The 144179-nt window shown below is 37.6% G+C and overlaps 5 protein-coding genes, 2 long non-coding RNA genes and 1 pseudogene across 36 annotated transcripts; 1 reads left to right on the top strand and 7 right to left on the bottom strand.

Moving 5' to 3' along the window:
• Window positions 1-53868: 53868 nt before the first annotated feature.
• LOC148407553 (uncharacterized) lies at window positions 53869-123450 on the bottom strand. Of its 24 annotated transcripts, XM_088403594.1 has the most exons (22): window positions 83605-83882; window positions 82328-82717; window positions 74281-75376; window positions 73955-74154; window positions 73846-73866; window positions 72155-73746; window positions 70605-71238; window positions 70435-70499; window positions 69507-69598; window positions 68093-68990; window positions 67960-68012; window positions 62626-67829; window positions 61005-61251; window positions 60433-60504; window positions 60212-60358; window positions 58860-59406; window positions 58299-58391; window positions 58163-58191; window positions 57904-58066; window positions 57159-57273; window positions 56913-56951; window positions 53869-56135 (listed from the first exon to the last, which is right to left on the bottom strand). In XM_088403594.1, coding segments are annotated over exons 17-22 (369 nt in total). In that variant the 5' UTR covers window positions 58320-58391; window positions 58860-59406; window positions 60212-60358; window positions 60433-60504; window positions 61005-61251; window positions 62626-67829; window positions 67960-68012; window positions 68093-68990; window positions 69507-69598; window positions 70435-70499; window positions 70605-71238; window positions 72155-73746; window positions 73846-73866; window positions 73955-74154; window positions 74281-75376; window positions 82328-82717; window positions 83605-83882; the 3' UTR covers window positions 53869-56133. The 24 variants fall into 24 exon arrangements, 23 of the variants coding, with proteins under 23 accessions (XP_088259720.1, XP_088259719.1, XP_088259722.1 ...); XM_088403593.1 differs by having other exon boundaries at window positions 58299-59406; window positions 83605-83884; XR_015863833.1 differs by lacking the exons at window positions 82328-82717; window positions 83605-83882 and adding an exon at window positions 77786-77857 and having other exon boundaries at window positions 55206-56135; window positions 57904-59406; window positions 72155-72252; window positions 72371-73746.
• LOC148407558 (uncharacterized) lies at window positions 79444-81589 on the top strand (annotated as a pseudogene).
• On the bottom strand, window positions 88795-98497 carry LOC148407557 (uncharacterized). Of its 7 annotated transcripts, XR_015863884.1 has the most exons (14): window positions 98283-98497; window positions 98165-98213; window positions 97877-97985; window positions 97614-97795; window positions 97407-97543; window positions 97222-97310; window positions 96455-96634; window positions 96312-96367; window positions 96131-96212; window positions 96022-96049; window positions 95776-95940; window positions 95651-95694; window positions 95421-95516; window positions 92179-95351 (listed from the first exon to the last, which is right to left on the bottom strand). XR_015863884.1 is itself a non-coding variant. In XM_088404064.1 (10 exons), the coding sequence occupies exons 6-10, from the start codon at window positions 96543-96545 to the stop codon at window positions 89873-89875; spliced, it is 297 nt and encodes a 98-aa protein (XP_088260190.1). In that variant the 5' UTR covers window positions 96546-96634; window positions 97222-97310; window positions 97407-97543; window positions 97614-97795; window positions 97877-97985; window positions 98165-98497; the 3' UTR covers window positions 88795-89872. The 7 variants fall into 7 exon arrangements, 1 of the variants encoding a protein (XP_088260190.1); XR_015863879.1 differs by having other exon boundaries at window positions 98165-98497; XR_015863883.1 differs by having other exon boundaries at window positions 97256-97310; window positions 98165-98497.
• LOC148407556 (uncharacterized) lies at window positions 102568-103181 on the bottom strand. The gene is made up of 3 exons (XR_015863835.1): window positions 103134-103181; window positions 102878-102997; window positions 102568-102800 (listed from the first exon to the last, which is right to left on the bottom strand). It is a non-coding gene; the product is annotated as an uncharacterized LOC148407556 (long non-coding RNA).
• Window positions 103912-104829, bottom strand: LOC148407555 (uncharacterized). The gene is made up of 2 exons (XM_088404066.1): window positions 104680-104829; window positions 103912-104605 (listed from the first exon to the last, which is right to left on the bottom strand). The coding sequence occupies exons 1-2, from the start codon at window positions 104769-104771 to the stop codon at window positions 104119-104121; spliced, it is 579 nt and encodes a 192-aa protein (XP_088260192.1). The 5' UTR covers window positions 104772-104829; the 3' UTR covers window positions 103912-104118.
• On the bottom strand, window positions 103912-113341 carry LOC148407554 (uncharacterized). Its single transcript, XM_088403989.1, has 6 exons — window positions 113237-113341; window positions 112205-112331; window positions 109954-109990; window positions 106573-107029; window positions 106327-106467; window positions 103912-105934 (listed from the first exon to the last, which is right to left on the bottom strand). The coding sequence occupies exons 1-6, from the start codon at window positions 113339-113341 to the stop codon at window positions 105773-105775; spliced, it is 1029 nt and encodes a 342-aa protein (XP_088260115.1). The 3' UTR covers window positions 103912-105772.
• Window positions 123451-128583: 5133 nt separating the features above from the next.
• LOC148407552 (uncharacterized) lies at window positions 128584-129440 on the bottom strand. Its single transcript, XR_015863876.1, has 3 exons — window positions 129282-129440; window positions 129059-129205; window positions 128584-128843 (listed from the first exon to the last, which is right to left on the bottom strand). It is a non-coding gene; the product is annotated as an uncharacterized LOC148407552 (long non-coding RNA).
• A 2777-nt stretch (window positions 129441-132217) lies between these two features.
• LOC148407551 (uncharacterized) lies at window positions 132218-142728 on the bottom strand. Its single transcript, XM_088403987.1, has 12 exons — window positions 141067-142728; window positions 140737-140940; window positions 137602-140635; window positions 137329-137419; window positions 137051-137232; window positions 136857-136965; window positions 136691-136781; window positions 136427-136507; window positions 136084-136181; window positions 135950-136002; window positions 135754-135877; window positions 132218-135684 (listed from the first exon to the last, which is right to left on the bottom strand). Exons 1-3 carry the CDS (start codon window positions 142726-142728, stop codon window positions 138143-138145), a joined length of 4359 nt encoding a protein of 1452 aa, XP_088260113.1. The 3' UTR covers window positions 132218-135684; window positions 135754-135877; window positions 135950-136002; window positions 136084-136181; window positions 136427-136507; window positions 136691-136781; window positions 136857-136965; window positions 137051-137232; window positions 137329-137419; window positions 137602-138142.
• Window positions 142729-144179: the final 1451 nt, after the last annotated feature.

Here is a 144179-nt window from a genome sequence, read left to right as displayed (position 1 = left end):
ATTCATTATTTCAGCTGAAAAATGCTTAGTTTTTGATTTGTAGTCAACATTAATGAAATGTCCCCAACAGCACTTTCAGCCCGAGTGGAGCGCATTTTGACTGTTTTTTTTAAAAACATCATTGTACATTGAAATTTCTGCTTGAGTATGCTTTAGAAGCAAGAATTAAGAGGACTACATTCATTATTTCAGCTGAAAAATGCTTAGTTTATGATTTATAGTCAACATTAAGGAAATGTTCCGAACAAGCGTTTTCAGCCCGAGTGGAGCACATTTTGACCGTTTTTTAAAAAACATCATTGTACATTGAAATTTCTTTTTGCGTATGCTTTAGAAGCAAGAATTAAGAGGACTACATTCATTATTTCAGCTGAAAAATGCTTAGTTTATGATTTATAGTCAACATTAATGAAATGTTCCAAACAAGCGTTTTCAGCCCGAGTGGAGCACATTTTGACCCTTTTTTTTAAAAACATCATTGTACATTGAAATTTCTGCTTGCGTATGCTTTAGAAGCAAGAATTAAGAGGACTACATTCATTATTTCAGCTGAAAAATGCTTAGTTTTTGATTTGTAGTCAACATTAATGAAATGTCCCCAACAGCGTTTTCAGCCCGAGTGGAGCACATTTTGACTGTTTTTTTTAAAAACATCATTGTACATTGAAATTTCTGCTTGCGTATGCTTTAGAAGCAAGAATTAAGAGGACTACATTCATTATTTCAGCTGAAAAATGCTTAGTTTATGATTTATAGTCAACATTAATGAAATGTTCCAAACAAGCGTTTTCAGCCCGAGTGGAGCACATTTTGACCGTTTTTTTAAAAACATCATTGTACATTGAAATTTCTGCTTGCGTATGCTTTAGAAGCAAGAATTAAGAGGACTACATTCATTATTTCAGCTGAAAAATGCTTAGTTTATGATTTATAGTCAACATTAATGTCATGTCCCAAACAAGCGTTTTCAGCCCGAGTGGAGCACATTTTGACTGTTTTTTTAAAAACATCATTGTACATTGAAATTTCTGTTTGCGTATGCTTTAGAAGCAAGAATTAAGAGGACTACATTCATTATTTCAGCTGAAAAATGCTTAGTTTATGATTTATAGTCAACATTAATGAAATGTTCCAAACTAGCGTATTCAGCCCGAGTGGAGCACATTTTGACCCTTTTTTTAAAAACATCATTGTACATTGAAATTTCTGCTTGCGTATGCTTTAGAAGCAAGAATTAAGAGGACTACATTCATTATTTCAGCTGAAAAATGCTTAGTTTATGATTTATAGTCAACATTAATGTCATGTCCCAAACAAGCGTTTTCAGCCCGAGTGGAGCACATTTTGACTGTTTTTTTAAAAACATCATTGTACATTGAAAATTCTGCTTGCGTATGCTTTAGAAGCAAGAATTAAGAGGACTACATTCATTATTTCAGCTGAAAAATGCTTAGTTTATGATTTATAGTCAACATTAATGAAATGTTCCAAACTAGCGTATTCAGCCCGAGTGGAGCACATTTTGACCCTTTTTTTAAAAACATCATTGTACATTGAAATTTCTGCTTGCGTATGCTTTAGAAGCAAGAATTAAGAGGACTACATTCATTATTTCAGCTGAAAAATGCTTAGTTTATGATTTATAGTCAACATTAATGTCATGTCCCAAACAAGCGTTTTCAGCCCGAGTGGAGCACATTTTGACTGTTTTTTTAAAAACATCATTGTACATTGAAAATTCTGCTTGCGTATGCTTTAGAAGCAAGAATTAAGAGGACTACATTCATTATTTCAGCTGAAAAATGCTTAGTTTATGATTTATAGTCAACATTAATGTCATGTCCCAAACAAGCGTTTTCAGCCCGAGTGGAGCACATTTTGACTGTTTTTTTAAAAACATCATTGTACATTGAAATTTCTGTTTGCGTATGCTTTAGAAGCAAGAATTAAGAGGACTACATTCATTATTTCAGCTGAAAAATGCTTAGTTTATGATTTATAGTCAACATTAATGAAATGTTCCAAACTAGCGTATTCAGCCCGAGTGGAGCACATTTTGACCCTTTTTTTAAAAACATCATTGTACATTGAAATTTCTGCTTGCGTATGCTTTAGAAGCAAGAATTAAGAGGACTACATTCATTATTTCAGCTGAAAAATGCTTAGTTTTTGATTTGTAGTCAACATTAATGAAATGTCCCCAACAGCGTTTTCAGCCCGAGTGGAGCGCATTTTGACTGTTTTTTTTAAAAACATCATTGTACATTGAAATTTCTGCTTGCGTATGCTTTAGAAGCAAGAATTAAGAGGACTACATTCATTATTTCAGCTGAAAAATGCTTAGTTTATGATTTATAGTCAACATTAAGGAAATGTTCCGAACAAGCGTTTTCAGCCCGAGTGGAGCACATTTTGACCGTTTTTTAAAAAACATCATTGTACATTGAAATTTCTTTTTGCGTATGCTTTAGAAGCAAGAATTAAGAGGACTACATTCATTATTTCAGCTGAAAAATGCTTAGTTTATGATTTATAGTCAACATTAATGTCATGTCCCAAACAAGCGTTTTCAGCCCGAGTGGAGCACATTTTGACTGTTTTTTTAAAAACATCATTGTACATTGAAATTTCTGCTTGCGTATGCTTTAGAAGCAAGAATTAAGAGGACTACATTCATTATTTCAGCTGAAAAATGCTTAGTTTATGATTTATAGTCAACATTAATGAAATGTTCCAAACAAGCGTTTTCAGCCCGAGTGGAGCACATTTTGACCCTTTTTTTAAAAACATCATTGTACATTGAAATTTCTGCTTGCGTATGCTTTAGAAGCAAGAATTAAGAGGACTACATTCATTATTTCAGCTGAAAAATGCTTAGTTTATGATTTATAGTCAACATTAATGTCATGTCCCAAACAAGCGTTTTCAGCCCGAGTGGAGCACATTTTGACTGTTTTTTTAAAAACATCATTGTACATTGAAATTTCTGCTTGCGTATGCTTTAGAAGCAAGAATTAAGAGGACTACATTCATTATTTCAGCTGAAAAATGCTTAGTTTATGATTTATAGTCAACATTAAGGAAATGTTCCGAACAAGCGTTTTCAGCCCGAGTGGAGCACATTTTGACCGTTTTTTAAAAAACATCATTGTACATTGAAATTTCTGCTTGCGTATGCTTTAGAAGCAAGAATTAAGAGGACTACATTCATTATTTCAGCTGAAAAATGCTTAGTTTATGATTTATAGTCAACATTAATGTCATGTCCCAAACAAGCGTTTTCAGCCCGAGTGGAGCACATTTTGACCCTTTTTTTAAAAACATCATTGTACATTGAAATTTCTGCTTGCGTATGCTTTAGAAGCAAGAATTAAGAGGACTACATTCATTATTTCAGCTGAAAAATGCTTAGTTTATGATTTATAGTCAACATTAATGAAATGTTCCAAACAAGCGTTTTCAGCCCGAGTGGAGCACATTTTGACCCTTTTTTTAAAAACATCATTGTACATTGAAATTTCTGCTTGCGTATGCTTTAGAAGCAAGAATTAAGAGGACTACATTCATTATTTCAGCTGAAAAATGCTTAGTTTATGATTTATAGTCAACATTAATGAAATGTCCCCAACAGCGTTTTCAGCCCGAGTGGAGCGCATTTTGACTGTTTTTTTTTAAAACATCATTGTACATTGAAATTTCTGCTTGCGTATGCTTTAGAAGCAAGAATTAAGAGGACTACATTCATTATTTCAGCTGAAAAATGCTTAGTTTATGATTTATAGTCAACATTAAGGAAATGTTCCGAACAAGCGTTTTCAGCCCGAGTGGAGCACATTTTGACCGTTTTTTTAAAAACATCATTGTACATTGAAATTTCTGCTTGCGTATGCTTTAGAAGCAAGAATTAAGAGGACTACATTCATTATTTCAGCTGAAAAATGCTTAGTTTATGATTTATAGTCAACATTAATGTCATGTCCCAAACAAGCGTTTTCAGCCCGAGTGGAGCACATTTTGACTGTTTTTTTAAAAACATCATTGTACATTGAAATTTCTGCTTGCGTATGCTTTAGAAGCAAGAATTAAGAGGACTACATTCATTATTTCAGCTGAAAAATGCTTAGTTTATGATTTATAGTCAACATTAATGAAATGTTCCAAACAAGCGTTTTCAGCCCGAGTGGAGCACATTTTGACCCTTTTTTTAAAAACATCATTGTACATTGAAATTTCTGCTTGCGTATGCTTTAGAAGCAAGAATTAAGAGGACTACATTCATTATTTCAGCTGAAAAATGCTTAGTTTTTGATTTGTAGTCAACATTAATGAAATGTCCCCAACAGCACTTTCAGCCCGAGTGGAGCGCATTTTGACTGTTTTTTTTAAAAACATCATTGTACATTGAAATTTCTGCTTGCGTATGCTTTAGAAGCAAGAATTAAGAGGACTACATTCATTATTTCAGCTGAAAAATGCTTAGTTTATGATTTATAGTCAACATTAAGGAAATGTTCCGAACAAGCGTTTTCAGCCCGAGTGGAGCACATTTTGACCGTTTTTTAAAAAACATCATTGTACATTGAAATTTCTTTTTGCGTATGCTTTAGAAGCAAGAATTAAGAGGACTACATTCATTATTTCAGCTGAAAAATGCTTAGTTTATGATTTATAGTCAACATTAATGTAATGTCCCAAACAAGCGTTTTCAGCCCGAGTGGAGCACATTTTGACTGTTTTTTTAAAAACATCATTGTACATTGAAATTTCTGCTTGCGTATGCTTTAGAAGCAAGAATTAAGAGGACTACATTCATTATTTCAGCTGAAAAATGCTTAGTTTATGATTTATAGTCAACATTAATGTCATGTCCCAAACAAGCGTTTTCAGCCCGAGTGGAGCACATTTTGACTGTTTTTTTAAAAACATCATTGTACATTGAAATTTCTGCTTGCGTATGCTTTAGAAGCAAGAATTAAGAGGACTACATTCATTATTTCAGCTGAAAAATGCTTAGTTTATGATTTATAGTCAACATTAATGAAATGTTCCAAACAAGCGTTTTCAGCCCGAGTGGAGCACATTTTGACCCTTTTTTTAAAAACATCATTGTACATTGAAATTTCTGCTTGCGTATGCTTTAGAAGCAAGAATTAAGAGGACTACATTCATTATTTCAGCTGAAAAATGCTTAGTTTTTGATTTGTAGTCAACATTAATGAAATGTCCCCAACAGCGTTTTCAGCCCGAGTGGAGCGCATTTTGACTGTTTTTTTTAAAAACATCATTGTACATTGAAATTTCTGCTTGCGTATGCTTTAGAAGCAAGAATTAAGAGGACTACATTCATTATTTCAGCTGAAAAATGCTTAGTTTATGATTTATAGTCAACATTAAGGAAATGTTCCGAACAAGCGTTTTCAGCCCGAGTGGAGCACATTTTGACCGTTTTTTAAAAAACATCATTGTACATTGAAATTTCTGTTTGCGTATGCTTTAGAAGCAAGAATTAAGAGGACTACATTCATTATTTCAGCTGAAAAATGCTTAGTTTATGATTTATAGTCAACATTAATGTCATGTCCCAAACAAGCGTTTTCAGCCCGAGTGGAGCACATTTTGACTGTTTTTTTAAAAACATCATTGTACATTGAAATTTCTGCTTGCGTATGCTTTAGAAGCAAGAATTAAGAGGACTACATTCATTATTTCAGCTGAAAAATGCTTAGTTTATGATTTATAGTCAACATTAATGAAATGTCCCCAACAGCGTTTTCAGCCCGAGTGGAGCACATTTTGACTGTTTTTTTAAAAACATTGAAATTTCTGCTTGCGAATGCTTTAGAAGCAAGAATTAAGAGGACTACATTCATTATTTCAGCTGAAAAATGCTTAGTTTTTGATTTGTAGTCAACATTAATGAAATGTCCCCAACAGCGTTTTCAGCCCGAGTGGAGCACATTTTGACTGTTTTTTTTAAAAACATCATTGTACATTGAAATTTCTGCTTGCGTATGCTTTAGAAGCAAGAATTAAGAGGACTACATTCATTATTTCAGCTGAAAAATGCTTAGTTTATGATTTATAGTCAACATTAAGGAAATGTTCCGAACAAGCGTTTTCAGCCCGAGTGGAGCACATTTTGACCGTTTTTTTAAAAACATCATTGTACATTGAAATTTCTGCTTGCGTATGCTTTAGAAGCAAGAATTAAGAGGACTACATTCATTATTTCAGCTGAAAAATGCTTAGTTTATGATTTATAGTCAACATTAATGAAATGTCCCCAACAGCGTTTTCAGCCCGAGTGGAGCACATTTTGAATGTTTTTTTTAAAAACATCATTGTACATTGAAATTTCTGCTTGCGTATGCTTTAGAAGCAAGAATTAAGAGGACTACATTCATTATTTCAGCTGAAAAATGCTTAGTTTATGATTTATAGTCAACATTAATGAAATGTTCCAAACAAGCGTTTTCAGCCCGAGTGGAGCACATTTTGACCGTTTTTTTAAAAACATCATTGTACATTGAAATTTCTGTTTGTGTATGCTTTAGAAGCAAGAATTAAGAGGACTACATTCATTATTTCAGCTGAAAAATGCTTAGTTTATGATTTATAGTCAACATTAATGTAATGTCCCAAACAAGCGTTTTCAGCCCGAGTGGAGCACATTTTGACCGTTTTTTTAAAAACATCATTGTACATTGAAATTTCTGTTTGCGTATGCTTTAGAAGCAAGAATTAAGAGGACTACATTCATTATTTCAGCTGAAAAATGTTTAGTTTATGATTTATAGTCAACATTAATGTAATGTCCCAAACAAGCGTTTTCAGCCCGAGTGGAGCACATTTTGACTGTTTTTTTAAAAACATCATTGTACATTGAAATTTCTGCTTGCGTATGCTTTAGAAGCAAGAATTAAGAGGACTACATTCATTATTTCAGCTGAAAAATGCTTAGTTTATGATTTATAGTCAACATTAATGAAATGTTCCAAACAAGCGTTTTCAGCCCGAGTGGAGCACATTTTGACCGTTTTTTTAAAAACATCATTGTACATTGAAATTTCTGCTTGCGTATGCTTTAGAAGCAAGAATTAAGAGGACTACATTCATTATTTCAGCTGAAAAATGCTTAGTTTATGATTTATAGTCAACATTAATGTCATGTCCCAAACAAGCGTTTTCAGCCCGAGTGGAGCACATTTTGACTGTTTTTTTAAAAACATCATTGTACATTGAAATTTCTGTTTGCGTATGCTTTAGAAGCAAGAATTAAGAGGACTACATTCATTATTTCAGCTGAAAAATGCTTAGTTTATGATTTATAGTCAACATTAATGAAATGTTCCAAACTAGCGTATTCAGCCCGAGTGGAGCACATTTTGACCCTTTTTTTAAAAACATCATTGTACATTGAAATTTCTGCTTGCGTATGCTTTAGAAGCAAGAATTAAGAGGACTACATTCATTATTTCAGCTGAAAAATGCTTAGTTTATGATTTATAGTCAACATTAATGTCATGTCCCAAACAAGCGTTTTCAGCCCGAGTGGAGCACATTTTGACTGTTTTTTTAAAAACATCATTGTACATTGAAAATTCTGCTTGCGTATGCTTTAGAAGCAAGAATTAAGAGGACTACATTCATTATTTCAGCTGAAAAATGCTTAGTTTATGATTTATAGTCAACATTAATGTCATGTCCCAAACAAGCGTTTTCAGCCCGAGTGGAGCACATTTTGACTGTTTTTTTAAAAACATCATTGTACATTGAAATTTCTGTTTGCGTATGCTTTAGAAGCAAGAATTAAGAGGACTACATTCATTATTTCAGCTGAAAAATGCTTAGTTTATGATTTATAGTCAACATTAATGAAATGTTCCAAACTAGCGTATTCAGCCCGAGTGGAGCACATTTTGACCCTTTTTTTAAAAACATCATTGTACATTGAAATTTCTGCTTGCGTATGCTTTAGAAGCAAGAATTAAGAGGACTACATTCATTATTTCAGCTGAAAAATGCTTAGTTTATGATTTATAGTCAACATTAATGTCATGTCCCAAACAAGCGTTTTCAGCCCGAGTGGAGCACATTTTGACTGTTTTTTTAAAAACATCATTGTACATTGAAAATTCTGCTTGCGTATGCTTTAGAAGCAAGAATTAAGAGGACTACATTCATTATTTCAGCTGAAAAATGCTTAGTTTATGATTTATAGTCAACATTAATGAAATGTTCCAAACAAGCGTTTTCAGCCCGAGTGGAGCACATTTTGACCCTTTTTTTAAAAACATCATTGTACATTGAAATTTCTGCTTGCGTATGCTTTAGAAGCAAGAATTAAGAGGACTACATTCATTATTTCAGCTGAAAAATGCTTAGTTTTTGATTTGTAGTCAACATTAATGAAATGTCCCCAACAGCGTTTTCAGCCCGAGTGGAGCGCATTTTGACTGTTTTTTTTAAAAACATCATTGTACATTGAAATTTCTGCTTGCGTATGCTTTAGAAGCAAGAATTAAGAGGACTACATTCATTATTTCAGCTGAAAAATGCTTAGTTTATGATTTATAGTCAACATTAAGGAAATGTTCCGAACAAGCGTTTTCAGCCCGAGTGGAGCACATTTTGACCGTTTTTTAAAAAACATCATTGTACATTGAAATTTCTGTTTGCGTATGCTTTAGAAGCAAGAATTAAGAGGACTACATTCATTATTTCAGCTGAAAAATGCTTAGTTTATGATTTATAGTCAACATTAATGTAATGTCCCAAACAAGCGTTTTCAGCCCGAGTGGAGCACATTTTGACTGTTTTTTTAAAAACATCATTGTACATTGAAATTTCTGCTTGCGTATGCTTTAGAAGCAAGAATTAAGAGGACTACATTCATTATTTCAGCTGAAAAATGCTTAGTTTATGATTTATAGTCAACATTAATGAAATGTCCCCAACAGCGTTTTCAGCCCGAGTGGAGCACATTTTGACTGTTTTTTTAAAAACATTGAAATTTCTGCTTGCGAATGCTTTAGAAGCAAGAATTAAGAGGACTACATTCATTATTTCAGCTGAAAAATGCTTAGTTTTTGATTTGTAGTCAACATTAATGAAATGTCCCCAACAGCGTTTTCAGCCCGAGTGGAGCACATTTTGACTGTTTTTTTTAAAAACATCATTGTACATTGAAATTTCTGCTTGCGTATGCTTTAGAAGCAAGAATTAAGAGGACTACATTCATTATTTCAGCTGAAAAATGCTTAGTTTATGATTTATAGTCAACATTAAGGAAATGTTCCGAACAAGCGTTTTCAGCCCGAGTGGAGCACATTTTGACCGTTTTTTTAAAAACATCATTGTACATTGAAATTTCTGCTTGCGTATGCTTTAGAAGCAAGAATTAAGAGGACTACATTCATTATTTCAGCTGAAAAATGCTTAGTTTATGATTTATAGTCAACATTAATGAAATGTCCCCAACAGCGTTTTCAGCCCGAGTGGAGCACATTTTGACTGTTTTTTTTAAAAACATCATTGTACATTGAAATTTCTGCTTGCGTATGCTTTAGAAGCAAGAATTAAGAGGACTACATTCATTATTTCAGCTGAAAAATGCTTAGTTTATGATTTATAGTCAACATTAATGAAATGTTCCAAACAAGCGTTTTCAGCCCGAGTGGAGCACATTTTGACCGTTTTTTTAAAAACATCATTGTACATTGAAATTTCTGTTTGTGTATGCTTTAGAAGCAAGAATTAAGAGGACTACATTCATTATTTCAGCTGAAAAATGCTTAGTTTATGATTTATAGTCAACATTAATGTAATGTCCCAAACAAGCGTTTTCAGCCCGAGTGGAGCACATTTTGACCGTTTTTTTAAAAACATCATTGTACATTGAAATTTCTGTTTGCGTATGCTTTAGAAGCAAGAATTAAGAGGACTACATTCATTATTTCAGCTGAAAAATGTTTAGTTTATGATTTATAGTCAACATTAATGTAATGTCCCAAACAAGCGTTTTCAGCCCGAGTGGAGCACATTTTGACTGTTTTTTTAAAAACATCATTGTACATTGAAATTTCTGCTTGCGTATGCTTTAGAAGCAAGAATTAAGAGGACTACATTCATTATTTCAGCTGAAAAATGCTTAGTTTATGATTTATAGTCAACATTAATGAAATGTTCCAAACAAGCGTTTTCAGCCCGAGTGGAGCACATTTTGACCGTTTTTTTAAAAACATCATTGTACATTGAAATTTCTGCTTGCGTATGCTTTAGAAGCAAGAATTAAGAGGACTACATTCATTATTTCAGCTGAAAAATGCTTAGTTTATGATTTATAGTCAACATTAATGTCATGTCCCAAACAAGCGTTTTCAGCCCGAGTGGAGCACATTTTGACTGTTTTTTTAAAAACATCATTGTACATTGAAATTTCTGTTTGCGTATGCTTTAGAAGCAAGAATTAAGAGGACTACATTCATTATTTCAGCTGAAAAATGCTTAGTTTATGATTTATAGTCAACATTAATGTCATGTCCCAAACAAGCGTTTTCAGCCCGAGTGGAGCACATTTTGACTGTTTTTTTAAAAACATCATTGTACATTGAAATTTCTGTTTGCGTATGCTTTAGAAGCAAGAATTAAGAGGACTACATTCATTATTTCAGCTGAAAAATGCTTAGTTTATGATTTATAGTCAACATTAATGAAATGTTCCAAACTAGCGTATTCAGCCCGAGTGGAGCACATTTTGACCCTTTTTTTAAAAACATCATTGTACATTGAAATTTCTGCTTGCGTATGCTTTAGAAGCAAGAATTAAGAGGACTACATTCATTATTTCAGCTGAAAAATGCTTAGTTTATGATTTATAGTCAACATTAATGTCATGTCCCAAACAAGCGTTTTCAGCCCGAGTGGAGCACATTTTGACTGTTTTTTTAAAAACATCATTGTACATTGAAAATTCTGCTTGCGTATGCTTTAGAAGCAAGAATTAAGAGGACTACATTCATTATTTCAGCTGAAAAATGCTTAGTTTATGATTTATAGTCAACATTAATGAAATGTTCCAAACAAGCGTTTTCAGCCCGAGTGGAGCACATTTTGACCCTTTTTTTAAAAACATCATTGTACATTGAAATTTCTGCTTGCGTATGCTTTAGAAGCAAGAATTAAGAGGACTACATTCATTATTTCAGCTGAAAAATGCTTAGTTTTTGATTTGTAGTCAACATTAATGAAATGTCCCCAACAGCGTTTTCAGCCCGAGTGGAGCCCATTTTGACTGTTTTTTTTAAAAACATCATTGTACATTGAAATTTCTGCTTGCGTATGCTTTAGAAGCAAGAATTAAGAGGACTACATTCATTATTTCAGCTGAAAAATGCTTAGTTTATGATTTATAGTCAACATTAAGGAAATGTTCCGAACAAGCGTTTTCAGCCCGAGTGGAGCACATTTTGACCGTTTTTTAAAAAACATCATTGTACATTGAAATTTCTGTTTGCGTATGCTTTAGAAGCAAGAATTAAGAGGACTACATTCATTATTTCAGCTGAAAAATGCTTAGTTTATGATTTATAGTCAACATTAATGTAATGTCCCAAACAAGCGTTTTCAGCCCGAGTGGAGCACATTTTGACTGTTTTTTTAAAAACATCATTGTACATTGAAATTTCTGCTTGCGTATGCTTTAGAAGCAAGAATTAAGAGGACTACATTCATTATCTCAGCTGAAAAATGCTTAGTTTATGATTTATAGTCAACATTAATGAAATGTCCCCAACAGCGTTTTCAGCCCGAGTGGAGCACATTTTGACTGTTTTTTTAAAAACATTGAAATTTCTGCTTGCGAATGCTTTAGAAGCAAGAATTAAGAGGACTACATTCATTATTTCAGCTGAAAAATGCTTAGTTTTTGATTTGTAGTCAACATTAATGAAATGTCCCCAACAGCGTTTTCAGCCCGAGTGGAGCACATTTTGACTGTTTTTTTTAAAAACATCATTGTACATTGAAATTTCTGCTTGCGTATGCTTTAGAAGCAAGAATTAAGAGGACTACATTCATTATTTCAGCTGAAAAATGCTTAGTTTATGATTTATAGTCAACATTAAGGAAATGTTCCGAACAAGCGTTTTCAGCCCGAGTGGAGCACATTTTGACCGTTTTTTTAAAAACATCATTGTACATTGAAATTTCTGCTTGCGTATGCTTTAGAAGCAAGAATTAAGAGGACTACATTCATTATTTCAGCTGAAAAATGCTTAGTTTATGATTTATAGTCAACATTAATGAAATGTCCCCAACAGCGTTTTCAGCCCGAGTGGAGCACATTTTGACTGTTTTTTTTAAAAACATCATTGTACATTGAAATTTCTGCTTGCGTATGCTTTAGAAGCAAGAATTAAGAGGACTACATTCATTATTTCAGCTGAAAAATGCTTAGTTTATGATTTATAGTCAACATTAATGAAATGTTCCAAACAAGCGTTTTCAGCCCGAGTGGAGCACATTTTGACCGTTTTTTTAAAAACATCATTGTACATTGAAATTTCTGTTTGTGTATGCTTTAGAAGCAAGAATTAAGAGGACTACATTCATTATTTCAGCTGAAAAATGCTTAGTTTATGATTTATAGTCAACATTAATGTAATGTCCCAAACAAGCGTTTCCAGCCCGAGTGGAGCACATTTTGACCGTTTTTTTAAAAACATCATTGTACATTGAAATTTCTGTTTGCGTATGCTTTAGAAGCAAGAATTAAGAGGACTACATTCATTATTTCAGCTGAAAAATGTTTAGTTTATGATTTATAGTCAACATTAATGTCATGTCCCAAACAAGCGTTTTCAGCCCGAGTGGAGCACATTTTGACTGTTTTTTTAAAAACATCATTGTACATTGAAAATTCTGCTTGCGTATGCTTTAGAAGCAAGAATTAAGAGGACTACATTCATTATTTCAGCTGAAAAATGCTTAGTTTATGATTTATAGTCAACATTAATGAAATGTTCCAAACAAGCGTTTTCAGCCCGAGTGGAGCACATTTTGACCCTTTTTTTAAAAACATCATTGTACATTGAAATTTCTGCTTGCGTATGCTTTAGAAGCAAGAATTAAGAGGACTACATTCATTATTTCAGCTGAAAAATGCTTAGTTTATGATTTATAGTCAACATTAATGTCATGTCCCAAACAAGCGTTTTCAGCCCGAGTGGAGCACATTTTGACTGTTTTTTTAAAAACATCATTGTACATTGAAAATTCTGCTTGCGTATGCTTTAGAAGCAAGAATTAAGAGGACTACATTCATTATTTCAGCTGAAAAATGCTTAGTTTATGATTTATAGTCAACATTAATGAAATGTTCCAAACTAGCGTATTCAGCCCGAGTGGAGCACATTTTGACCCTTTTTTTAAAAACATCATTGTACATTGAAATTTCTGCTTGCGTATGCTTTAGAAGCAAGAATTAAGAGGACTACATTCATTATTTCAGCTGAAAAATGCTTAGTTTATGATTTATAGTCAACATTAATGTCATGTCCCAAACAAGCGTTTTCAGCCCGAGTGGAGCACATTTTGACTGTTTTTTTAAAAACATCATTGTACATTGAAAATTCTGCTTGCGTATGCTTTAGAAGCAAGAATTAAGAGGACTACATTCATTATTTCAGCTGAAAAATGCTTAGTTTATGATTTATAGTCAACATTAATGAAATGTTCCAAACTAGCGTATTCAGCCCGAGTGGAGCACATTTTGACCCTTTTTTTAAAAACATCATTGTACATTGAAATTTCTGCTTGCGTATGCTTTAGAAGCAAGAATTAAGAGGACTACATTCATTATTTCAGCTGAAAAATGCTTAGTTTATGATTTATAGTCAACATTAATGTCATGTCCCAAACAAGCGTTTTCAGCCCGAGTGGAGCACATTTTGACTGTTTTTTTAAAAACATCATTGTACATTGAAAATTCTGCTTGCGTATGCTTTAGAAGCAAGAATTAAGAGGACTACATTCATTATTTCAGCTGAAAAATGCTTAGTTTATGATTTATAGTCAACATTAATGAAATGTTCCAAACAAGCGTTTTCAGCCCGAGTGGAGCACATTTTGACCCTTTTTTTTAAAAACATCATTGTACATTGAAATTTCTGCTTGCGTATGCTTTAGAAGCAAGAATTAAGAGGACTACATTCATTATTTCAGCTGAAAAATGCTTAGTTTTTGATTTGTAGTCAACATTAATGAAATGTCCCCAACAGCGTTTTCAGCCCGAGTGGAGCACATTTTGACTGTTTTTTTTAAAAACATCATTGTACATTGAAATTTCTGCTTGCGTATGCTTTAGAAGCAAGAATTAAGAGGACTACATTCATTATTTCAGCTGAAAAATGCTTAGTTTATGATTTATAGTCAACATTAATGAAATGTTCCAAACAAGCGTTTTCAGCCCGAGTGGAGCACATTTTGACCGTTTTTTTAAAAACATCATTGTACATTGAAATTTCTGCTTGCGTATGCTTTAGAAGCAAGAATTAAGAGGACTACATTCATTATTTCAGCTGAAAAATGCTTAGTTTATGATTTATAGTCAACATTAATGTCATGTCCCAAACAAGCGTTTTCAGCCCGAGTGGAGCACATTTTGACTGTTTTTTTAAAAACATCATTGTACATTGAAATTTCTGTTTGCGTATGCTTTAGAAGCAAGAATTAAGAGGACTACATTCATTATTTCAGCTGAAAAATGCTTAGTTTATGATTTATAGTCAACATTAATGAAATGTTCCAAACTAGCGTATTCAGCCCGAGTGGAGCACATTTTGACCCTTTTTTTAAAAACATCATTGTACATTGAAATTTCTGCTTGCGTATGCTTTAGAAGCAAGAATTAAGAGGACTACATTCATTATTTCAGCTGAAAAATGCTTAGTTTATGATTTATAGTCAACATTAATGTCATGTCCCAAACAAGCGTTTTCAGCCCGAGTGGAGCACATTTTGACTGTTTTTTTAAAAACATCATTGTACATTGAAAATTCTGCTTGCGTATGCTTTAGAAGCAAGAATTAAGAGGACTACATTCATTATTTCAGCTGAAAAATGCTTAGTTTATGATTTATAGTCAACATTAATGTCATGTCCCAAACAAGCGTTTTCAGCCCGAGTGGAGCACATTTTGACTGTTTTTTTAAAAACATCATTGTACATTGAAATTTCTGTTTGCGTATGCTTTAGAAGCAAGAATTAAGAGGACTACATTCATTATTTCAGCTGAAAAATGCTTAGTTTATGATTTATAGTCAACATTAATGAAATGTTCCAAACTAGCGTATTCAGCCCGAGTGGAGCACATTTTGACCCTTTTTTTAAAAACATCATTGTACATTGAAATTTCTGCTTGCGTATGCTTTAGAAGCAAGAATTAAGAGGACTACATTCATTATTTCAGCTGAAAAATGCTTAGTTTATGATTTATAGTCAACATTAATGTCATGTCCCAAACAAGCGTTTTCAGCCCGAGTGGAGCACATTTTGACTGTTTTTTTAAAAACATCATTGTACATTGAAAATTCTGCTTGCGTATGCTTTAGAAGCAAGAATTAAGAGGACTACATTCATTATTTCAGCTGAAAAATGCTTAGTTTATGATTTATAGTCAACATTAATGAAATGTTCCAAACAAGCGTTTTCAGCCCGAGTGGAGCACATTTTGACCCTTTTTTTAAAAACATCATTGTACATTGAAATTTCTGCTTGCGTATGCTTTAGAAGCAAGAATTAAGAGGACTACATTCATTATTTCAGCTGAAAAATGCTTAGTTTTTGATTTGTAGTCAACATTAATGAAATGTCCCCAACAGCGTTTTCAGCCCGAGTGGAGCGCATTTTGACTGTTTTTTTTAAAAACATCATTGTACATTGAAATTTCTGCTTGCGTATGCTTTAGAAGCAAGAATTAAGAGGACTACATTCATTATTTCAGCTGAAAAATGCTTAGTTTATGATTTATAGTCAACATTAAGGAAATGTTCCGAACAAGCGTTTTCAGCCCGAGTGGAGCACATTTTGACCGTTTTTTAAAAAACATCATTGTACATTGAAATTTCTGTTTGCGTATGCTTTAGAAGCAAGAATTAAGAGGACTACATTCATTATTTCAGCTGAAAAATGCTTAGTTTATGATTTATAGTCAACATTAATGTAATGTCCCAAACAAGCGTTTTCAGCCCGAGTGGAGCACATTTTGACTGTTTTTTTAAAAACATCATTGTACATTGAAATTTCTGCTTGCGTATGCTTTAGAAGCAAGAATTAAGAGGACTACATTCATTATTTCAGCTGAAAAATGCTTAGTTTATGATTTATAGTCAACATTAATGAAATGTCCCCAACAGCGTTTTCAGCCCGAGTGGAGCACATTTTGACTGTTTTTTTAAAAACATTGAAATTTCTGCTTGCGAATGCTTTAGAAGCAAGAATTAAGAGGACTACATTCATTATTTCAGCTGAAAAATGCTTAGTTTTTGATTTGTAGTCAACATTAATGAAATGTCCCCAACAGCGTTTTCAGCCCGAGTGGAGCACATTTTGACTGTTTTTTTTAAAAACATCATTGTACATTGAAATTTCTGCTTGCGTATGCTTTAGAAGCAAGAATTAAGAGGACTACATTCATTATTTCAGCTGAAAAATGCTTAGTTTATGATTTATAGTCAACATTAAGGAAATGTTCCGAACAAGCGTTTTCAGCCCGAGTGGAGCACATTTTGACCGTTTTTTTAAAAACATCATTGTACATTGAAATTTCTGCTTGCGTATGCTTTAGAAGCAAGAATTAAGAGGACTACATTCATTATTTCAGCTGAAAAATGCTTAGTTTATGATTTATAGTCAACATTAATGAAATGTCCCCAACAGCGTTTTCAGCCCGAGTGGAGCACATTTTGACTGTTTTTTTTAAAAACATCATTGTACATTGAAATTTCTGCTTGCGTATGCTTTAGAAGCAAGAATTAAGAGGACTACATTCATTATTTCAGCTGAAAAATGCTTAGTTTATGATTTATAGTCAACATTAATGAAATGTTCCAAACAAGCGTTTTCAGCCCGAGTGGAGCACATTTTGACCGTTTTTTTAAAAACATCATTGTACATTGAAATTTCTGTTTGTGTATGCTTTAGAAGCAAGAATTAAGAGGACTACATTCATTATTTCAGCTGAAAAATGCTTAGTTTATGATTTATAGTCAACATTAATGTAATGTCCCAAACAAGCGTTTTCAGCCCGAGTGGAGCACATTTTGACCGTTTTTTTAAAAACATCATTGTACATTGAAATTTCTGTTTGCGTATGCTTTAGAAGCAAGAATTAAGAGGACTACATTCATTATTTCAGCTGAAAAATGTTTAGTTTATGATTTATAGTCAACATTAATGTAATGTCCCAAACAAGCGTTTTCAGCCCGAGTGGAGCACATTTTGACTGTTTTTTTAAAAACATCATTGTACATTGAAATTTCTGCTTGCGTATGCTTTAGAAGCAAGAATTAAGAGGACTACATTCATTATTTCAGCTGAAAAATGCTTAGTTTATGATTTATAGTCAACATTAATGAAATGTTCCAAACAAGCGTTTTCAGCCCGAGTGGAGCACATTTTGACCGTTTTTTTAAAAACATCATTGTACATTGAAATTTCTGCTTGCGTATGCTTTAGAAGCAAGAATTAAGAGGACTACATTCATTATTTCAGCTGAAAAATGCTTAGTTTATGATTTATAGTCAACATTAATGTCATGTCCCAAACAAGCGTTTTCAGCCCGAGTGGAGCACATTTTGACTGTTTTTTTAAAAACATCATTGTACATTGAAATTTCTGTTTGCGTATGCTTTAGAAGCAAGAATTAAGAGGACTACATTCATTATTTCAGCTGAAAAATGCTTAGTTTATGATTTATAGTCAACATTAATGAAATGTTCCAAACTAGCGTATTCAGCCCGAGTGGAGCACATTTTGACCCTTTTTTTAAAAACATCATTGTACATTGAAATTTCTGCTTGCGTATGCTTTAGAAGCAAGAATTAAGAGGACTACATTCATTATTTCAGCTGAAAAATGCTTAGTTTATGATTTATAGTCAACATTAATGTCATGTCCCAAACAAGCGTTTTCAGCCCGAGTGGAGCACATTTTGACTGTTTTTTTAAAAACATCATTGTACATTGAAAATTCTGCTTGCGTATGCTTTAGAAGCAAGAATTAAGAGGACTACATTCATTATTTCAGCTGAAAAATGCTTAGTTTATGATTTATAGTCAACATTAATGTCATGTCCCAAACAAGCGTTTTCAGCCCGAGTGGAGCACATTTTGACTGTTTTTTTAAAAACATCATTGTACATTGAAATTTCTGTTTGCGTATGCTTTAGAAGCAAGAATTAAGAGGACTACATTCATTATTTCAGCTGAAAAATGCTTAGTTTATGATTTATAGTCAACATTAATGAAATGTTCCAAACTAGCGTATTCAGCCCGAGTGGAGCACATTTTGACCCTTTTTTTAAAAACATCATTGTACATTGAAATTTCTGCTTGCGTATGCTTTAGAAGCAAGAATTAAGAGGACTACATTCATTATTTCAGCTGAAAAATGCTTAGTTTATGATTTATAGTCAACATTAATGTCATGTCCCAAACAAGCGTTTTCAGCCCGAGTGGAGCACATTTTGACTGTTTTTTTAAAAACATCATTGTACATTGAAAATTCTGCTTGCGTATGCTTTAGAAGCAAGAATTAAGAGGACTACATTCATTATTTCAGCTGAAAAATGCTTAGTTTATGATTTATAGTCAACATTAATGAAATGTTCCAAACAAGCGTTTTCAGCCCGAGTGGAGCACATTTTGACCCTTTTTTTAAAAACATCATTGTACATTGAAATTTCTGCTTGCGTATGCTTTAGAAGCAAGAATTAAGAGGACTACATTCATTATTTCAGCTGAAAAATGCTTAGTTTTTGATTTGTAGTCAACATTAATGAAATGTCCCCAACAGCGTTTTCAGCCCGAGTGGAGCCCATTTTGACTGTTTTTTTTAAAAACATCATTGTACATTGAAATTTCTGCTTGCGTATGCTTTAGAAGCAAGAATTAAGAGGACTACATTCATTATTTCAGCTGAAAAATGCTTAGTTTATGATTTATAGTCAACATTAAGGAAATGTTCCGAACAAGCGTTTTCAGCCCGAGTGGAGCACATTTTGACCGTTTTTTAAAAAACATCATTGTACATTGAAATTTCTGTTTGCGTATGCTTTAGAAGCAAGAATTAAGAGGACTACATTCATTATTTCAGCTGAAAAATGCTTAGTTTATGATTTATAGTCAACATTAATGTAATGTCCCAAACAAGCGTTTTCAGCCCGAGTGGAGCACATTTTGACTGTTTTTTTAAAAACATCATTGTACATTGAAATTTCTGCTTGCGTATGCTTTAGAAGCAAGAATTAAGAGGACTACATTCATTATCTCAGCTGAAAAATGCTTAGTTTATGATTTATAGTCAACATTAATGAAATGTCCCCAACAGCGTTTTCAGCCCGAGTGGAGCACATTTTGACTGTTTTTTTAAAAACATTGAAATTTCTGCTTGCGAATGCTTTAGAAGCAAGAATTAAGAGGACTACATTCATTATTTCAGCTGAAAAATGCTTAGTTTTTGATTTGTAGTCAACATTAATGAAATGTCCCCAACAGCGTTTTCAGCCCGAGTGGAGCACATTTTGACTGTTTTTTTTAAAAACATCATTGTACATTGAAATTTCTGCTTGCGTATGCTTTAGAAGCAAGAATTAAGAGGACTACATTCATTATTTCAGCTGAAAAATGCTTAGTTTATGATTTATAGTCAACATTAAGGAAATGTTCCGAACAAGCGTTTTCAGCCCGAGTGGAGCACATTTTGACCGTTTTTTTAAAAACATCATTGTACATTGAAATTTCTGCTTGCGTATGCTTTAGAAGCAAGAATTAAGAGGACTACATTCATTATTTCAGCTGAAAAATGCTTAGTTTATGATTTATAGTCAACATTAATGAAATGTCCCCAACAGCGTTTTCAGCCCGAGTGGAGCACATTTTGACTGTTTTTTTTAAAAACATCATTGTACATTGAAATTTCTGCTTGCGTATGCTTTAGAAGCAAGAATTAAGAGGACTACATTCATTATTTCAGCTGAAAAATGCTTAGTTTATGATTTATAGTCAACATTAATGAAATGTTCCAAACAAGCGTTTTCAGCCCGAGTGGAGCACATTTTGACCGTTTTTTTAAAAACATCATTGTACATTGAAATTTCTGTTTGTGTATGCTTTAGAAGCAAGAATTAAGAGGACTACATTCATTATTTCAGCTGAAAAATGCTTAGTTTATGATTTATAGTCAACATTAATGTAATGTCCCAAACAAGCGTTTCCAGCCCGAGTGGAGCACATTTTGACCGTTTTTTTAAAAACATCATTGTACATTGAAATTTCTGTTTGCGTATGCTTTAGAAGCAAGAATTAAGAGGACTACATTCATTATTTCAGCTGAAAAATGTTTAGTTTATGATTTATAGTCAACATTAATGTCATGTCCCAAACAAGCGTTTTCAGCCCGAGTGGAGCACATTTTGACTGTTTTTTTAAAAACATCATTGTACATTGAAAATTCTGCTTGCGTATGCTTTAGAAGCAAGAATTAAGAGGACTACATTCATTATTTCAGCTGAAAAATGCTTAGTTTATGATTTATAGTCAACATTAATGAAATGTTCCAAACAAGCGTTTTCAGCCCGAGTGGAGCACATTTTGACCCTTTTTTTAAAAACATCATTGTACATTGAAATTTCTGCTTGCGTATGCTTTAGAAGCAAGAATTAAGAGGACTACATTCATTATTTCAGCTGAAAAATGCTTAGTTTATGATTTATAGTCAACATTAATGTCATGTCCCAAACAAGCGTTTTCAGCCCGAGTGGAGCACATTTTGACTGTTTTTTTAAAAACATTGAAATTTCTGCTTGCGAATGCTTTAGAAGCAAGAATTAAGAGGACTACATTCATTATTTCAGCTGAAAAATGCTTAGTTTTTGATTTGTAGTCAACATTAATGAAATGTCCCCAACAGCGTTTTCAGCCCGAGTGGAGCACATTTTGACTGTTTTTTTTAAAAACATCATTGTACATTGAAATTTCTGCTTGCGTATGCTTTAGAAGCAAGAATTAAGAGGACTACATTCATTATTTCAGCTGAAAAATGCTTAGTTTATGATTTATAGTCAACATTAAGGAAATGTTCCGAACAAGCGTTTTCAGCCCGAGTGGAGCACATTTTGACTGTTTTTTTAAAAACATCATTGTACATTGAAATTTCTGCTTGCGTATGCTTTAGAAGCAAGAATTAAGAGGACTACATTCATTATTTCAGCTGAAAAATGCTTAGTTTATGATTTATAGTCAACATTAATGAAATGTTCCAAACAAGCGTTTTCAGCCCGAGTGGAGCACATTTTGACCGTTTTTTTAAAAACATCATTGTACATTGAAATTTCTGTTTGCGTATGCTTTAGAAGCAAGAATTAAGAGGACTACATTCATTATTTCAGCTGAAAAATGCTTAGTTTATGATTTATAGTCACCATTAATGTAATGTCCCAAACAAGCGTTTTCAGCCCGAGTGGAGCACATTTTGACTGTTTTTTTAAAAACATCATTGTACATTGAAATTTCTGCTTGCGTATGCTTTAGAAGCAAGAATTAAGAGGACTACATTCGTTATTTCAGCTGAAAAATGCTTAGTTTTTGATTTATAGTCAACATTAATGTAATGTCCCAAACAAGCGTTTTCAGCCCGAGTGGAGCACATTTTGACTGTTTTTTTAAAAACATCATTGTTCATTGAAATTTCTGCTTGCGTATGCTTTAGAAGCAAGAATTAAGAGGACTACATTCATTATTTCAGCTGAAAAATGCTTAGTTTATGATTTATAGTCAACATTAATGAAATGTTCCAAACAAGCGTTTTCAGCCCGAGTGGAGCACATTTTGACTGTTTTTTTAAAAACATCATTGTACATTGAAATTTCTGCTTGCGTATGCTTTAGAAGCAAGAATTAAGAGGACTACATTCATTATTTCAGCTGAAAAATGCTTAGTTTTTGATTTATAGTCAACATTAATGAAATGTCCCCAACAGCGTTTTCAGCCCGAGTGGAGCACATTTTGACTGTTTTTTTAAAAACATCATTGTACATTGAAATTTCTGCTTGCGTATGCTTTAGAAGCAAGAATTAAGAGGACTACATTCATTATTTCAGCTGAAAAATGCTTAGTTTATGATTTATAGTCAACATTAATGAAATGTTCCAAACAAGCGTTTTCAGCCCGAGTGGAGCACATTTTGACTGTTTTTTTAAAAACATCATTGTACATTGAAATTTCTGCTTGCGTATGCTTTAGAAGCAAGAATTAAGAGGACTACATTCATTATTCCAGCTGAAAAATGCTTAGTTTTTGATTTATAGTCAACATTAATGAAATGTCCCCAACAGCGTTTTCAGCCCGAGTGGAGCACATTTTGACTGTTTTTTTAAAAACATCATTGTGCATTGAAATTTCTGCTTGCGTATGCTTTAGAAGCAAGAATTAAGAGGACTACATTCATTATTTCAGCTGAAAAATGCTTAGTTTATGATTTATAGTCAACATTAATGAAATGTTCCAAACAAGCGTTTTCAGCCCGAGTGGAGCACATTTTGACTGTTTTTTTAAAAACATCATTGTACATTGAAATTTCTGCTTGCGTATGCTTTAGAAGCAAGAATTAAGAGGACTACATTCATTATTTCAGCTGAAAAATGCTTAGTTTTTGATTTATAGTCAACATTAATGAAATGTCCCCAACAGCGTTTTCAGCCCGAGTGGAGCACATTTTGACTGTTTTTTTAAAAACATCATTGTACATTGAAATTTCTGCTTGCGTATGCTTTAGAAGCAAGAATTAAGAGGACTACATTCATTATTTCAGCTGAAAAATGCTTAGTTTATGATTTATAGTCAACATTAATGAAATGTTCCAAACAAGCGTTTTCAGCCCGAGTGGAGCACATTTTGACTGTTTTTTTAAAAACATCATTGTACATTGAAATTTCTGCTTGCGTATGCTTTAGAAGCAAGAATTAAGAGGACTACATTCATTATTTCAGCTGAAAAATGCTTAGTTTTTGATTTATAGTCAACACTAAAGAAATGTCCCCAACAGCGTTTTCAGCCCGAGTGGAGCACATTTTGACTGTTTTTTTAAAAACATCATTGTACATTGAAATTTCTGCTTGCGTATGCTTTAGAAGCAAGAATTAAGAGGACTACATTCATTATTTCAGCTGAAAAATGCTTAGTTTATGATTTATAGTCAACATTAATGAAATGTTCCAAACAAGCGTTTTCAGCCCGAGTGGAGCACATTTTGACCGTTTTTTTAAAAACATCATTGTACATTGAAATTTCTGTTTGCGTATGCTTTAGAAGCAAGAATTAAGAGGACTACATTCATTATTTCAGCTGAAAAATGCTTAGTTTATGATTTATAGTCACCATTAATGTAATGTCCCAAACAAGCGTTTTCAGCCCGAGTGGAGCACATTTTGACTGTTTTTTTAAAAACATCATTGTTCATTGAAATTTCTGCTTGCGTATGCTTTAGAAGCAAGAATTAAGAGGACTACATTCATTATTTCAGCTGAAAAATGCTTAGTTTATGATTTATAGTCAACATTAATGAAATGTTCCAAACAAGCGTTTTCAGCCCGAGTGGAGCACATTTTGACCGTTTTTTTAAAAACATCATTGTACATTGAAATTTCTGTTTGCGTATAATTTAGAAGCAAGAATTAAGAGGACTACATTCATTATTTCAGCTGAAAAATGCTTAGTTTATGATTTATAGTCACCATTAATGTAATGTCCCAAACAAGCGTTTTCAGCCCGAGTGGAGCACATTTTGACTGTTTTTTTAAAAACATCATTGTACATTGAAATTTCTGCTTGCGTATGCTTTAGAAGCAAGAATTAAGAGGACTACATTCATTATTTCAGCTGAAAAATGCTTAGTTTATGATTTATAGTCAACATTAATGAAATGTTCCAAACAAGCGTTTTCAGCCCGAGTGGAGCACATTTTGACCGTTTTTTTAAAAACATCATTGTACATTGAAATTTCTGTTTGCGTATGCTTTAGAAGCAAGAATTAAGAGGACTACATTCATTATTTCAGCTGAAAAATGCTTAGTTTATGATTTATAGTCACCATTAATGTAATGTCCCAAACAAGCGTTTTCAGCCCGAGTGGAGCACATTTTGACTGTTTTTTTAAAAACATCATTGTACATTGAAATTTCTGCTTGCGTATGCTTTAGAAGCAAGAATTAAGAGGACTACATTCGTTATTTCAGCTGAAAAATGCTTAGTTTTTGATTTATAGTCAACATTAATGTAATGTCCCAAACAAGCGTTTTCAGCCCGAGTGGAGCACATTTTGACTGTTTTTTTAAAAACATCATTGTTCATTGAAATTTCTGCTTGCGTATGCTTTAGAAGCAAGAATTAAGAGGACTACATTCATTATTTCAGCTGAAAAATGCTTAGTTTATGATTTATAGTCAACATTAATGAAATGTTCCAAACAAGCGTTTTCAGCCCGAGTGGAGCACATTTTGACCGTTTTTTTAAAAACATCATTGTACATTGAAATTTCTGTTTGCGTATGCTTTAGAAGCAAGAATTAAGAGGACTACATTCATTATTTCAGCTGAAAAATGCTTAGTTTATGATTTATAGTCACCATTAATGTAATGTCCCAAACAAGCGTTTTCAGCCCGAGTGGAGCACATTTTGACTGTTTTTTTAAAAACATCATTGTACATTGAAATTTCTGCTTGCGTATGCTTTAGAAGCAAGAATTAAGAGGACTACATTCATTATTTCAGCTGAAAAATGCTTAGTTTATGATTTATAGTCAACATTAATGAAATGTTCCAAACAAGCGTTTTCAGCCCGAGTGGAGCACATTTTGACTGTTTTTTTAAAAACATCATTGTACATTGAAATTTCTGCTTGCGTATGCTTTAGAAGCAAGAATTAAGAGGACTACATTCATTATTTCAGCTGAAAAATGCTTAGTTTTTGATTTATAGTCAACATTAATGAAATGTCCCCAACAGCGTTTTCAGCCCGAGTGGAGCACATTTTGACTGTTTTTTTAAAAACATCATTGTACATTGAAATTTCTGCTTGCGTATGCTTTAGAAGCAAGAATTAAGAGGACTACATTCATTATTTCAGCTGAAAAATGCTTAGTTTATGATTTATAGTCAACATTAATGAAATGTTCCAAACAAGCGTTTTCAGCCCGAGTGGAGCACATTTTGACTGTTTTTTTAAAAACATCATTGTACATTGAAATTTCTGCTTGCGTATGCTTTAGAAGCAAGAATTAAGAGGACTACATTCATTATTTCAGCTGAAAAATGCTTAGTTTTTGATTTATAGTCAACATTAATGAAATGTCCCCAACAGCGTTTTCAGCCCGAGTGGAGCACATTTTGACTGTTTTTTTAAAAACATCATTGTACATTGAAATTTCTGCTTGCGTATGCTTTAGAAGCAAGAATTAAGAGGACTACATTCATTATTTCAGCTGAAAAATGCTTAGTTTATGATTTATAGTCAACATTAATGAAATGTTCCAAACAAGCGTTTTCAGCCCGAGTGGAGCACATTTTGACCGTTTTTTTAAAAACATAATTGTACATTGAAATTTCTGTTTGCGTATGCTTTAGAAGCAAGAATTAAGAGGACTACATTCATTATTTCAGCTGAAAAATGCTTAGTTTATGATTTATAGTCACCATTAATGTAATGTCCCAAACAAGCGTTTTCAGCCCGAGTGGAGCACATTTTGACTGTTTTTTTAAAAACATCATTGTTCATTGAAATTTCTGCTTGCGTATGCTTTAGAAGCAAGAATTAAGAGGACTACATTCATTATTTCAGCTGAAAAATGCTTAGTTTATGATTTATAGTCAACATTAATGAAATGTTCCAAACAAGCGTTTTCAGCCCGAGTGGAGCACATTTTGACTGTTTTTTTAAAAACATCATTGTACATTGAAATTTCTGCTTGCGTATCCTTTAGAAGCAAGAATTAAGAGGACTACATTCATTATTTCAGCTGAAAAATGCTTAGTTTATGATTTATAGTCAACATTAATGAAATGTTCCAAACAAGCGTTTTCAGCCCGAGTGGAGCACATTTTGACCGTTTTTTTAAAAACATCATTGTACATTGAAATTTCTGTTTGCGTATGCTTTAGAAGCAAGAATTAAGAGGACTACATTCATTATTTCAGCTGAAAAATGCTTAGTTTATGATTTATAGTCACCATTAATGTAATGTCCCAAACAAGCGTTTTCAGCCCGAGTGGAGCACATTTTGACTGTTTTTTTAAAAACATCATTGTACATTGAAATTTCTGCTTGCGTATGCTTTAGAAGCAAGAATTAAGAGGACTACATTCGTTATTTCAGCTGAAAAATGCTTAGTTTTTGATTTATAGTCAACATTAATGTAATGTCCCAAACAAGCGTTTTCAGCCCGAGTGGAGCACATTTTGACTGTTTTTTTAAAAACATCATTGTTCATTGAAATTTCTGCTTGCGTATGCTTTAGAAGCAAGAATTAAGAGGACTACATTCATTATTTCAGCTGAAAAATGCTTAGTTTATGATTTATCGTCAACATTAATGAAATGTTCCAAACAAGCGTTTTCAGCCCGAGTGGAGCACATTTTGACCGTTTTTTTAAAAACATCATTGTACATTGAAATTTCTGTTTGCGTATGCTTTAGAAGCAAGAATTAAGAGGACTACATTCATTATTTCAGCTGAAAAATGCTTAGTTTATGATTTATAGTCACCATTAATGTAATGTCCCAAACAAGCGTTTTCAGCCCGAGTGGAGCACATTTTGACTGTTTTTTTAAAAACATCATTGTTCATTGAAATTTCTGCTTGCGTATGCTTTAGAAGCAAGAATTAAGAGGACTACATTCATTATTTCAGCTGAAAAATGCTTAGTTTATGATTTATAGTCAACATTAATGAAATGTTCCAAACAAGCGTTTTCAGCCCGAGTGGAGCACATTTTGACTGTTTTTTTAAAAACATCATTGTGCATTGAAATTTCTGCTTGCGTATGCTTTAGAAGCAAGAATTAAGAGGACTACATTCATTATTTCAGCTGAAAAATGCTTAGTTTATGATTTATAGTCAACATTAATGAAATGTTCCAAACAAGCGTTTTCAGCCCGAGTGGAGCACATTTTGACTGTTTTTTTAAAAACATCATTGTACATTGAAATTTCTGCTTGCGTATGCTTTAGAAGCAAGAATTAAGAGGACTACATTCATTATTTCAGCTGAAAAATGCTTAGTTTTTGATTTATAGTCAACATTAATGAAATGTCCCCAACAGCGTTTTCAGCCCGAGTGGAGCACATTTTGACTGTTTTTTTAAAAACATCATTGTACATTGAAATTTCTGCTTGCGTATGCTTTAGAAGCAAGAATTAAGAGGACTACATTCATTATTTCAGCTGAAAAATGCTTAGTTTTTGATTTATAGTCAACATTAATGAAATGTCCCCAACAGCGTTTTCAGCCCGAGTGGAGCACATTTTGACTGTTTTTTTAAAAACATCATTGTACATTGAAATTTCTGCTTGCGTATGCTTTAGAAGCAAGAATTAAGAGGACTACATTCATTATTTCAGCTGAAAAATGCTTAGTTTATGATTTATAGTCAACATTAATGAAATGTCCCCAACAGCGTTTTCAGCCCGAGTGGAGCACATTTTGACTGTTTTTTTAAAAACATCATTGTACATTGAAATTTCTGCTTGCGTATGCTTTAGAAGCAAGAATTAAGAGGACTACATTCATTATTTCAGCTGAAAAATGCTTGGTTTTTGATTTATAGTCAACATTAATGAAATGTCCCCAACAGCGTTTTCAGCCCGAGTGGAGCACATTTTGACTGTTTTTTTTAAAAACATCATTGTACATTGAAATTTCTGCTTGCGTATGCTTTAGAAGCAAGAATTAAGAGGACTACATTCATTATTTCAGCTGAAAAATGCTTAGTTTATGAATTATAGTCAACATTAATGATATGTTCCAAACAAGCGTTTTCAGCCCGAGTGGAGCACATTTTGACTGTTTTTTTAAAAACATCATTGTACATTGAAATTTCTGCTTGCATATGCTTTAGAAGCAAGAATTAAGAGGACTACATTCATTATTTCAGCTGAAAAATGCTTAGTTTATGATTTATAGTCAAAATTAATGAAATGTTCCACACAAGCGTTTTCAGCCCGAGTGGAGCACATTTTGACCGTTTTTTTAAAAACATCATTGTACATTGAAATTTCTGTTTGCGTATGCTTTAGAAGCAAGAATTAAGAGGACTACATTCATTATTTCAGCTGAAAAATGCTTAGTTTATGATTTATAGTCACCATTAATGTAATGTCCCAAACAAGCGTTTTCAGCCCGAGTGGAGCACATTTTGACTGTTTTTTTAAAAACATCATTGTACATTGAAATTTCTGCTTGCGTATGCTTTAGAAGCAAGAATTAAGAGGACTACATTCATTATTTCAGCTGAAAAATGCTTAGTTTATGATTTATAGTCAACATTAATGAAATGTTCCAAACAAGCGTTTTCAGCCCGAGTGGAGCACATTTTGACCGTTTTTTTAAAAACATCATTGTACATTGAAATTTCTGCTTGCGTATGCTTTAGAAGCAAGAATTAAGAGGACTACATTCGTTATTTCAGCTGAAAAATGCTTAGTTTTTAATTTATAGTCAACATTAATGAAATGTTCCAAACAAGCGTTTTCAGCCCGAGTGGAGCACATTTTGACTGTTTTTTTAAAAACATCATTGTACATTGAAATTTCTGCTTGCGTATGCTTTAGAAGCAAGAATTAAGAGGACTACATTCATTATTTCAGCTGAAAAATGCTTAGTTTTTGATTTATAGTCAACATTAATGAAATGTCCCCAACAGCGTTTTCAGCCCGAGTGGAGCACATTTTGACTGTTTTTTTAAAAACATCATTGTACATTGAAATTTCTGCTTGCGTATGCTTTAGAAGCAAGAATTAAGAGGACTACATTCATTATTTCAGCTGAAAAATGCTTAGTTTATGATTTATAGTCAACATTAATGAAATGTTCCAAACAAGCGTTTTCAGCCCGAGTGGAGCACATTTTGACTGTTTTTTTAAAAACATCATTGTACATTGAAATTTCTGCTTGCGTATGCTTTAGAAGCAAGAATTAAGAGGACTACATTCATTATTTCAGCTGAAAAATGCTTAGTTTTTGATTTATAGTCAACATTAATGAAATGTCCCCAACAGCGTTTTCAGCCCGAGTGGAGCACATTTTGACTGTTTTTTTAAAAACATCATTGTACATTGAAATTTCTGCTTGCGTATGCTTTAGAAGCAAGAATTAAGAGGACTACATTCATTATTTCAGCTGAAAAATGCTTAGTTTATAATTTATAGTCAACATTAATGAAATGTTCCAAACAAGCGTTTTCAGCCCGAGTGGAGCACATTTTGACTGTTTTTTTAAAAACATCATTGTACATTGAAATTTCTGCTTGCGTATGCTTTAGAAGCAAGAATTAAGAGGACTACATTCATTATTCCAGCTGAAAAATGCTTAGTTTTTGATTTATAGTCAACATTAATGAAATGTCCCCAACAGCGTTTTCAGCCCGAGTGGAGCACATTTTGACTGTTTTTTTAAAAACATCATTGTGCATTGAAATTTCTGCTTGCGTATGCTTTAGAAGCACGAATTAAGAGGACTACATTCATTATTTCAGCTGAAAAATGCTTAGTTTATGATTTATAGTCAACATTAATGAAATGTTCCAAACAAGCGTTTTCAGCCCGAGTGGAGCACATTTTGACTGTTTTTTTAAAAACATCATTGTACATTGAAATTTCTGCTTGCGTATGCTTTAGAAGCAAGAATTAAGAGGACTACATTCATTATTTCAGCTGAAAAATGCTTAGTTTTTGATTTATAGTCAACATTAATGAAATGTCCCCAACAGCGTTTTCAGCCCGAGTGGAGCACATTTTGACTGTTTTTTTAAAAACATCATTGTACATTGAAATTTCTGCTTGCGTATGCTTTAGAAGCAAGAATTAAGAGGACTACATTCATTATTTCAGCTGAAAAATGCTTAGTTTATGATTTATAGTCAACATTAATGAAATGTTCCAAACAAGCGTTTTCAGCCCGAGTGGAGCACATTTTGACTGTTTTTTTAAAAACATCATTGTACATTGAAATTTCTGCTTGCGTATGCTTTAGAAGCAAGAATTAAGAGGACTACATTCATTATTTCAGCTGAAAAATGCTTAGTTTTTGATTTATAGTCAACACTAATGAAATGTCCCCAACAGCGTTTTCAGCCCGAGTGGAGCACATTTTGACTGTTTTTTTAAAAACATCATTGTACATTGAAATTTCTGCTTGCGTATGCTTTAGAAGCAAGAATTAAGAGGACTACATTCATTATTTCAGCTGAAAAATGCTTAGTTTATGATTTATAGTCAACATTAATGAAATGTTCCAAACAAGCGTTTTCAGCCCGAGTGGAGCACATTTTGACCGTTTTTTTAAAAACATCATTGTACATTGAAATTTCTGTTTGCGTATGCTTTAGAAGCAAGAATTAAGAGGACTACATTCATTATTTCAGCTGAAAAATGCTTAGTTTATGATTTATAGTCACCATTAATGTAATGTCCCAAACAAGCGTTTTCAGCCCGAGTGGAGCACATTTTGACTGTTTTTTTAAAAACATCATTGTTCATTGAAATTTCTGCTTGCGTATGCTTTAGAAGCAAGAATTAAGAGGACTACATTCATTATTTCAGCTGAAAAATGCTTAGTTTATGATTTATAGTCAACATTAATGAAATGTTCCAAACAAGCGTTTTCAGCCCGAGTGGAGCACATTTTGACCGTTTTTTTAAAAACATCATTGTACATTGAAATTTCTGTTTGCGTATAATTTAGAAGCAAGAATTAAGAGGACTACATTCATTATTTCAGCTGAAAAATGCTTAGTTTATGATTTATAGTCACCATTAATGTAATGTCCCAAACAAGCGTTTTCAGCCCGAGTGGAGCACATTTTGACTGTTTTTTTAAAAACATCATTGTACATTGAAATTTCTGCTTGCGTATGCTTTAGAAGCAAGAATTAAGAGGACTACATTCATTATTTCAGCTGAAAAATGCTTAGTTTATGATTTATAGTCAACATTAATGAAATGTTCCAAACAAGCGTTTTCAGCCCGAGTGGAGCACATTTTGACCGTTTTTTTAAAAACATCATTGTACATTGAAATTTCTGTTTGCGTATGCTTTAGAAGCAAGAATTAAGAGGACTACATTCATTATTTCAGCTGAAAAATGCTTAGTTTATGATTTATAGTCACCATTAATGTAATGTCCCAAACAAGCGTTTTCAGCCCGAGTGGAGCACATTTTGACTGTTTTTTTAAAAACATCATTGTACATTGAAATTTCTGCTTGCGTATGCTTTAGAAGCAAGAATTAAGAGGACTACATTCGTTATTTCAGCTGAAAAATGCTTAGTTTTTGATTTATAGTCAACATTAATGTAATGTCCCAAACAAGCGTTTTCAGCCCGAGTGGAGCACATTTTGACTGTTTTTTTAAAAACATCATTGTTCATTGAAATTTCTGCTTGCGTATGCTTTAGAAGCAAGAATTAAGAGGACTACATTCATTATTTCAGCTGAAAAATGCTTAGTTTATGATTTATAGTCAACATTAATGAAATGTTCCAAACAAGCGTTTTCAGCCCGAGTGGAGCACATTTTGACCGTTTTTTTAAAAACATCATTGTACATTGAAATTTCTGTTTGCGTATGCTTTAGAAGCAAGAATTAAGAGGACTACATTCATTTTTTCAGCTGAAAAATGCTTAGTTTATGATTTATAGTCACCATTAATGTAATGTCCCAAACAAGCGTTTTCAGCCCGAGTGGAGCACATTTTGACTGTTTTTTTAAAAACATCATTGTACATTGAAATTTCTGCTTGCGTATGCTTTAGAAGCAAGAATTAAGAGGACTACATTCATTATTTCAGCTGAAAAATGCTTAGTTTATGATTTATAGTCAACATTAATGAAATGTTCCAAACAAGCGTTTTCAGCCCGAGTGGAGCACATTTTGACTGTTTTTTTAAAAACATCATTGTACATTGAAATTTCTGCTTGCGTATGCTTTAGAAGCAAGAATTAAGAGGACTACATTCATTATTTCAGCTGAAAAATGCTTAGTTTTTGATTTATAGTCAACATTAATGAAATGTCCCCAACAGCGTTTTCAGCCCGAGTGGAGCACATTTTGACTGTTTTTTTAAAAACATCATTGTACATTGAAATTTCTGCTTGCGTATGCTTTAGAAGCAAGAATTAAGAGGACTACATTCATTATTTCAGCTGAAAAATGCTTAGTTTATGATTTATAGTCAACATTAATGAAATGTTCCAAACAAGCGTTTTCAGCCCGAGTGGAGCACATTTTGACTGTTTTTTTAAAAACATCATTGTACATTGAAATTTCTGCTTGCGTATGCTTTAGAAGCAAGAATTAAGAGGACTACATTCATTATTTCAGCTGAAAAATGCTTAGTTTTTGATTTATAGTCAACATTAATGAAATGTCCCCAACAGCGTTTTCAGCCCGAGTGGAGCACATTTTGACTGTTTTTTTAAAAACATCATTGTACATTGAAATTTCTGCTTGCGTATGCTTTAGAAGCAAGAATTAAGAGGACTACATTCATTATTTCAGCTGAAAAATGCTTAGTTTATGATTTATAGTCAACATTAATGAAATGTTCCAAACAAGCGTTTTCAGCCCGAGTGGAGCACATTTTGACCGTTTTTTTAAAAACATAATTGTACATTGAAATTTCTGTTTGCGTATGCTTTAGAAGCAAGAATTAAGAGGACTACATTCATTATTTCAGCTGAAAAATGCTTAGTTTATGATTTATAGTCACCATTAATGTAATGTCCCAAACAAGCGTTTTCAGCCCGAGTGGAGCACATTTTGACTGTTTTTTTAAAAACATCATTGTTCATTGAAATTTCTGCTTGCGTATGCTTTAGAAGCAAGAATTAAGAGGACTACATTCATTATTTCAGCTGAAAAATGCTTAGTTTATGATTTATAGTCAACATTAATGAAATGTTCCAAACAAGCGTTTTCAGCCCGAGTGGAGCACATTTTGACTGTTTTTTTAAAAACATCATTGTACATTGAAATTTCTGCTTGCGTATGCTTTAGAAGCAAGAATTAAGAGGACTACATTCATTATTTCAGCTGAAAAATGCTTAGTTTATGATTTATAGTCAACATTAATGAAATGTTCCAAACAAGCGTTTTCAGCCCGAGTGGAGCACATTTTGACCGTTTTTTTAAAAACATCATTGTACATTGAAATTTCTGTTTGCGTATGCTTTAGAAGCAAGAATTAAGAGGACTACATTCATTATTTCAGCTGAAAAATGCTTAGTTTATGATTTATAGTCACCATTAATGTAATGTCCCAAACAAGCGTTTTCAGCCCGAGTGGAGCACATTTTGACTGTTTTTTTAAAAACATCATTGTACATTGAAATTTCTGCTTGCGTATGCTTTAGAAGCAAGAATTAAGAGGACTACATTCGTTATTTCAGCTGAAAAATGCTTAGTTTTTGATTTATAGTCAACATTAATGTAATGTCCCAAACAAGCGTTTTCAGCCCGAGTGGAGCACATTTTGACTGTTTTTTTAAAAACATCATTGTTCATTGAAATTTCTGCTTGCGTATGCTTTAGAAGCAAGAATTAAGAGGACTACATTCATTATTTCAGCTGAAAAATGCTTAGTTTATGATTTATCGTCAACATTAATGAAATGTTCCAAACAAGCGTTTTCAGCCCGAGTGGAGCACATTTTGACCGTTTTTTTAAAAACATCATTGTACATTGAAATTTCTGTTTGCGTATGCTTTAGAAGCAAGAATTAAGAGGACTACATTCATTATTTCAGCTGAAAAATGCTTAGTTTATGATTTATAGTCACCATTAATGTAATGTCCCAAACAAGCGTTTTCAGCCCGAGTGGAGCACATTTTGACTGTTTTTTTAAAAACATCATTGTTCATTGAAATTTCTGCTTGCGTATGCTTTAGAAGCAAGAATTAAGAGGACTACATTCATTATTTCAGCTGAAAAATGCTTAGTTTATGATTTATAGTCAACATTAATGAAATGTTCCAAACAAGCGTTTTCAGCCCGAGTGGAGCACATTTTGACCGTTTTTTTAAAAACATCATTGTACATTGAAATTTCTGTTTGCGTATAATTTAGAAGCAAGAATTAAGAGGACTACATTCATTATTTCAGCTGAAAAATGCTTAGTTTATGATTTATAGTCACCATTAATGTAATGTCCCAAACAAGCGTTTTCAGCCCGAGTGGAGCACATTTTGACTGTTTTTTTAAAAACATCATTGTACATTGAAATTTCTGCTTGCGTATGCTTTAGAAGCAAGAATTAAGAGGACTACATTCATTATTTCAGCTGAAAAATGCTTAGTTTATGATTTATAGTCAACATTAATGAAATGTTCCAAACAAGCGTTTTCAGCCCGAGTGGAGCACATTTTGACCGTTTTTTTAAAAACATCATTGTACATTGAAATTTCTGTTTGCGTATGCTTTAGAAGCAAGAATTAAGAGGACTACATTCATTATTTCAGCTGAAAAATGCTTAGTTTATGATTTATAGTCACCATTAATGTAATGTCCCAAACAAGCGTTTTCAGCCCGAGTGGAGCACATTTTGACTGTTTTTTTAAAAACATCATTGTACATTGAAATTTCTGCTTGCGTATGCTTTAGAAGCAAGAATTAAGAGGACTACATTCGTTATTTCAGCTGAAAAATGCTTAGTTTTTGATTTATAGTCAACATTAATGTAATGTCCCAAACAAGCGTTTTCAGCCCGAGTGGAGCACATTTTGACTGTTTTTTTAAAAACATCATTGTTCATTGAAATTTCTGCTTGCGTATGCTTTAGAAGCAAGAATTAAGAGGACTACATTCATTATTTCAGCTGAAAAATGCTTAGTTTATGATTTATAGTCAACATTAATGAAATGTTCCAAACAAGCGTTTTCAGCCCGAGTGGAGCACATTTTGACCGTTTTTTTAAAAACATCATTGTACATTGAAATTTCTGTTTGCGTATGCTTTAGAAGCAAGAATTAAGAGGACTACATTCATTATTTCAGCTGAAAAATGCTTAGTTTATGATTTATAGTCACCATTAATGTAATGTCCCAAACAAGCGTTTTCAGCCCGAGTGGAGCACATTTTGACTGTTTTTTTAAAAACATCATTGTACATTGAAATTTCTGCTTGCGTATGCTTTAGAAGCAAGAATTAAGAGGACTACATTCATTATTTCAGCTGAAAAATGCTTAGTTTATGATTTATAGTCAACATTAATGAAATGTTCCAAACAAGCGTTTTCAGCCCGAGTGGAGCACATTTTGACTGTTTTTTTAAAAACATCATTGTACATTGAAATTTCTGCTTGCGTATGCTTTAGAAGCAAGAATTAAGAGGACTACATTCATTATTTCAGCTGAAAAATGCTTAGTTTTTGATTTATAGTCAACATTAATGAAATGTCCCCAACAGCGTTTTCAGCCCGAGTGGAGCACATTTTGACTGTTTTTTTAAAAACATCATTGTACATTGAAATTTCTGCTTGCGTATGCTTTAGAAGCAAGAATTAAGAGGACTACATTCATTATTTCAGCTGAAAAATGCTTAGTTTATGATTTATAGTCAACATTAATGAAATGTTCCAAACAAGCGTTTTCAGCCCGAGTGGAGCACATTTTGACTGTTTTTTTAAAAACATCATTGTACATTGAAATTTCTGCTTGCGTATGCTTTAGAAGCAAGAATTAAGAGGACTACATTCATTATTTCAGCTGAAAAATGCTTAGTTTTTGATTTATAGTCAACATTAATGAAATGTCCCCAACAGCGTTTTCAGCCCGAGTGGAGCACATTTTGACTGTTTTTTTAAAAACATCATTGTACATTGAAATTTCTGCTTGCGTATGCTTTAGAAGCAAGAATTAAGAGGACTACATTCATTATTTCAGCTGAAAAATGCTTAGTTTATGATTTATAGTCAACATTAATGAAATGTTCCAAACAAGCGTTTTCAGCCCGAGGGGAGCACATTTTGACCGTTTTTTTAAAAACATCATTGTACATTGAAATTTCTGTTTGCGTATGCTTTAGAAGCAAGAATTAAGAGGACTACATTCATTATTTCAGCTGAAAAATGCTTAGTTTATGATTTATAGTCACCATTAATGTAATGTCCCAAACAAGCGTTTTCAGCCCGAGTGGAGCACATTTTGACTGTTTTTTTAAAAACATCATTGTTCATTGAAATTTCTGCTTGCGTATGCTTTAGAAGCAAGAATTAAGAGGACTACATTCATTATTTCAGCTGAAAAATGCTTAGTTTATGATTTATAGTCAACATTAATGAAATGTTCCAAACAAGCGTTTTCAGCCCGAGTGGAGCACATTTTGACTGTTTTTTTAAAAACATCATTGTACATTGAAATTTCTGCTTGCGTATGCTTTAGAAGCAAGAATTAAGAGGACTACATTCATTATTTCAGCTGAAAAATGCTTAGTTTATGATTTATAGTCAACATTAATGAAATGTTCCAAACAAGCGTTTTCAGCCCGAGTGGAGCACATTTTGACCGTTTTTTTAAAAACATCATTGTACATTGAAATTTCTGTTTGCGTATGCTTTAGAAGCAAGAATTAAGAGGACTACATTCATTATTTCAGCTGAAAAATGCTTAGTTTATGATTTATAGTCACCATTAATATAATGTCCCAAACAAGCGTTTTCAGCCCTAGTGGAGCACATTTTGACTGTTTTTTTAAAAACATCATTGTACATTGAAATTTCTGCTTGCGTATGCTTTAGAAGCAAGAATTAAGAGGACTACATTCGTTATTTCAGCTGAAAAATGCTTAGTTTTTGATTTATAGTCAACATTAATGTAATGTCCCAAACAAGCGTTTTCAGCCCGAGTGGAGCACATTTTGACTGTTTTTTTAAAAACATCATTGTTCATTGAAATTTCTGCTTGCGTATGCTTTAGAAGCAAGAATTAAGAGGACTACATTCATTATTTCAGCTGAAAAATGCTTAGTTTATGATTTATAGTCAACATTAATGAAATGTTCCAAACAAGCGTTTTCAGCCCGAGTGGAGCACATTTTGACCGTTTTTTTAAAAACATCATTGTACATTGAAATTTCTGTTTGCGTATGCTTTAGAAGCAAGAATTAAGAGGACTACATTCATTATTTCAGCTGAAAAATGCTTAGTTTTTGATTTATAGTCAACATTAATGTAATGTCCCAAACAAGCGTTTTCAGCCCGAGTGGAGCACATTTTGACTGTTTTTTTAAAAACATCATTGTTCATTGAAATTTCTGCTTGCGTATGCTTTAGAAGCAAGAATTAAGAGGACTACATTCATTATTTCAGCTGAAAAATGCTTAGTTTATGATTTATAGTCAACATTAATGAAATGTTCCAAACAAGCGTTTTCAGCCCGAGTGGAGCACATTTTGACCGTTTTTTTAAAAACATCATTGTACATTGAAATTTCTGTTTGCGTATGCTTTAGAAGCAAGAATTAAGAGGACTACATTCATTATTTCAGCTGAAAAATGCTTAGTTTATGATTTATAGTCACCATTAATGTAATGTCCCAAACAAGCGTTTTCAGCCCGAGTGGAGCACATTTTGACTGTTTTTTTAAAAACATCATTGTACATTGAAATTTCTGCTTGCGTATGCTTTAGAAGCAAGAATTAAGAGGACTACATTCATTATTTCAGCTGAAAAATGCTTAGTTTATGATTTATAGTCAACATTAATGAAATGTTCCAAACAAGCGTTTTCAGCCCGAGTGGAGCACATTTTGACTGTTTTTTTAAAAACATCATTGTACATTGAAATTTCTGCTTGCGTATGCTTTAGAAGCAAGAATTAAGAGGACTACATTCATTATTTCAGCTGAAAAATGCTTAGTTTTTGATTTATAGTCAACATTAATGAAATGTCCCCAACAGCGTTTTCAGCCCGAGTGGAGCACATTTTGACTGTTTTTTTAAAAACATCATTGTACATTGAAATTTCTGCTTGCGTATGCTTTAGAAGCAAGAATTAAGAGGACTACATTCATTATTTCAGCTGAAAAATGCTTAGTTTATGATTTATAGTCAACATTAATGAAATGTTCCAAACAAGCGTTTTCAGCCCGAGTGGAGCACATTTTGACCGTTTTTTTAAAAACATCATTGTACATTGAAATTTCTGTTTGCGTATGCTTTAGAAGCAAGAATTAAGAGGACTACATTCATTATTTCAGCTGAAAAATGCTTAGTTTATGATTTATAGTCACCATTAATATAATGTCCCAAACAAGCGTTTTCAGCCCTAGTGGAGCACATTTTGACTGTTTTTTTAAAAACATCATTGTACATTGAAATTTCTGCTTGCGTATGCTTTAGAAGCAAGAATTAAGAGGACTACATTCGTTATTTCAGCTGAAAAATGCTTAGTTTTTGATTTATAGTCAACATTAATGTAATGTCCCAAACAAGCGTTTTCAGCCCGAGTGGAGCACATTTTGACTGTTTTTTTAAAAACATCATTGTTCATTGAAATTTCTGCTTGCGTATGCTTTAGAAGCAAGAATTAAGAGGACTACATTCATTATTTCAGCTGAAAAATGCTTAGTTTATGATTTATAGTCAACATTAATGAAATGTTCCAAACAAGCGTTTTCAGCCCGAGTGGAGCACATTTTGACCCTTTTTTTAAAAACATCATTGTACATTGAAATTTCTGTTTGCGTATGCTTTAGAAGCAAGAATTAAGAGGACTACATTCATTATTTCAGCTGAAAAATGCTTAGTTTTTGATTTATAGTCAACATTAATGTAATGTCCCAAACAAGCGTTTTCAGCCCGAGTGGAGCACATTTTGACTGTTTTTTTAAAAACATCATTGTTCATTGAAATTTCTGCTTGCGTATGCTTTAGAAGCAAGAATTAAGAGGACTACATTCATTATTTCAGCTGAAAAATGCTTAGTTTATGATTTATAGTCAACATTAATGAAATGTTCCAAACAAGCGTTTTCAGCCCGAGTGGAGCACATTTTGACCGTTTTTTTAAAAACATCATTGTACATTGAAATTTCTGTTTGCGTATGCTTTAGAAGCAAGAATTAAGAGGACTACATTCATTATTTCAGCTGAAAAATGCTTAGTTTATGATTTATAGTCACCATTAATGTAATGTCCCAAACAAGCGTTTTCAGCCCGAGTGGAGCACATTTTGACTGTTTTTTTAAAAACATCATTGTACATTGAAATTTCTGCTTGCGTATGCTTTAGAAGCAAGAATTAAGAGGACTACATTCATTATTTCAGCTGAAAAATGCTTAGTTTATGATTTATAGTCAACATTAATGAAATGTTCCAAACAAGCGTTTTCAGCCCGAGTGGAGCACATTTTGACTGTTTTTTTAAAAACATCATTGTACATTGAAATTTCTGCTTGCGTATGCTTTAGAAGCAAGAATTAAGAGGACTACATTCATTATTTCAGCTGAAAAATGCTTAGTTTTTGATTTATAGTCAACATTAATGAAATGTCCCCAACAGCGTTTTCAGCCCGAGTGGAGCACATTTTGACTGTTTTTTTAAAAACATCATTGTACATTGAAATTTCTGCTTGCGTATGCTTTAGAAGCAAGAATTAAGAGGACTACATTCATTATTTCAGCTGAAAAATGCTTAGTTTATGATTTATAGTCAACATTAATGAAATGTTCCAAACAAGCGTTTTCAGCCCGAGTGGAGCACATTTTGACTGTTTTTTTAAAAACATCATTGTACATTGAAATTTCTGCTTGCGTATGCTTTAGAAGCAAGAATTAAGAGGACTACATTCATTATTTCAGCTGAAAAATGCTTAGTTTTTGATTTATAGTCAACATTAATGAAATGTCCCCAACAGCGTTTTCAGCCCGAGTGGAGCACATTTTGACTGTTTTTTTAAAAACATCATTGTACATTGAAATTTCTGCTTGCGTATGCTTTAGAAGCAAGAATTAAGAGGACTACATTCATTATTTCAGCTGAAAAATGCTTAGTTTATGATTTATAGTCAACATTAATGAAATGTTCCAAACAAGCGTTTTCAGCCCGAGTGGAGCACATTTTGACCGTTTTTTTAAAAACATCATTGTACATTGAAATTTCTGTTTGCGTATGCTTTAGAAGCAAGAATTAAGAGGACTACATTCATTATTTCAGCTGAAAAATGCTTAGTTTATGATTTATAGTCACCATTAATGTAATGTCCCAAACAAGCGTTTTCAGCCCGAGTGGAGCACATTTTGACTGTTTTTTTTAAAAACATCATTGTACATTGAAATTTCTGCTTGCGTATGCTTTAGAAGCAAGAATTAAGAGGACTACATTCATTATTTCAGCTGAAAAATGCTTAGTTTATGATTTATAGTCAACATTAATGTAATGTCCCCAACAAGCGTTTTCAGCCCGAGTGGAGCACATTTTGACTGTTTTTTTTAAAAACATCATTGTACATTGAAATTTCTGCTTGCGTATGCTTTAGAAGCAAGAATTAAGAGGACTACATTCATTATTTCAGCTGAAAAATGCTTAGTTTATGATTTATAGTCAACATTAATGTAATGTCCCCAACAAGCGTTTTCAGCCCGAGTGGAGCACATTTTGACCGTTTTTTCAAAAACATCATTGTACATTGAAATTTCTGTTTGCGTATGCTTTAGAAGCAAGAATTAAGAGGACTACATTCATTATTTCAGCTGAAAAATGCTTAGTTTATGATTTATAGTCACCATTAATGTAATGTCCCAAACAAGCGTTTTCAGCCCGAGTGGAGCACATTTTGACTGTTTTTTTAAAAACATCATTGTTCATTGAAATTTCTGCTTGCGTATGCTTTAGAAGCAAGAATTAAGAGGACTACATTCATTATTTCAGCTGAAAAATGCTTAGTTTATGATTTATAGTCAACATTAATGAAATGTTCCAAACAAGCGTTTTCAGCCCGAGTGGAGCACATTTTGACTGTTTTTTTAAAAACATCATTGTACATTGAAATTTCTGCTTGCGTATGCTTTAGAAGCAAGAATTAAGAGGACTACATTCATTATTTCAGCTGAAAAATGCTTAGTTTATGATTTATAGTCAACATTAATGAAATGTTCCAAACAAGCGTTTTCAGCCCGAGTGGAGCACATTTTGACCGTTTTTTTAAAAACATCATTGTACATTGAAATTTCTGTTTGCGTATGCTTTAGAAGCAAGAATTAAGAGGACTACATTCATTATTTCAGCTGAAAAATGCTTAGTTTATGATTTATAGTCACCATTAATATAATGTCCCAAACAAGCGTTTTCAGCCCGAGTGGAGCACATTTTGACTGTTTTTTTAAAAACATCATTGTACATTGAAATTTCTGCTTGCGTATGCTTTAGAAGCAAGAATTAAGAGGACTACATTCGTTATTTCAGCTGAAAAATGCTTAGTTTTTGATTTATAGTCAACATTAATGTAATGTCCCAAACAAGCGTTTTCAGCCCGAGTGGAGCACATTTTGACTGTTTTTTTAAAAACATCATTGTTCATTGAAATTTCTGCTTGCGTATGCTTTAGAAGCAAGAATTAAGAGGACTACATTCATTATTTCAGCTGAAAAATGCTTAGTTTATGATTTATAGTCAACATTAATGAAATGTTCCAAACAAGCGTTTTCAGCCCGAGTGGAGCACATTTTGACCGTTTTTTTAAAAACATCATTGTACATTGAAATTTCTGTTTGCGTATGCTTTAGAAGCAAGAATTAAGAGGACTACATTCATTATTTCAGCTGAAAAATGCTTAGTTTATGATTTATAGTCACCAATAATGTAATGTCCCAAACAAGCGTTTTCAGCCCGAGTGGAGCACATTTTGACTGTTTTTTTAAAAACATCATTGTACATTGAAATTTCTGCTTGCGTATGCTTTAGAAGCAAGAATTAAGAGGACTACATTCATTATTTCAGCTGAAAAATGCTTAGTTTATGATTTATAGTCAACATTAATGAAATGTTCCAAACAAGCGTTTTCAGCCCGAGTGGAGCACATTTTGACCGTTTTTTTAAAAACATCATTGTACATTGAAATTTCTGTTTGCGTATGCTTTAGAAGCAAGAATTAAGAGGACTATATTCATTATTTCAGCTGAAAAATGCTTAGTTTATGATTTATAGTCACCATTAATGTAATGTCCCAAACAAGCGTTTTCAGCCCGAGTGGAGCACATTTTGACTGTTTTTTTAAAAACATCATTGTACATTGAAATTTCTGCTTGCGTATGCTTTAGAAGCAAGAATTAAGAGGACTACATTCGTTATTTCAGCTGAAAAATGCTTAGTTTTTGATTTATAGTCAACATTAATGTAATGTCCCCAACAAGCGTTTTCAGCCCGAGTGGAGCACATTTTGACCGTTTTTTTAAAAACATCATTGTACATTGAAATTTCTGTTTGCGTATGCTTTAGAAGCAAGAATTAAGAGGACTACATTCATTATTTCAGCTGAAAAATGCTTAGTTTATGATTTATAGTCACCATTAATGTAATGTCCCAAACAAGCGTTTTCAGCCCGAGTGGAGCACATTTTGACTGTTTTTTTAAAAACATCATTGTTCATTGAAATTTCTGCTTGCGTATGCTTTAGAAGCAAGAATTAAGAGGACTACATTCATTATTTCAGCTGAAAAATGCTTAGTTTATGATTTATAGTCAACATTAATGAAATGTTCCAAACAAGCGTTTTCAGCCCGAGTGGAGCACATTTTGACCGTTTTTTTAAAAACATCATTGTACATTGAAATTTCTGTTTGCGTATGCTTTAGAAGCAAGAATTAAGAGGACTACATTCATTATTTCAGCTGAAAAATGCTTAGTTTATGATTTATAGTCACCATTAATGTAATGTCCCAAACAAGCGTTTTCAGCCCGAGTGGAGCACATTTTGACTGTTTTTTTAAAAACATCATTGTACATTGAAATTTCTGCTTGCGTATGCTTTAGAAGCAAGAATTAAGAGGACTACATTCGTTATTTCAGCTGAAAAATGTTTAGTTTTTGATTTATAGTCAACATTAATGAAATTGTCCCCAACAGCGTTTTGAGCCCGAGTGGAGCACATTTTGACTGTTTTTTTAAAAACATCATTGTACATTGAAATTTCTGCTTGCGTATGCTTTAGAAGAAAGAATTAAGAGGACTACATTCATTATTTCAGCTGAAAAATGCTTAGTTTATGATTTATAGTCAACATTAATGAAATGTTCCAAACAAGCGTTTTCAGCCTGAGTGGAGCACATTTTGACTGTTTTTTTAAAAACATCATTGTACATTGAAATTTCTGCTTGCGTATGCTTTAGAAGCAAGAATTAAGAGGACTACATTCATTATTTCAGCTGAAAAATGCTTAGTTTATGATTTATAGTCAACATTAATGTAATGTCCCCAACAAGCGTTTTCAGCCCGAGTGGAGCACATTTTGACTGTTTTTTTAAAAACATCATTGTACATTGAAATTTCTGTTTGCGTATGCTTTAGAAGCAAGAATTAAGAGGACTACATTCATTATTTCAGCTGAAAAATGCTTAGTTTTTGATTTATAGTCAACATTAATGAAATGTCCCCAACAGCGTTTTCAGCCCGAGTGGAGCACATTTTGACTGTTTTTTTAAAAACATCATTGTACATTGAAATTTCTGCTTGCGTATGCTTTAGAAGCAAGAATTAAGAGGACTACATTCATTATTTCAGCTGAAAAATGCTTAGTTTTTGATTTATAGTCAACATTAATGAAATGTCCCCAACAGCGTTTTCAGCCCGAGTGGAGCACATTTTGACTGTTTTTTTAAAAACATCATTGTACATTGAAATTTCTGCTTGCGTATGCTTTAGAAGCAAGAATTAAGAGGACTACATTCATTATTTCAGCTGAAAAATGCTTAGTTTATGATTTATAGTCAACATTAATGAAATGTCCCCAACAGCGTTTTCAGCCCGAGTGGAGCACATTTTGACTGTTTTTTTAAAAACATCATTGTACATTGAAATTTCTGCTTGCGTATGCTTTAGAAGCAAGAATTAAGAGGACTACATTCATTATTTCAGCTGAAAAATGCTTGGTTTTTGATTTATAGTCAACATTAATGAAATGTCCCCAACAGCGTTTTCAGCCCGAGTGGAGCACATTTTGACTGTTTTTTTTAAAAACATCATTGTACATTGAAATTTCTGCTTGCGTATGCTTTAGAAGCAAGAATTAAGAGGACTACATTCATTATTTCAGCTGAAAAATGCTTAGTTTTTGATTTATAGTCAACACTAATGAAATGTCCCCAACAGCGTTTTCAGCCCGAGTGGAGCACATTTTGACTGTTTTTTTAAAAACATCATTGTACATTGAAATTTCTGCTTGCGTATGCTTTAGAAGCAAGAATTAAGAGGACTACATTCATTATTTCAGCTGAAAAATGCTTAGTTTATGATTTATAGTCAACATTAATGAAATGTTCCAAACAAGCGTTTTCAGCCCGAGTGGAGCACATTTTGACCGTTTTTTTAAAAACATCATTGTACATTGAAATTTCTGTTTGCGTATGCTTTAGAAGCAAGAATTAAGAGGACTACATTCATTATTTCAGCTGAAAAATGCTTAGTTTATGATTTATAGTCACCATTAATATAATGTCCCAAACAAGCGTTTTCAGCCCTAGTGGAGCACATTTTGACTGTTTTTTTAAAAACATCATTGTACATTGAAATTTCTGCTTGCGTATGCTTTAGAAGCAAGAATTAAGAGGACTACATTCATTATTTCAGCTGAAAAATGCTTAGTTTATGATTTATAGTCAACATTAATGAAATGTTCCAAACAAGCGTTTTCAGCCCGAGTGGAGCACATTTTGACCGTTTTTTTAAAAACATCATTGTACATTGAAATTTCTGTTTGCGTATGCTTTAGAAGCAAGAATTAAGAGGACTACATTCATTATTTCAGCTGAAAAATGCTTAGTTTATGATTTATAGTCAACATTAATGAAATGTTCCAAACAAGCGTTTTCAGCCCGAGTGGAGCACATTTTGACCGTTTTTTTAAAAACATCATTGTACATTGAAATTTCTGTTTGCGTATGCTTTAGAAGCAAGAATTAAGAGGACTACATTCATTATTTCAGCTGAAAAATGCTTAGTTTATGATTTATAGTCACCATTAATGTAATGTCCCAAACAAGCGTTTTCAGCCCGAGTGGAGCACATTTTGACTGTTTTTTTAAAAACATCATTGTTCATTGAAATTTCTGCTTGCGTATGCTTTAGAAGCAAGAATTAAGAGGACTACATTCATTATTTCAGCTGAAAAATGCTTAGTTTATGATTTATAGTCAACATTAATGAAATGTTCCAAACAAGCGTTTTCAGCCCGAGTGGAGCACATTTTGACCGTTTTTTTAAAAACATCATTGTACATTGAAATTTCTGTTTGCGTATGCTTTAGAAGCAAGAATTAAGAGGACTACATTCGTTATTTCAGCTGAAAAATGCTTAGTTTTTGATTTATAGTCAACATTAATGTAATGTCCCAAACAAGCGTTTTCAGCCCGAGTGGAGCACATTTTGACTGTTTTTTTAAAAACATCATTGTTCATTGAAATTTCTGCTTGCGTATGCTTTAGAAGCAAGAATTAAGAGGACTACATTCATTATTTCAGCTGAAAAATGCTTAGTTTATGATTTATAGTCAACATTAATGAAATGTTCCAAACAAGCGTTTTCAGCCCGAGTGGAGCACATTTTGACCGTTTTTTTAAAAACATCATTGTACATTGAAATTTCTGTTTGCGTATGCTTTAGAAGCAAGAATTAAGAGGACTACACTCATTATTTCAGCTGAAAAATGCTTAGTTTATGATTTATAGTCACCATTAATGTAATGTCCCAAACAAGCGTTTTCAGCCCGAGTGGAGCACATTTTGACTGTTTTTTTAAAAACATCATTGTACATTGAAATTTCTGCTTGCGTATGCTTTAGAAGCAAGAATTAAGAGGACTACATTCATTATTTCAGCTGAAAAATGCTTAGTTTATGATTTATAGTCAACATTAATGAAATGTTCCAAACAAGCGTTTTCAGCCCGAGTGGAGCACATTTTGACTGTTTTTTTAAAAACATCATTGTACATTGAAATTTCTGCTTGCGTATGCTTTAGAAGCAAGAATTAAGAGGACTACATTCATTATTTCAGCTGAAAAATGCTTAGTTTTTGATTTATAGTCAACATTAATGAAATGTCCCCAACAGCGTTTTCAGCCCGAGTGGAGCACATTTTGACTGTTTTTTTAAAAACATCATTGTGCATTGAAATTTCTGCTTGCGTATGCTTTAGAAGCAAGAATTAAGAGGACTACATTCATTATTTCAGCTGAAAAATGCTTAGTTTATGATTTATAGTCAACATTAATGAAATGTTCCAAACAAGCGTTTTCAGCCCGAGTGGAGCACATTTTGACTGTTTTTTTAAAAACATCATTGTACATTGAAATTTCTGCTTGCGTATGCTTTAGAAGCAAGAATTAAGAGGACTACATTCATTATTTCAGCTGAAAAATGCTTAGTTTTTGATTTATAGTCAACATTAATGAAATGTCCCCAACAGCGTTTTCAGCCCGAGTGGAGCACATTTTGACTGTTTTTTTAAAAACATCATTGTACATTGAAATTTCTGTTTGCGTATGCTTTAGAAGCAAGAATTAAGAGGACTACATTCATTATTTCAGCTGAAAAATGCTTAGTTTTTGATTTATAGTCAACATTAATGAAATGTCCCCAACAGCGTTTTCAGCCCGAGTGGAGCACATTTTGACTGTTTTTTTAAAAACATCATTGTACATTGAAATTTCTGCTTGCGTATGCTTTAGAAGCAAGAATTAAGAGGACTACATTCATTATTTCAGCTGAAAAATGCTTAGTTTTTGATTTATAGTCAACATTAATGAAATGTCCCCAACAGCGTTTTCAGCCCGAGTGGAGCACATTTTGACTGTTTTTTTAAAAACATCATTGTACATTGAAATTTCTGCTTGCGTATGCTTTAGAAGCAAGAATTAAGAGGACTATATTCATTATTTCAGCTGAAAAATGCTTAGTTTATGATTTATAGTCAACATTAATGAAATGTCCCCAACAGCGTTTTCAGCCCGAGTGGAGCACATTTTAACTGTTTTTTTAAAAACATCATTGTACATTGAAATTTTTGCTTGCGTATGCTTTAGAAGCAAGAATTAAGAGGACTACATTCATTATTTCAGCTGAAAAATGCTTGGTTTTTGATTTATAGTCAACATTAATGAAATGTCCCCAACAGCGTTTTCAGCCCGAGTGGAGCACATTTTGACTGTTTTTTTTAAAAACATCATTGTACATTGAAATTTCTGCTTGCGTATGCTTTAGAAGCAAGAATTAAGAGGACTACATTCATTATTTCAGCTGAAAAATGCTTAGTTTATGAATTATAGTCAACATTAATGAAATGTTCCAAACAAGCGTTTTCAGCCCGAGTGGAGCACATTTTGACCGTTTTTTTAAAAACATCATTGTACATTGAAATTTCTGTTTGCGTATGCTTTAGAAGCAAGAATTAAGAGGACTACATTCATTATTTCAGCTGAAAAATGCTTAGTTTATGATTTATAGTCAACATTAATGTAATGTCCCAAACAAGCGTTTTCAGCCCGAGTGGAGCACATTTTGACTGTTTTTTTAAAAACATCATTGTACATTGAAATTTCTGCTTGCGTATGCTTTAGAAGCAAGAATTAAGAGGACTACATTCATTATTTCAGCTGAAAAATGCTTAGTTTATGATTTATAGTCAACATTAATGAAATGTCCCCAACAGCGTTTTCAGCCCGAGTGGAGCACATTTTGACTGTTTTTTTAAAAACATCATTGTACATTGAAATTTCTGCTTGCGTATGCTTTAGAAGCAAGAATTAAGAGGACTACATTCATTATTTCAGCTGAAAAATGCTTAGTTTTTGATTTATAGTCAACATTAATGAAATGTCCCCAACAGCGTTTTCAGCCCGAGTGGAGCACATTTTGACAGTTTTTTTTAAAAACATCATTGTACATTGAAATTTCTGTTTGCGTATGCTTTAGAAGCAAGAATTAAGAGGACTACATTCATTATTTCAGCTGAAAAATGCTTAGTTTATGAATTATAGTCAACATTAATGAAATGTTCCAAACAAGCGTTTTCAGCCCGAGTGGAGCACATTTTGAACGTTTTTTTAAAAACATCATTGTATATTGAAATTTCTGCTTGCGTATGCTTTAGAAGCAAGAATTAAGAGGACTACATTCATTATTTCAGCTGAAAAATGCTTAGTTTATGATTTATAGTCAACATTAATGAAATGTCCCCAACAGCGTTTTCAGCCCGAGTGGAGCACATTTTGACTGTTTTTTTAAAAACATCATTGTACATTGAAATTTCTGCTTGCGTATGCTTTAGAAGCAAGAATTAAGAGGACTACATTCATTATTTCAGCTGAAAAATGCTTAGTTTTTGATTTATAGTCAACATTAATGTAATGTCCCAAACAAGCGTTTTCAGCCCGAGTGGAGCACATTTTGACCGTTTTTTTAAAAACATCATTGTACATTGAAATTTCTGTTTGCGTATGCTTTAGAAGCAAGAATTAAGAGGACTACATTCATTATTTCAGCTGAAAAATGCTTAGTTTATGATTTATAGTCAACATTAATGTAATGTCCCAAACAAGCGTTTTCAGCCCGAGTGGAGCACATTTTGACCGTTTTTTTAAAAACATCATTGTACATTGAAATTTCTGTTTGCGTATGCTTTAGAAGCAAGAATTAAGAGGACTACATTCATTATTTCAGCTGAAAAATGCTTAGTTTATGATTTATAGTCAACATTAATGTAATGTCCCAAACAAGCGTTTTCAGCCCGAGTGGAGCACATTTTGACTGTTTTTTTAAAAACATCATTGTACATTGAAATTTCTGCTTGCGTATGCTTTAGAAGCAAGAATTAAGAGGACTACATTCATTATTTCAGCTGAAAAATGCTTAGTTTATGATTTATAGTCAACATTAATGAAATGTCCCAAACAAGCGTTTTCAGCCCGAGTGGAGCACATTTTGACTGTTTTTTTAAAAACATCATTGTACATTGAAATTTCTGCTTGCGTATGCTTTAGAAGCAAGAATTAAGAGGACTAAATTCATTATTTCAGCTGAAAAATGCTTAATTTATGATTTATAGTCAACATTAATGAAATGTTCCAAACAGCGTTTTAAGCCCGAAGTGGAGCACATTTTGACTGTTTTTTTAAAAACATCATTGTACATTGAAATTTCTGTTTGCGTATGCTTTAGAAGCAAGAATTAGGAGGACTACATTCATTATTTCAGCTGAAAAATGCTTAGTTTATGATTTATATTCAACATTAATGAAATGTCCCCAACAGCGTTTTCAGCCCGAGTGGAGCACATTTTGACTGTTTTTTTAAAAACATCATTGTACATTGAAATTTCTGCTTGCGTATGCTTTAGAAGCAAGAATTAAGAGGACTACCTTCATTATTTCAGCTGAAAAATGCTTAGTTTATGATTTATAGTCAACATTAATGAAATGTCCCCAACAGCGTTTTCAGCCTGAGTGGAGCACATTTTGACCGTTTTTTTAAAAACATCATTGTACATTGAAATTTCTGTTTGCGTATGCTTTAGAAGCAAGAATTAAGAGGACTACATTCATTATTTCAGCTGAAAAATGCTTAGTTTATGATTTATAGTCAACATTAATGTAATGTCCCAAACAAGCGTTTTCAGCCCGAGTGGAGCACATTTTGACTGTTTTTTTAAAAACATCATTGCACATTGAAATTTCTGCTTGCGTATGCTTTAGAAGCAAGAATTAAGAGGACTACATTCATTATTTCAGCTGAAAAATGCTTAGTTTATGATTTATAGTCAACATTAATGTAATGTCCCAAACAAGCGTTTTCAGCCCGAGTGGAGCACATTTGGACTGTTTTTTTAAAAACATCATTGTACATTGAAATTTCTGCTTGCGTATGCTTTAGAAGCAAGAATTAAGAGGACTACATTCATTATTTCAGCTGAAAAATGCTTAGTTTATGATTTATAGTCAACATTAATGTAATGTCCCAAACAAGCGTTTTCAGCCCGAGTGGAGCACATTTTGACCGTTTTTTTAAAAACATCATTGTACATTGAAATTTCTGTTTGCGTATGCTTTGGAAGCAAGAATTAAGAGGACTACATTCATTATTTCAGCTGAAAAATGCTTAGTTTATGATTTATAGTCAACATTAATGAAATGTCCCCAACAGCGTATTCAGCCCGAGTGGAGCACATTTTGACTGTTTTTTTAAAAACATCATTGTACATTGAAATTTCTGCTTGCGTATGCTTTAGAAGCAAGAATTAAGAGGACTGCATTCATTATTTCAGCTGAAAAATGCTTAGTTTATGATTTATAGTCAACATTAATGAAATGTCCCAAACAAGCGTTTTCAGCCCGAGTGGAGCACATTTTGACCCTTTTTAAAAAACAATGTACAATGAAATTTCTGCTTGCGTATGCTTTAGAAGCAAGAATTAAGAGGACTACATTCATTATTTCAGCTGAAAAATGCTTAGTTTATGATTTATAGTCAACATTAATGTAATGTCCCAAACAAGCGTTTTCAGCCCGAGTGGAGCACATTTTGACCGTTTTTTTAAAAACATCATTGTACATTGAAATTTCTGTTTGCGTATGCTTTAGAAGCAAGAATTAAGAGGACTACATTCATTATTTCAGCTGAAAAATGCTTAGTTTATGATTTATAGTCAACATTAATGTAATGTCCCAAACAAGCGTTTTCAGCCCGAGTGGAGCACATTTTGACTGTTTTTTTAAAAACATCATTGTACATTGAAATTTCTGCTTGCGTATGCTTTAGAAGCAAGAATTAAGAGGACTACATTCATTATTTCAGCTGAAAAATGCTTAGTTTATGATTTATAGTCAACATTAATGTAATGTCCCAAACAAGCGTTTTCAGCCCGAGTGGAGCACATTTTGACCGTTTTTTTAAAAACATCATTGTACATTGAAATTTCTGTTTGCGTATGCTTTGGAAGCAAGAATTAAGAGGACTACATTCATTATTTCAGCTGAAAAATGCTTAGTTTATGATTTATAGTCAACATTAATGTAATGTCCCAAACAAGCGTTTTCAGCCCGAGTGGAGCACATTTGGACTGTTTTTTTAAAAACATCATTGTACATTGAAATTTCTGCTTGCGTATGCTTTAGAAGCAAGAATTAAGAGGACTACATTCATTATTTCAGCTGAAAAATGCTTAGTTTATGATTTATAGTCAACATTAATGTAATGTCCCAAACAAGCGTTTTCAGCCCGAGTGGAGCACATTTTGACCGTTTTTTTAAAAACATCATTGTACATTGAAATTTCTGTTTGCGTATGCTTTGGAAGCAAGAATTAAGAGGACTACATTCATCATTTCTACTGAAAAATGCTTAATTTAAGATTTTTAGTCAACAATAATGAAGTGGCCAAAACAGCGTTTTCAGCCCGAGTGGAGAACATTTTGACCCTTTTTAAAAAAAACATCACTGTACAATGAAATTTCTGCTTGCGTATGCTTTAGATGCAAGAATTAAGAGGACTACATTCATCGTTTTTGCTGAAAAATCCTTAATTTAAGATTTTTAGTCAACATTAATGAAATGGACAAAACAGCGTTTTCAGCCCGAGTGGAGCACATTTTTACCCTTTTTAAAAACCATCATTGTACAATAAAATTTATGCTTGCGTATGCTTTAGAAGCAAGAATTTAGAGGACTACATTCATCATTTCTACAAGGTGATTTTAGGCGCAGACATTAAATTACTATAGCTGTGGATCCGAAGGAAGAATTGAGCAGACAGCCGGTAAGCCCCGTTTGTTCCTCAGCGTTGCGCATGCGATGGTTGTGCGGTGGCGGAAATAGGCACGGGGGGGGGGGGGGGGGGGGGGCTAAATCATTCGGTGTGTGCATTGTATTTAGTGGCTTGCTGAAGTTTATTCTTTGTTGTATTCGCGCGTTAATTAATTTAAAAGTTGGTAGTCTAATTTTAAGGCACTGCTAGTTTAATGTCAAACGCGTACTGTGTATTTTGATTATGTTATATTGTGTATCTGGTTTTATAAGGAATGTGAAAAGAGTTAATGTTTTTTGTTTGTTTTTTACCTGCAACCAACATAACAAGGATTGAAGAAAATCAAAATAAAAAAGGAGAAAAAAAAAAGGAAAAACAAGAATCTGGTCATTGAGTGGAACCCAGTTAGAAGCTCAGCTTTTGTACTACCCCTTCAAGTGTGAGAGAAGCACAGCAAAAAAAAAAAAACACTTGACAGTAAAAAACTGAGCAGTTGCTGGTTGAAGAAGCATACCAAACCAGCATTGCGTCCAGGCCAGCCCGCTCCTGCTGCTGAGCCCACATCTTGCCCGCTCCTGCCAAGCTCAGTAAGCTAACGTTGTTACCAAAGCCCAGGATGGCCGAGTCGAAGTCTCTGCAACAGTTGAAGAGAGAGAGATTGACCGCCAAACAGCGGTTTACCCGACAAGCAAAGGCACTGCTAAAGTCTTGCAAGAAAATGTCGACAGAAGAACTATTGGGAGCCTTAAGCAAGGTGACATTCGAGGCTGAGAAGATATTGGAGGCAAATGAGGAAGTGGAAGCTTTCATTGAGGAAGCGGAGCTTTAATCTACTGCTTAAGAGGACATCACTACTGCTAAAGAGGACATCAATGTGGATCTGAGGAAGACGACAGAAGACTGCGAACAGAAGCTTGAGGAAGTGGAAACTATTGTCCAGGAGGTGCTGTGGCGAAGTTTTGGCTGCTCCGAACGCTCATTTGCTGTGGAGGCAGCCGAAAAAGACTGTAGGCGCCTGGCAAGGAAATCCGGCCTTAAGCTGGAGGTGTATGAACTAATGCTCAGCAACCTTGAAGGGTTGGTGAAAAAGGCAAAGGAATCCATGCACCAGTGGACTCGATGGGTTCCAGAAGAGGAACGGCCTGACTTCCAGCAGCGCATCAGGAATGTGGAGGGCTCGCTACTGGAGTTAACCTCAGAAAAAGCTACCCTACTGCTAGTAAAGCTGGAAAGTAGTTCCTCAGAGGAAGTGCCACACCAGTCACCTGCCATTACACTCAAACCAAAGGCACTACCACAGTTCTACAGCAACAAACGAGACTTCTACCCCTGGAGGAAAGAGTGGGAGGCACTCCAAAGGCAAGGGGAACCGACCGGGTCCAGGGAGGTCAAAAAGATCCAACTGCTGGGTAGCCTGGAGGACAAAGTCGTGAGGGACCTTCGCCTGTCAACATACGGGACGGCGGATGAGATCTTTCGGGTCCTCGAAAACATGTTCGGAAACAAAATGGCAATTGTGCTGGAAATCATGGAGGAGCTACAGGCACTGCCACCAGTTAAAAGTCACCATCCCAGGAAGATTGTGGACTTAATACAAATTGTGGAATAGGCCCTATTCCACCTCAGTATGACCTCAGTGGACTAGGGAACACCGGTGCCCTGAAAAATCCACTCGTCACAAAGTCCCTGGAAAGTAAGCTGCCGAAGGATTTAAAGAAAGAGTGGCTAGTCCATGTGTCAGAAGAGGAAGATCCCTCCCCTGAGGACAGGTTCGACATGCTCATTAAGTTCCTTAAAAATCAAAAGAAGATATATGGGCAAGTAGACTGTGCCGAAGAGGAGTCTGCTGGCAGAGAAAGGCCTTGAAGAGTTCCCTGTCATTATGATGATCCTGGAAGTCACCGCAAATGCTGGCCAGAAGATTGGGACTCTGATAGACTTGGCCTCTGACACAAACTACATAACTCATGAGTAAGCTGAACTTGAGGAGTGAGGATGTGACTCTTGTAGTCCATGGAGTCGGCGGGATGCAAGTGACTGTGGAGACCAAGCGGTACCTGCTAAAGATCCGGGTTTCAACTCCAAGAGGAACCCTGAGATCCCACCAGCTTGTTTGCTACGGGCTGGACAGCATTACCGAGGTGGTTTAGGGGTTGGCCTAAATCATTCGGCGTGTGTATTGTAGTTAATGGCTTGCTGAAATTTATTCTTTGTTGTATTCGCGTAATTTAAAAGTAGGTAGTCTAATTTTAAGGCACTGCTAGTTTAATGTCAAACACGTACTGTGTATTTTGATTATGTAATATTGTGTATCGGGTTTTATAAGGAATGTGAAAAGAGTTAATGTTTTTTGTTTAGGGTTTTTTACCTGTGACCAACATAACAAGGATTGAAGAAAATCAAAATAAAAAAGGAAATAAAAAAGGAAAAACAAGAGTCTGGTCATTGAGTGGAACCCAGTTAGAAGCTCAGTTTTGGTACTAACCCTTCAAGTGTGGGAGAAGCACAGCAAAAAAGTTAAAACACTTGACATTATTCGAAAATGAAATTTCTGCTTGGTTATGCTTTTTAGAAGCAAGAATATTCAGGATAACATTCATCATTTTTGCTGAACTACGTTTAGTTTATGTTTTACAGTCAACGTTAATGAAATGACCAAAACAGCGTTTTCAGCCCGAGTGGAGGACATTTTGACCCTATTTGGCAGACATCATTCTACAATGAAATTTCTGCTTGGTTATGCTTTAGAAGCAAGAATATTTAGGATAACATTAATCTTTTCTGTTGAAATATATTTAGTTTTTATTTTACAGACAACATTAATGAAATGGCCAAAACAGCGTTTTCAGCCCGAGTGAAGCACATTTTGACCCTTCTTGGCAAACATCATTCTACAACTAGATTATGTACAATTCCTCAAAAAATTGCGTGTGAAGGGCAAACAGTTGAAGGGAGAGGTGTTGCATGCTGGAGTTATGTTGAATGTTGAAGTGCTTGAACCTGTGACATCATGTGAAATATACAAAGTTGGCATTGTTTTAAATAGGCCTATCTTTGTAGAAGATAAAAGAAAAAAACAAAACATTAGGAATTGTGGGAACATTTTGAATTGTGGGAAGAGGAAAATGGAATTCATGGAACAGCGGGCTTCGGGGAAATCGATTAAAGTTGGAACATTTTGAATGAGTCAAATAATGTAGAAGATACAAGGAAATACTGAAAATGATGAATAGTTCTTTAACACTATTTTCTTCATAATATTTTTAGTAAACTCTCAATTTTCTGGTTCGTAGTTACCATTCTCCTAGTAAAATAAAAATTCTGGATGGAGCCCTGTTGTGTGTGCGCATGAGTGTGTGTATTCGTTCGTCACTTACATGGATGAATTGTCCATCCACGGTCACCGTCTCCTCATGCAGTTTTTGTTTCATGACGGATAGCATTGACGGCACAGATGAGGCATAGAGGAGCTCTCTCTGGCTGGGGCCTCCTTTTCCTCTGGTAATTGCAGTTGGGGCCCAACAGCAATTTTGTGGCCCTTCTACTTATTGACAAACACAAAACTGCTGCCCTCTTTTAGACTTTGGATGCAGTTTTTACTTAGAATCATGTGTTCTGCAACCACCTTAGCGATGAACAATGTTGTATCCATTCTGAAAGAGAAAAGCAAAAACTATTGACGTTGTTTTTTTTTTTGTATTCGATATATGTCAAAACTCATTTTGGCTCTGGGGCCGGATCTACACCTTCTGTTCTCAGGTGGATCAGTAAAAAAATGTCAACTCTAGCTTTGTTTCCCAGAACTATGTTTTATCATTAGCCTACATTTGTAGCCTATCCTACATACCTATCGTAATCACGGATGACAAGAGATCTGTTCTAAGCAAAACACATATATTCACAAACGATTGCATTAGAAAAAAATATGTTTTTGTGTTTGGTGGTGAATGTGTTAACAACGGCTTTATTTTAACAGTTGACTGAATGCAATTTTACTCCTGAACCAACTCACCACACTAACAAACCGAAGTGGAAGCTATGATTATTTAGTTTTTTGGCCTTGATTGTCATACTACTTTGAAACAAAAAATAAAACGTTATAGCAGCGCATGGCCAGTAAGATTAAGTTATATCATATTAATATTAATCGTCTTTTGCATGAAACCAGATTAATTTTATTTTTAATACACTGGACGTGAGGGATTTTTTCATATTTACTGCTCTCTAGCGGCGGAAGGGAGCATTTGTTTTGATTTCTTTTAAAAATCAAAACTTTTGATAGAGATGAACTACAGACTCGCTTTTTTCGACGGACTGAAATTTTTGCCGGGTCGAATGAAATCTAGTGTTGTAGAAATCAAAGCTTTTTGATCCACTGAATCCGTCTGAAGCAACTGTGTTGAAATGGGTCAGTATCGCGACGCACTCACATGAATCCATGTTGAGCATCACGACTGCTTCCTGAAACACTGCATCAATGGGACAGTTGTGTCAAAATGGGTCAGAGTTTCAAAGCATTTGACACAATTCAGTATGGTGACATATTTTTGATAAAACCACATTGCATTTCCATTTGACATTTGGGCAATGTATAATAAAAATACAAGAAACTATTGTAACATTCTTAGAAAACAAAAAAAAAGAAATACTTGTGCAACAAGATACTGTGATGGTACCTTGTTGCAGTTGGTTGGCAACCAGTTCAGGGCGTGCTTCATCTACTGCCTGAAGTAAGGTGGGATAGGTACCAGCAAGCCTGCGATCCTTGTCCTCACAAGGATCGCTGGCTTGCTGGAAGACAGAAAATGGATGGATCAATGGATGGATAGGTATATAATATATATAGATAGAAAATGGATGGATGAATAGGTATATAAAATGCTTCAAACACTGGAATCGGTATTTATGTGTTTTACATATTTTTTTTTTCAAAAATAAAATAATTTCTGTCACATTGGTTCCTATTTTTTGGAGTTGCAGGCATATGAAAATATATTTTAGGTACCTATTTTAGGTATGTATGTATGTATGTATGTATGTATGTATGTATGTATGTATAGTATGTACTGTACAGTATGTACATTGTGTATGCATGTATGTACACTGTACGCATGAGTGTGTACAGTACAGTAGGTATGTATAATATGTGGTGCGCATGTATGTGTATTTGTATGTATGTTTGTACAGTATGTATGTAATTTGTGAAAAATATAAATATTGCAGATGAACCAGTGCAAAAAATACATAAATATTTAGAAAAATCTCAAAATAATGAATATTTATTTTCATATATTTGCATATTACTTTGAATAACCTCTTAAATTTCTGATTAGCAGATACCATGCTCCTAGTAAAATAAATATTCTAGATGGAGCCCTGTTGTGAGTGTGTGTGTATACGTTTGTGACTCAACAAACTTACATGGATGAATTGTCCATCCACAGTCACCGTACCCTCAGGCAGCTTTTGTTTTACGTGGGCTGGTGTTGATGGCACAGATGAGGCACAGAGCAGCTCTCTGGTTTGGGCCTCCTTTTCCTCTGGTAATTGTAGTTGGGGCTCGACATGAATTTTTGTGGCCCTTCTGCTCATTGACAAACACAAAATCGATGCTCTTGTGTCTTTGGACGCAAGGTGAGGACACAGGTTTTGCCTTGACACTTATGTGTTCTGCAACCACCTTAACAATGGAGCAATGCTGTTGCCATTCTGAAAGAGAAAGCCAAAAACACGGTTTTTGATTTGATATATTCTAATTGTTTCAAGAGAGTCACTGAAACTGCATAAAGTACAACAGAAGCTCGTATCTACACAACCTCAATGTGAAATTTAGCCATCAGGTGAAGCACAGCCGCAAAGCACCCATTTAAGCAGCAAGGAAGGCTTCCATTTCAAATGTCACTTTTGCACTAAAATAAATAGTATAATAAATAGTTTTGTATTATTATTACATTACATTTCATATTTCATATTTGGACTGCATTTAAGGCATCACATATATTTTAAAATTAGGTAAATAAGAGATACTTATATAGTATAAAAAGAATTTATGTAAATTATTAAATAATCATTTTAAATTAAGAACTACAGTACTATAAATTTATTATAACGTATTCAAAATAACGAATGAGCTCATTGTAAATGAACAAAAATTATCGTGCCTAACAAGCATTGCAATATGCAACGAGATAGTTTTAGAACATACAAGAATACTTTTTTGCGAGCAATGCAATGGCATTCGGCGGAAAACGACATGGCTTTCAGTTTACATTAGCATCTTAGCTTCGTCGTTCCTTTAGTCAGTGCAGAATAGAAAAATACTTCGATCGCCCTAGAAGAGATTAACATTGGCCGAGGGTCCCCACCAGGGCTCTCACCAGACATCGCCTTTATTCTGTGACGTATTATGAACGGTCAGTCTCGTAATTCTTTTTAAACATAATTAATTTACATCTGGACAGGTAACGTTGCCACATCAAATCCGCTCTTGCATCTGCAAAATGAAATAAATAAAAAATACAGTATTTACTAGACCGATTTAGTGCTAAATTTCTTCTCCACAACTCCAACGCAAAACTGAAAGTAAAAGTAGGAAGCTATAGTGTGTTGTTGCCACTCACTCATTACAAAATAAAAAACGAGTATAAAAAATGAAACTTATGCCAACAGGCTGGATTATTAACATTAGAAAGAAAAAAAGAAACGATGTAAAAAACTATTCTGTATGGAGTCTCATGACTTCCCCCTCTGTGCTGAACAAAAGTGGGAGGCGCAGGCCACCGGCAGGTATAAGTGGGCGCTCATCAAATGTGGCTTCCCACATGGCCAGGGGGATAGTGACTGGGTTCCCCGAGTCCTCCACCACCTCCACTATGTCCACCAAGTAATCAACACGATGGTGATGTTTTTGCTTGACTCGCAGATCTGTTGAGTGGAATGATAAAATGAAGTGTCATAATGGATGAAATTCAAAACAAAATTACTGGTTGTTTACATACACACATTCCAGGCACACGCACGCGCGAGATGGTCATCATTATACTTAACTTTCAGTTTTTAACACAAAACCTTATCATTTTGCGTTTAATGAAAGAGGACTACAGAACTCTTATAGTAATTACCATTAAAAGTCGGAATTCACAGGATTTGTGCAATTTTAAGTTCAACCATAGCTGAGTGTCTAATTTATTCCATTTATTCCAATTAGAATAGATATGAATGACTCATGAACAAAAGTGTGAGGCACAGGCCACCCGGCAGGTATAAGTGGGCGCTCATCAAATGTGGCTTCCCACACAGCCAGAGGGATGGTGACTGGGTTGACTCATGTGTTTAATTAATACCATTTATTCCAATTAGAATAGATATGAATGACTCATAGTTATGAAAATGCTTCATATTAACACCTCAATTGGAATTAAGAGACCAAACCTAAGTTGACTTTCATTTGGATTCACAGGTGTGTTGTATTCATTTTATTAATCCAAACACACGTGTCACGTGTATGGTTCAATCAGAATAGCCAAGCTACGTCAATGGTTCTGTCTTGACTGAAATGTGTTGTGAGATTGTAGTTCACATGCTATAAATGGCAGCAAGAGCGTGACTGAGACAGAAGTACTTTGAGTACTGCATTGTTTTTGTCTTGATGTTGCTTGATAAGTATTAAAATACCTTGAACACAGGCAATTTTTGAGTACCACTGACATAGAAGCAATTAATTACTCACATCTACTTTGGTGTACTGCGTTGTGTGCATGGTGACACCGTAGTCATTGCCTCGTACACTCAAATGGGTGAAGCGATAGTTGATCCCCACAGAAACATTATTGAGGGTGGCCTCCCTCTAGAGGGTGATCTTCACAGATGCTTCATCCTGTAGTAGTTTAAAAATGCTCTGTATGTGTTGTTTGAAGTTCGACAACTGAAAATCACTAACTGTGTACTTACTTTTTGAATTGTGATTATGCACATGGGCGCATCCCGGGTGCCCCTCTGCCTCACCATCCGCATTGACTGCATCTAAAGTGGACCAAGGTAAACATAAAAGTCAAAGGCATAATTATGTGTGCGCGCGTGCTCGTGCCTAGAATGTGTGTGTATAAACAACCATGAAACTGAAAGGGAAAAAAAAAAGTCATTCGGGTGTCCTTGTAATAATCAGTTCATTGCAATAATTGTGTTAACCTGCACGTAACTGTATTTCAAATACATTCATGTCCTTCTGGGGCAACCTCTCGACAAACCAAAGTAATAGTGAGTTTTAGTCAATCACATTTTGAACGTAAAACAAGTTGACACTTAATGAAAAACGAAAGGTATTCCAAATACAGTATTGCAAGAGAAAGCAAGTAATCGTGTTAGAACACAAAAAATGGGCGTAATACACATGATGGAAATAGAATAATAGAAAAATAATTAATGAATAAATGATTTTTTTTCACACGTTATCTTTGATGAGTGTATGTACAAGCATGTGTGTGACAGTGCTTATAGGTGCATATGTGACCTAATAAACTTACATGAGTTACTTGCCCTTCAAGGGAAACCATGCCCTCAGGCGCCTGATTTTTGATTGCCTGAGGGGTGATGGTGGCGATGGGGGGCACAGAAGGAGCTTGGCTTGGGCCTCCAGGTCAGGGGAGATGGTGAGTTGGGGACCAGAATAAATCTTCATCCCCCTCCTGCTTAGCAGGACATTTGGGGTCCGGCTATCCACACAATTACAAAAGACAAAGTTGTTGCCCTCTGTGACTTTGGCAGCCAAATCTGGAAATAGAACAAGTTTGTACACGCTTTGCCCGTCACAGAGGGCAACAACTTTGTTTTCATGAAATCCGTCCAACTCTAGCGGTCGTTAGGGCAAAAAATCCAGTTTTTGGCCGTGATGCATGTTTCTACTTTTACTGCTTTCGCGATGAGCATCTGTGTTGCCACACTATTAGGACCGTGATATTTCATCAAATAAATTCTAAATAGTTGCCAAAACGGTACAGTTGTACCGAACCTAGTATATGCACAACATCATTTAAAGTTTAGTGGTATAATGACGCGCAATTTCCACAAGAGTGAATTGTTGAGGGGATAACCACAAAGCATCAATTTAATTTCAATTAAATAATTTCATGTCAATTAAATAGGAACGTCTGCCTTTTCTAACGTCAGCGTAATATCATGAAAAAGAAATAAATTTTCACACCAGCATTATATTACATTTATTGACTGCATTTAAAGATAGTATTATGTACAACAAAACCAAATAATGCAACAATTCCTGTATTTGTAACGAAATAAAATGTCATGAGTCAGTGGATGAAGTTGAGAGCAATGATTTTAAAGATCCATCAGGTGTCAGTGTTGAGCAACAAAAGCAACAGGTCAAGCTAGCTTAAAGCCGCACGTGGCGAGTCTGTGTGCTAGCAGAAGCGTCCACATATACATTGTGATGGAAAACAAACTACGAAATTTCAGTTGACACTTTCTTTGCACATTAACAAAATAAAAATCCCTAACATATTCCAGCACTCTGGAGGGATTTATTGTGACGAGCGGCGACAAAGCAGTGTATATAATTAAATCGAGTTTTACCCCCCACCCCACCCCACTATTGCGTTGGAGAAAAAAAAAGGGGAAAACGTTGACGATGAAATAATGAAATGTACTGTCTATAATAGAAGTGCATAAAATAAAGACATTTCCAATGGTTCATCGACTGTTTGTAGTTTTACACAAAACGTGTTACACAATGCAAGGTAATTTTTCCTCCACCTGCTAGCCAAGAGGTTTTTTTTTAATATATGTGGCAGAAGGCCGAATTTTTTTTCACACTGGTTTGCACCGATTTCTAACGGCATTTACAGAACATAAAACAACGTTACGGAAAATAAACCTAACACTATACATTTTGAAGTGTATAACCATGCCTTATATATTAAATATTTTCGAGTTTTTTTGTCACTTTCTTACATTTTGAGTCGGGTCAGTCGGCAAAATGTAATTTGCAGTATGTATATATTCCAAATATATATAAAAAAAAAAACATGTCACAGAAGTACATTCACTCGAAAAAACTGAAACACGCAGAACAATAATTTTGGGAAGGTGTTACATTCGGTTTGAATTTAAGAGGAAATAATAGCCTACCTCTCTCTGTCGTCGTCAATGTGAGGTGGACTTTTTATTCCAAATAGCATAGACCCATCCCACTATCGCGTTGGAGAAATAATGGCCTACCTCTCTCTGTCGTCGTCAATGTCAAGTGAATTTTTATTCCAAGTAGCCCCACCCCTAAGTGGCAGAAAGCGGAAAAAACATTCGATTTTGGTAATGTACGTCATCTTGAAAAAAAAAGAGGGGTGATTTATTAAAGTTGTAGCGGGCTTCAAATCGGCTGTGCATACCGACTATGTGCCTATTCTATTTATTACTACTTAATAAGCATAACATCTAGAGGTACACAGGGGCTTGAGAATGCACACCATTCATAACATCACCCTTAATAATTTAATGAAGCAACCCTCAATTTCCAGAGCATTCAAAACCAATAGTTTCTTTTCTTTTACTTTTTATTTTTGCAGCCATTGATTATTAACTAATAAACGTGACTACATAAGAAATAAAGTATTTGCACTCACCAATACGGGCCCGCACAGTACCTCCATTTATAAATGAAATGGTTAAGACCGAAAGACTTTGACCGAGCAAGAACAGTTTTTGAGCACATAAAAATATATTGATTTTCTGTGTTTGCGACCTCTGCGTTTTCGCTGAGCACGTAAGGACACAACTCAAGCGTGAGCGAAGGATTTGGAGCGAGCAAAATGTTTTTCTGTGCTGGACTGACTGCTTCGGCCAAAATTCTTGTGGTAGACAAGTGTGAGCAGTCTGGGTGTTGTCCAGGTTGTCTCATGAGGTTTGAAGAGGGTAATGTGGACAAAGTGTGATTCCTTTTGATACAGCATTTTGTTGGAATAAAGTTACTGAGAAATACAAGCAGCTTGTCTAAAATGCATCAAGTAAAAGCACAAAAGAAAAACCTCTCTGAAATTGAATATCATTATATTATAATGTTTAATTATAAACATTTAATTCTCTGGATATTATAATGATTATAATATGCAGAGAATTAAATGTATTTTGTGGCATTTAACAATCTGGCCAATTTGCATCAAAGGGGTTTCCACTGTATGACACAATTTTACTGTTAAGCACTCAAGTATGCTGGCAGCATAATCGATGCAACACTGAATGGTGTTAAACTGAATGCGAGAAACAAACGCGAAAAGTAATTCCTAAGAAGTTAAGAACAAAATTAGTTGGTAGAGTATGCCTGAACAGTGGAGAGTGTTTTTTTTTTAATGTCTTATTAAATAAATCAAGATAAGATAGTTGAATAGCTGCACAATAAGAAATGTAAAAAAAAAAAAAAAAGGGAATAGAAACAAATCTGTTCCAGCAGCAAAGAATTTCCAATTGACTTTTTTTTCTTATTCAAACTTTAGGGCAGGGATCACCAAACTTTTTGAAACCGAGAGCAATTCTTTGGTACTGAGTAATACGAAGGACTACCAGTGGTGGCGGTTGGCAAAGAAATACCGTGCATTCGTCGGAAGAGGGCAATGTTGTATTGAAACGTAACCTAATTTTGTTCTGTTCGATTTTTATATTTTGTATTTCGGTTGAAATGGCTCCATATTATTTCTAAGTCCACTGGAGCAATAGTGTTAATTTATGGATGATTTTCAATCCGTCAGCTAGCAGAGTTTATTAAGGGTCGCGAAAGGGGCTTCCGGGAAAATCATTCACGCTGCTGTCATCAAGTCAGACGCGACGGCACGCGTATATCCGAAGACGTAAAGTGTTCCAGCTTTGTCTATGTTTAGCGGCCCAAAGTGGTATGTATGAGTTTGGTTTATGTTTAAATGCATATTATGTTGTCCGTAGCTGACATCTCTTTTGTATGTGTCAGTTCTACGGTGTGAACTGTTGCAAACAAGTGCAGTCAGTAAAGCATTAGTACGAAGAACCTTGGTGTCTCTCCCTTTTTTTGGACAAAGCCGGCATAACCAGTTTATGTGAAGACCTTGATCATGTGATTGATTTCTCACAAGAATTAAGGATCAGCTGTAGTAAATCAAGTGTAATATGTCATGTATATGTGATTTGCATAATCGTTAGTAAAATTCCTGGAAAATTACAATGGTCCATCACTTGAACTATTATAACTATTATAGCAGACCAGGTCTGCTGGTTATTCATGTGATTTTTGGGGGAGACCCAGTGCCTGCGGCCACTACGTGGATGACCCCTGCTTTAGGTAATTCAATTATGCTGGTAGCATAAACTCTCAAGCAATGTATTATTCAATGACACGGAATTCAAAGTTCAAAGGAAGTTGCATGGTAGAATAGGCTAAAAGACGGTGGAAGAGGTTGAGCAATGTCTTGTTTTCCTGTAGTTTGAACATGTTTCCCATTGGGTGAATAAACATTTAAATATGAACAAATGTTGTTTTAGTCGAGGGGGTATCATACAGTGGAAAGTCCTCATTGTAACTACAATAGTATTTCTTAATGGAGAATTAATGATAAAATAGGAGATGAATAGATGCACAGAGTAGTACAAAAAAAAAAAAATAATGGGAACAAATCTGGTCCAATCGCATCAAAGGTGTTTCCACTTTAAGGCACTTCCATTTTTTTTACTGTAAAGGGTAACTATACATTTAAATATGAAGAAGTACAGTGTTTTAGTAAAGGCAGTATCAAACAGTGGAAAGTCCTCATTCTAACTGCTGTAAAATTTCTTAATGAAGAATTAATTAATGATAAAACAGATGAATTGATGCACAAAAAAAATAGCATCAAAGGTGTTTCCACTGTCTGACTCATTCATTTTATTACTGTAACGGACTCAAGTATGCTGGCAGCATTAACCGGTAACTGATGAAACACTGAATGATGCTGAACTGAATGTTGGTTACAACAGCTGAAAAGTAGTTACTAAGACAATTCGGAGGAAATTGGTTGATACAATAGGCTTAAAAACAGCAGAGGGTGTGTGCGTGTGTGTGTATGTACACACACACACACACACATTATATATATATATATATATATATATATATATATATATATATATATATATATATATATATATATATTTTTTTTTTTTTTTTTTATAACAGGCTTCTCATTTCATGACTGTACATTCGAATGTCACCTTACACCAAAAACAGAAGTGCTGCATCAGTCCATCACACTGTTTTAGCTGAGGGGTTTTCATACAGTGGAAAGACAGAATTTAATCTCATAATAACTGCTTTAAGATTTCTTAATGAAGACGTAATGATAAAATAGTGGATGAAAAGATGCACAAAGACTTATGTAAAAAAATGGATTAAAGGAATAGAAACAAATCTCTAAGATCAAACAAGCTTGTCAAAAATTTTAAGTGCAAACCATTGAAAAAGGAGACCAACAAATACAAATACAATGGTTTACGAACTCCCTCTTTTACAAAGTTTTCATTTTACGAACGTGGACCGCGGCGTTTTTTGTCCCCCTCTTACGCACAAACCTTTCGTTTTACGAACAATCCAACATGCCCCAACATGCCGGTCAATGTGTCCGTACTATTTTTTTCGCTTTGCTGCATCAACAAAATCAACTGTTCTCACATGTCACGGTAACGCTGATATGCTATTGCTCTTACAATGTTACAGTCACTGTGTCAGTCACGGTGTCAGTCACGGAGATGCTGATATGCTATTGGTCGATTAAGGTCACAGTCCTGGTCTCAGTCACGGAGATGCGGATATGCTATTGGCCAGCGTCACGTCAATCAGAGAAATGCCAATGTGCTATTGGCCGAACGCCTTCATCTAGCTTGATGGCACAGCCGGTCGGTGTGTTGTGAAGACTTTGCAAACTTTATCTGTTAGACATGGCTTCTAAAATTGCGAGTGGTGGTAAAGGAAGAAATAAGAGGATGATGACAATAGAAACGAAGCAGGAGATAATAAAAAAATACGGAGGCGCACGCATAGTTAACCTTGCTCGTGAGTATGGCCGAAACCGCTCGGCATTCTTCTAAGGGCAAGACTTTCCTTGCCAGGGGACGGACCTCAGTCAACAACAAAATGGAGAGGCTTCTTCTATTATGGATTAAAGTGAAGGAAATCGCCTGTGATATGTTCTCGTTTGAGAAAAGTTTTCATTTAAGAAAATAAATAAATTCTGCGGGTTGGTCTCTGCTCCCCTCCGCCTCCACCCAGCTCAAGTCACGTCGCCCCAAAGGTAAATGTCATTTTTCCTTTGTATATTTGTTTAATTTAACTGTACAGTAGATTGTTACTATTTTTTAATATGTGTATAAAGTCATGATGTTTTTACCTAAGGTTTTTGCACGCGTTGCACGCATTCACTAATTAACATAGGTTTGGATTTCCCGTCATACGAGCAATTCGAGTTACGAGCATAGCTGCTGAACGGATTAAGTTCGTAACACGGGGGTCCACTGTAGTTGTGTGATGTGAAGCAGTACATTATAGCTTCATGTGTCAAGAGTGAGAGATTGTATTTATGTTATGGAATATTAAGATGTTACATGAAACATTGTCTGTATCAACGGCAGTGGTTAGATTTTGGAGCTGATTTGTTCTCATTCCATAATTTGCTAGGGCTGCGATTGGCTGGCAACCAGTTGAGAGTGTCCCTCACCCACTGCCGAAGACAGCTGGCATAGACACCAGCAAGTGAGCGGTCCGCGTGAGGCTATGCGCCGACAAATAGATGGATGGATATAATTTGCGAGGGTAAAAGTTAACACAGGCAATAACAAATTGAGGTAGATGTGCCTCCCAGAATGCTTGTTTGATCTCAGAGATTTAACGGAATCATGAGTATGGTACATACAAATGTATTTAAACAAATGCATGAGTGAAAAGGTATTTCATAGAGCAACCTTTGCAGAGCACACAGATGATGGCAAAAATGTATCTATGGATACAGATCATGTAGGTTGGATTGGGGGACTAGGACTGTTCTTTTCAATGCAGGGACAACAGCGTAAGAACAGGAAAAGAGATTGCATTCTAAGGATAGGATGGCGTCATGGTCCTTGTAAACTCCTCAGCAAGGTCGCATGATGAAAAGATGAAGGAGGTGGTGAAGACTAAAGCTGTAAAAAGATAACGCTGCATTTAAAACACCACTTAATAGCAATTTGGCTACTCCTATTGGCGATTTACAAATGAATCGGCAGAAGTGGTGCTTGGTTGTCCGTGGTCTTCATGTTGTTGGCACTTGTTTTCTTTTTCTTCTTCATTTTTACTTTTTTTTTTGTCTCTTGGGGAAAAAGGAGAACACACGACAAAACTTCCATGATGCTGACATCATCTTTCATTTTCTACAATACAGTAAATTAGTATATCACACTCATGCCCAATCAAGTATCCAGTGACATGAATACACTCACATATTTGTTACTGTGATTCTGCTATAAACTGCTTGTGCACCCGAACAAAGAGCCTGTTAAAAAAGAAAGGAAATATTTTTACAACATTTAATGGCTTTAGGAAAAAAGATAGGCTTAATGATTAGCAGTTTACCTTGAAGAGAGGAGATGTTCCAGATGACAACAGGTCCTTGAGCAAGCAGTACAATGGCTCATCAAAATCTTCTACTTGGTGGCAAACGTCCAGCTGTTGTTTGGATGAATGAAATGTGGAGCCACAGGAAACAAGTGGACAGCATCAGTCTACAATAACAAACAAATCCGTTAAGGGGGTGAAAACAAAAGCTGAGAAAGATATCCACATTTTTTTAGCTGTAATTGACATAAATTACGGCAACTCTCTCCTTTCTCCTGAACAAAGGACCTGTTAGAAATACTGTAGATGGGACAAAAATTACTTATGATGAGCTACTTACCTTTTCCTACCAATAGAAAGAAAATGGTCTGTAGAAAGCACAAAACAGACGTGTTTTAATCCAGAGGGGAACTGCCACTGGACAAGCCTGATGATGTGTCATCAAAGCCTTTGACGCGGTGGTGATCTTCCACTAGTTCTTTGGATGAATGCAACATGTGGAGCCACAGGCAACAAGTGGAAAACATCGGTCTCCAAAAAAGAAACAAAATACACTGAGGAGGTGACAACAAAAGCTGATAGAGATATGCACATTTTTAGTTTTAACTGAAATAAATCACAGCAATTTACACCAGAATGAGGACAACTCCTGCTTGATTGCTAGCTCTTTCTCCTGAACAAAGAACCCGTTAGAAGTAGATGGGACAAAAGTTACTGTCGTTACAAAAGAAGATGATGAGCTACTCAGCTTTTCCAACCAATTAAAGAAGGAAAAAACAGACTTGTTTTAATCCAGAGGGAAACTGCCAATGGACAAGCCTGATGATGTGTCATCAAACTCTTGCACACGGTGGTGATCTTTTCTTTGGATGAATGCAATGTGTGGAGCCACAGGCAACATGGGGAACACATAGGCCTGCAAACAAGAAACACATTCAGGGGGTGAGGACAAACTGCAAAAGAGAGGCGAACCTATAGTTTGTTTTAACTCTTTTAGTGCCAAGCGTTATCGGAAAAGGAAACCTCGAGAGAGCCAGTGTATTTTGCATTTTCAATCATCTTTCACGGCCAACAGAATATTGGATACTATGTCTATGTAAATATGTAAATGTAAAAAAAAAATGAAAATATGAATATATCACATGAAAGATTGACTACCATTCCTTTGAATGCATGTTCAGTTGACAATAGTTATGTTTTATATGTAAAAACACTGTTATCTAGTGGTCACATTTTATCACAACAGAGCTTACAGAACTTATTTTAGATAAGCATTAGTAGTCAAGAGTGTATTCTCATTATGAGTGTATTCTCCATAAGAACATACTTATAACTTTATTATTTAGTTATTATTGTGATTACTATTATTAAAGGGTAGAATTCTTGTCCATGGCACTGAAAGCATTAACTGACACAGTTCACGGCAACTTACACTGGAATGAAGAGAAGTCCTTGCTTGTCTGCCACCCTGGTTTTCAAGTCAGTGCTCCACGATGTATATTTATGGGCACCGATCATTTTAATCTGGGGGGAAAAAAAAGGAATTCAGAACCATTGAGTACAAATATATAACATATATAAATAATAAATAAATATATATACAAAAGTAAAACAGACTTGGCTTTGTCTTACAATATATGTGTAAGATAAACTGACTGATTTAATAGTGCAACAGCTTTGCTTTATGTATTCTAATTGCTATTTTTCTGGCTGATTCATTAGTACAACAGCTTTGCTTCATGTATTCTAACTTACTTTTTCAGACACCACAGCGCCTCTTTGTCTCATGTGTGTGTGTGTGTTAAAAACAATGTCAAGGTCAAGGCCTGAATCGCAAGTTATCTGCAAGTTCTGCCACGGTGCACAATGCTCATGTTGTGTGACGGTTGAATTGTGAGACCCCCACACCTCAGTAACAGTTTTTTAATAAAAAGACTGCAGTCCGAAAGCTCGGAGAGAGAGAGGGAAGAGAGACTTTGCAACGAGGCTGACATGGTCACGCTCTTTTTCGAGCTCTCCCCACTGCAGTGGTAAAACTTAATCTCTGACTCCTGTGTTGTTATTTACACCTCTCCTCGGGTCATTTGTGGGGTATCAAGCCCACTTCAAACCCAACAATATGTAAATATCCTTTCCATTTATATCTCTACAATGGCATGCCGTTTAAATTCATATGTCATGCGTAATGTCCAGTCATATGCACGTGCAATCAGAAAGTGACATGAAAAACGCACACAAGTGGCTTCTGTTCTAGTATTGACGTCTATTTCCTCTGAACAAATATCCTGATAAAATACACGGGCCAAAAATTATTTTACTGGCTTTACAAAGGAAGACAGGTTGAATGATGAGCGACTTACCTTTTCCTACGAATAAAAGAAGACAGTCTGAAGAGAGCAGAAAACAGACTTGGTTTAATCCAGATCTACAAAATATAATCAAAATAGATGGTAGTGAGGACGACTGCTCCAAAAGATAGGCAGACCTACAATTGGTTTTAACTGACATACAGTAGTTCACAGTAACTTACACTGGAATTGTCACGTTTCTTGTCTTTTTAGTTTGTGTTGATTTGCAGACTGTCTCCTTCCTCCGCATTGGGCGGGGCCATCGGACACTCACACCTGTTGCGCATCTCGTCAGAGGGCTTTATAAGCTGGCCGGCACTTACAAACAAGCCTTTGCCGGGTTATCCCCTCGTCAAGCTCGCTTGCCGTCCCGTGAATCCCAGCGCTCTTGACCTCACGTCCCACCTTCTCGAGTCTTCTTGGTTTGTACTTTGTGCGTGTTATGTTTTACGGCTTGTGAACGATTTCTGTTGCTACTTTGTTTGCAGCCATCCCCCGTGGACTCACGTCCTCCTTGCTGCCCTTCTTCCCCGTGGACTTTAGATCCAGACGTTCTCGTCTCGCTTTGTGTTGGTACTTTGTGACTTTGGTTTGCTACTTTGCCTTCGGACTGTTTTTGTGTTTTTCTCACGCCTTGCGTGCTCCTTTTGTTAATAAACTCAGTAACTTCACCTCTCGTGCCTAGTTGGGGTCCATTCCCATTTGGGATCCGCGGGTTATTCGTGACAGGAATGAAGAGAAGTCCTGCTTGGCTGCCACCTTGGTTTACAAGTCAGTGCTCCTTGATGTATGTATTTGGGCACCCATTCTTCTACCCTGTGAGAAAAAGGGGAATACAATAGTGTCGAGTAGAAATTCGCATGCTGCAAAGGCGAGATGGGCTTGGCTCTTTCCAACATTTAAGTATAACCATTTCATTTTCTACAATGGTAGCACATTAAGATTATGTACACACATATCTATGCTCTCTATTATGAGATGAATCTACCATCTCTTCAGAACAACTAACCTGTTTAAAGTAGAGGAGAGTAAAATGACAACACTTACAGTTGACAAAAAAATATTTTATAGAGACTTACTTGGTCTGTTTTCTGCTGTCATTTCACGCTGACGATTATTACATTGTCAAAATTGTGAACAAAAATAATTCCACTAGACCCTCCCTCCCCAAAGATTTTTATACTTTCTCTGTACATTGTCTCTCCTCCTCACCTTACACTCACCTTACACACACGTTAAACCGTCTTCGCAGCAGATTTCATCCTATCAAATGTCAACATATAATCCCACCACTCCCTCCCATCGACTTGACCCCTCCATTCCTCCATTTTTTTTTTTTTTTTACTTTTTCCTGAATTTTGACTCTCACCTCCTCACCTCCCACTCACCTTATCGCACACACACTACATCATCTTCACCCCTGATTTAATCCCATCACATCTCAACATTTGGGCTCCTTCACACAACAGGGACAACTCGTAATTTGCGACTAGGATAGGACTCACCTTTCAGTGTGTAAAACACAGAAGACAGGGTTGTGATAGCTATATTATGTTCGCAGTACACCTGAATGAACAGCACACTGAGGTCGGGAGACAAAAATGAGGTCAAGCAGTGTGTTCTTGTCAGTGGTACCTGTATTTATGAGCTGTGTGTAACCCTTAGAGACTAACAGTTCCATAATGGGCTTGTATGAGTCTGAGAGTGCATCTTCATTGAAATCTCCACATACCAAGATCCGATGATGATCCATCACTTCCAGAGCGTACAACAACCTTTCCAACTTTGGCAAAAAAGAGCGCAGACTCTGTCCCGGAGGCCGGTACACAGCTGCAATGAACATATTGATGGGAGCTTCAAGTTTGACCACAACAAATTCAATATCAGTGACACCCTGGATGTAGATTGTTTTGTGTGCCGGAATGTGTTCTTTCACCCAAATACCTACACCGCTGCCACGTTTCGTTGCCAACTTGTTCTTTGCCCCTTGGACAGGGGCGGCTTGTCTCGCCATTGTGCCAGTCCTTTGGTCTTTCTTGTAGTTGTCGGCATCGATGGTCACAATTTCCTCATGAAGCAGATTCAGCATATGAGAGTTATGCTCATTTACCTGTTTGTTTGTGGCAAAAACATGAAGAACTTCCTTCGGGCAGCGGTGTAAGTCATAGCCAGCAAAGCTCTGTCCACTTCCGACAGCTCATGGGACTTCTTTTTGACGCGAAGTCGGTTCAGTAGTTTGGCGAACGGAACGTCATCCTTCTGCCTCATGATTTCGGTCAGCGTGATCATTTCAAAGTTGTCGCGCCAGTGGTCCAGTCTGGTGGGATCGTAAACACCTAAAGGTTTGGACTGTCTCACAGGAGGTAGCTGATAGAAATCCCCGACAGCGATAACGGACATGCCACCAAATGGTAAATTGATTCCTTTGATTTGCTTCAACCGGGCGTCGACATATGCAAAGAGGTCTTTCGACACCATGGAAGTCTCGTCGATGATGAGAATTTCAGCGAGCGATAGCTCCGCTCTCACTTCGTCCAGTTTGTTGCCCAGGCCATGATACGGGGGTTTGAGGCTTCTTGGCAGTTTCAGTAGGCAGTGTAAAAAGTCATACCTGAAATGTTGAAGGCCGCGGTGCCAGTGAAGGCTGCAAGAATGACCGTTTGTTTGGAAATGTCCGCTTCCTCAGCCAGTCTGCGCAGTATTTTTGTAGCCTCTGCGTGAATACATTTGATTAAATGTGACTTCCCCATTCCGGCGCCACCATTGATGTAATAGAAGAACTGCCGTGGTTTTAAGCCACACACACGTCGTATGCACCAATCTCTGACCAGGTAGAAGGCACACGCTTGCGTTCGGTTAAGGGTCCGATATATGTCGCGCAAAACAGCCGGATCGATGCGGCGGCTTCCGTCGCGATGGACATTTCCGTTACCTCGGACCTGACATTGTAGTCTGGTACGTTTTCCTCCGCGTCACCAGGATCATCCCTCGCATTAATTTCCTCGATGCACTCGAGTCTTTGCAGTTCGCTTTCAGGCGCTAGCTGACACCACTCGTTGAAGACTATTCCGCTTTCATCCACCTCTCGGATGGCGTTGTCAACATCTCTGCGTCACCGGGATCATCCCTCGCATTGATTTCCTCGATGCACTCGAGTCTTTGCAGTTCTCTTTCGGGCGCTAGCTGACACCACTCGTTGAAGACTATTCCGCTTTCCTCCACCTCTCGGATGGCGTTGTCAACATCTTTGCTGTGCTTCTCATCGTTCTTTCTCTTCCGGTCGACAATTTGCACAACGGCCTCTGGATGCTCAGCAGCCGGCAACTGTACAAAGGCATGGTCTTGAAACAACTTGTATGTAGGACTGCATGAACCTTTCAACACCTCTGCAGCGCTCATGTGCAAAACTCAAAAACCTCTTACCTCTTTGGTTCTGGACTTCAACTGGCAGTCGGCACGATGAGGCAGATAGAGCTTGAGAATGGATTTTTTTCCTGTGAAAATTTACAGTATTTGATGACGGCGTGTTTACCTGTTCTTTTTTGGACATACCCCATGTCGTTCAGCAGGGGGAAAACATTTCCGCCTTTAGCTTGCTTGCCGTACACGATTCCGCAGGTTGAGGCAAAATCAGCCAAGCACTTCGCTTCAAATTCCTGTTGTTTGAGGTCTGCCCTTATACTTTTCCGGCAAGCCGGTCATCCACACTTCAACGGACTCCTGCGTTTGGCCCTCAAGGTAAGAGAGGGGATAACTCATTTTCAGCGCATTGTCACTGGTTTGTACAAAAACCACACTGCAGGACGCTTGCTTCATATGGAGGCCACATTCGCGTGCGACGCACTCTTGTGCACTCACCTCTTTTTTCTTTGAGTACACTTGCATGATTTGTTTCATTTCATCGCTCTCGTTGACATTTTCGCTGCGGGAGTTCACAATCACCGATTTCAGGTACTGGCTCAGGCCGTGTTCAGCTTTGCTGATGTAGCTGCAGATGTAGGTAATGCAGGAATAAGCGTTCAGAATGTACCGAATGTCCATATTTGCATCCCAAGCAAGAAGCAGGTGTCGATTGTAGTTGTTCACCCAGCAGTCTTTGGGCTCTCGCTTGAGCACGACAGAGGTCTTTGCGGCAATTGAGTACAAACCTTCCATGTACTCATCACTGGTGAGCTCGCACTTAGCCAGTAGCTGCGGCAAAGTCAGAGAGGCCGTTTCCGGTTCGTTCAGCAAATTTTGCAAATCAACAAGCTTGGGGTTTGGCGCCGACCACTTCTACTTCTCTGGATTTTCTCCATCACACTCTTCACGTCTCATGATCATGGTTCTCTCGCACGGCTGCTTGAGGAAACCAAAACGGCACTGCGCGCCGGGTGCTTTGATGCACGTCTTTGAATGAGACTTATTTTGCATCTGAACCTCTGTGACTTTTTGATGCAGTTTGGGTTCCTTTTCCAGGTTGGGCAGCTCAGCGGAAATGTAGCGCGACACAAAATCGCAGATTTCTTGATCTGAGGCCTCCTCAAAGATGGGGGCGCCTTCAACCCAAATGATGCAATGGATGTGCAGACTTCCTCTGTGCTGAGACTCCAATCTGTAAAAGTAGTCGACCACTTTTCCAATGGGTTGCGCCGGAGAACAGAGCTTCCACACGTTTGTCAAACATGCGCATCGTTGTCATCGTATTGCTGCGGAGAATTTCACACTTTGTGGCCCAGTCGTGGTGAGCGAAAATCACCCGTTCACCTTTTTGCGCTTTGATGGCGGTGATGACTTCTTCCCAACGCATTTCAACAGTGGAGAATGTGCAGAAGAACGTGGGTGTGCCTAGCTGCCGAATCATGGCAAAAAGGTCCTTGAGACATTTCTCCCAAAAGGCCGGGGTGCCCCTTAACGGGACCATGAAGCGGACGGCGTCTTTGCTGTGTATCAGTTTTTCAACTTCCCGTTTGTCCTGCAACATAGCATTGTTTATTTGCCGACTGTCTCTGGTAAAAGGTTTACCTTTACGTAGCTGTATTCTTATGCTTGATGTGGCCTGGTGGATTTCAGTCACAAACTGAGCAAAGAACAAGTAGTTAGTGTCTCTGGCAAAACGTTCATCCACACAAGACAGTCGCACTAAATCATCTGTTGGTGTTAGTTATATACAGTTTCATATGTACTGTAATTGTATGCTTTTATTTGATGTTAACCAAGTGATGCATCCTCAAAACACATATGAAGATTTTTTGCACAAAATCATCTGTTGGTGTTAGCTATATACAGTTTCATATGTACTGTAACTGTATGGTTTTATTTGATGTTAAGCAAGTGATGCATTCTTGAACGGACATCACCATCTAATGCAAAGGTGAGCTGTACCTATCAGTTCAAAAATGGTGTGCCATCAGGAACTACAGACATCCAGGTACTTTAGCGAGAGCATTTGCAATTGCACAAATCACATCGCCGTCAACATTAAAGACAAATTTTAGCTTTTAAGCAGACCTTAACGTTTATGCAATACACATCTTTTAACCTTTTTGGTATGAATAAAACATGTTCATTTTCACATTAGTTTATTTAAGGTTTTCTCCAATAGTTTCAAAAAATATATTTTACTAATTTATAAAATTAACAATAATGAAATTCAGGTTATCCATACCAATGCCAAAAAGTCCACTTACCAAAAATCTAACAATTAGCCAACAGAGAAATAATTAAATGTACTTTTTATTTACTGTCTTTTATTTAGCTGTTAATGTATACACTGTAACATGTTTCGCATACCCCTACTAATGCCAAAAACAGCATGCTGATGGATGTGTGAATATGTGTGTGTGCTTATGTGTGTGTGTGTGTGTGTGGGGGGATGATGTACAAGACTTCAAGAGCAAAAAACGAGACACTGACTGGAACCTACTTATATCTAATATATCTAATATTTGTCGCAAAGTCAAGCGTTCAACTGCTAAAAAGGAGATGCCTAACTGTTATATGTACTCCGGGATTACATGACGCATTTAAAAAAAAAATTTTAAAAAAAAACGATTTTGAAAGTGGCATGTATGCAAAAAAGTGCTATGAAGAGTATTTTTAAAATATGCATATATTTTTGAGAAACACACCGGAATTACATTTAAAAAAAATTATAATCTAATACTCAAGCTACTCAACCCCATTATCCCAAAAAGCCTTATTAGAATGATTTGACCAATGTTCTTTTGTCTTCTTCATATATGGCTATTACATTTGAAGTCCGGTGACAAACAAGACAGTTAAGATGAGCCTGACAGATATGTGCTGTTCTCCGTTTCTACTCACAGTTGTCAGAAATACTTCAGACATTGAGTTCAAGGCAGCAAGACTTTTTAAAAAATATCTTTCACAAAATTAAACATGCATATCTAATATCACATGTGTTTAAGACGACAATTGAATTGGCACAATGACAACGATGACAAGTTAGGGTATTGACGATTTTTGTTCAACCGTCACTTCTTCTATAAAATTATGGTTGTGTCATTTAATTTTGCACTGTTTTTTCATTTAGTTATGTGCTGTACATTCCACCGAACGAAATATTTTATAATTAGGTTTAATCGTTTTTACAGCAAATTACTTAAGGATGTGTAAGTAATTAATAAAGAATGAGAAAGAACGTCTACATTTTGTCTTGCTGATATTTATTAAAGCCATACAATTACATCTGTAAATAGAAGATTGTAGATAACGATAATGGCAGCAAAATTACGTTAGATAAGCAAGCATGTGAAAATAATAATAACGATAATAACAATAATAACAATAGTGGGGGAAATTCTAGGGGAATTTAGTGATAGCTGAATTTGAATATATTTCACAGCACACGTAGCATTAGTATACTAGCGAACAAACACGTAATGAACAAATTATAATGTAATTAATAATACTCAAAATAGTGAAAACAAAGTGATGGAAGAACATAGAGGCTACTTTTTTTAACACCAACTAAGTACACCACTAATTGGAGAAAGTAAAGTTAATTACAACATTTATTTTTACGACAACTAAGTACACCACTAACTTAGTGTTGTTGTTCATTATTGCGTAACGAAAAATAATGAAATAATGATTAAAATAAATGATAATGAAAACAAGTTTTATTCATAAAAGTAGAAGATGGTGGCGGTCGATGTATTGCATTTAGTAAGCAATCAGGTTACTACATTATATTACCGCAACATAACTAGTCAAATGCGTCATCAAATTAGCACACGTAGCACACGTGTCGGCATACTATAGGACGAAAAAACTTAGCGAACAAAGTTGAAGTAATAATGACTAAATATGACAACAATTACAAATATTAATATCGCAACAGTTTAGACGACTTACTTACTTCACGGTACCCACGGGAAGAGCTAAACCGGAAGAGCAAGTGCACGGAGGTCAGCCCTTGGGTTACTTTCGCTGACACTTGGAAACGAAGTTTATTTTGGAAACGTCTTTGGAGTGTTGCTATGCAAAAAAATTTTTTAACAATATATTATTTAGATTTGTTGCCGGTAGTGAGGGGCAAATTGAACTAAGACTTGAACTTGTGAATCAATAGGGCCGTAAATGTTATGAGCGCGGGTCCGAAATTAGAGCTGTGATGTCCCACTCTTCCTAAACAGTCCTCTACCACAAACTGACACAGGGAGTTCGCTTTTTTAATCTACAGTATTTGTTTAATGTTGTGTTGTACTGAATCTGATGGTTTGTAGCCCACAGGATCGTGAAATATTTATTGCCATGTACTGCATTGTATCAGTAATAAAGAATTTAGAAAAAAAAGAAAGAAAAAATAAGCTGTCATTTCAACTATCGCGTGAGCAGCGTCGACATCCATGACTGGGCCGAGTACGGCAACTACAATTCTCTTGTCAAAAAAAATCACCAAGTGGGACGATGTATCGTATGGAGGACCAAAAGTGCCAAAATTCAATAAATAAATGTACCATTCAATCATTAAATATGTGTGTCATTAAATAATTAAAAGTGTCATTAATTAATTAAAAGTGTCATTAATTAAATAAATGTTTAAATAATTTAAACGTTTCATTGAAATAATTAAACATTTGTTTCATTAATGACATTTAATTATTTTATGACACATTTATTTAATTAATGACATTTAATTATGTAATGACACATTTATTTAATTAATGACACATTTAATTATTTATTGACACTTATATTTAATGACACGCTGTTGCTACGTTTCATCCTTTACTTATCTGTCAAGCTCTCGCGTCATAGTTTAATGGGCGGGTCCTACACCTGATTGGTTACCCTGCTTTGTCTTGCAAGGGTAACCAATCAGATGTTAGGACCCGCCCACCCATCAAATTTGACGGGAGAGGTTGACAGTTTAGCAAAGTATGAAACACGGCCAGTTTTCAGCTATTTCTCTATCTGTCATTCGGCAATCTGTCAACCTCCCTCGTCAATTTAGTGGGCGGGCCCAAAGCCCGTTAACTCAAATCATGTCCAATCCATTACTTCGGCCTGAAGAGGTTGGAAACATGGCGGATGCGATGACAGAGGACCTTCGTGATCTTTCACGACAGTTAGGTCGAGATATTTCAGACCTTGCTGAAAATGTGGAGGCAGGGCCTGTAGAAAACGATTTTATTCAACGAAAAGTGAAGGAATTTATTGAAGTTGCTGGACTTATTTCTGCACTTTCCGTTTCCGACATTGACCCAAGAGTGACTGCAATTTTAGAGGAAGTACAGTAGAGGTTCACAGGTCCCCGAGCACGACACAGCGTTTGATATACCAATTGCAGTTCTGGAAAATTACGTACTTTGTGGATTATCAACAAGTCAAATTGCAGCGACGTTCGGAGTCTCAAAGAGGACAGTCAGGAGACTCATGAAGCAAGCCAGTTTGAGGTAAGTGTACTACATTCACAAGTTGTCAACTTATTCAGCGATCTCATCCACGTTTAGTGCCATATTTCTTTATTATCGGTAATGTATTTTGTGTAGATAGAGAGATCTCTCTTCAACGATGAACGACAAGGAACTGGACCGCATTGTAAGTGAAGTCCACATCCAAATTCCGGCTACAAGTTCATGCGTGGCCATCTGAATGCAAGAGGTGTGCGTGTTCCAAGTGAGTAAAACGATATGAGCAATGTTTTAATTCGTTTTAAAGTATTGCTTCTTTGAAATCAATTAGGGAGCCTAGCTGATTTCATGCATCTGGGATTTTATCTGCAATCTGCTGAAATTTAAGTTAGCAACTTGATTTGTTTCTGTCGTGTGTTGAATAACTTTTATTTTGAAGGCTTTGGCTTTGCTGCACTGAAACTGTTTTACACACATGACTGTATATTTGTTACTTATAACCTGACCATTGCTTCAAAAAAGGATACCTTAAGAAATCCCAGAGGTCAATTTTATTTTCCTTCTGTCAATCTCAAGGCTGCAAGAGTCTTTACGCAGAGTCGATGCAGAGGGAATTCAAATGAGACGGCTCAGGTTGCATGTTTCAAGACGACGACAGTATTCTGTTCCAGGCCCAAATTCTTTATGGCATATAGATGGGAACCATATACTAATCAGGTCAGTGATCGTATTCAGTAATCTGTACATCTTTCTCTAGTTAATATTGAATACGATATGCTTTACCATAAACTTTTTTTTTTGTCTGTTCACAACTGCCTGACAGGTGGAGATTTGTTGTCCTTGGCGGGGTGGATGGATTCAGTCGTTTAGTGGTCTATTTGACTGTGGCTGGCAATAACAGAGCTTGTACAGTCTTACAAAGAAAGTTTCATAGCTGCTGTTAATCAGTATGGGCTGCCTTCAAGAGTCAGATCTGATAAAGGGGGAGAGAATGCAGATGTGGCAGAGTTCATGATCAGGAGCAGGGATACTGACAGGAATTCACACATCACAGGCAGAAGTGTCCATAACCAGCGGTAAATACACATTTGGATCACAATATCACCAGATGAGTGTATTTCTTTATAATGTCACTAAGAAATAATTTGATACATTGCCAATTTTATCCTAAGCACAGAATTGAAAGGATATGGAGAGACGTTTATCAGCATTCCCTGGACCTCTTCTATCAGATCTTCACTTCACTTGAAGCAAAGGGAACACTGAATCCAGACAACGAAGTTCATCTTTTTGGACTGCACCGGATCTTCCTTCCACAAATTCAGCAAAGCCTGAACTCTTTCTAAGATGCTTGGAACTGTCATGGCCTTAGAACTGAAAGGAACCAATCACCACAACAACTCTGGAGACGTTACAGAGAGCAAGGCCCGATGGCAGATCCTACTGAGGTTAAAGAAAGAGTTGTACCTTTTTGATATGGAATTCATTATGAGAGGGGACAAAACCTTTGAGAATGGCCTATCACACACAGAAAGCAGCACCCCAGGTTATGTCATTTTAAGAAGTCTAAATGGCCACTGTTGGCTTAAAGAAAGAGGTTTAAAAATGTCAGCATGATGTACCTAGTGGAAGTAAAATAAAATAAGTAGTTCAAAAACTAAGGCTGGAGCTTCCATTGTCTGTTCAAAACAGGAAGTTTCAAAGCCTATGTTGAACAGAGTACCATTAGAAGGAGTAAAAAAAAATACAACTGGGTCATGAAGCATCTTAAAGCCTTCTTTTCCCATCACTGCTAAATACCTCATGTCACCGGTTATAAATTCAAAATTGATCATATTCCTCGTCCTTTCAGGTTGAAGCTACCTTTTGACAGCTGCAGTACTTCCAGAAATTGAACTTTAAGTATCTTTAATGAAGATACATGAACTCTCGTCACTGGTACACAGAATGGATAACATCAATGCTGTGTTCTTCACACTCAGATGAGTGATACAAAAATGTTTAAAAGATGGATAATAAAACAGATGCCAAAAACTGCATGGTATTTGTGTAGTTTCACTGATACAGAATTTGTGTCACTTAAACCTCCTGATCAGTGCATTCAATAACTTTTATCATTTAAACATTTCTCGTTCCCTGTCCTCATCAGAGTCCCTTGCATCTATCTTCATTCTCAGTGGTTTCCCAAATGCATGTTTCCTTCACAAACTCTCTATGTAAACCTTGGTAGCTTGAGCTGGTTCCTTAATAAGCTCCCATTCTAGAAATAAATAAAAATGAAAATAAAGTAATAGATGTCAGAGAGACGTGTTGTGAGTTTGCAAGTTACATGAAACAGATATCTACTCGTTATCCATAAATATATGATTCATATTAATTAATGAAATGCCAAGTTAAAAAAGGAAGGAATTAGCTTTCAAACCAATAGGTTCAAAATAACTTATGAGCAAGGGAAAAAAAAAGACTAATTCCAATATTTATTTGATCACATTTTCAGGTTTGGTTAAAACAACCCAGATTAGGGGCGGCATGGCTTAGTGGTAGAGTGGTCGTCTCCCAGCCGAAAGGCCGTGGGTTCGATCCCCCGACCATCAAGACCATGTCTAAGTGTCCTTGAGCAAGACACTGAACCCCCGGTTGTTCCTGATGCTGCGTCATCAGTAGGTAAATGACTAGTTAGTGTAAAGCGCTTTGAGTACCTAAGGTAGAAAAGCGCTATATAAGTGAAAGTCCATTTACCAAAGTCCATTTGAGGCTGTCTTGTGTATCATTGAATGACTAAGTTCTCGAAATTACTTTTGTGCAAAACAACTCAGAAAATTATATCAAATTGGCCTAAATACTGGGTCAGTCCTTTTTTGACTTATAGTTGGCTTTTTTATTTAACCCAACCATTTGTTGAATGTAACATTCTGAAAAACAATATTTTTAACATACACTATAGTTGTGTTATAGTGCTAGTATAGATTTGTCTACATATGTTATTTTTCAATGAGACTCTTTTACACACAACTGGAGAGGAATTCTATTGTGATGATATAAACCTTCTTCTGTGTCCGTATGGTTCAGTGCCTCAGTGTTAGTCACTCCTGGTATGACTGCACTCTCCGCTGATGTTTCAGGCCTCTCTGGAACAGTCATTGACTGAGGCTGTCTCTCTGTCATTTTCACTTTGGCCTGCCTCTTGATGTGTTTTTGATTCCTCTGTTGATGTCCTTGAAATGTACAAAATATCTTCCTATTATCTTGATTGTGTGCTCGACACTCTTGAGACATTTGTTTCGGAACAAAAATAATATATACTAATCTTGCAGAATGGTAAAAAGCACCCACCCATTGCAGCTCAGTCTGTATACCTTCATTCCTGAAAAGGGAACTGCCTTTTCACAACTGAGGCAGGGGACTTCTGGTCCAGAGGCCTGTTGTGAGTGCTCCTAACGACAACAAAATAGTTTTAAATAATGATTATAAATGAACAGTAAACATTGCTTTGACTATTGAACATGAGTCTCTGTAAATATACGTAAGGCTGGAATGGTAGATCCTGCTGAAGTGGACATATGTAAATTGTAGCCTGTCCGATCATCGTTGATGGCTCTTTCAGGTAGGCAAGTGTGTATCCAGAGCTTGGACACGGAATCAATCCAAGGTTTCTGCTGCGAGTAAATCCCGCTATCTTTAAAAGTTCAAAACCTCCTCAGTTTTGGAGCTTTGGAAATACTTCAAACAGTTCAGATGTGACAACCATACTTTACTCATGCCCACTCACAACTGAGCACATAAAAAACATTATTCATGTTATGGACATTAAGCTGGAGTCAGATATTAATTTATCATGTGATTGACTTTGAATGAAATTTTGAATACATTTGCAATATTGTTGTTTGTTGTTTATTTTTTTTTCTTGGGTGGGGGGGATTTGGTATCGCTATGGTAACTACTGACCTGAAAATGTTAATTTTTGCTCCCCAAGTCCGGCAGCAAGAAGGTGAGCTTTCAAGGTCATATCTGGAACTTTATCTGCCTGGTGGTCAGACTTGTTTAGCCGATTTGAAATGCTGGTCTTCTCGGCCTTTTAACTCTATTCGCTCCAGCGGAATTACAGTATATGGCGCAAAAAGTCTTGCTACCTCGGCTGCAACAGAGAAATATGTCGCACCTTTATTTTCAAACTGGTGTGGTTCTGCCAGCAAACGAACAGCATTCGGCAAAATTACCGAGCGTTATGCTCGCCTAATTGATAGTCGTAATGAAACAACCAAATACATATATATTTTTAAAACGAATTCAAACGTGAAATAATAATGGATATTTGGCTTACCTTGGACGGGTGTTCTTGAGGGAGTAGCAGGTCTCTGCTGCTGCAACTGAGCCGCCATGGGAGGCTGAGTTTTGTGAAGTGCTTCTTCGATTAAATTTGATGCCTCTCTATGTAACTCTGTGCAACGTTTTGCCATTTTTCACTTCTCAAAACAATGGGACAAGCACGTGCACATGATGTATTCGGTCTTGAACTTTTTCTTGTTCGCCGTCGACTAATTATAATTAGGGATGACTACCAATCTAGGAGCATTTTCCGCCTCCTACCGGGCGTAAGATGACGATGATATTGATGTAGAAAATAAACCCGGCAAAGAATCGGTATAACAAGCGCTCAGCTGAACAAATGTTGTTGTTGTTGTTATTATTATTATTATTATTATTATTATTATTATTATTATTATCAATAGGAATTTTCTTGATATTCCTTGAGACAGACAACCATGGGTTTAGTCGTTTGGTCTGACCATTCAAATAAATGTAAATGTTATCGTGCCATCCAACGTATTGGAGTACATTCATCCTCTAAGTCAATCTTCTCTGAAATTAATTTGTTTTGGCTTGAAGAGCGGGTAACCAATCAGGTGTTAGGACCCGCCCATTAAACTTTGACGAGCGAGCTTGACAGATAAGCAAAGGATGAAACCTAGCAACAGCGTATCATTAAATATAAGTGTCATTAAATAATTAAATGTGTCATTAATTAAATAAATGTGTCATTAAATAATTAAATGTGTCATTGATTAAATAAATGTCATTAATTAAATAATTGTGTCAATAATTAAATAAATGTGTCATTAAAGAATGAAATGTGTCATAATGAAATAAATGTTTTATTAATTCAATGAAACGTTTAAATTAATTATTTAAACATTTATTTAATTAATGTCACTTTTAATTAATTAATGACACATTAAATTATTTAATGACACTTATATTTAATGTTTGAATGGTACATTTATTTATTGAATTTTGGCACTTTTGGTCCTCCATAGTATCGTTTTATCGTTATTTCTTTTGTCACCACACCCGCCTGACATGCAACTGCATTATGCTCCTAACAGTTTCCATGTCGTCTTCATGCTCTCTTTTGGTCGTGCCATCATAAAAGCAACACAAAAATGCACGCAAATAAAAACGAGTCATATGAGGAAGCAGGATGATTCACTGCTTTGTTTCAGCAATAAATAATTGAAAAATAAAAATGGAGACGTCATGTCCAGTGTCGCTTGACAGTTTCGACATCCATGACATATGTGTGTGTGACATGTTAATGAGCTTGAGTGACAGCTGATAGTCATTACTTTATTGACAAGGCAAAAGAGGCAAAAGAACAAAAGCTCCAAACGGTGTAATTTTGGTCAGCAAATATTGATACAATATATGTGGTATGACACAAATAAATTGTGAATGTCTATTTAATTAATGTTGATTGAAAGCATACATTATGGCAACTGACGAAAGTTATTTCTGATAATGATGTAAAGACAATGTATTTGGGAAAAGAGATGATTTCTTATGTGATAATGAGAGGAAATAAGGGAATAACAACCACGCCCTGTCGTCTACATGTATCGTCGTCGTTTGTTTATTTAAAAAAAAAAAAGTCTCACCTATATGAAACCACATAGTGCGGTTTCAAATACATGTACAAGCAATGCCAAGTCATTAGGCGGCAGAAATGTCACAAATTCTGTCCAGTTCGAAAGAACTTTCCCTCTGAGGTCACCAGTATCCGGTCTTCCGTGGGAAAAAGAATAGCGCGATGACGCAAATCCCCGTTGAAGCTGAGCACGCGTGTCCACGAAACCGGAAGCTAGGGCAAATCTCCATTTAGGCTGGAGGTTTTGAAACATTAGATTATGATTAAAAAAAACAACAACAAAAACCAAAAAACCCGGCCACATATAGCAAATAGGACAAAACGGAAACATTTAATGCCCGTTTGCAAGAACACCTATGTGTAGGCAAGGCCCGAGTTGTGTCCTTATACCCCCCTCACCTTTGTTTTCAGGGATGCTAATTGTTACCCAGGATCCCCTGGCAAGTCAAACCTGTCAATCCTTCCTTCCGTTTTTGACTGATTTTCTCTCTTTCCTTCCGTCCCGACCAGCTGTGCCATCAAGCTAGATGAAGGCGTTCGACTAATAGCATATCGGCATCTCCGTGACTGACACCGTGACTGAAACAGTGACTGTGACATTGTAAGAGCAATAGCATATCAGCGTTACCGTGTCATTCGTGAGCAGAAGACTTCATTGATGTAGCAAAGCGAGGTCAATTGTACGTACACATTGACTGGCAACGCGTGATGAAATTATAGTTAAAACCATCACAAATTTACACACATATTTAAAATTAGTACGATAATCTACTGTACAGTTAATTTAAATAACATTCATATACAACGGATAAATGACATTTTCCTCTGGGGCGACATGACTTGAGCCGATGGAGAGGGAGGTGAGCAGAAACCAACCCGCAGAATTTATTTATTTATTTTCTTAAACAAGAACTTTTCTCAAACTAAAACATATCACCGGCGATTTCCTTCTCTTTAATCCATAATAGAAGAAGCCTCTCCATTTTGTTGTCGAGCGAGGTCCGTCCCCCGGCAAAGTCTTGCCCTTAGAAGATTGCCGAGCGGTTCCGTCCATACTCACGAGCAAGGTTAACTATGCATGCGCCTCCTTCGTATTTTTAATATCTCCTGCTTGGTTTCTATTGTCATCATCCTCTTACTTCTTCTTTTACCGCCACTTGCAATTTTAGAAGCCATGTCTAACAGATAAAGTTTTCAAAGTCTTCACAACATTCCTTCCTTCCATTTTTCACTCATTTTCTCTCCTTCCTTCATTCCCGACCAGCTGTGCCATCAAGCTAGATAAAGGCGTTCGGCCAATAGCATATCGGCATTTCTGTGATTGACATGACGCCGGCCAATAGCATCTCCGTGACTGACTCCGTGACTGACACCGTGACTGAGAGTGACTGTGACATTGTAAGAGCAATAGCGTTCAACGTTGCCACAATGACCGTCAGCTTCTGATTTAAATGACGGAGCAAAGCGAAAATAAATGTACGAATATAGTGGCCGGCATGCCATATTGTTCGTAAGACGGAAGGTTTGTGCGTAAGTGGGGGACAAAAAACTCCGCAGTTCACGCTCGTAAGTCGAAATGTTCGTAAAAGAGGGTGTTCGTAAACCGGGGGCCGACTGTACTTCTAACTGCAGAATCCGGGACATTAAAAAAAAAAACCTTAATACTACACATAAAATGTACAACCTGACACTTTGGCACACACTAAACATATTTTTTATAAATAAAATAAACTACAATGAGCGCACACATCTTGGCATGACAATAATATCTCTTTGAAGCATAAAAACGCTACAAAACACGATAGAATTCCCCACACAGCTTCAATATATGTTGTGAAATACAAGAAAACATCAATGTTTTAACCCTCCATATTTATTTAAATGTTTTTTGTTGATGTCTCTAGGAAATTACTTTCATTCAACGTGTGAAGTCGTGACAAGATGAGATCATCTGGGTCAAACTACATCAGCATTTACTGTAACAATAAATTGCCGTAATGAGCACTGCTGTATAGGCCATGGCCATGATCATAACATCTTAACATTTGGTGGAGGAAATTAGGCATGTTGAAGGCCTGTCTGAAAAAAATTAAGTTATATTACTTTGACAGGCTCAACAAGGTACATATAAATGAAAATGTATTTTTTTGCTGCCACCAGGTGACGCCCACACGACGAGGAAAAAACTGTGTTTAGTACTCCCATGAAATGAAATTTCGAAAACATCATCTTCGTCCAATTACATTAAGTTTTACCGGTCTGGCCAGACATTGGGTTTTGAGACCACGACCAAATTTGGAGTCATAAAACTTGAGATTCATGTTCCCTGTCGCAATATTCTCCTGACTAATTTTGAGTGAATTTTGCTGAAACCGGCATAGCACAGAACATGAATGTGTAAAAATGAACTTTTTTGTCTGCCACTAGGTGTCGCTATTGGTAATTTGGAAATGTGTCATGTTGAAGAATTAGACCAATTTGAAATTGCATTTTTTCTCAACAATCTTCAACATGTTACTTACAACTACAAGAACTGAAATAATAATAGAGCTGTTTGTAAGGACTAAGCTTTTCTTCCTACAAGTCAGAGGTAGGTTCTTCTCTTTTTGTTCAAAAAATAAATAAATAAATAAAATCAGAACGCAAGTTATTTTAAATAACTTTTTCAGCAGCAACACAAATGTGGGGGTTATTTCCCAACTCTATTGCTATCACAATCTCTCAGTGACCGCTCACTATGCTGCTTATGCAGCGCTCTCAAAGCGGACCCGTAGGGAGTCTCACTCAGACACATATACAGCCCTCTCTAAGCGGTCACCGAACCCTTCATGTATAATATGCTAATTCACCGAAAGGCCCTAAATGCATCAAAATTGCAAATTAAAAAATCTGTAACTCTTTTTCTCTACATCCTAGCGTATGGCTGTCTTTGATTGTTATTTAGGTATTAGGCGAATCAACTGGGTTTGGCTGCAATCCTTCGATTATACAGTGATTCCCCCTATTTCGCGGTTAATGGGGGCTGTCAACCCCCCGCAAAGTCTGAAACCCGCAAAGTAGGGTATCAGTTCCTGGATTTCTATGTACGCCCCAATATAGCCGCAGTAACCATAAACAATCCTTTTTTTAAATTATTTTTTTGCCTATTTTATTTCCTCTCTCCTATTATTTAACATTACATTATCCTTATTAACATTATTAACATTATTGTATATTCATTAAATAACTAATATTACTTAGTTTGTTGAGAATGTGTTCTCAGGACTGGTTATCTGCACCAAGACTCCGGTGAAAGAGGACGCAAGTCATCACTTTGAAGTTCACATTTATTTTGGCTCATGTATGGTGTATCATGTAGTATCTGTTGAATAATAAATCAACAACAATCTTAAAGTCAGTCAACTAACATATAAACACTTAATCTATGAATTTACTGTATTTTAGCCAACATGTGACATGTTTCGGCATTATCGTTCGCCTTCTTAAGGACACTGAAGAAGAAGGCGAGAGATAACACCGAAACATCTCAGGTAAACCTTTACAAAATTTTGAGATTTTAAAATTTTGTTTTTGAATTATTGAGTTTTTAAGGTGTCACAAATGCCTATTTGGAGAATTGTATGTGGCTCCATAGCATCTCATTCAGACCACCAGGAGACACTACCAGTATCACAAAAAAATTCCCTAATTGGCAACAGTCCTCTTGACCGTGCAATCCATGGGATTTCTTTGGTTTTTGAAAAACAATAAAAACATGGGATGTATCTTCTATCGACCCATCGACCCTTGGATAAAGACATGTATTTATTGTTCTTTAAATTGTAAACCATGTTAGATAAAATGGAAAGAACAAGAAAATGTCTGTAGGGGAAGGGTTAGGTTTTGGTTTGGTGGCTCGTTTTCAGCTAAAAAGCTTCTTCTCTTTGTACAATTGTCCTACAGAACCAATACACAGTGATCCCTCATTTTTCACATTTGATGGGGACCAGAGCCTTCCCGTGATAAGTGAAAAACCGCGAAGTATCCCCCCCTCCGCACACACGCGCAAATTTTGGGAGGGGGAAGAGGCTTCACCAGACCTTTGGAAATCTCATACTTGTATTTATTTTGTTATAAATTGAAGTTTCAAATGTTTCAAATTTAAATTGTGATTGTTATCATGTTTGCCACAGCCATGGCTAATTAGACTTCCGGGCGCAGCTCTCTGTGAGACTACAGCCACTCAAAGGGTGCAAAGTAGCAAGGGGTCAGTGTGCACAGCTCGATGAGCAAGTTGTTGATCAATCAATCCCCCCAAAAAAGAACTAAATAGGATTCTTCAAAGAAGTGTTTTTTTTTTTGTTTTTTTTTTAAAGAAATGCAGGTTAGGGTCAAGGTGTAACTCCACTGGGTGTAAAAGTCAACATGCTCATAATACACACTTTTACAAAAAACAATGGTGAGACCACATAATGGGAGCAAGCTTCCCGTGACTGTACAAGGATAAACTATAAAGATTGTACTGTACATGAATGGAAAAGGGCAGAACTTATTTTGATATACTTCATTTGTAAATGTGCATTACATGTTCAATTCACTGATGGTATGTGAGGCCATCTCTCTGGACCTCTATTTTGGTGGTGTGAAGAGGATCTTTTTTTTTTTTTTTTTTTTACCAATTCTTCCATCATTTCAACTGTAGCAGCACCTGTAAAATAAAAATAAAAAATCAATAAAAAGTTCTCAACTGTCAAGCCTTACTTAGGCTGGATTCACATTGCATTATTCCGTATACAAGTTTGCATAAATGTTAAATTGATAAACCTCATTCATTACCTGTGCCCCTTCTTTATCCATTCCTTGGCTATAGTTAGGGAACACCAAGGTAGTGGGAGTTGCCCTCGGGGTGGGGCCTGTAGCTGACCAAACATGATAACGAGAATCGTTAGCTTGCAACCATCGACCATTGAGGGCAGGAGTGGATTACAACCCCTGTCGAGAAGGAAGCCAATCACATGTGTTGCAGGAGTGCCTGTGAGCTTATTGATAGATTGCCTGCCCAGTCAGTTGAGGACAGTACTTGGATGCAAGCGCGGCTGAAGGAAAGCAGTGAGGATGAAAGAAAGCTTTGGAATCCTGTTAGCTTTTGTAATGAATTGAAATATCATGTGCAAATTCTGCTTGTTATCATGTTTGTTCAGGTAGAGGCTCCACTCAAGCTTGAAGTGTGATGGCCGTTAATCCGAGAGCGACTTTGGCCGTGACAACAGACAAAGAACAGAATCGGGAAGGATGCTTAACTACTGTAGGTTTAATAATTTAAGATTTAAGTAAATATGTGTATTGCAATAATCTTTGTATCAAAAATCTAAAGTATAATACTTTTCACTTTTAAAAAACTCTGTTACCCGCATACACAGGCATGAAAATTCTTGGGGGGTGGGAGAGGAGTCCTACTTTGCGGATTTCAGTTTTCTCTGGGGTGCTTAGCGTTGCAGTGGTTAGCACATCCTCCTCAGTTCAGGGAATTGAGTTAGAATCCACTTCCGCCTTTGTCTTTTTTTTCCCTTTTTACATTTACTAAGTTTGGATTTTTAGGGAACATGCCTTTTTTATTTTTTACAAAATATAACGTGGATAACTGCTACGCTTTCAAGCTTGCTATAATTTGTATAGCTTTTATAGTATAAAATAAGATGAAGCAAAAAAAAAGGTAAAGCAAGATACATTATCATTTCAAAGGAAAATGCAGTACCAAAATATATAATATGTATAAAAAATGTTGCCCAAATGAAAAACGAGTATTTTCAGTACATTTATGACAAAAAAGTGAGCAAATGAGCAGGTAAATGGTATGTGCCAGTTTGTTCATCTCTGAGCATATCTGGAGAATAATCAGCCGCACTTGTAACATTATTTAGTATAGAAAACACTTTAATTCATTTACTGTATTGTTAAAAATGTGTGTGAATTCATTTAGAGTTTGCATTAATTGTATTTTATTTTGTTTGCTCTATTTTATCTTGGACATGCTTTTTTTTATTATTATTTTTTTTAGTCGTGTTGATTACAGACTCCTTGCTTTACGTTTTGTACACATATTTGTTCCTGGTGAAGGAATCTAGAAAAAGCTTCTTGCCTTAACCTAGTTCCTAGCGTGTTCGTTTTTGTTGAAAGATCGCCCATACCACAACATAGTGAAACAATTGATTTAATCCAGACAGAGTGGGAAAGTACACTAGGCCTCGGGCCAGTCCTGCCACAGGTCGGAGCAGAAAATGGCAACGTTTCACCTTCAACATTCAGTTCTTATACCCTTTTGGGGCATCTAGTCCTACGTGGAATGCAAGTGTGTGTGTGTGTGTGCGTGCAAGTCCGTGTACAGAAAAGAGCTGTGTAGGTTCACTGACAACGGACAGGGCTTTCTCTTTTGTTCTGAAGGGAGACCTCTTGCAACCTGGAAACACAAGCTATCTTAAGGATGATAGGATGGAAATAAATAAATAAATATATATATATATATATATATATATATATATATATATATATATGTATATATATATATATATATATATAGAGAGAGAGAGAGAGAGAGAGAGAGAGAGAGCGAGAGAGAGAGAGAGAGAGAGAGAGAGAGAGAGACACACAATAGATAGATAGATAGATATAGATACACACGTTCAAATACATAGCACTGAAAGTACTGGGAAATAAAAACGGATCTAATGTCAGAGAAAATATGGAGAATTTTATTTCAAAATATTTATGAATTAAAAGACAGTGTTCAATGGCAAAAACATTTATGACATGAGGAAGCTGTATAGAAAAAGAGACAAACAGAAAGGCATACACAACATAACATGTACTAGGATCAACATCTAGATTCCTGAACAGTATTTAGTACTGTGATCAAGCCAACAGTCAACAAGCAGCAGGATCATGCATTATTCAAACCTCAAACTCGATTGGGGGAGGGGAGGGGGGGGGGGGGTGAACAGTTTTCTATGCAAGGAAACAATCTGCATCACCCACATTTCAGAAAAAAAGTAAGACTTTTTCAGCAAAAGGTAGTCAAGCCGGCTGGGGGACAAAATGTTTACACAGGTTCACATGTTTGTGTATAGGAGTGCTGTATATTGTCAGAGGTATGACGTCAATTAGACACATTTTATGTGTTTAAATTCACAAAGGTGTTGCTGGAGTTGTGAGGTGTAATGCGAATAGACGGTAGAGCTTTGAGTTACACACAAAGCCAGTGCTCAGTACTCAAGATGAAGAGCAGCGAGATCCCAGTCAGACTGACTGCTTCAGCCAAGGTTCTTTTAGTGTGAGCAGTCCAGGTGTTGTACCATGTTGTCTTACCAGGTTTGAAGAAGGGAAAGGGGACAAAGAGTGATTCATTTTCATCCAACTTTTTGTAGGAATAAAGTTACAGAGCGATACAAGCACTTTGCCTGAAATGCATCAGGTAAAAGCAGAAAGGAAAAAAAAACAGCTCTGAAAGTTGATACCTTTAGAATACCCAGAGAATGCAATGTCTTTGTGACATATAAAAACCTGGCTGTATCGCATCAAAGGTGTTTCCACTGTATGACACTTTTTTACTGTATAACACTCAATTATGCTGGCAGCATAATCGATGTAACACTGAATGGTGTGGAGATGGATGCTGAATATACAATTTGAAAAGTAATTACTAAGATGGTTAAAGCAATATTGATTGGTAGAATGTTTGAACAAAGTGGAAGAAGGTGTACAATTTTTTTATTTTTAGTGTTGTATTACCCGTTTTGTGACGACGCAAAGAAATGCCATCTTGAAAATAAAACAGAAGTGCTGCATCATAGAGTCTATTAGTGTTTTAGGAGGTGTCATACAGTGAAAAGATAGAATTCCATCACACAAACTGGGCTAAAATAAAATAATAAAAAATAATAATAAAATAAAAATAAAATAATAAACAAATAAAAATAAAGATGAAATAGTTGAATAGATAAGAAATTTAAATAAATAAGTGTATGAACAAGAAGAATGTTGGTCCTATAGCAGCAAATGTGTTTCCACTGGATGACACTTTTTATTTATTTATTTTTAACTATGAGGCATTCAAGTATGCTGGCAGCTTAAACCCTTAATCAAAGTAGGGCTTAATGACGCTGAACTGGATGTTTGATATAAAGGCTGAAAAATAATCGCTAAGAAGGTTTGATGGAAACTGGTTGGTAGAACAGGCTTAAAAACAGTGGAAGATGGTGTGCAATGTCTTGTTTTCTGTAGTTTCAACGAGTTTCCTGTTCAATGACTATACATTTAAATTTTATACACTTTACACCTAAAATATAAGTGCTGCATTATAGTCCATTACAGTGTTTTAGTAGAGGGAGTATCATGCAGTGGAAAGACAGAATTTCATTTCACAATGACTGCTTTAAGATTTCTTAATAAAGAAGTAATCATAAAATGGTCGGTGAACAGGTGCACAAAGACTTAAGGAAAAACAATTACATTAAATGAACAGAAACAAATCTCTAAGATCAAACAAGCCTGTCAAAAATTGAAAGTGCAAACCATTGAAAAAGGAGACATCATATAAATATAAATTGTTTAGTGATATGATGCAGTACTTGTAGCCACATGTGTCAGAGTGAGAGATTTACAGTATGTTATACAATATTAACATGTGTTATGACCCATGGGTCATATGTAGTTTTTGTATGTGTTCTGCTGTGTTCTCCTTTGTTTGTGTGTGCGTGTGTGTGAATGCCTTTTGGTTGGAGTGTGTCAATTGTGTGCAGGTGGTGGCGTCCCATTGGCTGGCTCTCCTGATTTGCCACCCTATTTAAGCAGCCCACGGACCAAACTCCGTCTCTCTCTCCGGTCATCCCACCGCCAGAAAACGCCACCTCAGAAATTGTTAGTGTGCATCTGTGTTGCTCGCTGTGTTTGTAAGAATCTGTGGATTGAGCAGTAGTAGGAGGGAGACGCCGTTTTGGTTTAACCCTTTTTCTCCTGTTTTTGCGTTAGGTAGTTAGTGAGCCAATTGTCATTCGTTTCCTTTTTGTTTGGCTAGTTAGTTAGGAATTCAGATGATCTTTTGTTTATTATTTTGTTTGTTTGCTCTCCCTCCGAAGACAATAAAAGCTGCTGTTTTTGTTCTCAACAACTTTAGTTTCACGGGCTTTTTCTGGTGGTGAGGGTACGGATGGGGGAGCACACACGTTATATCCCAGTTCCCCTAGGTTGGGTGTAACACATGTTACATGAAACATTGTATCAACGACTGTGGTGAGATTTTAGAGCAGATTTGTTATCATTCCATAATTTGCAAGGGCTGCGATTTGCTGGCAAACAGTTGAGCGTGTCCCCCACAGTGAAGGGAATCATATATTAGGTTATTATCATTATGTGCTTAGTTCATTGTTACCCATTTATGCAATCCTAGTTCATCTTGACCCTGTCCTAAGATAGAGCTGTTGACGCACGAAAGTGTGAGCCGGGACCTTGGCCCAACTGCCGGTGGCGCCCGGCTGGCTCTTTTGTTGTGTCTTGTAATCTGCTATGCTTCTGCTCAATAAAAGCCAGGGGGGGACGGCTGGGCAGGAAAAACTAGCGTTGGAAGACCCACGAGTTACATTTGCCCAAGCTTTTTTCCCTATGCCCGGCAAAGAAAAGTCAATCTTGGCTGGTCTGAGTTACTCTTTTTGCTGTTTAAGCAGCTAGGCTTGTCCTAGTCTTCTTTTCGGAGATTTCTCTGACACCCACCCACTGCCTGAAGACAGCTAAGTGCCGACAGATAATGGATGGATAGAATTTGCTAGGGTAAACGTTGACACAAGCAATAACAAATTGCTTGTTTGATCTCAAAGATTTAACAGAAATTCATGAGAATGGTACATACAAATGTATGTAAACAAAGAAATACATGAGTGAATAGGTATTTCATATGGCAACCTTTGTAGAGCACACAGATGATGGCAAAAATGTATCTATGGATACAGATCATGTAGATTGGATTAGGTGACTAGGACTGTTCTTTTCAATGCACGGACAACAGTGTAAGAATAGAAAAAGAAATTGCATCCTAAGGATAGGATAGTGTCATGGACCTTGTAAACTCGTCAGGAAGTTGCATGATGAAAACATGAAGAGGGTGGTGAGGACGAAAGCTGTAAAAGATAATGCTGCTTTGAAAACACCGGTTAATGGACACTTGGCTACTTTAATTGGCTACTTACAAAGTAATCAGCAGAAGTGGTGCTTGGTTGTCTGTGGTCTTCGTCTTGTGGCACCTGATTTTTTTTTTTCTTCATTTTTACTTTTAATTTTTTGGTCTTTTGGGGGAAAAGGAGAACACAGGACCAGACTTACATGATGCTGAGATCATTATCTTTTCATTTTCTACAATACGGTAAATTAGTAAATCACATTTATGCCCAATCAAGTAGAGTGACATGAATACACTCACATTTACACTCTGCTCTGAATCACTCTTGCTCCTAAACAAAGAGCCTTTTAAAAATAGAAAGGAAATATATTTACAACATTTAATGGCTTCAGGAAGACAGATTAGTTCAATGATGAGCTGCTTACCTTGAAGAGAGGATAAAGCAGACTTGGTTCATTCCAGATGAAGACAGGTCCTTGACCAAGCAGTACAATTACTCATCAAAATCTTCTATTTGGTGGCAAGCTTGCAGCTGTTCTTTGGATGAATGTGACATGTGGAGCCGCAGGCAACAGGTGGACAACATCGGTCTAAAAAAAAAAAGTAGATGGGACAAAAATTACTTTTACTGCCTTTACAAAAGACGATGGGTTTGCTGATGAGCTACTTACTCTTTCCAACCAATAAAAAGAAAGTAGCCTGAAGAGAGCAGAAAACAGACTTGGTTTAATCCAGAAGCCAACTGCCACTGGACAAGCCTGATGATGTGTCATCAAATACCTGCACATGGTGGTGATTTTCCAGTTGTTCTTTGGATGAATGCAACATGTGGAGCCAGAGGCAACAAGTGGACAACATTGGTCTACAAAAATGAAACAAAATACGTTAAGGGGGTGACAACAAAAGCGGATAAAGATCTGCACATTTTTAGTTTTAATTGACATATATTAGAGCAACTTACACCTGAATGAGGACAAGTCATGCTTGGTTGCTGGCCCTTTCTCCTGAACAAAGAACCTGTTAGAAATAGATGGCACTAAAATTACTTTTACTGCCTCTACAAAAGAAGATAGGTTTACTGATGAGCTACTTAACCTTTCCTACCAATAAAAAAAAGTGGCCTGAAGAGAGCAGAAAACAGACTTGGTTTAATCCAGAAGCAAACTGCCACTGGACAAGTCTGATGACGTGTCATCAAATACTTGCACACGGTGGTGATGTTCCAGTTGTTCTTTGGATGAATGCAACATGTGGAGCCACAGGCAACAAGTGATCAACATTGGTCTACAAAAACGAAACAAAATACATGAAGGTGAAAACATAAGCTGATAAAGATCTGCACATTTTTTGTTTTAATTGACATAAATTATCGGTCTAAAAGAAACAAACAAATTAAGAAGGGTGATGACAAACACTGCAAAAGATAGGCAAACCTACAGTTGATTTTAAGTCTTTTAGTGCCAAGCGTTCTTGGAAAAGGAAACCTCAAAAGTCTAGCATTTTCACTCATCTTTCAATGCCAACAAAATCATGAATGCTATGCCTATGCAAGTATAAAAATATTTAAAAAATGAAAATAAAGATAAAAATTATAACTTAAATATATCACATGAAAGATTAACTTCCAATTCTTTGAACTGCATGTACAGTAGGCAATAGCTGTGTTGTATGTGTGGAAACACTGCCATTTAGTGATCACATTTTTTCACTACAATATAGATAAGCATTAGCAGTCAAGGGTGTTAGGTATTCTCTATAAAAAAAAAAGTATTTTATTGAGACGTTTGTTATTTATGATTGTTATGATTTAAGAGGAGAATTATAATCCATGACACCGAAAGCGTTAAATGACATAGTTCACGGCAACTTACACTTGAATAAAGAGAAGTCCTGATTGTCTGTCACCTGGGTTTTCAAGTCAGTGCTCCACGATGTGTTTTCTGGCATCCATTATTTTACTCTGTGAAAAAAGGGGGATACAGAACTGTTGAGTTAAAATATATAAAACATATAAATAGACTTGGCACGGTCTTACAATAAATGTAAATATCCTTACCATTTATTTTCCTACAATGGAATGGCAGTGAAGTCATATGTCACGCTTAATATCCACATACAATCGAACAGTGACATGAACAATGCACGTGTGGCTTCTGTTCTGGTATGGACGGCTCTTTCTCCTGAACAAATAACCTGTAAAAAATATATGGGACAAAATCGATTTTTACTGATTTTACAAAGGGTGATAGGTTGAACTACTTACTTTTTCCTACCAATATAAGAAGGCAGACTGAAGAGAGCAGAAAACAGACTTGGTTTAATCCAGAGGGAAGCTGTCATTGAACAAGCATGATAATGTGTCATCAAAATCATTGGCGAGCTTCCAGCTTTCCTTTGGACAAATGGAACATGTGGAACCACAGGCAACATGTGGACCACTTAGATCTACAAAATATAAACAAAATAGATGGTGGTGAGAACGAATGCTCCAAAAGTTGGACAAAACTACAATTGGGTTTCACTGACATAGTTCGCGGTAACTACACTGGAATGAAGAAAAGACCTGCTTGGCTGCCACCTTGGTTTTCAAGTCAGTGCTCCATGATGTAAGTATTTGGGCACCCATTCTTCTATCCTGTGAGAAAAAGGGGAATACAATAATGTCGAGTAGAAATTGGCATGCTGCAGAGGTGAGATGGGTTTTGGCTCTGTCTTACATTATATTTATATTTAAATATCCTAACCATTTCATTTTCTTCATTGGGATGACATAAGATTATGTAACTCACGTACAATCCATCCGTAGACACATACCTATGCTCTCCATTCTGAGATGAACAACCATTTCTCCAAAATGATAGACCTGTTTTAAGAAGAGAGTAAATTATAACATTTACAGTAGACAAAAAAAATATATTAGTGACCTACTTACCTTGTCTGTTTTCTGGTCTCAACTTATGCTGATGATTGTGACTGTCAAAAAGGTTTACAAACCAAAAGGTGATAATCCCACTAAACTCTCCCATCAACTTGACCCTCCGTCCTTAAACATCTTTATATTTACTCGTTTGTGTTTTATCTCTCACCTCCTCTCCTTCCACTCACCTCACACACATGCTAAACCCATTTTGACAGCAGATTTCATCCCATCCCATGTCAACATATAATCCCACCACTCCCTCCCATCGACTTGACCCATTTTTTTTGTTAGTCTCGAAATTTGACTCTCACCTCACCTCCTACTCACCTTCACGCACACACGCAAGACCATCCTCACCCCGGATTTCATCCCATCACATGTTAACCTCAGGGCACCATAACATGACAGGGACAACAATTAATGTGCAATTTGTACATGACTCACCTTTCAGTGTGTAAAACACAGAGGACAGGATTGTGATAGCTATAGTATGTTCGCAGGACACCTGAATGAACAGCACACTGAGGTCGGGAGACAAATATGAGGTCAAGGAGTGTGTTCTTGTCAGTGGTACTCGTATTTATAAGCTGTGTGTAACCCTTAGAGAAAAACAGTTCCATAATGGGCTTGTGTGAGTGACAGCGCATCTTCATTGAAATCTCCGCATACCAGGATCTGATGATGGTCCATCACTTCCAGAGAGTACAACAAACTTTCCAAGTTTGGCAAAAAAGAGCGCAGACTCTGCCCCGGAGGCCTGTACACAGCAGCAATGAACAAATCAATGGGAGGTTCAAGTTTGACCACAACAAATTCAATATCAGTGACACCCTGGATGTAGATCGTTTCGTGTGCCAGAATGTGTCCTTTCACCCAAATACCTACACCGCCGCCACGTTTCGTTGCCAAGTCAGGACAATTTCAATGTGAGACACTTCGGTTCCGGCGATACACCGTGTAGCCTTCCAAGACGACATTTCCAGCATCCGCTAACCCCTGGAGGTGTGTTTCTGTCAAGCACAAAACGTCAGCAAAGTGCAGCTTGTGGTGACATTTGATATCCTGCGCAGGACAAAGCAGCCCTTTGGTGTTGTGATGGACAACGACCAGGTTGATGGTCAGATCTAGTGTGGGCATGACATGAAGTAGAGGCATCACGTGGTCCAAGGAAGCTTCTGTCATCGTAGTAAGAGCAGAGGTTATTTTGGGGTTGGCGTGAATCCTTCTCTCGTCCATATGCAGCACATGGAGCCCACTGAGAGACGTCACTCAGCTCAGAGCCACGTACGCCATGCCGTGCGCAAAGACACCTTTCAGAGAGACCACCGCTTCAGATGTGGTTATACCTTGTACTTTGTGGATCGTGCAAGCAAAAGCAAGCTTAATGGGGAACTGCAAACGCACGACTACTGGCCGTTTCAACTTTTCCTCCACTCTGTCAATGTAAACAATGTTATCAGCAGCACTCGCCTTTGTCGCAGCGTCAAGCTCCAGCCCAAGTTTCTGAACGCGTGCATTGTTGGCATAATGCACCAATTTGACAACTCTCGCAAATGAGCCGTTGCACAAACCTGCCTGAACATCAATATTGCGGGTTACCATAACACGAGCACCAATGGCCACCTTTATCAAGTCCGGCAACTCATTCTTCGCCCCTTGGACAGGGGCGGCTTGTCTCGCCATTCTGCCAGTCCTTTGATCTTTCTTGTAGTCATCGGCATCAAGAGTCACAATTGCCTCATGAAGCAGATTCAGCATCTGAGAGTTATGGTCATTTACCTGTTTGTTTGTGGCGAAAACATGCAGAGCTTCGTTTGGGCAGTTCTCTGGAGCGGTGTAGGTCATAGCCAGCAAAGCTCTGTCCATTTCCGACAGCGCATGGGATTTTTCTTTGACGCGAAGCAGTTCGGCAAATGGAACGTCATCCTTCTGCCTCATGATTTCAGTCAAAGTGATAATTTGGAAGCTGTCGCGCCAGTGGTCCAGCCTGGTGGGATCGTACCGGACTGTCTCACAGGAGGTAGCTGGTAGAAATCCCCAACGGCGATAACAGACATGCCACCAAATGGTAAATTGATTCCTTTGATTTGCTTCAACCTGGCGTCAACATATGCAAAGAGGTTTTTCGACACCATGGAAATCTCATCGATAATGAGAATTTCAGCAAGCGATAGCTCCGCTCTCACTTCGTCCAGTTTGTTGCCCAGGCCATGATACGGGGGTTTGAGGCTTCTTGGCAGTTTCACCAGGCAGTGCAAAGTCACACCTGAAATGTTGAAGGCCGCTGTGCCAGTGAACCCTGTTTGGAAATGTCCGCTTCCTCAGCCAGTCTCAGGCAGTCTGCGCAGTATTTTTGTAGCCTCTGTGTGAATACATTTGATTAAATGTGACTTTCCCGTTCCGGCGCCACCATTGATGTAATAGAAGAACTGCCATGGTTTTAAGCCACACACGCGTCGTATGCACCAATCTCTGACCAGGTAGAAAGCACACGCTTGCTTTCGGTTAAGGTTCCGGTACATATCACGCAAAACAGCCGGATCGATGCGAGCGGCTTCCGTCGCGATAGACATTTCCGATACCTCGGACCTGATGTTGTAGTCTGGTATATTTTCCTCCACAGCATCGCCAGGATCATCTCTTGCATTGATTTCCTCGATGCACTCGAGTCTTTGCAGTTCGCTTTCCGGTGCTAGCTGACACCACTCGTTGAAGACCATTCCGCTTTCCTCCACCTCTCGGATGACGTTGTCAACATCTTTGCTGTGCTGTGTTCCGGTCCACAATTTGCACAACGGGCTCTGGATGCTCAGCGGCTGGCAACTGTACAAAGGCATGATCGTAAAACAACTTGTATGTAGGATAGTGTCTGGACTTCAACTGGCAGTCGGCACGATGAGGCAGGTACAGCTTTAGCAACGTGCAGTAAAATTCCTCAGGCTTTTTTTCCTGTGAGAATTTACAGTATTTGATGACAGCGTGTTTACCTGTTCTATTTTGGACATAACCCATGTCATTCAGCAGGGGGAAAACATTTTTGCCTTTTGCTTGCTTGCCATACACGATTCTGCAGGTTGAAGCAAAATCAACCAAGCACATTGCTTCAAACTCCTCCGTTTGAGGTCTGCATTTATACTTTTCCGGCAAGCCGGTCATCCACAATTCAACGGACTCCTGCGTTTTGCCCTCAAGATATGAGAGGGGATAACTCATTTTCAGCGCATTGTCACTGGTTTGTACAAAAACCACACTGCGGGACGCTTGCTTCATATATAGGCCACATGCGTGTGCGACGCACTCTTGTGCACTCACCTCTCTTTTCTTAGAGTACGCTTGCATGATTTGTTTCATTTCGTCGCTCTCGTTGACATTTTCGCTGTGGGAGTTCTCAATCACCGATTTCAGGTACTGGCTCAGACCGTGCTCAGCTTTGCTGATGTAGCTGCAGATGTAGGTAATGCAGGAATAAGCGTTCAGAATGTACTGAATGTCCATATTTGCATCCCAAGCAAGAAGCAGATGTCGATTGTAGTTGTTCATCCAGCAGTCTTTGGGCTCTCGCTTGAGCACCACAGAGGTCTTTGCGGCAATCGAGTATAAACCATCCATGGACTCGTCACTGGTGAGTTCGCACTTAGCCAGTAGCTGCGGCAAAGTCAGAGAGGCCGTTTCCAGCTCGTTCAGTAAATTTTGCAAATCAACAAGCTTGGGGTTTGGCGCCGACCGCTTCTCTTTTTCTGGATTTTTTCCATCACACTCTTCACGTCTCATGATCATGGTTCTCTCGCACGGCTGCTTGGGGAAACCAAAACAGCATTGCGCACCAGGTGCTTTGACACACGTCTTTGAATGAGACTTACTGTGCATCTGAACCTCTGTGACTTTTTGATGCAGTTCGGGTTCCGTTTCCGGATCGGGCAGTTCAGCGGAAATGTAGCGCGACACAAAATCGCAAATTTCTTGATCTGAGGCCTCCTCAAAGACGGGGGCGCCTTCAACCCAAATGAGGCAATGGATGTGCTGACTTCCTCTGTGCTGAAACACCAATCTGTAAAAGTAGTCGACCACTTTTCCAATGGGTTGTGCCGGAGACAGGAGCAGGTCTCTGAACAGAGCTTCCACACGTTTGTCAAACATGCGCATCGTTGTCACCGGATTGCTGCGGAGAATTTCACACTTTGTGGCCCAGTCAAGGTCAGCGAAAATCACCTGTTCACCTTGTTGCGCTTTGATGGCGGTGATGACTTCTTCCCAACACATTTCAGCAGCGGAGAATGTGCAGAAGAACGTGGGTGTGCCCAGTTGCCGAATCATGGCAAAAATGTCCTTGAGGCATTTCTCCCAATAGGCTGGCGCACCCCTTAATGGCGCCATGAAACGGACAGCGTCTTTGCTGTGTATCAGTTTTTCAACTTCCCTTTTATCCTGCAACATAGCATTGTTTATTCTTCAACCGTCTCTGGTAAAAGGTTTACCTTTGCGTAACTGTATTCTTATGCTTGATGTGGCCTGGTGGATTTCAGTCGCAAACTGAGCAAAGAACAAGTAGTTAGTGTCTCTGGCAAAACTTTCATCCACACAAGACAGTCGCGTTTTGAAATACTTGCTTGGTGTGAGTTTAATCTCCCTCTCTTCATCAAGAGTGTTTTCCCCAGTTCGAAACTGGACTGGAAAAGCCATGGGCTCAAGTTTGGGTGTCTTCAAAAAGCTTACCGGGTTAGTTCTTTCTGCGGGAGCAACGGTGAGCGTTGGGTCACAAAGGTCAGGGTCGTCACAAATTATTATGTCGCTGTACTGTGGATGCACCTGCTTCAGTTTAATCAGAGCACGCATTAGGTTAGGCCAAGTGACAGTTTGAAATACCTGATGACCCTTGTAGCAAAGCTGTCGCTTCAGTTTCACTCGCAAAACTTGTGATTCTCTCCTGGGTCCAGGCAACACGTTGACTGTCTCTTGTACTTCTGAAGGAACACACACAACATTTCCACGAATGGCTCGTTGCTGACCTTTCGGAAGAGGAATAATTTTGGCGAATACCACATATTTTCATATGAGATGCCTCTCTAATATGTTTAAACCACAAAGCTCATTTGGAATATCTGCGAGTTGGAGGTTATTAGCAACCGCTAGAGCTGGCATTTTGCCATTTTTAAGATGCTCAAAGTAAGTGTGACAAATCCACTCGTTTTCTTTCCTCTGGTACTTTGCATGATGGTTCACATTCATGATTACAAATATGAACATACTTTCCTGTGAGGCAACTTTCAACAGTATGTTTATTTTTCTTATAAGTACTGCGCTTACAAGGGTGCACTTGGTTAGGAAATAATGCTCTGTGACACACAGAGCAGACAAATGTGGGTCCAAATTTAATTTGTCTTTTGAAGAGCTCAATAGCTTTAGTGATTTCACAACTGATTCTCTCTTTAAATAGTTGGTTTATGACTTTGTATTTTTTCAAAATCTTAATTGTGCAACGCAACGCATTAGTTCTTAATAAATCACACTTAGTTTTCGTTGTCAAGTCTCATGATTTCCTTGTGTTTGGCTCTGAATTCAGTCATTTTGGTATCGGTTTGTGACATAGGAGCACTGCCTGTTTTTAAACACAATGTGGCGAGGCGAAGAAACCACACGTTGCTGTGCTAGTGGAGATCTTTACTCTTCGCATGCCATCACAAAACTGATACAACAAAGTCCAAAACAGCAAAAAAAAAAGCCAACGGGTTCAAAGCATCAAAGGATCATAGCATCATGCCAACTGGGTGAGAGACATGGTCCTAGTGTCCGCCACACAACTCCCCCCCCGAACACCCAGAAAGGCATAACGGAAAACCCCACAGGGTATTCACCAGTCTGGCACCCTGAGTCTCAGTCCGGTCCTGGGCGGTGTATGTGACACCAGGGCCCCAGGTGCGACAGGGGTAAGGGTGAGACGTTCAGCGTGAAAACCATGAGGTAGCGTTGGCAAAGGGATGTTCTGAAGTTCCGCAGGAGCCGGAGTGGCAGTGCTGACCTGCATGCTGGCAGGCACAGTGGCTTCCGAGTGACGGCCGGCCGCATCCCAGTCTGTGCCTGGGCATGAACCTGCTGCGGCACCAACACCAGCTGACCCGCTCCGATGTATACTCGGACCATACCTGCGGGCATGGTGAATCGGAGGGGGCGGCTGAATGATGGTGGCTGGAGGCCTACTGCTGAGGCCGGACGGACATCGGAAGTAGATGAGGCCGCCCAGCTGAAAGATCCCGGTCGACGGCCAGGGACTCCGAAATTGGACTGCACAGCCGTTCTCACCAGCGCCCGTACCAGCCTGTTGCTGGCTGGCTCGATCCCTGGTGCGCCAAGGGGTGAGAGGACCCTTGTTGGGGTGCTGGCTGGCTGACGTGGTACCAGCTTGCTGCATTACCTGACGTATAGTAGGCTGGTGGAGGGATGCCACGAAGTGGGACGTCTACGGTGATTTCTCGCTGAAACATTCTGACGTCCGGGGTCACCCATGTGGCGAAACTACATCTCCAACAGCCTGACGAAACTTTCTAACGTCTGGGATAGTAATATGGCAAGATGACCTATCCGGGGTCACCAATGTGGCGAGGCGAAGAAACCACACGTTGCTGTGCTAGTGGAGATCTTTACTCTTCGCATGCCATCACAAAACTGATACAACAAAGTCCAAAACAGCAAAGACAAAGCCAACAGGTTCAAAGCATCAAAGGATCATAGCATCATGCCTACTGGGTGAGAGACATGGTCCTAGTGTCCGCCACAACAAGATCATTACTGTATCATTGTTTAATGTAGCAACGTTGTCTATCTTTAAATGCAAGATCGTTACGATATCGTTGTTTTGTGTAACAACGTTGTCTATCTTTAAATGCAAGATCAGTACGATATCGTTGCTTAATGTAGCAACGTTGTCTATCTTTAAATGCAAGATCATTACGATATCGTTGTTTAGTGTAGCAATGTTGTCTACTTTAAATGCAAGATCAGTACGATATCGTTGTTTAATGTAGCAACGTTGTCTATCTTTAAATGCAAGATTACTATATCGTTGTTTAATGTAGCAACGTTAGTCTATCTTTAAATGCAAGATCAGTACGATATTGTTGTGTAATGTAGGAGCGCTGTCGTATCCTGAAGCAATTATCTGTCCTATAACGATGTGAAATGAGGGAAAGGGATTTCCTCCTATAGAGCTGGTCGATCATGCAACGCTGTCTGATGTAGTACTTTTGTTTTAAACTATAACTTAGGTCTTGTCGATAGCGAGTTGTGATAACACTTTTTACGTTGTCTTAATTTTGCATTTTGACTGTACTTTTCTTTTTGTTTCATGTTCTTAGTTTTCCGCTGTAGTATGTTTCCAGAGTTAACATTCATCTTTTCCTGTGCCTTTATGCGTCTTTGGAATTTTCTTTTTCTTGCTCTACTCATTTTTGACAAATCTTGCAGCACTTTACCTGATGTTGGGCAAAGCACCTTATTGTTGTCGTTCGTCAGATCAGTGCATTGTTTTGCAGCATTAGGCGCTGGCTCTTTCGTACGAGAACTTGTAATGGTCTCAGCAACCGCTCGGCTCGTGTTGACACATTCCTATTGCGCCATCGGTGGAGGACGCTCTGCACAAGGTACCATCTCATGATCATCAGCAGTGACATCTACAGATGCAAAAATAACGGGTATCATCTTGTAACGAGAATCACAATTGGCGTTCGATATTGTGAAAGACTTAATCAATGTGTGAAAGACTTAATGTGTCTATCAGATCATTCAAGCATGTAAAAAGCATGATAACAGCTTTGCCATCTTGAACAGGGAGGCCATCACATCCTCTGCTATGCGGATCAAAAATCCCAAACCTGCCTTTACGGTCTCGAAAGACAGCTATGCACAGTGATTGCATAATCAAAAGAGCAAAGTTTACCTCTGCAGTCAAGCACTGAAGTCTATCACGAAGATTCAGATAATACACATCACCACAAAATAAGGTCAACATGCCACACAATGAAAGACTCTTTATTAACATGTGCTGTTTTGAAAACCCACTTACAATTTCTGGAAGTTCATCGGTAGTCAAGAAATCATGACAAAAGCGACCTTCTGCTTGCAACTTAGTCATAACATTTACATACAGTTCATGGCCCCGTTTGAGAACAAGATCAAGATGTGAGCTGGTCAGGTGATCTAACTCCTGCAGGAATGCCAGAAATATAACAGAGTTAGCCACACACTGGTTGTTTCTCCATTTGCCATATCTGCGATGGGCTTGGCTGTGAGAGGCCAACACATATGTTACCTTGGGTCGGACAGGTGCCAATCCATCACCACTTTCAACGTGTGCTTCACTGGCACGGTTACCAGTCTCTGAAAAGGATGCCTCATTCAGGCATGCATCAATCTCTGAAAAGGATGCCTCATTCAGGCATGCATCAATCTCTGATATAGGTGCCTCACTTAGGCATGTATTGATCTCTGATATGGGCGACTGACCCAAGCATGTATTAATCTCTGATATTGCCTCATTCAGGCATGTATTGATCTCTGATTTGGGTGCTTCGGTAGAACAAAAATCAGAGCGTGCAAGAGTTGCTTGGGAGCCACAACGTCGCTGCCAGCAAGACTTTACCGCTTGAGATTTTTTGCTCTTCCTCGGCAATGCTTTTAATCTGATGGGGTGAGATAGAAAAAAGGAAGAGACAAAAAGGTAGAGCAGCAACAAAGAGGGGTGTTTGGGGTCAGGTAAAGAAGGTCTTCTGAAAGAAAAAAAAACACCTTTAAATAATCCGACAGGCAAGTTCATAAACATAATGCATTTCATGTACAAGACAAAAGTGCCAGAATATTGAAACCCATAAAACCTTTTACATTCAAATGTAGCATCATTCTAGATCAGGCGAGGCCATATGCTAGACTTTTTAATCTGTCCTAGGGAACGTGAAGAAATTATCAGGAGAATAATATCCTGAAGGATAGCAGAACTATTAGTACATTAAAATAGTAACTATCAGAATTGAGGGGGGGACAACAACTTAATTTTGTTAATTCAATTTTCAGTTGTTAAGTGATTTTAATAGTTAAATGCACGGGACTTGACTGCTTGGAATTTTTCTCTTTAATTATCTAATGAAATATCACATTTTCATCTTTCATTTTTCCTATATTATTCCTAGGATTTTTTTTTACTATTTGTCTATTTCTTTTCATTTAAATTTTTATTTATATTACTATTATGTTTAGATAACAAATTCAGCAGTGTGTTAAACTATTACATTTACAAAATCAAACAATTTATAGAATCAATAATGAAGTGTTTAATGTTCCGAAATTAGAGCGGCCGTTTTGTCAAATTTTACAACCCTTTGTGACTGGAGGAGCCATTGTTTCTTTATATAATTGTTGTTGCATAAGTGGTCACTGTGTCTGCGGTATAGGTGCGCGGGGTAGGGTTGAGGAGATAATTGGGAACTTATTTAAGGACAGGTGTGTTGGCAGCACGGAGGTCATACGGTTTTTACCACACCGCTACAACGCAAAACACGCAAGGAAAACGCCACGCCACGCCACGCCACGAAACAATTCAAGCGCTCAATGCTATGCATGACTAATAACTGGAAACATCACAAGGATAAGATCTGGATTCGAGCACATCATTTACTCACCATTTCATTGCTGCACGTAAAAAATCTCCCTTCCCGCACCCACCTGAACGGCTAAACTTGGTCACTGGATTAGTCGCTGCAGTGACCGTCAAGTCAAAAAGTTTGCCCACCCCCATTTTAGATGAATAAAAAGCAGGAAGTTTGTCAGGTAAACACCCTACATAAACTCGTGAATTAAAAGCATGTTTTTTGTGCAATTATTATATTTCACTTTCTGAAACCTGCCATATGAACACAATACAGTGCAGAAAAAAAAATATTTCCTTTCAAGCCCCATACAAAGTATTATAGCATAATGAACAATGAAGAAAAGGAAAGGTCAATAGGAATACGTAGAATAATCAAGTGTTGCAGTCACAGGCAGGGAGTTGAGTCTCTGGAGAAAACTGTTTTTGATCCTGCTGGTCTGGGCTCAGGGGCCATGCAGTTTTCTTCCCAATTGGCAGCAGGCTGAAGAGGCTGTGGGTCAGGCAGGAAGGGGAGGGACCCCCCGCGATCCTAACAGCTTTGCGGGTGAGACGCGTGTTGTAGATGTCCAGTAGAGTAGGAAAGGTTATGATTATGTATATGATTATCCTGTCAGCTGCTTGCACAAGGAGTGTGACGACAGGACACGGTGCAGGCACCATACCACACGGTGATGTAGCTGCTAAATAGTAGTGCTCGTACTAGGCATGGGCCAAAAACCATGTTGACAGTTAACTGCAGTGTGAAAAGGTTAAGTAATACCACACTGAAATTCTTATTCTGTACACTTCCCCGACCAGACTACATTCCATAATCAAGCAAAGAATTAAGTAGACAATAAAACAAAATAAAAAAATGCAGTAACAGAGCAATAGGGGCACTACTAATGAATCACTAATAAATGAATAGACTTACTGTACATTCTGAGCATATTATGGAGTAGATGGAGTGGAAGAAACTTAAGGTTTCAATAATGGCTAATGCTGTTTATAACCAGTAATTAGTGTCTTTTTTTTCTTTTCTTTCTTGGAACAGGGCAGTTTATGATATGCTTCTTGCATAGTTGTCCCAACTAGCTGCCTTTGAAAACAATTCAAAGGCTATTGCAGTTGGTTTTTTTTTGTTTTTTTTTACCTTGTTGGCAAGGTAAAAAAAAGAATGATAAAACAAACAACATGTTGGAAAAATGGCACGTTTACGTGTGTAAACTAATATATATGCTGAATTTTGATTATATAGCCCACTTTTGGGAAATTTAAGATTGCTAACAATATAAAACATTGACACCACGCCTTCCACGACTTCAATAAGGCAACGACAAATGATCATTTGTGATCCAAACAGTGAATTTATGATGAAGTCAATAAAACAAAATTGCTTATTGTATGATTTTAAGGTTTAGAGCTGATAGCATTCTAAGTTATTTAGAAAACAAATTTCATTTTACAGGATTTTTTTTTTTTTTTTAACTAGTCTGCCTCACAGTGAACATTAATGACAGTGCGGTGGAGCCTCTTAATAGCTTACCACTGATGGGGAACTAAAAGCAAACACTGCCATATTAAAATATTTATGCATTTAATTTTTGTATTAAACGTGGTACATATTTCTCAATTTACTGAATATGCAATTAATTTTTGTAAAAAATAAAATATGATTGGTATTCAAAGGAAATAAATAGAGGTGTACGTTTGCTACTGTGATATTTTTGCGCAAGGTTATCATACCATCAGAATCTATTATCAGTCGATGCCTGACACAAAATCAGCTACAGAAATGAATGGATGTTTCAAGTGTGTGAACACTAACGTTATTGTACATCACTTATACACAAGAGGTTGAATAACAGGTAAACAGAGTGGACTAACATAATCGCGCTTTCTGCACCGTATGTGTGGTCATTTGAAAAAATGCTTAGTGTGTACATTCAAACATAACATTCATTCAACATGAACAATGTCTTTTTTGAATACCGCATGACCTTTGTATGGCACATCACCATAGTTGCCACAACAGTCTGTTCAGAACATGGTTAAGTAATTTGCACACACCTCAAGTTGGGAGAAAAGCTGGATTCAACAGCAGGCTCTGTAGACACATAAAGCAACACAGACATGAACTCTGGAACATTTCACTCAAAAAACATATTTAGATTGTTTAATAGGGCTGCGCAATATATTTGCACAAAATACTCATTATGATAAGGTCACATACAATATATGTATCACATAAACATGCATCTAGTTTCATTGTTCTGTAATTGTATGCTTTTATTTGACGTTCACTAATTGATGCAATCTTGAATGGGCATCACCATCCAATGCAAAGGCAACTGTATCTATGGGCTCAAAAATGATGTGTTATCAAGAACTACAGACCTCCAGGTACTTTAGCAAGAGCATTTGCAATTGCATAAATCACATCGCTTGTAAGCAGACCTTAACGTTGATACAATACACATGTCGTAACCATGTAGGTAATGAATTAAAAATGTTAATTTTCACCTTTTTTTAATGTTTTTCTAAAATAATTTCCCCCAAAATATGAAGTCTGGTATGCAATTAGACAATCACTGAAAATAAAGGTGAAAACCCACTGACAATCTGCCTACTTACCCTTGGCCAGATAAATTAGGCAGACATAAATGGAAGAGTGAATGTTATAGAATGTAAACTAAGTGCTATGGCAATTTGATCACAAGATGTCCTTAATGTGGCTATTTTATGAGGGTTGGCAGAATTGACTATTGACTACGTTGCTGTTTTCTTCTTTATCAGACAGTGGCATGGCTTAAAAACTTTAAAATTTGACAGTAAAAACTTCAAAATCTTAAAATTTCTAAGAGGTTTTACCTTTGACTGTTTTCAAATCAACAAGGCGTCATCAACCCATCTCTACTGTATATTTAACACAGATTAATGTAGGAGCAATGTCTTGTTTTCATAAAGCAGGTCAGAAGAACGAAGTCCTACAGCTAATTCTGCAGACGCAAAGAACTAAGATATAACTTGCATAATATTTTACTCAAAATACAGATATGTGTTTTTACTAGAAATGCACAATGTATTGTAAAAAACCTCACCTTGATAGGGTCACGTGCAATACGTGTAGCACTACTACATGCATTAAGTTTCATATGGAATTGAAAGCATTTAGTATCTGTCTTGGACCAGTTGATGCAATCTTTAACTTACATCACAGACAATGTGAAGGATGATCAGTATTGACAGACATGTTTAGGTACTTTAAAAAGAGCCAATCAATTCAAGACAAACAGATGGCCTCTTCAGTCACTCAGTACATTCCTTTATGAGCATGTGACACAAACCATACAGAGCAGAACTACATTATTGATACATTGGGAGCGCTTCACCTTCAAACACCTTTTTTAAACCTATGTGATATAAATTATACATTTTTACAATAAAACACACATCAATATCATCATCATATCTACATTTTTGGGCCACTTTGTGAAATTACACAAGATATTTTTTCCAGTCGAAATAAAGTTTGGTTTTTTTTTTTTGGTCTGATGGTAACAGAGACAACATTTAACTGTTCAGTTCATCAATACCAATGGCAAGTATTTTTTTTTTAAGATTGTGTGGATGAAATTCCAATCAATTGTACACACCTGTGCTCACTAGAATGATGAACACGTGACACAATCTACACAAAAATACATTGAAGGTCTTAATCTTGATGCACTTTTTTTTTTTGTAACGTTGCCGGATAAATTAAAACATTTACACAATAAGACACTCATCATCAAAAGGCTGCATGATAATGTCCAAAATAATTATCACAATTATTTTGGTCACTATTTAAATCCCAATTATTCATCATGTTTTGTCAATCGTGTACTTATTGCACTTTTTTTAAAACCAGCAGTAGATGAACGAGGCGTCATGGCTTGATAAGTTAAAATGATAATAATAATAAACTAAAATAAAGTTAATGACATTTTGTAGAAATTTCCCCAAGGCATGGCAGAAACTTGGCACACAAGGCAACACACTGCGAAGTTACTTGCTGAGTGCAAACCGATGAAAAATGGAGCGAAAAATGGAGCGTAACGAGTAAAATGCGTCATCAAATTAGCACCTGTAAGCACACGTGGCTTCAGCATCGTAGCATATCGCATTAAAAACATAGCAAAGTTCAATTAATAATGACTCATTATAATAACAACAAAGTGCTTATAGAACATAAACGTTACTGTTTACAGTAAGTTAGGGCAGTGTAGATAGAGCATATCCCAATATTAATATCGCAACAGCTTATACGTACTTCACTTACCTCTCACATTGCCCGGGTACAATGAACCGGAACAGGAAGAACGTGCATATAGTGACCTTTTGATGTTGCCTTCGCTGACTCTTGGAAAGTCTTGAAAACTTTTTTTCGAAGCGTCTTTGCACTGTAGCTACGCGAAAACATTTGTAACAATATATTATTTAGATTTGTTGCCAAAAATGATGGGCAAAATGAACAAAGACATGAAAGTGTAAAACAGTAGAGCGGCAAGTGTTATTAAAAGCGTGGGTCGGTAATAAAATATGTGATGTTCCACGCTTCCTGAAGTGTACTAACTCAAGTACAGTACTGTAGTTCGCACGAAGATTTGGATGTCATTTGCTAAACGACATCGCCACAAATGCAGCTCCACTTGTCAAAACCCAATCTTCTCTGCCTTTGCAGTGACAATTCTCTTGTCAAATGAATAACCACGAAGTGGGATAATGTCTCATTTTATGATTATTTCTTTTGCCTCAACACCCGCCCGACATCGCTGCAACTGCTTTATGCTCTTAATAGTTTCCTGTCGTCTTCACGCTCTCTTCTGGTCGCGTGGTGGTTTAAAAATGCATGCACGTAAATGAAAATTACAGTCATTTAATACTTCTGACAATGCAGGAAACCGCATAACGTCGGTTGCTTTGTATCAGCAACAAAGAACTGAAAAAGAAAAAAAAAGCTGTCATTTCAACTGTCACGTGAGCAGTTTCGACATCCGTGACATTTGTGCGCCATAAGTTAATGTAAAGCGTCGGGGAAAATGGACGTTATGCGGTTGCTGATGTCATTACTTGATTAACCGCTACTTTTAACAACGTGGGTGACGCAAAAGAGCATTACTGTTGTAAGACAATGTATTTGGGGAAAAAAGATGATCATATTAATAACAACAATACTCGAGTCGAGAGGAAATTAGGATATGACAACCACTCCGCGTCGTGTCATCATCTTCCTCCCCATTACCTGTAATTTCAGGTGCAAATTATTAGACGATATCCCAGGCCTTTGGGACTTGTAACAAATACTTCTGACAATTCGAGAAATAGTGATGGCCGAGTGAGGCTTTGGAGCTCCGAATCTTTTCTCGACCGCTGATTCGTTGCTCGGAGCCTTGAAGAAACGGTTTAAGGCAGACATCTCGTGGTCATTGATTGAAGCGTAACAAAATCGTATTGAAAAGTCAAGTGACACCCCCCCATCATTTATATTTAGATGCACAAAACGCATTACAAGTCTTGAGTGCATGGTTTCTCGGCAACACAATATTATGGAATTGGGCATAGTATATGATATTGTCTATTCATAATACTGTATATACTGTACATATAAATCTATACATTTGTCTGTCTGTCGATATATTTCTTTAACTATATATAAATATCCATATAGTTATATGTCTTTCTGATTTATTTATCTTTAAATATCTATAAAATTATCTCTCTTTCTGTCTTATAATGCAATGCAATCAATCGATTAGGAAACAAAATGAAACAACGATCTGAAAAACGACACAACTCCTTACGTTCAATGAAAAACATTTAACCGATCCCCATGGACTTTCGAGCCCACGAATGAGTGAGTTTTATAGTCATATGCAAATTAATACTTCACGATGAAATTCCTATTCTGTTTACTTTTACTTAAATTACTGGTGATGATAGTGTAAAATATCATGTAGTACAAAATATTATGTATCTAGATGTCATGCGACCAAACCACGCCTCGGTGCAGTGACTTGAGAACTGCTTTCTGAGTTACAGCTCATGAGGCGGAACTTCGACTGTCTGTAGTCCATCACGAGCGGGAAGACAAACATCGTCCAAACTGACACCTTGGCACACAGTAAACATGTAACTTCTCAACAACAAAAAAATACTACAATGAGAGCACAAAACTTGGTATAAAGCATAAAGAGCGCTGCAAAACGCGATGGATTTCCCCACAGAGCTTGTGGCGTTAGCAACGGCAAAAACATAATTTTTCTCATTTATTGGCACTGGTTCTCGAGCAATTGCACACGTCTTTATAACAAACCGTGTCAATTCACCCCAAACAGGTTGCTGCCTATTAATTAGTCAAAAATAGCATTAGAAAATAAAATGACACTACAGTATAGCTTTGCTGGCTTAATTGCCTTAATTGAAGTTTTGATGGCACCATATAGTAAATAAAACATAATGAAGTGTTGGTACGTGTGGTTTCAATTAGTTGATAGTTTCCAAGGTTCAGAGGGCTTCCTCTCACATCACTAGTTGCCAGTCATTCAAGGTCTTGATGATGCAATTTCGCTCTAAAAAATTGAAAATTGGAAAGAGTGAGAGAGAGAGGAGAGAGAGAGAGAGAGAAAGAGAGAGGGGGGGGGGACAAAAAAAAATGCAGTCCAAAATCAAATTAAATTAATCCCTTAATATAAAGGTATGGTAATTATTAGAAAATATAATGAAGAAACAAGTTTCAAATATGAAGTATAGTATAGAAGTTAAAAGAAAAAAGTACTATAAATGTTCAAATTCTGAATTTTGGGGGATTATATTTAATCGTTTGGATGTTCAACATTTGGAGAGAGTCGTTTTTATTGTTCTGAGTTAACCAAGATGGCTGCCATCCTGGGTAGAAGTGGGGCTGAGCGCTCTTGAGACGTCTAATCAGATGTCCAAGATGGCTGCCTCTGATGGTTGTTGGTAAATGGAGTCTCAGTGTATGTAGTCAAGTGTCCGAGATGGACGCCTGACAACCTCATGGGAAATGGAGTACTTTGTGTGGCTAAATAGTCTTCCACAAAGGCTGAACGCACACACAAAGAATGACCTAATTGAAAATGAATTGGTTCGTTATGATTCCAACGATTCCAAAATGTGGAATTGTGGGAAAATTTGGAATCATGGGAAGAGGAAAATTGAGACACCCAATGAATTGTCGGGATCGATTAAAGTTTGAATGGTCAGAATCAGATGAAGAATGGCGAAGATAGATGATTACAAAATGTTGGTGAGAACAATGAAGGAATTATGGGTAAAACAATGGGGAAAAAAATTGAACATTTTTCATGAATGGGTGTTCTAAGCAGACTTACCAATTATGGGAAGCACCTTAAGTTGGAACGACTAGTATAGGTTGAACACAAAAGGAGGTATCTGTCAGAGAAATCTCAGAAAAGAAGACTAGGACAAGCCTAGCTGCTTAAACAGCAAAAAGAGTAACTCAGACCAGCCAAGATTGACTTTTTTATGCCGGGCATAGGGAAAAAAGCTTGGGCAAATGAACTCGTGGGTCTTCCAACGCTAATTTCACTGCCCAGCCGTCCCCCCCCCTGGCTTTTATTGAGCAAAAGCATAGCAGATTACAAGACACAACAAAAGAGCCAGCCGGGCGCCACCAGCAGCTGGGCCAAGGTCCCGGCTCACACTTTCGTGCGTCAACAGCTCTATCTAAGGACAGGGTCAAGATGAACTAGGATTGCATAAATGGGTAACAATGAAATAAGCACATAATGATAACAACCTAATATATGATTCCCTTCACATATCCCCCCTGATTATCATTATTAAAACACATCAAACGATGTCGAAAGCTATTGCTTGAGTGGGAAGAAAACTACCCAAAAACCCAGTAGGAAAAAGGTAGAAACCCTTCCCAAGCAAGAGCTTGTTACAAGGAAAAATAGAAAAAGCAAAAGCTAAAGCTCCTTTTGGTCCAATACATGTATATACACATCACAAACCATATCAACATCCTATGTCTAAAATCTTTTCCGTAGGTGCATCTTGAATGGTTCAGACAGTTGTTGAATCGTCGTCAGAGTCAATAGGTTGATAGTCAGTCATGGTCACGGTCACTTGCGTTGCTAACCCCAACAGCATCCATGATTTTGGTGGCACAGGTCTTACACAAGGGCACACGGCAGGTTATGCAGACATGACAGCAAGAGAATGCAGATGATGACAGAAGCAATGGCTACAGCCACACCCTTCTATTTGCCTAAGAAGTCCTGCAACCACTGCAGGAAGGGGTTGAGCTTCAACTCCCTCCATACTTAAGAGTCCTCAGTCTGCACTCCCTGAGCAGTGTCAGTGTCTCAGACAACGAGCCATTAGACAAAGTGTGTGAAGGAATAAATGCGCAACATTCACCTGATGGCAAAAGCTTGCACACGCCACCCTTTTCTGCCAGTCATGTCGAGTGCCTGTCTGTTTTGAATAGTCATAAGTGAAGTAGCATGTAGTTGTGAAGCTGTGTGCGTTATAAGGTATAATTATAAGGTGCGTCCGTTATATCAGTCGACGAGTATACTTTATGATTGACATCATTGAAAAAAAATCGGTGTGTTTGTACACAGTCACTGGAAATAGAGCACCAAATATGGCAAATGCGAACCCGCTGCATTTGCTTTGTCAATCAATTTGTCTTTGTCAGGAATGCTCCAAGGCTTGCCAATCGCATCAAAAAAAGACGGAAGTTTGTCTGGTGATTGGGACTGGTGGTTTGTCAGTGTTGCATTTGGACCAATGGGTGGAGTTCTCAACACTGAAACAAACATAGCGTTTATCGCTGTTCCCGTGATGTCCGTCTGGAGCTGGAGGTTGCCCATGACGCTGGTGGGCAAACGCTGTCTGTCTGAGGTAGGCGTTGTTGGTCGTCCGGACACAAGAGCGCCGCCCAGCATCAAGCAGCATGCTGCTCGGAGGAGTGCTGGCGGACAGGCCATTCTCCTGAGAGGGGTGTGTTTACCACAAAAACCCTTTCTCCCACTGTGGTCTTTCGTTGGTGCACCGTCCGTGCACTCGGGGGTGCTGATCCTCACTTCGAGGGACTGGCATCTCTAGGCCCGTCAGCAGGGGGTCGAAGGATCTTGCACTGCGACTGCACCCATCGCGTCCTTCAACTTTCACCGCAGTTGGTGTCGCTGCGATCATCTGGAACGGGCCATCCCAGCATTCACTGTCCCAACGAGGTCGTCAGCACCTTGAGGAACACATGGTCTCCGATCTGGACCCGGGTTTTCTGTGGGATAGAACACACTGGCCAGTCATTGTGCTTATGCATCTCCCTTGTGCCAAACAGTCTTTTCATGTGAACTGGAAAAGAACATCCACTAGGTGGCTGGTCATGGGTTAAGTCTGCTAGTCCATATGGTCCTCCATATACTATTTCAAATGGTGATAAAGTTTTTTCTTCAGCGGAACAAATCTCATTTCTGTGGCCACAATAAGAATGCAATCTGGTCGCTGTCTCTTTATCACTTGCATTGTTTTTATGCGTATGGCCTTGACTGTCCCATTCGTTCTTTCAACAAGCCCTCCTGATATTCAACAGTTCTCTAACTTTTGTAACAGCTTTTTTCACAAAATGTAATCAATTGTCACTTCTAATTACTCTCATCCATATATATCATATGAAATGCTTCGGGTGGTTCTAGAAATTTGCCTCTATGTGGTCACAAATAAACTTGCGCATTATTGCAAAAACAGGTATCACAACATTTACAAAAAACACAAACATTTTGAGTATAAAAGGTGAATCCATATACAACTGATCATACATATTCCCCCCTGTTGACACATGGCCAAGCTCATGTGTCAACTTTGCTGCTCATTCAAATGAAAATTTTAGTAACCATGGTTTTCTAACCGCCAATCTACTTTTTTCCTCAACATCTTGTTATGCTCCTTTATTTAGCCATTTTTGCTGCTACAGTTTAGGAGCTGATGTTTTCCTTGATATCAAGATGGTCTGTGTGTCTTGTTCATCATGTAGTGTTTCAACGCGGCTGTCTTGTGCTTTGGCAACTGTGGGCACACCTATGACTGTTTCTTTGGCTGCTTTGTTTGCCTAATCGGTTTCCTGCTGTAATTTGGTCATTTCTTTTCTTGTTATGATTTGGAAGCCGCAGTTAGCCCAAAGATGATAAAACACATGCCATACTCGCTGTCTGTCCATATTGTAACATCTTTGCTTTCAAAAATTTCACACGCTTTGATTAGCATGGCCAATTCATCTGCTTGCAATTAACATGTCGATTTTAATGTTCCTCAAAACAAAATTTAATACATATCCCACCCTTTTGCGGCCGTCTTCCCCTTTGCTAGCTGAACCGTCAAGAAAAAACACAACTTCTCCAGTCGGGAGAGGGGTGTCATTCAGGTCAGGTCTTGGTTTGGTGGAAATTTGGGCGTGGCTTCCACAGTCGTGTGGGGTGCCGTCTACAGGTGTGGGCAAAAGTGTCGCTGGGTTTGATGCTCCACATCTAACAATTATAATGTGTCCCTGTGATACAAGTAACGCGGTGCAATATAAATGTCATGCAGGCGATAAGAGTGTCATTTGGGGGGGGGGGTCCAGCAACAAAACAAATACATAGGGAACCCTCAACGTGAGGGGGTGAAACAACACAACCTCCACTGAAGCCTCCACTGCCAATGCTGCGGCCAGCACCACCTGAACGCCTTCAGGGGTTGGCCCAGCAACTGCATCCAATTCCTCAGAGTAAAATTTGACTGGCCTCAGTTTCCCGTCATGCTTCTGCAACAAAACTGAAGTCATGAATCCCTGTTTAGCGGTCACTCTTTGCTCAAATGGTTTGCTGTAATCCGGTAGTGTCAATACGGATGAATTAAACCAATACCAATTTCACGCTGTCAAATGCCTCGTCAGCTTTTTTCATAACTGAGATCAAACAGTGGCCTAGTCAATTCAAAACAATTTTTTGAATCCATATGTTACAATAATTATTCAGCCTCAAAAATGACATCATTTGTCTTTTAGTCTGTGTTTTTGGGCTTTTGCAATGGCCTCCTTTTGTCTGTCAGTAACAATTCTGCCATCCTTATCTCATTAGTTCTGCCAACCTTCTTCCATTTGTTTCCACTTGCCGAAAATCTTTCTTGCCACAACGCCAACATTCTAATGCATTCAATTTTGTCTTTCAACTCTCTCTTACATCCTTCTTTTCCGCTACCACAATTCCTGTTTCCAACACAATGCACTTCCTCTTCTCCATCACACCAGAATGTCTGTTTTCTCCCCTACATTCTTCTACTTTTCTTCTTCTACTCCACTCTCAGCTGAGTACTCGATTTATCTAATCTCTGAGTGTTAGAGGTCACTCACATCTACATTTTTGTTTGTAGTATAGTTCCATTTAGCCTTGCATTTTTTCAGCTGCTGTCAATATTTTCAGCCTGTTTATCCATTATCTACCATAATGTGATTTGTTTTTAGAAAACTCTTGCAAACTATACTATATCAAACAATTAACATATCAACTGGTTCATCCTCCTTTTGCACAGTTGAATCTATTTTACTGTAAGATCTGATCCTATCATGCTAATCTCTCCAAACAATTCCAGATTCAACTTTTTCTCTTTTATCGATTTTGCTATTTGAAATTTTTCTTCAGCTTTGTTCTAACAAATTCAGTGGTCTCTATTAATTTGCCAATTTAAAATATTTTCCACTTTGAAGAACAACAAAAGCAACAACAACAAAATCAACTTTAGCAAAAACGACAATTCTCACAACTGTGACAACAACAATAACAGCAACACATGCAGCAAACTGTGTGAAAATTTCAACAGAGCAAGCTTCACAGGCTTACACTCACAATCACTTCTCATTTTCATACCACAGTCTCCAAAACTTGCTATCATACGACAACATGCCTACATGTTATTAAGCTATGAAAACACAACATTTATAATTCAACGTCATCTGGCTATCCACCCCTGGCATAGCCTCACATATAACACAACAACTTTGTGTATTTTATTTGTGTATCAACCATTAATTATTCATTGCCAGTTAATCTAGCATTTGAAAACATCCTAATTCTTAATTTAGTCTCAACTGATCCCATAATATATTTTTCCATATTTCTCATTTCACCTGTGTGCTGAGAATTAACCCTGTGAATGGACCAGTTTCTGCCCACAAACCTCAGGTTTGAAACCATCTCAAATTTGTCATTTTGACTTTTAACCATGCAGACTAGATCAAGCCCGATCTAACAATGTATTTTAGCCAAATTTCATCAAATATCATTGTTTATTTCTAACAATCTAATATACAAACTTGTAACACACCAATAGTTACACACCAGCAAACTGACAGATACACACGCAGATCCACATCACACAACATGCAGTTTACAACGTATATGCGGACTTTGTTAAGCACGTACAAGACACATGTTTTGCACACAACTTCTCAAATGGCATCACTCCTTTGGCTTCATGTCAACCCTCAGTACTCAGATGTGGAGCTGAGACCCAGTCCCGAAAAGGGTCTTACTGCCGTGGCCACGGTCTTGCCTGGTTGTCAACTCCGCCTCTGAAAACCTCAGGTGTCTGGGTTTAAGAACATGGTGGTAAACTCAGGTACGAATTGTTGGTGTCTGTTTTCCACCGTTAATTTGGGTTTACTGTCTGGCTGTGTTAGTTGCCGACAGGTTAGTGGCTGCGGTCAAATCATCATCTGCTTTCCTTTTTTTCTCAGCCACCTTCTATACTCGTTTCGGTTTGGCTCTATCAACTAAAGCCTTGCATTTAAACCACTGTTAATCATCACTGTTTTCAATCCTTTCCCTGTCCTTCAATGACAACTTCCGCAACACTTTCTCCAATCCACCACAATCATCCACGTCTCCTGAAAAACCGTATTGGAATTTCCGTTTTTCCACATACTTAGTACTTCCTTTGCTATCTATCTCTGCCCGACGTACATTTTCCTTCAATTCATCCACAAAACAACAACATTCCTTTTCCCATATTGCCTCCTTGGGCCGAGTTGCGGCCTCGGAGGACTTTTTTTTTTTTTCTTCTCATGATTAACTATGTTTCCTTCGTCACGGGAGAAATGCTACGTGCCTGGTGTCATGTCGGATACCGAGCTTCTACCTCGAAAAGCGGATATCCCCAGGTGTTTGTACTCACGACCGTTTCACCAGTTTTAGATTTCCCGTCACTCAGGACAACCACTCCACATTCATTCCACACTCATACATCACAGAAATGATCAGTAACTGTGCACCGGATGTTAAACTTTCTCTTTTTTAAGTCAGGCCGTTTGTTCAAAGTCCAATTGACTGTACGTTTAAGGTCCAATGGACCAGCCGTTTAAGGTCCAATGGACCGTTCGTTTAAGGTCCGATGGACCGCTCGTTTAAGGTCCGATGGACCACACGTTTAAGGTCCGATGGACCGCTCGTTTAACTAGAAAATGTGCAATTCCTGAAGAAATTGCGTGTGAAGGTGAAACTGTTGAAGGTTTGGGAGTTGAAAAGTGAAATGATGTGGAACGATTGAATGTGTGAATCTGTGAAGAAATATGAATACAAACTTGAAAAACTGAAAAAAAGTTGAACTGTGGAATTTGAAGATGAATGAAAAACTGAAAAAAGTTGAACTGTAGAATGATGTGAATCTGTGAAGACTGTGAATCTGTGAGAAACTGAAAAAAAAACGAATGTTTGAATCATAAAAAAGTGTGGATGATCCAAAGTAAAAGCAGAAGAGAAAATACAAAGTTTTTCAACTTTGTATTATTCACATTTCTTCACTGTTTCACATCAATCCACAATCCACCTCATTCAAATGATTAGCTCATTAACAGAAGTTTAAAAATGATCCCTAATCAAACTTTTTCAGTTTTTTTACTGCTTGAAATATGAATAATACAAAGTTGAAAAACTGAAAAAAACTGAATGTATGAATCAAGCTGAGTTCACCAAGCCAGTTGCTGTACTAGGTGGAAGCAGTAGTGAGAGGTCATGAGACGTCTAAGAAAATATCCAAGATGGCCGCCCATGAGGGCAGATGGGAGTTGGAGTCTTCAGTGGTCTAAGATGGCCGCCCGATGGCATCATGGGAAATGGTGTACTTTGTGTAACTAAACTGGAGGTGTCAAACTCCAGTCCTCGAGGGCTTGTATCCTGCATGTTTTTGAATCACACCATTCACTTAACATTAGGCCATTTTTACGGTAGAAAAACTTGAATTGTAGCTGAAAGATGAACTGTGGTATAATGTTAATGTGAAGAAATATGAATAATACAAAGTTGAAAAATTTAAAAAAGTTGAACTGTGGAATGATGTGAATGTGTGAAAAAATATGAATAACACAAAGTTGGAAACTAAAAAAAAAAACGAATGTTTGAATTATAAAAAAAGTGTGGATGATCTGAACTAAAAGCAGAAGAGAAAAAACAACTGTAAACGTGAAACGCGATTTGCCCGAACCGGGACACGGACGTGTTGAAGATGACAACTCTAACACTGGGCCACTGGGGGGCGGTGTCAGACCACACTGTGAAAGCTTTAAATAAAGGGAATGAAGTATGTTTGAACGTGAATCTGTGAAGTATTACGAATAATACAAAGATAAAAAAAACTGAGAAAAGTTCAACTGTCGAATGAAAAGTAAGATGAAATGAAAGTAAGAACAGTTTGAATATGTTGAATATGTTTGAATAGTTACAATATGTTACATCATATGCTCACATGACTCTATATTAGCTTAGAATAACATAAACAACACAGGCAAACATACCGTACAATGATAGGAAGAATGAATTCAACCCAATCATTCCAAAATGTGCGTTAGGTAGGAAAGGGTTAATAGAGCCGAATAGATTTGAGTGGGCAGTGACGTCACTCCCTTAGATTACATTGGCACACACGGCAAACATGCGACAAACATGCACATTTTGTGGATGAAACTTTAACGTGAATACTAAAAGTGAAGTATGAAAAGAACGGTATATCTGCCTTTAGCAATTATACCAAACTTAGGTGCAATAACAACTTAAACATTAATGGACAAAGTGAAGCAGTGCAAACGTAAACATGTATCATGTTAACATGTTAGGTAGGAAAGGGTTAATGGAGCCGAATAGATTTGAGTGGGCGGTGAGTCACTCCCTTGAGGAAGGATCACATTGGCACACACGGCAAACATGCGACAAACATGCACATTTTGTGGATGAAACTTTTAACGTGAATACTAAAAGTGAAAAATGAAAAGTACGGTATATCTGCCTTTAGCAATTATACCAAACTTAGGTGAATTAACAACTTAGACATTAATGGACAAAGTGAAGCAGTGCAAACGTAAACATGTATCCAAAACCACGAACGGACAACATATTCAAACTGTACTTACATTCTCATGGACGCACGGAATAATAATGAAAGGAATGAGATAATCCACAGAATGATTGAAAGCAGAAAAAATGACTGTCCGTTACAACGATACCTGCCGACTGACCCGTGAAAGAGCAAAACAACCTATGATAGTGTAAACAGAGTCCTGATTGGTAGTGGAGGAATGAAACATAACTTGTGATTAGTTGCTAGGCGGTTGCTAGGAAGATCACATGACCACAGGAGAAACATGTCCAGACGTAAATAGTAATAACAGAACGATTCAAACACGAAATCGTTATGTATAATAAGAAACTTCTTAACAACAACCATTCACTTAACATTAGACAATTTTTACGGTACAAAAACTTGAATTGTAGCTGAAAGTTGAACTGTAAACGTGAAACGCGATTTGCCCGAACCGGGACACGGACATGTTGAAGATGACAACTCTACCACTGGGCCACTGGGGGGCAGTGTAAGACCACACTGTGAAAGCTTGAAATATAGGGAATGAAGTATTTTTGAACGTGAATCTATGAAGAACTACGAATAATACAAAGTTAAAAAACTGAAAAAAGTTCAACTGTGGAATGAAAAGATGAAATGAAAGTAAGAACAGTTTGAAAAGGCTAAATTCTTTAAATATGAATAGTATAAAAAACGTAAATTGTAGGAAAACGATGAATAGTTGAACCTTGAAAAATAAAAAAGCACTTCACGTGAATATGTGGAATGATGTGAAGTTCGAACGGCATGAATTGGATGAACTGGGAAGGAGTTGAAACCAAAAGAAAATACTGAATTAACTGAAAAAAAACACTGAATGTGTGAAAAGACACAGCGGGGATCGAACGCACGAACATGTAGTAGATATACGTCAACAGAACGTCTGAGCCACGGGAAATGACGAAACCGTGAACGCTTTAAAAGGAAGTAGGAAGTACGCTCCAATCACGTAACATTAGGCCGTTTTTACGGTACAAAAACTTAAATTGTAGGAAAACGATGAAAAGTTGAAACTTGAAAAATAGACCCGCACTAACTAAAAAAGACTCACACAACTAAAAAATGACGCAGCCTGGGATTGAACCCACGAACATGAAGTGCGAATGCCGTACACAAATCCCATGCGCCACCGAGACATAGGAAATATCGAAAACGTTAAAGTTTAAAAATAAAGCACGAAGACCAGCCCATTCACTTAACATTAGGCCATTTTTACGGTACAAAAACTTAAATTGTAGGAAAACGATGAAAAGTTGAAACTTGAAAAATAGACCCGCACTAAACATGAATATGTAGAATGATATGAAGTTTGAACGGCATGAATTGGATGAACTGGGAATGAGTTGAAACGTACCTAAAAAACGGTCGGAATAAAAAAAATAAAAATAATAATAACTAGAAAATGTGCAATTTCTGAAGAAATTGCGTGTGAAGGTGAAACCGTTGAAGGTTTGGGAGTTGAAAAGTGGAATGATGTGGAACGATTGAATGGTGTGAATCTGTGAAGAAATATGAATACAAAGTTGAAAAACTGTAAAAAAGTTGAACTGTGGAATTTGAAGATGAATGAAAAACTGAAAAAGTTGAACTGGAGAATGATGTGAATCTGTGAAAAATTATGAATCCTACAAAGTTGAAAAACTGAGAAAAGTTGAACTGGAATAGTGTGAATCTGTGACATTAGGCCTAATGTTAAGTGAATGATGTGATTCAAAAACATGCAGGATATCAGCCCTCGAGGACTGGAGTTTTAAACTCCTGTTAATGAGCTTATCATTTGAATGAGGTGGATTGAATGAGGTGGATTGTGGATTGATGTGAAACAGTGAAGAAATGTGAATAATACAGAGTTGAAAAACTGAAAAAAACTAAAACGTATGAATCAAGCTGAGTTAACCAAGCCAGATGCTGTACTAGGTGGAAGCAGTAGTGAGAGGTAATGAGACGTCTAATAAAATGTCCAAGATGGCCGCCCATGAGGGCAGATTGGAGTTGGAGTCTTCAGTGGTCTAAGATGGCCGCCCGATGGCAACATGGGAAATGGATTACTTTGTGTAACTAAACTATAGGTGTCAAACTCCAGTCCTCGAGGGCTTGTGTCCTGCATGTTTTTGAATCACACCTGTAATGGAGGTGTCGGAGTAGCGTCCAAACTTGTGACCTCCTTGAAAGGACTGTACTTGACTGATTCAGAGGATCCTCAATCTTATCAGGTTGTCCGGCCAGAACATAAAGACGATGCACACTCTCATGCCACTCTTTATTTGTATATAATGTTCTATTTATTTATCTGGGTTGGTGTGTGTGTGTTTCTGTGTTTGTGTGTTCTGTGTGTGTTCTATGTTTGATTGTGGGTGTGTGGTCTCTGCAAAGGAGAGCAGAGAACATTCACTAAACATTGATAACTAACATAACTAACATTGTACAATATGTTACATCATATGCTCACATGACTCTATATTAGCTTAGAATAACATAAACAACACAGGCAAACATACCGTACAATGATAGGAAGAATGAATTCAACCCAATCGTTCCAAAATGTGCGTTAGGTAGGAAAGGGTTAATGGAGCCGAATAGATTTGAGTGGGCGGTGACGTCACTCCCTTACGGCGGAAAGATCACATTGGCACACACGGCAAACATGAGACAAACATGCACATTTTGTGGATGAAACTTTTAACGTGAATACTAAAAGTGAAAAATGAAAAGTACAGTATATCTGCCTTTAGCAATTATACCAAACTTAGGTGAATTAACAACTTAGACATTAATGGACAAAGTGAAGCAGTGCAAACGTAAACATGTATCCAAAACCACGAACGGACAACATATTCAAACTGTACTTACATTCTCATGGACGCACGGAATAATAATGAAAGGAATGAGATAATCCACAGAATGATTGAAAGCAGAAAAAATGACTGTCTGTTACAACGATACCTGCCGACTGACCCGTGAAAGAGCAAAACAACCTATGATAGTGTAAACAGAGTCCTGATTGGTAGTGGAGGAATGAAACATAACTTGTGATTAGTTGCTAGGCGGTTGCTAGGAAGATCACATGACCACAGGAGAAACATGTCCAGACGTAAATAGTAATAACAGAACGATTCAAACACGAAATCGTTAAGTATAATCAGAAACTTCTTAACAACACCATTCACTTAACATTAGACACTTTTTACGGTACAAAAACTTGAATTGTAGCTGAAAGTTGAACTGTAAACGTGAAACGCGATTTGCCCGAACCGGGACACGGACATGTTGAAGATGACAACTCTACCACTGGGCCACTGGGGGGCAGTGTAAGACCACACTGTGAAAGCTTGAAATATAGGGAATGAAGTATTTTTGAACGTGAATCTATGAAGAACTACGAATAATACAAAGTTAAAAAACTGAAAAAAGTTCAACTGTGGAATGAAAAGATGAAATGAAAGTAAGAACAGTTTGAAAAGGCTAAATTCTTTAAATATGAATAGTATAAAAAACGTAAATTGTAGGAAAACGATGAATAGTTGAACCTTGAAAAATAAAAAAGCACTTCACGTGAATATGTGGAATGATGTGAAGTTCGAACGGCATGAATTGGATGAACTGGGAAGGAGTTGAAACCAAAAGAAAATACTGAATTAACTGAAAAAAAACACTGAATGTGTGAAAAGACACAGCGGGGATCGAACGCACGAACATGTAGTAGATATACGTCAACAGAACGTCTGAGCCACGGGAAATGACGAAACCGTGAACGCTTTAAAAGGAAGTAGGAAGTACGCTCCAATCACGTAACATTAGGCCGTTTTTACGGTACAAAAACTTAAATTGTAGGAAAACGATGAAAAGTTGAAACTTGAAAAATAGACCCGCACTAAACATGAATATGTAGAATGATATGAAGTTTGAACGGCATGAATTGGATGAACTGGGAATGAGTTGAAACGTACCTAAAAAACGGTCGGAATAAAAAAAATAATAATAATAACTAGAAAAAGTGCAATTCCTGAAGGAATTGCGTGTGAAGGTGAAACCGTTGAAGGTTTATGAGTTGAAACGTGGAAAAATGTGGAGTGTTTGAATGGTGTGACTCCGTGAAATGCAAAAAATCAAAAGTAGAAAATCTGAAAAAGTATGATTCATAAAAACTGAATACTGTACTAAGTAAGAACATTTTGAATAGGCTAAATAATGTGAATGTGAAAAATTCAAAGTTGAAAACTGAAAAAAGTTGAACTGTGGAATGATGTGGAATGTTTGAATGCTTTGAATAATAGAAACTGATTAATACAAAATAAGAACAATTTGAATAGGCCAAATAATATAAATGTGAATAATACATTGTTGAAAAACTGAAAAAGTTGAGCTGTGGAATGTTGTGGAATATATGAATGGTATAAATCATAAAAACTGAATACAAAGTAAGAACAGTTTGAATAGGCTTATAATACGAATGTGAAAAATGCAAAGTTGAAAAACTGAAAAAAGTTGAACTGTGGAAAGATGTGGAATGTTTGAATTGTTTGAATAGAAACTGTAATACAATAGTTACACCATACAAAATGTCACAGCATGTGGTGCTGCTTTTTGAGATTGGAAGATTGGAAACGTAGGAGCGACAATATGAGGTGTTCTTAACTTGACCATGAAGGCTGTCACCCGTGGGAAGGCCCAGACAATCTGTGGCGTATGTAATAAATTGTCAAAAAGCCTCCTCTGCATAACATATACACACACACGAGTGCGCGTGCACACACACACACACACACACACACACACACTATCTACCAACAGCCAGCTAGCTAGTGAAAGAGTGAGAATGAAAGATCAAGAGAAAAGACTAAAAATGTAGGGCCCATATTTAAGCATTAGGAATTGAGAAAATAGTCCCTTTTGAAATACTTCGTTAATCTACGGAACTCTTTAAAGCTTTTTGCTGTGACAAAAAAAAAAAAAAAAAAAAAAAAAAGGAAAACCTGCATTGGGTGAAGAATTACACCATGTGTTTTAAAACTTCATAATTCTATGCTTATAAATGATGAAATTTTTAAAATGTCCTAGTAAAGTAATCTTTACAGAGCATGAATTTGCTGTAACTTCAAACGATGCACAAGGCTCATTTCGATACAACGAAGGTATTGTGTACTTAGACATTGTACCTTCGCAAAATTTTCGGTGTGGTTTTGTGCTGTGCATGTGACAATAATTCTCTGCAAACTCACTCCCAAACAATTGACATACATGAAGACAATTTTATTAACCAAGAAACAAAACAAACAAAAAAGTCACTCATCTGTAACCACATTTGTACAATGACCATTAGAAAAGGTTACATAGAGTGGCAGGCCATCGGAGGGAATTTGGGGAGGCTCCTGAAAGGCCTTCTGCCATACCTCCAACGACATCTTTAAAGTCTTCCCTCCGGCCTGGAGCAACTCTACGTCAGTCCCCTCCACGTCCCAGCCAAAGATCAAAATCTTCTGTGCGCACATATGGCCCTGTTGAGTGGAAAGATTAAATTCAAATTCATGAGAAAAAAAAAAAAAAGCGGTTAAGGTGAATTTTAGACAGATTTTTATGCCTTAATATCTAAGCATGGGATTTAAGACCATCTTTATTGGACTACGTACACATCTAGCTCAACGATGGGGTCTATAAATAGGAAGGCACCTTTTGAATAGAAGACACAGAATAGAACCAGTTATCTACTCACATCAATTTCTGTATACTGTGTGGAGTGAAGGCTCAAACCATACTCATTGACCTTTGCAGTTAGATGAGTAAATATGTAGGTTCCCCCCAACTCTAATTTATACAGGTTGGCCTCCCTCCACAGGGTGACCTTGATCGCCGCCTCATCCTGCAATAGGTTGAAAATAAATAAATCACACTTTACTTGTGAAGTGCAACAGGAAGATTAAAATGGGGGTACTTACTTTTCTTATGGTGATTTGCCGCATGGGTACCGGCTGCTCCCTGCGAAGTTTCACCATCCGTATTGGACGGATCTTGAGAGGACAAAATTAATATAGAAACAAAGTTAAGTGTCACCGAAACAGTACTTTTCTTCCTCCCGTCACCTTAGGGTCTGTGTATTAGAGAGAGAGCGAGAGAAATACATGCACACGCTAACACTCACACGCACACACAATTAGCATTTACCTCCAAAATGAGAGGATGTGGAAGTATAACCGTTAAATGTGTGGATATTTTTTTGTATTCTTGTATAGATTTACAGAGCCTTCTTTGTGACTATATGAACCCATGTGCCCCAGTGTGTATACAAGTACATGAGCGACTCAAACTTACATCAGTTATTTGGCCATTCACTGACACCATCCCCTCAGGAAGCCGATGAATAACTTCCTGAGGGGATGATTCAAGTGATGGGGGGTAGAGAAGAGTTTTGGCTTCATCCTCCAATTGAGGGGTTGGGTTTATTTGGGGGCCGGAAAATATTTTTGTGCCTCGCCTGCAGAGCAGCAAGTTGGGGCTGCTTTGGCTGACCGCGCAATTTAAAAAAACATAGCTGTTGCCCTCTGTGACTTTTACTGCCAAATGTTCCTAAAGAACCAATTTGTAAGTGTTTTCTCCATCACAGAGGGCAACAGCTATGTTTTTATGGCAGCCCTCCATTTTCAGAGTGCCGTTTGGTGACAGGCTCCACGACGTCGCCGTAGATTTAGGCCGGAGAGCGACCACTTTCGCTTTCAGCATAGACATTCTGAAAGAGAGAAAGACAAGTGAGAGGCCCGTTTTTTTCTTTTATACATTGTAAATGTGTGGAAAGTTGCTGAAACAGTACAAAGTAGTATCAAGTCTCAGACAAACTCATTAAAAATGTAGCAATAAAATGAAAGACACTTTCCACTTGAATGGCTAAGGGGAAGACCACAAAGCAGCTATTTAAATGACAATGTAGTAGTCAGTTTAATTATACAAAACAATTAAATTGTTTTATATTAACATTATAATACAGTTTTTAATGCGACAAAATATCGTTTGAGTAAGTCAATGAAGTTGAGAGCAATTATTTTTAGGTTCCATTCGGTGTCAGTGCTGAGCGACAAAACGCAGCAGGTCTGTAGCAGATCTGTGCACAAGCAGAAGCTTCCACGTGCCAATCACGTTCATTGTGAGTGAAGACGCGGTGAGAACACTTCTTTCGGGCGCATGTAAAAAAAAAAAGTGACCAACATATTCTAGTGCTTAGGACTGGTTTATTGTGAATTAAAATAATTGATTCAGAATTTAAAAAAAAAAAAAAAAAAAAAAAAAAAAAACACCACCACAACAGCCACCGGAAAAAAAAGAAAAAGACTGGCAAATGCAATCAATGAAAGATAGCAATTGTGAAATATGTGGGTTAGGAGAGCATTAAATAAATCGACATTTCTAATTATTTGTTGGCTACCAGCAGTTTTTCTCCAAACACTTGTTACAATGACCCCTACTCCTAGGTGATTTTTCCTCCAGCTGAGTTCTTTTTTTTTTTAAATCCCCCACGTGCCAGCTTGCCGAGATGTTTTTCCACAGGCTCCCACCGACTTCTAACAGCTTTTACAGAACATAATGCAATGTTCCGGAAAATAAAGCTAATACTACATATTTTGAAATGTGCAGCAATGCTTTCTATATGAAATATTTTCAAATTTTGTGTCGCTTTAATACATTGAGTCGTCCAGTCACCCCAATGTAGTTCGCAGATTTTAAAACGGAAATTTCACAAAGAGGTACATTCACTAGGGAAAACCGAAACACGCAGGACAATATTGTGGGGAAAGTATGCAGCTCTCTGTAGCCAAATTGCTTACCTCTCTCTTGCAAAGCCTGTGAAAAGTGAGCTAATGAGAGGTGAGCCCCTTTTTAAAGCAGTCCCGCACCTTAAGGCGGACAGCTGCAAATTATCAGTTATAATTATCAATTAGACGCTTACTCACGGGAAGGGGGATTTAGAAATTAAAACGGTAAAGGCCGCAAAACTGTTATGGCTGTTGTGCATCCTATCTCAATGCCTTCAGTGATCACACATTTTTTACTATTTAAAAAGCGTAATAATAACATCGAGAAGCACACAAGGGCTTGGCAACCGGCACCTGTGCATCCCCCTTAATTAGGTAATGAAGCCGCACGTCCTTTTTTTGTTAAACGTTTTATTTTTTTCCGCTCTGTTTTGAGGGTTGGCATTGTGAGCGGTTATTGACCGCCTCGGCAGTTTGTGTTAAATGCGCTCCGAGATTTTGCTTCTCCTTTTCTGCGCGACGAGGTTTGAGTTCATTTGACCATAAATACCCAATGTTAAGCGACATCCGTGTTTCAACAAGTTTATGATCGCGCGCGTATGCCAAAAGACAACAATTTATAAAGTAAAATGGAACACAATTCCGTGTCCTTTAACAGGGGCACTCTTAATTGATTCGGCTAGACACGTCATAACCTTTAGACGATACTCGATTTTAGTAATATTCCTGCATGTGTGCGAACAAGGATGGACTTGGGCATTGGTTAGTCTGACTGCTTCTTTTATTGAAAATAATGCCGTAGCAACCTCAGCTAACGCGCTATCGCGATTATTGTAAAATAGGAACACATATCCGTGCGTCAAAAATTGGTTTATGCGGCTGACGGATCAAACTTCCTCGAATGGATTCGAGCCATTCTCGGGGGAAAAGAGGCAATCGGACAGTTGGATATTCCTGAAAAGTGCCCATCGGGAGAGATTAGAAGTGGGTATGCGCAATACTTATTATACACGTTAGTGGGTATACTTAATACACACTCCACTGTGCGCGGACATTCACTTCCCGTAATGTGGGATAAAGAAGCTGATGGCTTAACCCCAATAAAAATGGATGTAATATAGCCGAGATCAGACCGTGTAGTATGACTTTATTTAAAAATATTTATGAATTGGAAAAAAAGACAGTGTTCAATGGCAAAAAAAACAAACAAAAAAAAAACATTTATGACTGACTAGGAAGGCACAAAAAACATAAAACACGTACTAGGATGGACATGGACATGGCATAACAGTGAGTTCCCCGCATTTAGTAGCGATGAAGCAAACTGTCAACTAGCAGTAGGATCATGCCATGTTTGGCAAACTTCAAATTCTATGGGAGGGGGGGGGGGGGGGGGGGGTACAGATTGTTTCGATTCTAGCAATTCTTGAGAGAAAAGAGGCAATCGGATATTACTGAAAGGTGCCCATCAGGAGAGATGAGAAGTGGGTATACGCAATACTTATTCTGCATAGAAGTGTGTATACTTAATATGCACTCCACTACACCACTGTGCGCTGACAGTTTGCTTCCCGTGTAGTGGGATAAAGAAGCTGGTTGCGTACCAGGCTACATTCGTCCAAGTTGAGATGACTTGCTTTTGGTTGCATTCAAATCGGGCAAGGGACACGATACCAATACGTAGGGATCATTAGCTTCACCGCTCCACGCGATAAATCACAATATTAATTAGCCAATTACGTATTGTTTTCCTGGAGAGCAGTAGGCGTTCCTAACATGTCAACAAATTACCATATTAATTAGCCATGTGCTCATTGGTTGCGCTTAGTGGCCACAATAGGAAGCCTGTGGCGCTTGTGAAAATTGAAGAATGGATGGAAGGAAGCGTTTCATCTGCTGTTCTTTTTCTTGCTTTGTCATCGTAGTACCTTTTTTTGTTTTGTTTTTCACTTGTTTTCCCACATTTCAAACCCAAAGCATGAGTTTTTTCAACAAAAGGTTGTCAAGCCGACTGTGGACAAAATGATGTTTACGCACAGGTACACACGTTTGTTTATCAGAGTGCCATATATTGTCAGAGGTATGATGTGAATTAGTTACATTGCAAGTGCATTACTTCACAAAAGTGTTGCGAGAGTTGTGCGCTGTAATGTGAGTAGACTGCAGAGCTTTGAGTGCAACATACAGTCACCGCTCAGTACTCAAGAGGAAAAGATTAGAGGTCCCAGTCGTACTGACTGCTTCATCCAAGGTCCTTGTAGTAGATGAGTGTGAGCAGTCCAGGTGTTGCAACAGGTTGCCTTACCAGGTTTGAAGAGGGCAAGGGGGAATTCAAAAGGCGTGATTCATTTTGATTCTATTTTCTGTTGAACTAAAGTAACAGAGCACTTTGTCTGAAATACATCAGGTAGAAGCAGAATGGAAAAAACATCTCTGAAATTTGATACCTTAAGAAAATCCCGAGGGAACGCAATGTCTTTGCGGCATTTAAAAACCTGGCCGTATAACACCAAAGGTATGACACTTTTTTTTTTACTGTAAAACACTCAAGTATACTGGCAGCATAATCGATGTAACACTGAATGGTGTTGAATTGGATGCTGTATATGCAATTTGAAAAGTAATTACTGGAGCAATATTGATTGGTAGAATATGTTTGAACACAGTGGGAAAAAGTGTACAATATGTTTGTTGTTTTTTAGTGTCGTATAACCCGTTTTGTGACTATGCACTGAAATGCCACCTTGCACATATAACAGAAGTGCTGCATCATAGAGTCCATTTCAGTGTTTTAGGTGGTGTCATACAGTGGAAAGATAGAATTCCATCACACAAACTGTGCTGAAATGTCTTCATAAAGAAACAAGGATAAAATAATTGATGAATAGATAAGAAATGCAAATAAATATTAAATAAATGAACAAGAATTTTCGTCCTATAGCAGCAAATGTGTTTCCACTGGATGACACATTTTATTTATTTATTTTTAACTATGAGGCACTCGAGTATGCTGGCTGCTTAAAACCTTAATCAAAGTAGGGCTGAGTGACGCTGAACTGGATGTTTGATATAAAGGCTGAAAAATCATTGCGAAGAAGCTTTGAAAGAAACTGGTTGGTAGAATATCCTTAAAAACAGTGACGGTGTGCAGTGTCTTGTTTTCTGTAGTTTCAAGGAGTTTCCTGTTGAATGACTACACATTTAAATATTATAATTTTTACACCTACGATATAAGTGCTGCATCTTAGTCCGTTACAGTGTTTTAGTCGAGGGAGTATGATACAGTGGAAAGTCATCATCCTAACTGCAGTAAATTTTTTATGATGAAGAATTAATGATATTGCGTATATGAGTAGATGCACAGAGTAATAATTAAAAATTAAGTGATTGGAGACAAATCTGGTCTGAAAGCATCAACAGTTGTTTCCACTGTATGACACTTTCATTTTTCAACTGTAAAGGACTCAAGTATACTGGCATCATTAAGATGTAATGCATGCAAAACTGATTGATTCTGAACTGAACGTTGGCGATAGCTGAAAAATAATACTAAGAAGAATCAGGGAAATGGTTGGTAGAACAGGCTTGAAAACAGCAGAAACGGTGTGCAATTGATTTTTGTCTTCTAAACGTGTTTTCGTTTTGTGACTGTACATTTAAATGCCACCTTAAACCTAAATCGGAAGTGCTCCGTCATAGAGTCCATTACGATGTTTTAGCTGAGGGTGTATCATACAGTGGAAATACTAAAGGTCATCTCATAATAACCGCTTTAAGATTTCCTAAAAAAAGAATTGATATAATAGCCGGTGAACAGGTGCACAAAGACTTAAATAAACAAAACAAAATGAAATGACTAGAAACAAATCTCTAAGATCAAACAAGCTTGGCAAAAATTGAAAGTGTAAACCATTGAAAAACGAGACATGAACAAACATTCATTGTTTAGTGATGTGATGCACTACTTATAGCTTGAATGTGTCAGAGTGAGAGATTGTATTTATGTTATGGAATACAATATTAACATGTTACACGCAACATTGTCTGTGTCAACGGCAGTGGTTGGATTTTGGAGCAGATTTGTTCTCATTCCATAATTTGCAAGGGCTGGGATTGGCTGGCAAACAGTTGAGCGTGTCCCACACCCACTGCCTGAAGACAGCTAGGATAGGCACCAGCATTTTAGCGCGCCGACAGATAATGGATGAATGGATGGATCGGATTTGCTAGAGTAAACGTTGACACAGGCAATGACAAATTGAAGAAAATGTGCCTCTCAGAATGCTTGTTTGATCTCAGAGATTCAACGTAAAATCATGAGTGTGGTACATACAAACTTATGTAAACAAATGCATGACTGAATAGGTATTTCATACAGCAACCTTTGTAGAGCACACGGATGATGGCAAAAACGTATCTACGGATACGTATCATGTAGGTTGGATCGGGGGACTAGGACTGTTCTTTTCAATGCATGAACAACAGTGCAAGAACAGAAAAATGAATTGCATCCTAAGGATAGAATGGTGTCAAGGACTTTATAAACTCATCAGCAAGTCGCATGATGAAAACGTGAAGAGGGCGGTGAGGACGAAAGCTGGAAAAGATAATGCTGCTTTTAAAACACCGGTTAATGGCAACTTGGCTACTCTAATTGGCTACTTACAAAGTAATCCGCAAAAGTGGCGAGCGCTTGGTTGTCTGCGGTCTTCGTGTTGTGGCACCTGCTTTCTTTTACTTCTTCACCGAACCAGGATTACATGATGCTGACATCATCATCTTTTCATTTTCTATAGTACAGCAAATTAGTATATCACACTCATGCCCAATCAAGTAGAGTGACATGAACAGAAAACACTCACATATGTGTTCCTGTGATTCTGCTCCGAACCTCTCTTGCTCCTGAACAAAGAGCCTGATAAAAGTAGAAAGAAAATATATACACAACTTTCACTGGCTTCAGGAAGAAAGATCAGTTTAATGATGACCTGCTTACCTTGAAGAGAGGAGAAAGCAGAATTGGTTTGTTCCAGATGAAGACAGATCCTTGACCAAGCAATGCAATGGCTCATCTACTTGGTGGCAAGCTTGCAGCTGTTCTTTGGATGAATGCGACATGCGGAGCCACAGGCAACAGATGGACAACATCGGTCAGGAAAAATAATAGATGGGACAAAAATTACTTTTACCGCCTTTACAAAAGAAGATAGGTTTAATGATGAGCTACTTACCCTTGCCGACCAAAAAAAGAAAATCTCTTGAAGAGAGCAGAAAACAGACTTGGTTTAATCCAGAAAGAAAATGCCACTGGACAAGCCTGATGATGTCTGATCAAACACCTCGCACGGTGGTGACGTTCCAGTTGTTCTTTGGATGAATGCAACATGTGGATCCACAAGCAACAAGTGGACAACATTGGACTACAAAAATGGAGCACAATACATTAAGGGGGTGGCAACAAAAGCTGATAAAGATCTGCATATTTTCACTTTTGATTGACGTATATTACACGTTAATATTTATTATCATTATTACTATTTTAAGAGGAGAAATATCATCCATGGCACAGAAAGCGTTAAATGACATAGTTCACGGCAACTTACACCAGAAAGAAGAGAAGTCCTGATTGTCCGTCACCCTGGTTTTCAAGGCAGTGATCCACGATGTATGTTTTTGGGCACCCATTATTTTACTCTGTGAAAAAAGGGGGAGACAGAACTGTTAAGTGGAAATACATAAAACATATTAATAGACTTGGCGTGGTCTTACAATAAATTGCAATATCTTTAAAATTTAATTCCCTTTAATGGCATGGCGGTAAAGTCATATGTGCGGCTTCTGTTCTGATACAGACGGCTCGTTCTCCTGAACAAATAACCTGTTAAAAATATATGAGACAAAATCTATTTTGACTGACTTTACAAAGGATGATGAGCTATTACAAAGGATGACGAGCAACTTACCTTTTCCTACCAATAAAAGAAGACAGTCTGAAGAGAGCAGAAAACAGACTTGGTTTAGACAAGAGGGAAACTGTCAATGGTCGAGCATGATGATGTGTCTTCAAAATCGTTGGCGAGCTTCCGGCTCTCCTTTGGACAAATGGAACATGTGGAGCCACGGGCAACATGTGAACCACTTAGATCTACAAAATAACAAAATAGATGGCGGTGAGGACGATAATCCAAAAGTTGGGCATACCTACAATTGGGTTTAACTGACATAGTTCACGGTAACTTACACTGGAATGAAGAAAAGCCCTGCATGGCTGCCACCTAGGTTTTCAAGTCAGCGCTCCATGATGTGAGCATTTGGGCAGCCACTCTTCTACTCTGTGAGAAAAAGGGGAATACAGGACTGCTGAGTGAATATTTCCGTGCTGCTGCAGAACCCAGATAGGTTTTGGCTCTGTCTAACTTTATAGTTATATTTAAATTTCCTAACCATTTCATTTTTTGCAACGGCATGACATAAGATTATGTCGCCGACGTACAATCAATCAGTAGACACATACCGATGCACTCCATTCTGAGATGAACAACCATCTCTCCATAATGACAGACCTGTTTTAAGTAGAGAGAGTAAAATTATATCACTTACAATCGACAAAAAGATATATTATAGTGACCTACTTACCTTGTCTGTTTTCTGCTCTCACCTCATGCTGGCAAACAAACCAAAAGGTGATAATACCACTAAACCCTCCCATCAACTTGACCCTCCGTCCGCAGAAATCTTTATACTTTCTCTTTTGCGTTTTGTCTCTCACCTCCTCACCTTCCGCTCACCTCACACACATGCTAAATCCACCTTGACCGCAGATTTCAACCCATCGCATGTCAACATATCATTCCACCACTCCCTCCCATCGACTTGACACTCCATCCTCCATTTATTATTATTTTTTTCGTTGTCTCGAAACTTGACTCACCTCCTACTCACCTTCTCACACACACGCGTGACCATCATCACCCCGGATTTCATTCCATCACAGGTTAACATTAGGGCTCCGTAACACGACAGGGACAACTCTTAATGTGCTAATTGGACATGACTCACCTTTCAGTGTGTAAAACACAGAAGACAGGATTGTGATAGCTGTAGTATGTTCGCAGGACACCTGAATGAACTGCGCACTGAGGTCGGGAGACAAAAATGAGGTCAAGCAGTGTGTTCTTGTCAGTGGTACTCGTATTTATGAGCTGTGTGTAACCCTTAGAGACAAACAGTTCCATAATGGGCTTGTGTGAGTCTGACAGCGCATCTTCATTGAAATCTCCGCATACCAGGATCTGATGATGGTCCATCACCTCCAGAGAGTACAACAAACTTTCCAAGTTTGGCAAAAAAGAGCGCAGACTCTGTCCCGGAGGCCTGTACACAGCAGCGATGAACATATCGACGGGAGGTTCAAGTTTGACCACGACAAATTCGATATCGGTGACGCCCTGGATGTAGATCGTTTCGTGTGCCGGAATGCGTTCTTTCACCCAAATACCTACGCCGCCGCCACGTTTCGTCGCCAAGTCGGGACAATTTGAATGTGAGACGCTCCGGTTCCGGCGGAACGCCGTGTAGCCTTCCAAGACGGCATTTCCAGTATCCGCCGACCCCTGGAGGTGTGTTTCTGTCAAGCACAAAACGTCAGCAAAGTGCAGCTCGTGGTGACATTTGATATCCCGCGCATGACAACGCAGCCCTTCGGTGTTGTGATGGACAACGACCAGGTTGTCGGTCGGATCTAGAGTGGGCATAACGTGAAGGAGCGGCATCACGTGGTCCAAAGACGCGTCCGTCATCTCGGCTAGAGCGGCCGTTATTTCTGGGTTGGCGTGGATCCTTCTCTCGTCCATATGCAGCACACAGAGCCCGCGGAGAGACGTCACTCGGCTCAGGGCGACGTACGCCATGCCGTGCTCAAAGATGCCTTCCAGCGACACCACCGCTTCGGATGTGGTCATACCTTGGACTTTGTGGATCGTGCAGGCGAACGCGAGCTTGATGGGGAACTGCAAACGCACCACTCCTGGCCGTTTTAACTTCTCCTCTTGCCTGGCGATGTAAACGGTGTTAGCAGCAGCACCCGCATTTTTCGCAGCTTCAAGCTCCAGCCCAAGTTTCTGAACGCGTGCACCGTCGGCATAATGCACCAATTTGACAACTCTCGCAAAGGAACCGTTGCACAAACCCGCCTGCACATCGATATTGCGGGTTACCATAACCCGAGCGCCGACGGCCACCTTTATCGAGTCCGGCAACTCGTTCTTTGCCCCTTGGACGGGGACGGCTTGTCTCGCCATTCTGCCAGTCCTTTGGTCTTTCTTGTAGTCGTCTGCGTCGATGGTCACAATTTCATCGTGAAGCAGATTCAGCATCTGACTGTTATGGTCATTGACCTGCTTGTTGGTGGCGAAAACATGCAGAACATCCTTCGGGCGGTTCTCCGGAGCGGCGTAGGTCGTAGCCAGCAAAGCTCTGTCCACTTCCGACAGCTCGTGGGACTTCTCCTTGACGCGAAGTCGGTTCAACAGTTCGGCGAACGGAACGTCATCCTTCTGCCTCATGATTTCGGTCAGCGTTATCATTTCGAAGCTGTCGCGCCAAAGGTCCAGCCTGGTGGGATCGTAAACACACAAAGGTTTGGACTGTCTCACCGGAGGGAGCTGATAGAAATCCCCGACGGCGATAACGGACATGCCGCCAAACGGTAAATTGATTCCTTTGATTTGCTTCAACCTGGCGTCGACATACGCAAAGAGGTCTTTCGACACCATGGAGATCTCGTCGATGATGAGGATTTCGGCGAGCGATAGCTCCGCTCTCACTTCGTCCAGTTTGTTGCCCAGGCCGCGATACGGGGGTTTGAGGCTTCTCGGCAGTTTCAGTAGGCAGTGCAAAGTCGTACCTGAAATGTTGAAGGCCGCGGTGCCGGTGAAGGCTGCGAGAATTACCGTCTGTTTGGAAATGTCCGCTTCCTCAGCAAGGCGCGGCAGTCTGCGCAGTATTTTTGTAGCCTTTGCGTGAACGCATTTAATTAAATGTGACTTCCCCGTTCCGGCGCCGCCGTTGACGTAATAGAAGAACTGACGCGGTTTTAAGCCAGACACGCGTCGTATGCACCAATCTCTGACCAGGTAGAAGGCACACGCTTGCTTCCGGTTAAGGTTCCGATACATGTCTCGCAATAGGGCCGGATCGATGAGAGCGGCTTCCGTCGCGATGGACATTTCCGGTACCTTGGACCTGACGTTGTAGTCTGGTACGTTTTCTTCCACAGCGTCGCCGGGATCATCTCTTGCGGCGAGTTCCTCGATGCACTCGAGTCTTTGCAGTTCGCTTTCCGGCGCTAGCTGACACCACTCGTTCAAGATGATGCCGCCTTCCTCCACCTCTCGGATGGCGTCGTCAACATCTCTGCTGTGCTTCTCATACTTCTCTCTGTTCCGGTCGACAATTTGCACAACGGCCTCTGGGTGCTCGGCGGCCGGCAACTGTACAAAGGCATGGTCGTGAAACAACTTGTACGTAGGATAGTAGCTGGACTTCAACTGGCAGTCGGCACGATGGGGCAGGTAGAGCTTGAGCAACGTGCAGTAAAATTCCTCTGGATTTTTTTATGCGAGAATTTACAGTATTTGATGACGGCGTGTTTACCTATCCTTTTTTGGACATACCCCATGTCGTTCAGCAGGGGGAAAACATTTGTGCCTTTCGCTTGTTTGCCGTACACGATTCTGCAGGTCGAGGCAAAATCGGCCAAGCACATTGCTTCGAATTCCTCCGTTTGAGGTCTGCATTTATACTTTTCCGGCAAGCCGCTCATCCACACTTCGACGGACTCGTGCGTTTTGCCCTCGAGGTACGAGAGGGGATAACTCATTTTCAGCGCATTGTCACTGGTTTGTACAAAAACCACACTGCGGGACGCTTGCTTCATGTGTAGGGCGCATACGCGCGCGACGCACTCTTGCGCGCTCACCTCTCTTTTCTTGGAGTACGCTTGCATGATTTGTTTCATCTCGTCGCTCTCGTTGACATTTTCGCAGCGGGAGTTCTCGATCACCGATTTCAGGTACTGGCTCAGGTCGTGTTCAGCTTTGCTGATGTAGCTGCAGATGTAGGTAACGCAGGAATAAGCGTTCAGAATGTACTGAATGTCCATATTCGCGTCCCAAGCAAGAAGCAGATGTCGATTGTAGTTGTTCACCCAGCAGTCTTTGGGCTCTCGCTTGAGCACGACAGAGGTCTTTGCGGCAATCGAGTACAAACATTCCATGTACTCGTCATCGGTGAGCTGGCACTTAGCCAGTAGCTGCGGCAAAGTCAGAGAGGCCGTTTCCGGTTCGTTCAGCAAATTTTGCAAATCTGCAAGCTTGGGGTTTGGCGCCGACCGCTTCTCCTTCTCTGGATTTTCTCCATCGCACTCTTCACGTCTCATGATCATGGTTCTCTCGCACGGCAGTTTGGGGAAACCGAAACGGCACTGCGCGCCGGGTGCTTTGACGCACGTCTTTGAATGAGACTTACTGTGCATCTGAACCTCTGTGACTTTCCGATGGAGTTCGGGTTCCTTTTCCGGATCGGGCAGCTCGGAGGAAACGTAGCGCGACACGAAATCGCAGATCTCTTGGTCTGAGGCCTCCTCAAAAACGGGGGCGCCTTCAACCCAAATGAGGCAATGGATGTGCGGACTTCCTCTGTGCTGAAACTCCAATCTGTAAAAGTAATCGACCACTTTTCCGACAGGTCGCGCCGGAGAAAGGAGCAGGTCTCTAAACAGAGCTTCCACACGTTTGTCAAACATGCGCATCGTCGTCACCGGATTGCTGCGGAGAATTTCGCACTTTGCGGCCCAGTCGAGGTCGGCGAAAATCACCCGTTCACCTTGCTGCGCTTTGATGGCGGTGATGACTTCTTCCCAACGCATTTCGGCAGCCGAGAACGTGCAGAAGAACGTGGGTGTGCCTAGCTGCCGAATCATTGCAAAAAGGTCCTTGAGACATTTCTCCCAATAGGCCGGGGTTCCCCTTAACGGCACCATGAAGCGGACGGCGTCTTTGCTGTGTATCAGTTTTTCAACTTCCAGTTTATCCTGCAACATAGCATTGTTTATTCGTCGACCGTCTCTTGTAAAAGGTTTACCTTTGCGTAGCTGTATTCTTATGCTTGATGTGGCCTGGTGGATTTCAGTCACAAACTGAGCAAAGAACAAGTAGTTAGCATCTCTGGCAAAACGTTCATCCACGCAGGACAGTCGGGCTTTGAAATACTTGCTCGGCGTGAGTTTAATCTCCCTCTCTTCATCGAGAGTGTTTTCCCCGGTCGGGAACTGGACCGGAAAAGCCATGGCCTCAAGTTTGGGAGTCTTGAAAAAGCTTACCGGGCTATTCCTTTCTGCGGGAGCAACGGAGTAAATTCCCTCAGTGAAACTCATAATTTCCTCCGATACATCGTTAGGTTGGAGACATGATTCAAATATTACGCCACCACTGGGTTCATCTGCTTCTTGCTCATTTTGGGCACGTTGCTGCGGTTCGTCACGCTCGCCATTGTCTTTGTCATTGTTTGTTTCTCGGAGAGCATCACTCTCAAATTTGTTTATCTGGACCAGATCTTCCTCATCAAAGTCACTCGTATTCATTTCGTCTTCAGAAGAGCTACTTTCATCGTCGGTGCGCGTCGGGTCACAAAAGTCAGGGTCGTCGCGAATGATTATGTCGCTGTACTGTGGATGGACCTGCTTCAGTTTAATCAGAGCACGTATTAGGTTAGGCCAAGTGACAGTTTGAAATACCTGGTGACCTTTGTAGCAAAGCCGTCGCTTCAGCTTCACTCGCAAAACTTGGGATTCTCTCCTGGGTCGTGGCAAGACGTTGACTGTCTCTTGTACTTCCGATGGAACACACACAACATTTCCACGAATGGCTCGTTGCTGACCTTTTGGAAGAGGAAAAATTTTGGCGAAAACTACATACTTTGATATGAGATGCCTCTCCAATATGTTCAACCCGCAAAGTTCATTCGGAATATCTGCCAGTTGGAGATTGTTAGCGACTGCTAGCGCTGGCATTTTGCCACTTTTGAGATGTGCGAAGCAAGTGTGACAAATCCACTCTTGTTTTCTTTCCTCTGGTACTTTGCACGATGGATCACATTCACGGTGACAAATATGAAGAAATTTTCCCGTGAGGCAGCTTTCGACAACATGTTTGTTTTTCTCAAAAGAGCGACGCCGACAAATGCGCACTTGGTTCGCGAATAATGCTCGGTGACAAACAGTGCAGACAAAAGTGGGTCCAAATGTAATTTGCCTTTTGAAGAGCTCCACAGATTTAGTGATTTCACAATTGATTCTGTCATTCGATAGTTGCTTTATCACTTTGTATTTTTTCAAAATTTTATTTGCGCAACGCAACACGTTTGTTCTCGATGAGTCGTACTTTGTTTTCATTGCCCGTCTCATGATTTCCTTATGTTTGGATCTGAATCCAGGATCATTTCGGTAACGGTTTGTGATGTAGAAGCACTGTCGGGCTTTAAAGCCGATGTCGTTCCGATACCTTTGCTTAATGTAAAGGCGCTGTCTAGCTCGAAACTCGAGGTCATCCCGATACTTTTTTGCAATGTAAGAGCACTGTCGGTCTCGAAACTCGAGGTCATCCCGATACTTTTTTGCAATGTAAGAGCGCTGTCGGTCTCGAAACTCGAGGTCATCCCGATACTTTTTTGCAATGTAAGAGCGCTGTCGGTCTCGAAACTCGAGGTCATCCCGATATCTTTGTTTGACGTAAGAGCGCTGCCGAGCTTGAAACTCTGGATCCTCTCGATATCTTCGTTTCACGTAAAAGCGCTGTTTATCCTGAAAAGCAAAATCATTCTGATATCGCTTTGTCATGTAGTAGCGCCGTCTCAACTTAAAGCTATCATCTGTCTTATAGAGATGTGATAAACGGGAAAGGATTTTCTTCTTAAAGCCCTCATCGACCAAGTAACGATGTATAACATAGGACCTTTGTTTCAAACGAAAACCTATGTCTTGTCTGTAACGAGTAGTTATATAGTACCTTTTCCTTTGTCGTAAGTCTACGTTCT

Source organism: Hippichthys cyanospilos, chromosome 20 (genome assembly GCF_059441005.1).
Source record: "Hippichthys cyanospilos isolate Australia breed blue-spotted pipefish chromosome 20, RoL_Hcya_1.0, whole genome shotgun sequence".
NCBI classification, from domain to species: Eukaryota; Metazoa; Chordata; class Actinopteri; order Syngnathiformes; family Syngnathidae; genus Hippichthys; species Hippichthys cyanospilos.
Note: the sequence above shows the minus strand (reverse complement) of the source record. Positions and strands in the feature narration are given on the sequence as shown.

Coding starts and splice junctions, on each gene's coding strand:
- LOC148407553 (XM_088403584.1), bottom strand. CDS start 72,900: ATGGTGTCGAAAGACCTCTTTGCATATGTCGACGCCCGGTTGAAGCAA. Junction 72,253..72,532: donor TTTTTGCCACAAACAAACAG/GTAAATGAGCAT, acceptor TGTTCATTGCAG/CTGTGTACCGGCCTCCGGGA.
- LOC148407557 (XM_088404064.1), bottom strand. CDS start 96,545: ATGACACGTCATCAGACTTGTCCAGTGGCAGTTTGCTTCTGGATTAAA. Junction 96,368..96,454: donor CAGGCCACTTTTTTTTATTG/GTAGGAAAGGTT, acceptor TATTTCTAACAG/GTTCTTTGTTCAGGAGAAAG. Junction 91,643..96,130: donor AAAATCACCACCATGTGCAG/GTATTTGATGAC, acceptor TTGTGTTTCCAG/GTTGCAAGAGGTCTCCCTTC.
- LOC148407555 (XM_088404066.1), bottom strand. CDS start 104,771: ATGGGTGACCCCGGACGTCAGAATGTTTCAGCGAGAAATCACCGTAGA. Junction 104,606..104,679: donor ACCAGCCTACTATACGTCAG/GTAATGCAGCAA, acceptor TTGGCGCACCAG/GGATCGAGCCAGCCAGCAAC.
- LOC148407554 (XM_088403989.1), bottom strand. CDS start 113,341: ATGTCTGCCTTAAACCGTTTCTTCAAGGCTCCGAGCAACGAATCAGCG. Junction 106,468..106,572: donor TGGCACCTGTCCGACCCAAG/GTAACATATGTG, acceptor GCATTCCTGCAG/GAGTTAGATCACCTGACCAG. Junction 105,935..106,326: donor CCGATGAACTTCCAGAAATT/GTAAGTGGGTTT, acceptor TTGCATCTGTAG/ATGTCACTGCTGATGATCAT.
- LOC148407551 (XM_088403987.1), bottom strand. CDS start 142,728: ATGAATACGAGTGACTTTGATGAGGAAGATCTGGTCCAGATAAACAAA. Junction 140,941..141,066: donor CGTACTCCAAGAAAAGAGAG/GTGAGCGCGCAA, acceptor TCGTACCTCGAG/GGCAAAACGCACGAGTCCGT. Junction 140,636..140,736: donor TCCAAAAAAGGATAGGTAAA/CACGCCGTCATC, acceptor GCCGACTGCCAG/TTGAAGTCCAGCTACTATCC.